Below are 121553 nucleotides of genomic sequence, written 5' to 3' on the forward strand. Positions count from 1 at the left end.
TGTGTTTTGGACCAAGAGCAAGCAGCCCCAAGATGGTTACCAGAACGCCTGGTTAAACAGGTTAATGACTTACCTCAACCCAGGGACGGAGGCCCTCCCCCTGAGGACAAATTTTCCTCTTTTGCAGATGCAGCCAACAATCTGTGTGAGGATCCTGCTTAAGGCACTTCTGCTGAACAGGTTTGTACATGGAGGCCTTGGCCCTCCACCTTCCAACATCAGGGAGTACCTTTTTGGCACCCCCTGCGAATGCAAGGGAGGATCTTGGACTCAGGCTCCCACTAGTTGGACCCAGACTGCTGACTGCATGACTAAGGTGGCTTACCTCCATGCCGAGGTTGACCATAAACTCGGAGGAGTTCATCAGTCTAAATGGGTATGTGTTAACAAGCCAAAGATTATTCCCCCCAGTACAAGTAAAGCTCTCCAAAATTGTTCTGCAACTTGCACGCATACCCAGGCGATGCAGGTCTCTTGTTATGCATCGGCCTCAATTTGTGTTAACAAGCAGGGAGAACAATTTTTTGAAGCCACCCTAACTAAAACTCATGCAGCAGGGGGGACCACTATTCATTATACCCCCGTTCTCTTTGACCTGGGAGGAGAAGGCATATACACCAAGTTACAGTCATCTGGATGCCAAGGCACTGTCGGTAAACCCTCCTGCTGGCCCATTAAGGCCCCTACAGGGGTCTCTGATGGTGGAGGACCCACTGATGCTGTCAAGCATCTTCAGATAATCAAACTTTTGAAACCCCAAATCCCTGAGCTCACATATTATCCCTTAATGCTGCCTAAATCCCAGCTCCCAGATTTAGATACCAATACATTAGATATTTTGGAAGCTACCTTCTCCTTGCTTAATAATTCCAACCCCACCCTTGCTGGTGATTGCTGGCTCTGCATGACAAGAGGGGCAATCATGCCTATGGCTGTTCCTATTAATTCTATCTTAGACAATGATAATACATGCCAACCCAGATTTCCTTTTAAAGTACAGCCTATAGGCACTTTTACATCATGTCTTTTAGGTGTGATGCAGAATAATACCTATGATATTGATGTTGGAGTTACTTCCTTTGGAAATTGCTCAACAGTACAAAATTATTCCTTACCCACCCCATCTCTTTGTTCCCCCAATGGCACAGTTTTTATATGTGGAGGAAACTCAGCCTTCCCCAGGCTTCCAGCAAATTGGACTGGTGGCTGTGTTCTTGCCTTATTACTCCCTGATATAACTATTGTCCCAGGAGATGAACCTCTACCCATTCCTAGCCTAGACACCTTAGTCAAAAGACACAGGCGGGCAATACAGGCCTTACCACTCCTTGCCAGCCTTTGAATAACAGCTGCTGTGGGCACAGGTACAGCTGGCTTAGGCATGGCTATACACTCTTACCATCGCCTATCTCAACAACTTATAGATGATGTACAAACTCTATCAGGAACCATTAAAGATTTACAGGACCAAATAGACTCCCTGGCAGAAGTGGTCCTTCAAAACAGACGAGGCTTAGATTTGCTGACAGCTAACCAGGGAGGTATTTGCTTGGCCCTAGGGGAATGATGCTGCCTTTATGCCAATAAATCAGGCATAGTACGCACTAAAATTAAGCAACTTCAAGACTATCTAGAAAAGAGACGAAGGGAACTATTTGAAAATCCCCTCTGGACAGGGCTTAATGGATTTCTACCCTACCTTCTTCCCTTATTAGGCCCTTTGTTGGGTTTACTTTTAATGGTGTCTATAGGACCCTGCATTATAAACAGGCTGGTACAATTTATTAAAGAACAGATTAATATTTTGGCCTCTAAGCCCATACAGGTCCACTATCATTGTCTGGAGATGGAAGACCGCGCTGCCAACATTTAAAAGGATGTTTCACCCTTCTCACAGGCTTATTTCTTAAGTTTACATCCCCACAGATCTCTCTTTCTTATATAAAAGTATAAGTAACAGCTCTGACCAACCATCTTCTGCCCTTGCCATAAGGGTTAAGTTATCCCTCCTCCCATGGGCCCCTCTGCTTGGGGGAGGACGCACCCATGGAGTGAGGACATTAGGCCATAATAACGGAGGGTGCAGGAAGGACTGCAGGAGGATGGATCCATGGATCCCAAAACCCAAGACCTCTGAGTGACACACTCTGGTGCATGGCTGTTGGCATGCTTCCCCCTCAAAGCTGTCTCCTCCAAAAACATGCCAAGGCCACCACGAAATCTCCTAGTGAAGATGCTCGCTTGGATCAGGAGATATTCTAAGGCCTCCTAGAGGAACAGAGCCTCTATCACCCCCTAAAAACATGGCCAATAAGGTATGGTCAAATATTTTATATAAGAAAGGGGTAAATGCCAGGGGCTAGAAGGAAATTCTCCTTCAAAGAATAGCCTGACACCTACAAGAAACAGCCCCCTGGGAGACATCCTGCCTGGGAGACACCCTGCAGCCATCTATCTCCCTGAGACATCCTGCGGCCACCTATCTTCCTGAAACATCCTGCGGTTATCTCACCTTGTGCAGATATCCAGCAACTGCTGATAAGAGAGCTTCCCCATCCCCAGCATATAAATACCCCTGTGTGAACAATAAAAGTTTGCAGCTTGATCAGAATTCCTGTCTTGCTGTCATCCTTCGTGTCTCTTGTCCCTTCATTCCTCCCCATCTAGGTTCGCTGCCCTCGTTGATGTGTCCTGCCGGCCAGGACAGGGGAGTCTGCAGGGAGGGAAGAAGAGGCCCCCATAGGTCAGGAGAGGGACAAGGGTGGTTGAGAGAGAGAGAGAGGAGGGAGGGGAGTGCCTCCTCTTCCACCCCTCAGTACCTCCCACTCATGAACCGGGTTCCAGAGAGTCCACTGTGACCATGAAGGTCGTGGTGGGGTGCGTTCTCTCCTCCAGATTGGGCTTCAGAGGTTTGCCGGACCATCACAGTCATATCCCCTGTGCAGCCCATCTGAAGTTGGATAACTGATAGGGGAACTCACCTACTGAAGATCTGGTGTTGTAAACAGCACTCGAAAGAGTGGACCAGGACGGCAAGCCTTGAGAGAGGGGGCCCTTGAGCAGCGAGGCATTCCCCCTCCCGGGTTTCGGCACCAATGAAAGAACGAACAAGGCTTGTCATTGGAGCAAATGCCCATTTATTGAGGAACAGCTCTGCATATTTATAGAGCCAGGGGTGGTTTGACAGTTGGCATGGGGTGCTTTTTGATTGGAGGGTAAGGATCAGGTGAGCCAGCAGGGCTAGTCTGATTGGTGGGTAGGATCAGGTGAGCCAGCAGGGTTCTGATTGGTGGGTAAGGATCATGTGATCCAGCAGGGCTCTGATTGGTGGGTAAGGATCATGTGAGCCAGCAGGGCTCACCATTGGACCGTTCTTCTTGGGGGATGGGGAAGTTAGTCTTTGGAGGGGGGGGGTACTCCCAACAGTAACAAATCTCATAAAGGCATCTGGCTTCCAGTTCTCTTCACAGGTTACTCAGCTCTCCTTTGCTGGGTCAGAACACACGAGAAATACAGATAACAGGAGATAAGATTTCCTTTGGCTCAGGATCACAGGTTCTGTCCACAATTGGGTGACCCCGCTGGTCTGTCTGAGATGACTTAAAACATGGAGGAAGAGCAGAGCTGCCCATGTCATGGCAGCCAGGAGGAGGATAAAGAGGGAGGGGATGGGTCAGCAACTAAGCTGTCTTCATGCCATCTGAGTACAGTGGTTAACAAGAAATTAGGTGGATATAAATGTGATTCATGCATATAAGTTATGTAGTTTGTAGTCCTGAAGTTGTTGCAATAAATAACAGAAACTCACAATACAATGCAGTTTTCCTGAGTTAAAATGCTGAGCTTTTAACTATCATGAAGTTGAAATTTATCCCCTCATCTTTCTAAATTTTGTAAAATCATACACACACACACACACACACACGGATTGTTACCTGTGTCCTCTTCCACACTAAATACTGTCATGAGGGGCTGGGTTTGTGGCTCAGTGGTAGAGCCCTTGCCTAGCGTGTGTGTGAGGCACTGTGTTCAATCCTCAGCACCACATATAAATAAAGGTATTGCATCCATCTACAATTAAAAGGAATATTTAAAAAATTGTTATGCGGGAGCATGTGGATCTAGAGTTTCTGCAATATGTATTTTTAAATTATTGTTAAAAGGTACACCCTTTAAATTTTGGTAACTTTATTTTCACTACAAATAGAGTCCTGAGCTTTCTAATTGTGTGTGTGTGTGTGTGTGTGTGTGTGTGTGTGTATAGTTTTCTGTACAAACTGTACCATAAAGACTTGTGTTTGGTGATGAAACTATTGTTAAAAGCATGAAAATATGAGTTGTTGAGGAAAACAGAATAACCAACCAGAATTATTCCTAGTGTGGATATAAAAATATAATCAAGCAGCAGGGAAGCAGTGAGCCAGGGAGACAGGTAAAGGGTCTGCAAGGGGAGGGTGTTTGTGGGTAATTTTTGATGATTCACAATGTTGTGAGACAGAACAAATCTGAAGTAGAATGATGAACCATCCTGGAGGGGCAGAAGGTACAGGGCAATGCTGCAGGCACAAGCAGAGGCCTGGGTGTAAACAGGTCACCAACTCAGAGGAGGTTGCAAAGCCTTTATGCAACGGGAACGGTGTAGGAGGGATCTTGTGAGGCTTCCAGTTGCCTCTAAGGTAAACGGAATCATTTCCAGAATTTTTTTTTTTCTAAAAATTGAGTATTGATCAGAACCGGATTCGTTATATTACCATGACCAAGTTTAAATCCTGGCCTCCTCTTAGGGCGAGGCACAGGTGCAGGGAACCGCTTGACTCCACCTCTAGCCCCTACTCGTCTGCACCCTCAACTTGCATTTTCTTATGGCCCCTGCACCCATGCGCGCCCTTATCAGGAATCAGAAGAGCCTAATGGCAAAGTTTCTTAGGTGCAGTAAATGCTGAAAAGTAGGTTGACTAGGAAAGTCCCGCAGCTTGTGTGTGGCGAACCCTAACTTTCGCCTGGGGCGTAAGGAAAGCCCACCTCTCTGCAGAGGAGGCTGAGGGTTGACGACGAAACCCAGGCTGAAGCAGGAGGCCTCCGGGCTGCGCATGCGGAGGTCCTGGAAGGCGGGGCGCAGCCGGGAGAGAGCAGGCGGCGCTCTGGGCTGCGGAGGCGAGCAAGCTGCGCAGGGGTTTCGGAGACGCGTCCATCACCGTGACGAGCTGGAACGTCAACCTTCGGCGAAAGGTGAAAGCCGAAAGCGCAGGCTTAAAAAAACAACAAACAAACAAACAACAACAACAAAAACAACTAATCGCACGGCCCTGCATTTTCCTCCCAGGGAATGAAGCCCACCTACTGGGGTATTTTCCTATCAGCCATACTTGGCTGTCACCACCAGAGGGCGGCGAAGCCCGCGCCATCGCGACCAGCGACCCCAGGGTGGCTACAAAGTGATCTCTCCTAGTCTTTCCTCTTCCTCCCGTTTCCACTTTCGGGGTGTATGTCCAGGAAGCCCAGACCCCCATCTACAGTTCACCCAGAACCCAGTCCATATTCTCCTAGTTCGAGATCTGCTCCGCCCGCACCTCGGCTGCCCGGCGCCCGCACCCCGCGGCTCCGGGTCTGCCTTGCGCAGCTCAGTGCGCGGGTGAGGGGCCAGGTCGCACCCTACCTAGGCAGCGGGCGTCGGTGACACCCCTGAACCGCCTAGGCGCACATCGGCAGACGTGCCCAAACCTGAAAACGTCCCCCGTTGAAGTGCTTCTGGTTCCAAGAATTTCGGAGGGTGGAAACTCACTGTGTCCTCGAGTTTGTTCCCAGGGAGTGTCCTGATCCCAGAGTGAGCAGAGGTGCTTGGCCCAAGGAGGAAGCAGGCACGGGGGGGGGGGGGGGGCAGCACGCGGCTTGTTGGGGGTGTCACTCACTAGCAGAGGTGTGGTCGTGGTCCTGGCGAGGTGGGTCACTGGTACTGGGTGGAGGAGCTTATGGGGAAGAAGGGCTTGTAAATGGCCAGGACAAAGGGACTGCATCCAAGCCAGGGGTCTGGTTCACCTCAGGCTGGACTCAAAGCATCTGGCGGGTCCTGCAGCCAGGTCCCTCACAGCGCCCCCACACCATGGTTCTGGTCTCATCTGTGTTTGGCTTGCTGGGAAGCCACGCAGGGAGAGCACCTCTGAGTCAAAGGGAAAACTCTGCCAATTAAGAGCCAAACCAGGGGAACCTTTCTCATTTTATTTTTTAAAATTTTAATTTAATTTAATTTTTTTGTGGCTCTGGAGAGGAACCCAGGAGCAGTCCTCCACTGAGCTGCATTCCCAGCCCTTTTTATTTTGTTTTGGGCAGGGTCTCATTAAGTGGCCTGGGCTGGCCTTGAAGTTTCATCCTCCTCCTCAGTCACAGGTGTTACTGCCCTCCCCCCACCCCAGGGAGCCTAGAGTCAGTCACCACATGACAGGGAAAAGCAGGTGGAGGGATTCCTTTCCTGAGTTTGTGGAGGACAGGGGCTCCTGGCTCTCTCAGGAAGTTGGTGGCAGATGTTTGCTAGCCTGTGGGTGGAGGGAGACTTCCTACCCTGCCACTTGCTAGTGCCACTTCCTGAGTCTTTTGCAATCTCTGCCCAAGCATGGGTCTCTGGGTGTGGAGGAAGGGTTCACATGTGTTTGGGCAGAAGAGGGTAGAACAGAGCACTGCCTGAGGGCCGGCACACTCTGGGGCTGGCAAAGCATGAAGGACCAGTGGTTAGCACAGACCTGTGTGATACCTATGCCCGGCAACAGTTCCTCCTTTTTTTTTTAAAATACAAAGTCATCTATGCTTGTTGGAGCAGAATTCAGTTGCAGAACTATGTACTGCAGAAGTGAAAAGCAACTGTATCCTCTCCCTTCTTGTGGGTAGCTTCAGGCCTAACTCCATTAGAATTCTCTGTGCATGTGCTCCTAACTGCTAGTGTGGGCTTTATTTTATTGAGAGACTTCCCCTTTTATTGTATGTGGTTTGGGTAAACAGCATGATGTTTCCATGTACACATATAAAATATGTATGTGAATATGTAACAAAATGATAACTGCATTGAAATGCATGCACATATCCACCAACCCACCGCTGCCTTTTCCTGTGTGCGCAGGCTTGGGAAGGCTGTGTGAATGATACCACAGCCAATTTGCTTTTAGTTTGTGTGTATTGCTTTTCTAGCTCTGGGGGTTGAAACTAGGGCCTCGCCCAGCTAGCAGAACCATGCCTCAGGGTCCCCCAGGCTACACACTCCTAATCACACTGCCACATCAAGGACAGCCTTTGTGCACCACAGAACTGTGACTGCCCTGTGGCCTTCGGCTCTGTGTTCCTCCCCCTCTAGCCTTGAATGCAGCACCCCACTTCGTTTCTCTGTGTCTCACTTTTTGTGGTACTAGGGATTGAGCCAGGCTTGCTGTGCTACTGAGCTACACTCACAGTTCCTTATATTTTTCATTTTGAGACAGGGCCTGGCTAAGTGCTCAGGCTGGCCTTGAACTTAGGATCCTCCTGCCTCAGTCTTAGTAGCTGGGATTGCTGACTTGGCCAGAGCACCTGGCTTCTGGTCCTTGGCTTTTAAGATTCAACCTGTGAATAAGAGCATGTGGAGTTGCTCTTTCTGTGTCTGGCGCACTTCATGTAGCATGGCGTCTTCACCTGTTGGTGCTGCTTTAATTAAACACCTCAGACTGGAGGCTGGGGCTGTGACTCGGGTACAGCAGGCACTAGGTCCTGGCTTCATTCCCAGCACCACAGAAAGCAAAGCAAACACAAGTCAATGAGAGAAACCTGTCTTGGTTGTTCATGAACATGTCCATGCATTTCTCTGGTTCTGGATCTGGAGGCCCACGTCGAGGCCCAGCAGGTGAGGGTATCTGTGAGGCTTCCTGCTCCTCCTGAGGTGTGGCTTGCTGCTGTGGCCTCAGAGAGCAGAGCTGGAAGGAGCTTCTCAAGTTCTTGTGTTAGGCATCAGTCTCCTCAGAACTCACTCCCCTCCCACGGGTTACATGCTTTCCTACTACTTCACTGGGGATTAGTTTTCAACATGAATTTGAGGGAACACCAACCTTGAAAATCGTCATAAATGGTAGATCTCCTTTTTTCAGGCTAATACTATTTCACAAGCAGGTATTTTAAAAATGAATAATAGTACATACACTTCCAACAACTTTCCTCTTTCCTATCACAACAATCTCAAGCCCTTCCTGGCAACGAGAGCTGTCAGAGCATGATGGACCAGCAGAGCTCTCTGCAAGGATGGATGGCCATTCTCTTTCCTATGCCCACTGGTCACTGCACCCACACGTGGCTGCTGAGCCCTTAAATGCTATGAAGACAGCTGGAGTTACTGATTTTAATTGGCTTGGATTTGATTCTTGTGGCCCCCTGTGGGGAGTGGCTATTGTACTGGAAGGTGCTGTGTTGGGCAAAAGGAAAATGGTTGCCCTCTCTGCAGCCTGGGAGAACCGATCCACCAGGCTGCCCTGTGCTCTCCCCACACATGGGAGGGAAGCTGCCTGCATCCCAGGCCTGGAACAGGGCCAGCATTGCCCTGCAGGACTGAACTGGGAGGTTGGTGCAGGGTTTGGGTGGTCACCTGGCCTGGATGGCAGTGGACAGCTGATCTCCATTGTGTGGGGCCTTTGTTCTCTCTGTGCCTTTTCTCCTGTGCTTGGACTGGGCAGCTCCTTGCCTGTTTGTGCCAAAGAGGGGGCTCTCCCCAGGCTCTGGGCAAGGCTGCTCTTCTGCCTCTTCATCCTAGGCTGACTGCTCTGTGCACCTTGCTGGGTTATTGGCTTCTCACCGTGGACCTACATTTTCTTGGGTCCTCTCCACTTTATCATTTTGAAAAGTTCCTTGTCAGTTAGGTTTCGAGCCCATGCCTGCGTCTAGCTCGCAGTGCTCTGCTGAAGGGAGCTTCGGGAGCTCCAGGGACGCAGTTGTGTTTCTTTCGGGTGCACCGTGACTGTTCTCATGGACAAGTCACAGAGAACCACTAAGTTCTGCTTTATGAGCTGACTTAATTTTGTTGGTTTTGATATTTCCACATTTGGACTGGTTTTTTTTTTTTTTTTGGAATGCATCATCACACACAAAACAATGGGGATGTGTTCTTGGTCACAGGATCTGCTCAGGATTCTGGAGCTACATCTGAACACACACCTTGTACCCTTGTTTCATTCCTGGGGCTCTTTCATGGGAAAGGCCGAGTAAGGGTAGTGGGGAGAGGACAGGCTTAGTGGGGAGTTCAGTGGCGAGAAATGCCAGTGCATCTGCTTTTTGGGAACTTCCTTTACTCTGAGTGACTAAGTCCTTTAAATAACTGCACCAATCTACCCATTGCATGTTTTTTTTTTTTTCAAAACATTTCTTATTAAATTCTGCAGTTTCATGGAACCCTATTAGAATGGCTTCAAATAATAAAACAGAAGTGATTCTAGCAAGTGCTGATGAGAAGTGGGGAGTGGAATACATGGAATGCTGTGGGTAGCAAAGGTGGTGACCCCTGCATCAGTGGCCACAGAAGCTGGACAGCACCATGTCCACTGAGGGCTGCTGACTCAAGCACCTGCGACCAGGCAATTTGCAGTCTCTTGGGTGTTTCCACTCCTGGGCTCCTGTGAGCAATGCCATGACCTCCAGGAAGTGAAATGTTGGTGAGGGGGTTCATCCCCTGAGTCCCCAGGACTCTGTGCCCTTGGTGCTTCTGCTCTTACCTGACTGGGAGCCTCCACGTTGGTTTCCATGTGGCCCTGCACATCCTCCCCAGCTGCGGGCCAGGGACCCTTTCCTCAATACTCAGCCTGACCCTTTCCTGTGTCTTCTTAGTGATTACTATTCCAGCCGGTTGGGCTGACAGCTCACTGAGGTTGATGTGCACCTCGAGCACTTTGCATGGCCTGCTGGCCATTTTTGCATCCTCTCTGGAGTGGTGTCTATCTGAATTCATCCCCCATTCCTTATCAGGATTGAACACTGAGCTACATCCCCCATGCTTTTTAAAATTTTGAGACAGGGTCTCACTAAGTCACCCAGGCTGGCTTCAAACTTGCCATCCTCCTGCCTTGGCCTTCCGAGTGGCTGCAACAACTTTTTATTGCATATGGAAATTATATTTAAAAATATTCTCTGGGCTGGGATTGTGGCTCAGCGGTAGAGCACTCGCCTAGCATGGGTGGGACCTGGGTTCGATTCTCAGCACCGCATAAAAATAAAGGCATTGTGTTATGTCCATCTACACCTAAAAAAAATAAATATTAAAAAAAAGAGTTTTAAAAAATAAATAAAATTATTCTCTGGTTTAGCTGAGCAGTGAGTGGAAAGTCAGGGAGTAGAATTTGTGTCTTAAAAAATAACATCAGATAGAACCTGCAGCGGCCTGCTGTCCTCCTCCACCTTCAGGGACAGAACACAGGCCTGGGGGCTAGAAGGCGGCCACCCTGGACTCCCTCTTCACCGGCTCTGGCTTCCTGGGGGTCGCTCCTCCCTGTGTGCAGGGTGCTGAGGGTGGGAGGAACTGCTACTGCAGCCCCCAGGACACACTGCTTCCCCAGGGGCCTGGGGACAGGGGTGCACCTTGCTGCTAGCCCAGGCTGGCCAAGAGCTGCAGATTCAGTGTGGAAAACTGAAGGAGCCCTCAGTCCCTGCCTCTGTCGTGATGCAAGCTCTTCACTCCATGCTGAGACCACATCCTTCCTGCCCTGCTGGGCCATGACCACTATAAATTCATCTCATTTCCTCCCCACTCGTTTCCAAGGCTGTGTCTGGGTGAGTCCATGGAGCAGGGTGCTTGGAAAGACGAGGGGAGGAAGGGTGGGCTGGGGGTAGGGACAGGGTTTTCCTGGGTTAGTGGATTAGGGATTTCTTCTTCTAGCGTCCAAGTCTGCCCTTCAGCAGTGTCTCTGGAATGTTCCTTCATGCTTTCACTTGTTGTGTGTGCAAATGCATGTGTGTACGTGTGTGGGGGAGGGCAGGGGAGCAGCTTCAGCTTACCCCCGTGACCCGGCAGATGTGGCCAGCATCCCCTCTGGGTAGTTGATGGGTGGGATGCCCATGAGGACATGAACCTGCAGGAAAGCAGGGGACAGTCAAAGTAAAGACTAGGTGGTGTGCTCGGGCTGGGGCTGAGGGGAACAGAGGATGGACACCTCCTGAGGAGGAGGATCATAAAGTTGGGAGCTGCTGGAGAACCCAGAAGACACAGAAGAATGGACTCTGGGTGGTCCAAAAGTGGAGAGCTGGGAGGCAAGAGGAGGGGGAACAGGGACCGAGGCTCCCCTGTGTGTCCAGCACCAGGCTGCTGTCCCTTTCCCAGCCCTGCCTGCCTGGGTCATTACACATGGTTTGGAAGCTGATGTCCTCTTGCCAATATAGCAAGACGGAGGACTCAAGAGAGAGTATTCCAAACAAAGACAGCCTGTCCGTCTGTCCACACACTGGGAGATGAGGTGCACTTACAGATGCAGCTGGTGATCTCGCCTGGGTGGAGCCTGAGATACAGTTAGGGAAACAGCTACCATTGTCAGGGAGGGGTGCTGCTCTCCCCTCCACCCAGGGAAGGGGCACTGCCCTCCTCTCCACCCAGGGAGGGGTGCTGCTCTCCCCTCCACCCAGGGAAGGGGCACTGCTCTCCCCTCCACCCTGAGTCTCTGAGTGCCTTGGCTTTCTGTCTCATACCTGCTGGGGGACATGATCCCACATGTGCCTCTGATTTAAACCTGGCTCTGTTCCTTCCGGCCTGTGAACTGCTGGGCAGGCACTGAGCCTAGGCCTCTGCAGCCATGTGCTGGCCATGGGAAAGTGCACATCTCATGGGCTCTGTGGAGATCAGAGAAGGAATAAACCCCAGGGCCACACAGCTGGCCAACGGGAGCCTGGCGACATGGGTGATAGCAATCATACTAGGAACTTGAAGGAGACGTGGAGGGGACACCTTTTCACTTTCCACACACACTCTGGTTCCCTGGAATTTCTGTTCCTGTCCGCCAGTGGGCTGAAGAGGACAGGTGGAGACCTGCCCTCCTGTGGAGCTGCCTGAGCTCCTCCTGTGTACCTTAGACTGCTGCTGGGCCCTGGCCTGCATCTTCCTCAGGTCAGGATAGGGGAGAAACCCAGCCTTCATCCTCAGTTCCTAAAGGCGGAATCTCAAGCCGAGAAGCAGAGGGCCATTCTGCCCAGGGCCACAGCCAGGGCAGGGCTCTCTCTGTTCTGTCTGGTGCTTCAGGCAGTATGAGTCTGCCAGGCACCGTGGTGTGCTCCTGCTTATGGGCATGCATGTTTCTACCCCACAGGAGGCTTCCCTCCCATGGCTCAGGCCAGCAGGAGAGCTTTCTGGTAAGCATGGGGCCCACTTTTCAAGATGGGAGGTGGTGCTTCACTGAGTCCAGTGATACTTTTATTCCCCTGAGTACTCTGAGTCCTGCATACCTATGGGTTCCCTGGACCTTAGCTACTTCATAGTGTTCCCTGAGCCTTTGGTGATAGTGTTCCTACACGGGCTTCTTACCCACTGCTGTTCTGCTCCTGCCACTCCAGGGAGGACCTGAGCCCCAGGACCCTGCTCCAGGCTGCTTCTCAAGATGGCAAGTGTGCGCTGCCGGCTGGCCCGCTACCTGGAGGACCTGGAGGACTCAGACCTGAAGAAGTTCAAGATGCACCTGGAGGATTACCCTCCGCAGAAGGGCTGCACCCCACTCCCGCGGGGCCACACAGAGAGGGCTGACCACATGGATCTGGCCACACTCATGATCGACTTCAATGGGGAGGAGAAGGCCTGGGCCATGGCCGTGTGGATTTTCTCTGCGATCAACAGGAGAGACCTTTATGAGAAAGCTAGGAGGGAGCAGCCAGAGGCGGGTGAGTGGGCAAGGCTCTTCTTCTTTCTTTATTAGTCCTAATCAGTTATACCTGAGGAACGCTCTTCTTCAGTACTGGTGGAGTGTGCCCGGCCCAGCTCTGCCTCTTTCTCTCTTGAAGTCCAGTGGTGAGGACACTTGTGCTGTTGAGCAATTCACCTTCAGAACTGCTCACTTGCACAACAGACCCTCCTCATGCCATCCCGCATCTGGAAGCGCCCTGCTTCTGTCTCCAGAGTTTTGCTGCCCGGGTTCCTCTACAGTGGGCTCAGGTGGCGGTGTCTTTTTTGTGACTGATTTATTTCACTTAGCCTGCCCTCCAGGCTCACCTATGCTGTAGGTTCCTCCTTTCCATTTATATATATATAACCAGGAATTGAATCCAGGGCATTTAACCACTGGGCTACATCCCCAGCCCTTTAAAAAATGTTTTATTTTGAGACAGGGTCTTGCTAAGTTGCTTAGGGCCTTGATAAATTGCTAAGCCTGCCTTTGAACTCGCGATCCTCCTGCCTCAGCTTCCACACCTCTGGGGTTACAGGTGTGCACCACTGCGCCTGGCACACCTTCCTCCTTAGAGACTGAAGGGCGTCCGAGTCTCCTGCACAGACCGCATCTCATCCACACACCCAGCTGTCCCTGGACACTCGTGCTGCTTCCTTCTTGTCATCAGTGGCATGAGCTTTGGTGCACAAAGCCCTCTTCCAGAGCCCCGTAGGAACTCTTTTGGGTGTATGCCTGGAGGTGGACTTAGGGACCCTGTGGTCACCCTGTGCTTGTTTTGGAGAGCCCCAGCACAGCTCTTTATACCAGATGCAATTTTATATTCCCACCAATGGGATATGAGAGTCCCGATTTCTCCATATCCATTATTTTCCATTTTCAAAGCAGTAATCAGCCAAAGAAGCATGAGCTGGCACCTCATTGCAGTTTTTCTGTTTTTGTTTTTCTGCCTGCTGGGATCAGACCCTGGGCATCTGCATGTGCTGGACATGGGCTGCCCGCTGAGCGGCGCCCGGCCCTGTCTGCAGTTGTCAGTACCTCCCTGGGGTGCGAGTGCCGAGCACCTTCCTAGGGGCTAGTTGGCCATGTGCATTGCTTCTTTGGAGAAAGTCCTACTCACGTCCTTTTCTGTTGCTGGGTTTCCCTGTTAACTCACTGGGGTGCTTTCCACATGCTGACTTTGCCCTGTTAGATGAATGACTTGCGGTGCCTCTCCCCACCCTTTGGGTTTTGCCTTTTCCTGTTGATGGCATCCTTCGATACACAGAAGGTAGTGTTCTAAAGGAATTTTTTTGGCTTTTCCCTCTTTCTTCCCTCCTGGAAGAGCTCTGAGAAGATCAGGAAGCAGTTTGCTTTTCCTGACTCTTTAAAGAGCCAATGCAGAGTTACCCAGCCCAGGAAGCTGCTCCCCTGGCCACCACCTGGCCTCTGCCTGCTGGACCCGGGGCCTGCACCCTGCTCCTCAAGTCCAGCAGGAGTGTGCTTGGTTCAATGTCACTCACAGGGTCCACAAGCCAAAGCCCACCCCGACAGCTCAGGGGGAACTCTGTCCTCACAGAATGATGTCATTTGTGGGGAAAGCCTTTCCTACGGCTGCTACCTGGGGAACGGAAGCAGTGGCAGAACTGTCCTCAACCCCTGTGTACACACTGGGGGAGGTTCTTCCTCCCAGCCTGGTGTGCGGCAGGAGGGCCAGTGACCTAGAAAGTCAGAGGATGACTTCAATCCGTGGCAGTGAAAGGAGGGAGGGGGGCACTCAGCAGATAAGGAGTTGCGCAGCCAGGTGGCCACCGCAGGGGCAGAGTGGGGAGAGAAGGGAGGTAGGGAGGAGGTGCACAGGGTGACCCTGCAGACAGATCCATGACCACACAGTTCTGACCTTAGAGTCACCCAGGGAGCTTTATAATGCTGACACACCCCTGGAGCCACACTGAAGGGTGATGCTGCTCTGGAGTTCCTAGGAGGCAGCTCTGTTGACTCTGTGGATGGTTTGAGAGCCCCATGGGGTGGTTTGTGGAGTTTCCATGCTTCCTAGTGAGAGAGCTGAACCCCGACCTTCTGCTTGCCCCAGGCTCCTCTGGCCAGAGCTGCAGCCAGGTAGAAAGGGAGGGGTGTTTGGCCAAAGTCTAGTTTTGTTTATTTATTTATTTTTGCAGGGGGTGGGTACCAGGGATTGAACCCAGAGGCACTTGACCACTGAGCCACATCCCCAGCCCTATTTTGTATTTTATTTAGAGACAGGGTCTCACTGAGCTGCTTAGTGCCTCACTGTTGCTAAGGCTGGCTTTGAACTTGTGATCCTCTTGCCTCAGCCTCCTGAGCTGCTGGGATTGCAGGTGTGCACCACTGCACCCGGCTCAAAGTCTAGTTCTTAGCTACCATGCCACGTTGGCTTCCACGTCAGGATTCTGAGTGGAAAAGTTAGAATCCTAGTTTGGAGTCTTTGGGCCAGGTCAAACTTGGGTAAGATTAGGGTGGGCCTGGGATGAGTTAAATGTGGGTTTGGTGACCTTGCCAATAGCGTTTGCTTTCTGAATGAGCACACAGGCTCTGAAGTCTTCCATTTTGCTCTCAGGTCCTGCCCACCTGTTGCTGTCCTAGGTAGTTCTCCTAGGCCAGCTTTTGTCTTACCAGGCCTCAATTTCTCCAGGAATAGCTACTTGGGGATGTCACCAGTGACTGTTCAGACCCCTGTGGGTACATATTGGAGCTTTGAATATAGGAGGGCAGCTGGGCCTCACCTCACACAGACAGCCATCGCTGTGGGATCTCTGGAGTCAGCGTTATAAGGCTCCCTGGGTGAATCTAAGGTCAGCCAGGCTCTAAATGACTACATTAGAACAGAACCCAATGGGTCCTTCTTGTCCTGGAAGACCCAGAAGTCTAGATGTGAGAGTACAGGGTGTGGGTGAGGTGGACACAGGCCATGGCAGGCAGGGAAGGCTAGCCCCTGCTGCAGACCTTGAGGCCCTGGGCTGGCCTCCCTGTTGGACAGGTGGAGACTGGCTTGGCTGGTGCCTTGGCTGGTGCATCCCTGGGCCTGGGAGGGTGCTCTGAGGAGGACACTCTGAGGGTGGAGGCAGTGTGGGGCCCCAGGCTGGCAGGTGGGTGCAGTCCCATTTCAAAGCCGGAGCGCAGGAGGCTCCCACCTCGACTTGTGGCTGAGCACCCAGAGCCTGCAACCCCGAGCCTGGCCTCAGTCTGGGGGACATCTGGGGCGACCCTGACCTTGGCCACTGTTGGGCTGCTCTCAGCTGCTTCCTGAAGCCTGGCTTTTGACACTTCATGATTTCTTCCTCTGGTGTTCAGATAACGCTCATGTTTCCGGTCCCACTGTGGTGTGCCAGGAAGACAGCATCGAAGAGGAGTGGAAGAGTTTGCTGACCTGTCTTTCCAGAATCTCAGCTTGTAAAAAGAAGCATGGTAAGCCAAGGTGGCCTTCCACTAGGTTTCTGACCTGGGTCAGGGGCTGCACAGCTGGCCAGTCACGGTCCTGTTTGCTCCTGCTCCTTGTTTTGTTCTGCTTTTTGGCTCTGGGGATTGAATCCAGAGGTGCTCTCCCTTGAGCCACATCCCCAGTCCTTTTCTTTCCAAGTTGCTGAAGCTGATCCTCCTGCCTCGGCCTCTGGAGTAGCTGAGATTACAGGTGTGGCCAGTGCACCCCTCCTCTACTCCGTGGGATGCAAGAGCTGTCTTAGGAAATCCACTATCAGTCAAGGAAGCAGATCCAGGCTTGCCTGGCTCCTCATGGTCCCAGAGCCCAGGGAGGTGCTGAGGGATTCAAGGTCTAGGATGTAGGGAGGGAGTAAGATTAGAAAAGGAAGTGCTTTCTGTCTGGTGGCTGCACACATAGTCTGGACCTCTGCTCAGTTGTGCTTGTGAGAGTGTAATGCTTTTGGGACCCTTCCCAGCAGGCCCCGGAGAAATGACATCTCCTCTGTCTCTGTCCCCATTGCCACTCCCTCTGGATCACAGGCCCATATTTTTCTTGTTGTTTTAAGGAATGCAGACGTGGATTTGCATCTAGACACATCTGAAATACAGTAGCTCGTGTGCTCATACCTGGGTTCCACACACACGTGGGAGGCACACTGCCTTCTGCTGGCAGCCGGTGCTCCCTGCCTTCCCGTCTTGCATCCGGGCAGCAGCCTCAGCGCCCCCTGCAAGGCGCGGCTCTGTTGGCGGCCTGACTTTCTGTCTCTCCAGGGCCTGATGACTTTCTGTCTCTGCCTAGATTACTGCAAGGAGTACCGGAGACACGTGAGGAGCAGGTTCCACTGCATTGAGGACAGGAACGCGCGCCTGGGCGAGAGCGTGGACCTCAACAGGCGCTACACGCGGCTGCGGCTGGTCAAGGAGTACCCGAGCCAGCAGGAGCGGGAGCAGGAGCTGCTGGCCATCGGCGGGACCAAGACGTGGGACAGGCCCATGAGCCCCATCAGGCTGGAGCAGCTGTTCGAGCCCAACGACCAGCATTCAGAGCCTGTGCACACGGTGGTATTCCAGGGAGCTGCTGGCATTGGGAAAACGATCCTGGCCAGAAAGATTATGTTGGACTGGGCATCCGGAAAGCTCTTCCAGGACAAGTTTGACTATCTGTTCTACATTCACTGTCGCGAGGTAAGCCTGGTGACCCCGAGGAGCCTGGGGGACCTGATCGTCAGCTGCTGCCCTGACCCAAATCCACCTGTGCACAAGATCATGCGCAAGCCATCCAGGGTCCTCTTCCTCATGGATGGCTTCGACGAGCTTCAGGGAGCCTTTGACGAGCACTTAGGCGTGGTCTGCACCGACTGGCAGAAGGCCGAACCGGGGGATGTCCTCCTGAGCAGCCTCATCAGGAAGAAGCTGCTGCCCGAGGCCTCTCTGCTGATCACAACAAGGCCCGTGGCCCTGGAGAAACTGCAGCACCTGCTGGACCACCCTCGGCATGTGGAGATCCTGGGTTTCTCCGAGGCCAGGAGGAAGGAGTATTTCTTCAAGTACTTCTCCACCAAGGCGCAAGCCAGTGAGGCCTTCAGGCTGATCCAGGAGAATGAGATCCTGTTCACCATGTGCTTCATTCCGCTGGTCTGCTGGATCGTGTGCACAGGGCTGAAGCAGCAGATGGAGAGTGGGAAGGGCCTGGCTCAGACGTCTAAGACCACGACGGCCGTGTATGTCTTCTTCCTCTCCAGCCTGCTGCACTCCCGCGGGGGCGGCCAGGAGCAGCACCTCTCCGCCCACCTCCGGAGCCTCTGCTCTCTGGCTGCGGACGGAATCTGGAACCAGAAGATCCTCTTTGAGGAGTGTGACCTGAGGGACCATGGCCTGCAGGAGGTGGACGTGTCGGCCTTCCTGAGGATGAATCTGTTCCAGAAGGAGGTGGACTGCGAGAAGCTCTACAGCTTCATCCATATGACCTTCCAGGAGTTCTTTGCGGCCATGTACTACCTGCTGGAGGAGGAGGAGGAGGAGGAGGCGGGCAGGGAGAGGGACGTGCCCACTCTGCGTCTGGAGCTTCCAGACCGAGACGTCAGGGTGCTGCTGGAGAACTACGGCAAATTCGAGAAGGGATACCTGATCTTCGTGGTGCGCTTCCTCTTCGGCCTTGTGAACCAGGAGAGGGCCTCGTACTTGGAGAAAAAACTGAGCTGCAAGATCTCTCAGCAAGTCAGGGTGGAGCTGCTGAAATGGATTGAAGCCAAAGCCAAGGCCAAGAAGCTGCAGGTGCAGCCCAGCCAGCTGGAGTTGTTCTACTGCCTCTACGAGATGCAGGAGGAGGGCTTCGTGCAGCGGGCCCTGGACCACTTCCCCAAAATGGAGATCAGCCTCTCCACCAGAATGGACCATGTGGTTTCTTCCTTCTGTATCAAGAACTGTCGTTGTGTGGAGAAACTCTCCCTGGGGTTTCTGCACAACTTGCCCAAGGAGGAGGAGGAAGAGGAGGAGGAGAGCAGACATCTCCCCACCAGCCAGCGAGCCCTCCTGGATCCTCATGCTGCCTATTCTCACAGGTAAGGAGACAGGTTCCAGCAGGAGGCAGAATGTGCCTCTGCTTTCTGGCTCCTTTTCATGGTATTTCTTCCTCTCCTCTCTTTTTAACTATCCTTCAAGTGCCATATAATGATGTCACCGGTGCTCATTTCTGTCAGACCCTTTCATTATCAGAGATTGACTTTTGGTTGGTGGATAAAACCAAAGACAAAGAAAACCCATAAAACAAGAAACAAGTGTTTGGAAACATGCCAGTTCAGCATGAAGTATTGGGTGGATACAGAATTGCATGGAAGTGTTTATAAACTTCAATTGCTGCTAATCTACTTGGTGCATTGTCTTTGTCTATTTTGTGCTGCTATATTAGAATGCCTGAGGCTGGGACATTTGCAAAGAACAAAGGTTTATTAATTACAGTTCTGGAGACTGGGAAGTCCTAGACCTATGGGCCTACCCCTGGAGAGGAACTTTGTGCTACATCATCCTTGGGGGAAGGTGGAAGAGCAAGAGAGGGTGTGTGCACATGAGGGTGCAAGAAGTGAGACCTCAGCCCCCTTCCTTCTGTAATGGTGGTAGTCTATGTGAGGATGGAGCCCCTGTGACCAGAGCATTCCTACCAGGCTCCTCTGTCCAGCACACGCTTTGGGGCACACATCTAAAGTACAGCATTCATGGCAGGTGGTCAGTGCCTGAGGGGCAGAACAACCCTGAGAGTTGGGGTCCAGGAACACAGAGGAGCAGGGCAAGGTGCTGCACACCTGTGGCCCCAGTGACCTGGGAGATTGAGGTCAGCCTCAGTGACTCAGTAAGACCCTGTCTCCAAATAAAAATGAAGGGCTGGGGACATAGCTCAGTTGGTAGAGCTCTTGCCTCACATGCACAAGGCCCTGGGTTCCATCCCAAGCACTAAAAAGAAAAGAAAAGAAAAGGGCTGGAATGTAGCTCAGTGGCAAAGTGACCCAAGTTCAATCTCCAAGACCAAGCCCCCTAAAACAAACTAGTAACGCAGAGGACAGGGGGACCTAGAGTGGTGGAGGGGAGGTCAGTGGAGGCAGGGAAGCCAGGCTGCCTTGGAGGCTTGGTCCTGTGTGTTGGGGGCGGGGGGCAGGGACTGGCAGGGACAGAGAGAGTACAGTCTCCATGTGCAGAAAGAGCACAAGCGATCGCCGGGTGGCATGGCTGCGTGGACAGCCCTAGGGTGAGTCGTGGGGGCAGGGCAGGGAGGGCGGAGCCTCCTTTGAGGCTCTGCCTTGGCTTTAGATTTATTTTAAACTGGAGAATAATGGAGAGAGATAGATGATAAATAGATAAGTGACTGATAGGGACAGACACACAGACAGGCGGATGGCTTATTTGGTGTGCTGGGGATCAAACCCAGGGCCTTGCTCATGCTAAGCATATGCTCGGACACTGAGCTGCCCCAGGCCCTGATGTTTTGACGGCGTTGATTGGCATACCCATAATTCACCAGTGCACACATATTTGGTGGTGAGAGTGCTAAAATCCATTTTATCGATTTTAACATGCACAAAAATTTGTTATCGACTGTGGTCCTCAGGCTGTGCCACAGGCAACCAAAGCTCATCCCTGCCCCACTTGCTGAAGCTTCGCCTCCTTTCATAGGCCAGCCCTTTCCCCTGTCCCCATCCCTGCTAGCAAACACTGCTGTCCCTTCCTGGGACTTTGACTCTTAGATTCTCCCATGTGCTTTGGCATTAGGATGTCACCCAAAGCAGCCCTTGGGGGCTGGCCAGGGAGCTGAAGCCAGTCGCCCTGTACTACCTGGAGGTCCTCGGGTCATTTCACTTCTGAAGTCCCTTCTGTGTGACTGAAGGCACCATCTATGGACCAAGAAATGGGCCCTCGTCGGCACCAAGCGTGCCGCCCTTGTTCTTGGACGTCCAGAACATCGGCAGCAAGCCCATTTCTGTTGTTGACAAGCCGTCCGGTGTCTCCTATTGGGTGCCGATGGGCAGATGCCTGAGAGAGGCTGTCCCTTGCCATGGAAGGCTTGCCCAGGGCAGTCAGGCAGTGGGCAGCTGGAGGGCGCCGGGGGTCCATTCTCTGTGGCAGAGGTCTTCCCAGTGCCCCGCCCTCTGCATTCCTCCTGAGCCATCTGGGCCTTCCCAGCCCTGGGACCTCCTATGAACCAGCCAGGCATCTCTGGTTCTGCTCCTGACTTTAGAAACCAGTCTTCCTTCTCTCCCTCTCCCTTCCGACTTCTAGGCTGGTGAGCTTCTCTCTCACGTCCAGCTTTTGCCGGGGCCTCTTCTCGGTGCTGAGCAGCAATCAGTGCCTGACTGAGCTGGACCTCAGCGACAACACCCTGGGGGACCCAGGCACGAGGGTGCTCTGCGAGGCTCTCCAACAGCCGGGCTGCAACATCCAGAGGCTGTGGTGAGTGCCCCTTGCTCCTCGCGGGAGGGGCAGGCCTGCAGGGACGCTGGGGCTGTCCTCAGCTGCCTGGCAAAGCCCACAGGCCTGACTTTATCTCCTGGCCAGGCCAAAGGTCAGCAGGCTGGCTTTTCCTGAGGCCTCTCGCCTGGGCACGGAAGTCGCTGTTTTGTCCCTGTCTTCACACTCTCCCTATTGGGTCTGTGGCCTCTCCCTAACAGGACACCAGTTAGAGGTCCACACCAATGACCTCCTTCCACTTACCACTGGTGGGAAGACCCTCCTTCCAAATGCACGTCTATTCTGTGGTCCTCCTGTCCATTGCAAGTGGCCAGGAGGACAGCCGGGGCAGTTTTGGATGGGGGAGGACTGGGGAGGAACTGAGAAGAAAGTGAGTTCTTGGTGGCAAACAAAAAGGCCATGTCTTTTACTCTCTCCTGTGTCCTCGTGGCCAGGCTCATCGAGGAGAGCCAGAGTTTCATTATGCATGGTCACAGTTAGCTGAGTTAGGCCACCAGGATGTTCTGCATAGACTGAAATGTCCTGGGGACTCTCCTGTGGCTTTGCTAGGAAGTTCCACTGTCCGCCAGAGCTGAGTCAGATTCACATGTCTGAGTGCAGCTGGGTTCCCTGCCCTCTGCAGCTCCAGGTCAGCACGTGCCCCTGCGCTACATGAAAAGCTGCATGTCCACAGTGAGGCCTGCTTCTTCTTCTTTTTGGAGGGTGGGGTGGGTAAAAAGTGTTTCCCAGGCTGGTCTTGAGCCCCTGGAGACCTTCCCACCTCAACCTCCCGTGTGGCTGGGACTGCAGGTCTGTGCCACTGTGCCCAGCTCCTGCGGCCACCTCTCATGCTCCTCACACCCACCCGACCCTGGCCTTATCCATTTCACCTACTGTACAGCCACTGTCCCCTTTCCTGGTTCTTACCAGCCCAACTCCAGCAACCCTGTACCCCTGCTGGTCATTGCAGTGGCCTCTTGGTCCTCTGGGTCAGTCTTGCTGCTCTCTTTGCAACACCTGGACACACATCTACAGAGAGCCTGTAGGCTGTTTGGTCTCTCCATCTGCTCATGCCCCCGCCCATCTGTCCTGCACGCAGGAGATGGGATTGTTCACAAGTCCTACCTTGGCTGTGTCTTCACATGCCTGAATCTCTTGCCACTCTTTTCATAAATTAGAAGCCTCCTCTTGCCCCAGGGTTCTGGTTGCTGACCTTGCACCCTTGGTTCTTGAGCTTCACCCCAAGGCCCTCTCCTTGCCTCTCCTCTGGGTTCCCCACGTGATTCTAGGGGGTGAGACACAGACAGGGATAAGGAGATGCTTGTGGATAAGGAGAGACCCAGCTGTCTATGTGCTTGCAGTTGGTATAAAGATGGGGACAGAAAGGAAGGTGCCCCAGATGTTCCTGCTCCCACAACAGGGACAAATTGTTGTTGTTGGGGGAGATGACAGTGGGGAAATGTGTATGTGTGTGTATAGTGGTAAAAGTTTTCTGTTGCTACAACAAAATACTTGAGGCTGGGTATTTTAGAAAGAAAAGCAGCTTATTTGGCTCACAGATTTGGAGACTAAAAGCCCAAACAGCCTGGTGCCAGTCTTGGGGAGGGTCTCTTGGTGGATGGCATCATGATGGGAGTGTGTGCCAGAGGGAGAGATCATGGTGAGTTTGGAAACTGGAGAGTGGGGAGGGGCTGGGCTCACTCATTTACGACACCCTCTTGTGAGGACTAACTGGGGTGCCAGGAAGATGATGCTAGTCTCTTTGGAGGCCAGCACCCTGGTGACCTCATCACCTGCACTCGGCCCAACCTCTTGAAGGTCCCACCACCTCCTGATATCACCACGCTGAGCCCAAGCCCCTGACATGTGAGCCGTGGGGGATGGGTCACATCCACACCCAGGGAGGCCATTGAGAACCAGGCCCTCTGCTTTAGTGTCTCTCCTCCGGGTAAATGGAGCACTGTGATTAAATCGTCACAAGAACAGGGAGAAAAGCTGGCAAAGACAGCGAGGCCACTGCTGGGGCGCCGCTGTGGGGACGTGGTGCCGAGCTGGACCCAGTGCTGCCTCTCCATGGCCGGCTGCCCGACACCCACCCTGTAGAGTTGGCCTCCTGGTGCCAGGGCTGGATTTAGGAGCTCTGGGTGGATGGCATTCCCACGAGGGCCTGGCACATTCCCCTCGCACTGGAGAACCCAGGGCCTCCTGGTTCACACAGCAAGTGCACACTGGGTGGACAGCCAGGAAGGGACAGTTAACCTGCCCTCTGACCACGTGACAGGAGCCCGAGGGAAGCAGAGGAGGAGGTTTGTTTTGGCTCTACTTCCAGAGGTCTCGGTCTGGCGCTGCTGCTCTGGGCCTGGGGTGGGACAGCCACTCAGGTGGGGCATGTGTGGAGTCCACTCACCACGGTGGCTGGGACCTGAGGAGATACAGGAGTAGGGCCAGGGTCCCCGTGTCCCTTTCCAGGGCCTGTCCCGTGACCTCTCTCCTTCCCCAGGCTCCACCCCAAAGGCCCCACCGCCTCTAGGGCACACTGGGGGCAGACGGCCATGCCTACTGCACACAGGCCTTGGGGAGAGCCCAGAGCCCACCGCGACCGGAGCCACATCATGACACCTCTTGCCTCCGTCTTGCTGCAGGCTGGGGCGCTGTGGCCTTTCCCATCTGTGCTGCTTCGACATCTCCTTGGTGCTGAGCAGCAACCAGAAGCTGGTGGAGCTGGACCTGAGTGACAACGCCCTGGGAGACTTTGGGGTCCGGCTTCTGTGTGTGGGCCTGAAGCACATACTCTGCTGTCTGCAGAAACTCTGGTGGGTCTGGGCGCGCCGGGCAGCTCTGCCCGTGGGGGTGCCTGGCAGCTCCTGAGCAGTGAGCCTCAGGAGCTGGTGCTTCACAGTGAGAGTGGCCGGGCTGCTCGGAGGACCCAGGTGTCTTCTGTGGGTGCTGTCAACCATCCAGTCGGGGCTTGGGAGAGCCGGTGGAAGCCCTGGTGGGGCATGAAGAAATGGTGGGGCCAGCCAAGGCCCGTAAGGCCACTGTGGGGTGTGCAGAAAGAGTGTGGGACTTCATGGGGAGCTCTCAGATAGATAGAAAACCCATGCCAAAGTGTGACGCTTCCTGACACTGGAGGGAGACTTGCATTCTGGAGAAGAGAGCACTCGGGAGGGTGGGGCCAGTTCACGATGGAGACGCGGGACAAAGGAAAGCAAGCCAGCACTCCAGTGTTGTGGAGGGGTGAAGTGAGCCTTGGGCACTGGTGGGGGCCAAGGCGGCACAGTCCCGTTGGGAAGCTGTGTGGCAGTTCCCCAAACAGAATGACCCCTTGAGCCAGCAGCTCTACTCAGAGGCTCAGGCACAGGCCCACAAAGAAACGCAGCAGGCAGCTGGGAGTGACCCACCACAGGTGTCCCCTGGTGGAAGGGGTCACCGGCCTTTGGGCCCACGTGCAGGCTGAGCTAAGCCAGGGGCAGGGCCGCACTGCACGACCCCACAGGAAGCCTGGGAGAGTTAACAAGGTGGGGAGGCCAGGGGAGGGATGTGAAGGTGCCCAGCTGCGGTTCAGTTTATGGAAAGAGCTCCAGGCATGGGTGGCCGTGGCTGCAGGAGACTGTGCACGGGTGTATGCCATTGAGTCGTGCAGCTAGAATGGCGAAGTGGTCAACTTTATCCTACTTTGCCACCTTGGCATCAGCCCAGGGGCCAGGGAGGTGTCACAGTGCTGGATGGGCTTGGAAGGGCTTGCTTGTTACCACAGCGGGAGGTCAGGCTCCCGCAGAGGGTGGGGCACGCGGGCGGTCAGGTGCTCCCCCTGGAGGGGCCAGCTGGAGAGCCACAGACTTTCTCCTCTCCTTGAAAGGTTGGTCAGTTGCTGCCTCACCTCAGCATGCTGCCAGGACCTCGCGGCCGCGCTGAGCGCCAGTCGCTCCTTGACTAGACTCTACATTGGAGAGAACGCCCTGGGCGACTCAGGAGTCGGGACTCTCTGCGAGGCCATTGGACATCCACAGTGCAGCCTGCAGAAGCTGGGGTAAGGCTGCCTCCAGCCCCAGGCAGAACGTGGTGGTGACCCCAGAGAGGGAGGCCGCTGGGCTTAGGGAAGAGAACCAAACAGCCGTGGCAGAGTGTCCGGCAGGGGTCGCCCTTCCTGTCCACTCCACAGTCCACCAATCATGGACTTAACCAGCTGCAGACCAAACCTATCTGAAAAAATAGGTCTGTACTGAACATAAACACAGGTTTCCCTTGTCATCGTTCCCTAAACAGTGCAGTGTCACAGCTGCATCGTGTGCATTCCATCAGGGATGGTAAGTAACACTGAGGGGAGTCCAAGAGGGTGTGCCGGCCATAAGCACATTCTGCACTACTCTGTGGGCACGTGAGCACCTGCTGACTCTGATGCCACGGGGCGAGGGGATGGGCGGAGCCACCCCCCCCCAGGATACCAGGGTCAGCTGGGTTGCTGCTAATGAGGCCAGTGTTTGCTAATTTGTGGTTATTGGCATTCCTAAAGTTAGAAGAGACTTTAGAGAAGGTGCAGCCCAATTCCCACTGAATGAGGAAGCTCTAGAGTTGGCCTGAGTTCACCTGTTCTAGGTGAGGACACCTGCAGGCATGCAAGTGACTGCAGCAGTGTGGCCTCAGCACAAAGCGTGTCTCCCCATGCAGCACCTCCTCTGGTTCCCTGTCCTGGTTCCTGTCCTCCTCCCCAGGGCTCTGAGAAGCAACTTAGTCCTGCCCCTGGGCTGCTCTCACCCTCGTCTTATTTTGCACCGACATTGCTAAATCCCCACCTGGGACACAGCTCAGCATCTTTACCCACCCAGTCACGCTCTCCCAGGGGGGCTGGCTTGCTGAGGGTCCTTAGAAAGGCGCCTCAGACAGGAAGTTGGGGGCCTCCTTCCTTCCATGAGCTCTGCTTTTGCTGGCCAACTCCCTGCTTGTCTTGGGTTTTTGGCAGCCATGTCAGGCTTTCGAGACTGGATTTCTGCAGTAAATAAGAATACAGAATACCGATTAATAATCCCATACTTTCCATATATCCCTGCATGGTTTTCTCAGTTGGGCTCATAAAAATGACACAAAGTAGTTATAGGAGTCGCCAACATTTTCTTTTCTTTGGAGCACTGGAGATTAACACCAGGGATGCTTTACCATGGAGCTACAATTAATTTTTAATTTATTTAAAAATTTTTAAAAATTAATTTTGATTAAATATTTTTAAAATTTCTTGAAACAGGGTCTCATTGAGTTGCTTGGGGCCTTTCTAAATTGCTGAGGCTGTCCTTGAACTCGCAATCCTCCTGCCTCAACCTCCTTGGTCTCTGGGGCTACAGGTGTGTGCACCACCAAGGCCAAGTAGAGGAGGCAGTGAGGCTCTGGGCACAGCCTGTGCCTGAGGATGCTGGGGAGAGGTGGTAAAGCTCCCCGCACACACACTGGCATCATTTCCTGTGCCCTTGCTGCCTGGTGGAGTGTTGCTGTGGGGCTCTACGGGGGCCTCTGCATCCAGCTCTCAACCTGCACTGGGCTCACGTGGACCTTTCTTTTGACCCATCATCTAGGCCTGTTTGAATCATTTTTTTTTGGGGGGGGAACTGGGGATTGACTCAGGGGCACTGGACCACTGAGCCACATCCCAGCCCTATTTTGTATTTTATTTAGAGACAGGGTCTCACTGAGCTGTTTAGTGCCTCACTGTTGCTGAGTCTGGCTTTGGACTTGCGATCCTCCTGCCTCAACCTCCTGAGCTTCTGGGATTACAGGCATGTGCCACTGCACTCAGCTGAACCTTGATTCTGTTGGTATGTTGTGTAAAGACAAGCAAACAGTAGGCATCTTTGTTCACATTACTGACATAAAGTTGGCCAGATCAGCATTCAGGGCAACATATAGTAAGAAGGGTTTTTGAGGAGCACTCCGTCAGTGCAGTCAACCACAGTCTGCATCAGGAGGCCTGGCCCTCCCTTGACCGCCCACCCCAGAGCTCTCCTTCCTGGAGGACAGCTGCACGCAGAGCTTCAGCACTGTGCTCTGCTGCTCTTGGTTGTTCAAGGTGTGATTTGGCCCCTTTATTTTACAAGTAAATAATGTCTGTCTTCGCAAACATCCTCAAAGGGAGAGGATGACAGACACAGATAAGAGGCAAACAAAAGTGGCCTCATGGGGTCGCACTGCTTCTCTGCCCACCTTCTGTGAAGAGTTCCTGCACAAGCCACATCAGAGCAGGTGCTGGATCAGGTGTGGCATGAGCTGTGAGAAGAACAGGGACCAGCACTCCGGGCAAAGCCTACAGAGGAGAGGCCCCCATGACCCTGACCTCTGTGCCCAGCTGACTAAGTTGCTCAGGGCCTTGCTAAGTTACTGAGGCTGGCCTCAAAGTTGCTGTCCTCCTGCCTCAGCCTCCCCTGTTGCTGGGATCACAGGTGTGTGCCTCCGCACCCGGGTCATACACATGTAAGTCTCTAGAGGTGGATTCCTTAGGTGGACTCAGGGAGTTGGGACTTCCAGACACCTGTGTTTTATTAGGTATAGCCAGATTTTCTCCTCTTGAACTTCAGGCCTTAATCTGTAGCTTACATGTTGTGTCCCCTGTCCCTCACCTCCCCAGTGTCACAAAAGCATAACACAGAGAGTATTTGCAAAACATGATTAATCGTCAGAATGGCCCTCCCCCTCTTTGAACTGATCCTGCTGGATTGGGATTCTGCTGGGACCTGCCAGCCAGTGAACACCGGGAAGCTCTAAGCTGCCTTTACTTTCAGTTCCATCCTTTTATTTCTTCTTCTTATTTTTGGTTTCCTTAACGTCACACCAAGGAAACTTGATAGCCTGCATAAATGACAGTATTGAGCCTTTCCTCAGAATCTTCAAAAAGGTTTTGCGAAAGTAGGATGAGGTTGCATGCTTGGTCACTAAATATGAGCCTCTGGACCAGCCCCGGCCCCATTTCTGCCCCCTCCCAGCGACACTGAGCTGGTGTTAGTGCTGGAGCTGGCCTGGGCTCACTCTCCTGCTCCTCTGGTCTCTTTTTAGGTGACGTGGTTGTCCCTTCTCCTCTTTATTCTCAGCTGTGAAGGCCCCACTTATACTTTATTTGATAAAAAATTTTAGTTGTAAATGGGCACAATACCTTTATTTTACTTATTTGTTTTTATGTGGTGCTGAGGATCCAACCCAGGGCCTCAGACATGCTAGGTAAGTGCTCTACCACTGGGCTACAACACAAGTCCCCCACTTATTCTTAAGCAATTACTCTGATCCTCATTTTTTTTTCCATGGTAAGTTTAGGGATAAGAGAAACACCATGTTGAGTTTTAATAATTCAATAGGATGATTCCATTCAGCGTCATCACCCCACAGTGAGGTACCTAACAAATACCCCACCAGTGTTAGCTCTTTAGTCTTCATTGTGAGATGCTCTTGTGAGTTGAGGCCCAACAGACTAACCCCCCGCAGTGCCTGGCAAGGATTCTGTGCTCAGTGGACACAGGGTGAGCTGGATGTGGGGAAACCGAGACGCCCAGTTGGTGCGCCCTCTAGTCAGGGGATTTGTTGTTTGACTGTGCAAACCTGTCGCGGTGCACACCCACCTGCCAGCTTCCAGCGTCCTTCCAGCTGCAGTACTGGGTCCCTGGCCATGCCCAGCCCTGAATGCCAGTGTCTTCACAGACTTCCTGCTGCTTGCTCACTGCTGCCCTTCCTGGGCAGGGCCCCTTCCCCTCCTTTGGCACTGCCCATCTCTGCTAGTGAGCCTCGTGTCCCTACTGTGTGCGGTCATCGAGGACCTGATGGTGGTCCTTCCTGGAGGAGGGAGTAGGCCACTCAGCGCCTGTCAGTCTGCTGGTCCGGGCATCACTTCCCCTCCATCCCACGTCCTTGTTTTTCTCACTCCAATTCTCCCTCGACTAGGGAAATAGAGATGAGCTGGTGACAGGACTTCTTGTCATCTTGGTCATATGTTCACGCACACTATTGGAACGACTCCTTCTGTTTCTGTTGTGCATGATTTTAGAGACCAAAGGGCTTAAAATGTGCCCTTGCCGAGAACTCTGGTCAGGGGCACTGTTACCGCATGAGACGTTCTTGTTCATGGCCATTCACTGCAGACTGAGTGGCCTTTGTGTGATGCCCATGTGCCTTCATGAACTCCCAAGCAGGAAGGACACAGCTGTCTGTCTCAGAGCCCTCACGGTCTTGTTGGGTGAGAGCTCAACTTGACCCAAAGGGAGAACATCAAACTCCTCACCCCTTGGTTCTAATGCAAACCAAGATTTACACTTTGAGAATCCCTTTCCTGGGAAGGAGGAAGAAGGAATGGACAGCAGGGGTGACAGATAGGGAGGTCCAAGAGGACTGGGAAGTCCTTAACCTGAGCTTGGCACCAAAGGCTGTCAGGGACCTCGCCCTGTCTCCTACCACCTTGCTATGTCGGCCATGTTGAATTACTAGGTGAGAGACCAGTGTCTACCCTTGGAGAAAGGCACACGATTCCCTGAGACTTGGATTTCTATCTGCAAAAGGTGTGGAACTGTTATGGCTGCACCAGAGTCACTCAGGCAGGCACCTGAGGTGTTGGGTCTGTCATCAGGAGCTGCTGGAGTGTTTTCCTGGTTGGAGTGCTGCTGGGTGCTTGAGGCAGGAGGAATCTGCAAGGAAGTGCAGTGTGGTGGGGTATGGGATCCTTCACTTTTCCTCTCCCTCCCTGCAGAACATCTGTGGAGAGCTGCCTGCCTGTGGGATGCCCCTTAGACTGCCCTCAAGGTGAAGGGCACAGCTGCTCAGATGGCTGCTGGGATGTCTGGGATGGGAGCCCACTGAGGGCTCACTCTGCTCTTTCTGCAGGTTGGTGAACTCTGGCCTCACATCCTCTTGCTGCTCAGCTCTGTCCTCCGTGCTCAGAACAAACCGGAGCCTCACACACCTGTACCTGCGTGGCAATGCTCTTGGGGACGCTGGCATCAAGCTCCTCTGTGAGGGGCTCCTGCTTCCCAGCTGCAGGCTGCAGTTGTTGGAGTGAGTCCTCTGCTCCCTCAGGTGGTGTGGGGGTGGTCCCTGGTGGGAAGGGCCTGAGGCGTTGAATCTGAGAGGCCAGGAGTCACAGATGTGGCTATGACAGAGTCTCTGGACAGCAGGTGTTTTCAAGATGGTGTAAAGCCAAGTCGAGCTCCTTGCACCATAGTCCTCTGGGCAGCTGGCAGGCAGGGACAGAGTGGTGCTTGCAGTTTATGGAAATCTGGGGCAGACACAGCCTCTGGGCATGACAGCTTAAGAAACTTCCCTTACTAATTGGTGGGCACAGTCCAGTAGCCTCGAGTGTCCTCCCCTTTAAAGAAGACAGGAAGATGACCTTTGGCACATATGGCTGCACCACACTAGTTAGCCCTGGGAGTTTTCTGGGTCTGAAATGGGGCAGGCTCCGACCCTGGGTCCCTGAAGGGATGACCTGGGCGTGTCCTTGAATCACTCCTTCTTGCAGACTGGACAACTGCAGCCTCACCTCACACTGCTGCTGGCATCTTTCCAGGATCCTGACCTCCAACCGGAGCCTGCAGAAGCTGAGCCTGGGTAACAATGACCTTGGCGACCTGGGGGTCATGATGCTCTGTGAGGTCCTGAAGCAGCAGGGCTGTTTCCTCCGGAGCCTACAGTGAGTGCTCTGCAGAGGAGCCACCCAAACCCCGCTCTCCAGAGGCACTGGCTCTCAGGGTTAGGTTGGGCCTGGCCCCATGCCTTTACTGGGGTACACAGGAAATGGGCTGCCCAGTCAATAGCATCCAGAGATTCAGAGCACCCAGGTACAGTCAGTGCGAGAAGGCTTTCCACCCAGCATCCTGGGGGAAGCCAGTCTATTGACAGTGGCCGACAGTGCTCTGCAGAACCAGGAGGATCTCTGACGGCAAGCGTCCTAGCATAGTGGACTGCTGTCCTGGCTCTGAGGATTTTTAAGTGAAAAAGGGGAGAAATTCCACGACACTCAGCAGGAGGGACCTCAACCCGCCGTCTTCTGCTGTGCCTCAGTGGTGGGCATCAGCTCTGTGGCCGGAGCTTGCAGAGCGTCTCCCAGCTTCTTAGAGCCACAGCCATTGGGGGTCCGCATTCTGTCCTTGGGCCTCTCTCTGCTCTCTTGGCTCCCCTCACCCTCCTGACCGGTAGGTGTTGGATAGTCAAGTCTCGATCCCGGGCCTAACTTTTGTTACTCACACTTTCTCCCTTATTTTAATGTCCAGTCTCTGGCTTCACCAAGGATGTGCTGTGTCCTTAGGTTACCTCTATGAATTCCATGTCTGGATGCTTCTCTGATCCCTCTGCTTGGCGGTTTAATGTGCTCCTCGACTCCCTCATCGAAATCCAAACTCCTGCTCCTCCTCTCTGTCTTCGACCAGCTCCGTCCCAGTTGCAGTCAAGACCAACTTACTCCTAACTGCTCAGTCCAGAGTAGTCTGGTGCTGACCTTCACAGCTCTTCTTTCTTAAACCTCCATCTAACCAATCAGCTTGTCCCGTGAGATCTGCTTCCATGGGATGTCCACTCCCTGGCCTCCTCTTGGTGGCTTTATGTCACTGTCTGGTCACTGTCACCTCTGGTCTGGGTTGTAGGATGCATTCTGAAATGCCATGTCTGCACTGCTCCTTGGGTAGCACACACAGTGAGCTGCTGGATGTGAGACAGTTCTTCTCACTCTTGCCAGGTGCTCTAGTGACTTCCTGTCACATTCACAGTGGGGGAGGGGACTGCAAACTCTTGGTGGCTCTGAGCCCCTTCTGCCAGCGGCAGCTGCTTCTGATGCTCATGCTGCTTCCATTGCGGTGGTCTCCTTTCGGGTTTGCCAGAGCACAGCCATCTCTGGACCTTTGCTGGTGCTGTCCCTGTGCCTGGAGTTCTGTCCCTTCCAGTTTCCACTTGCCTGCTCCCACACACCCCTACCTGATCTGCACGAGGCTTTGTACTGAAAGCAGCCAGCTGCCCTTGCCGCTTCTCATTCTCCTCCACAGTGGCGCACCCCTTCCATGCTGTGTCATTTTCTTGCTGGTTCATTCTCTATGTCTTTTCCCCACAACACATATTCCACGAGTCCAGGGACTCCTGTCCACAGCTTGTTCCCAGGCTGAGCCCGCCAGGATGCAGGTTGGAATCAACAATGGCTGGTCAGCGCTGCACCCTTGTGGGGATGCAGTGGGACACTTCTCCACGTTCCCAGGAAAGACAGGTGTAGGGACAGAGGGCGGGACTGCTCAGGATGAAGCTGGGGACATTGTTATTTGTGTGTCACTGACGCAGCCCTGAGGGACATTCATGACCTGGCCTGGGGACAGGCTCAGAACAGCCTGGGGAATTCACAGATGCGAGGAGCCTGTCTCCCTCAGCCCCAGCCTCATAACAAAACCAGGCGGGTGGCATAACAGCTGGAGCTTGTTTCTCACAGTCTGGAAGCTGGAAAGTCCCAGATCAAGGTCTGGCTAGTTCCGAAGCTGGTGGGGATTTTCCCTTGTTTGTAGATAGCTTCCTTTTTATGATGTGCTTACGGTGGTTGGCGGGTGGTGGGCGGGAGAGAGGAGTTGGGATAGATGCTCTGGAGTCTGTCCTGCACGGCCATCGACCATTGTGAGGGCCCCATTTGTGACTTCATTTGTCTCTAACCACCTCCAAAAAACCCCATCTCGCCTTGGGGGTCAGGGCTTCATGGGTTTGAAGGCAGATGCTTAGTGTGTGACACCACCAACCAGAGCCTGCTGGAATGAGGTGGGACAGATGGTTCCAAGAGAAGCTATGAAAGACTGGGAGGTGCTCACATCAGAGACCACCTCCGTGGTGTCCCCGCACTGCAAGGCAGATGTAGGGATCCCAATTAAGTGAGTGTCGCGGAAAACGCAAGACCACTGAGAAGATCTGAGCCCAGACAGGACGCTGGTGATGCAGAGGGACAGGTGTGAGCCCAATCTGGCCGTGAGGGTTTCCGTGTGGTTGTGTTTATTAAGGCCTTCCTCCTTCAGGCCACAGTGCAGTGCCTACAGACATATGAAACGCAGTGTCTAACACAACCTGTTGACATAGGAGTGGGCAGCCGAGAGGTGACCTGCTAGACCTGGCAGTGGACACGTGGTCATCATGCAGTCTTCTTCACCTTCACCTGTGTTTGAAGAGGCCAAACATGAAGGTTCAGAATAGAGCAGTCTGTACTGGTTACTCCAGCTACTCAGGAGGCTGAGGCCGCAGGATCCTCAAGTCCAGGAGTCTGAGGCCAGCCTGAGCAACATAGGGAGACACTTCTCAGAAACAAACACTTCAGAAGCCAGCTCTGCACTCAGAGCATAGAGGCATGTAGGGTTCAAGGTTTGAGGAGATGAGTTTTTCTCCAGCACTGGGGGTGGACCCCAAGGTGCTCTACCCCTAAGCTTCACCCCTAGTCCTTTTTATTTTTTTATTTTGAGACAGAGTCTTCCCAAGTGACCCAGTCTGTCCCAGAACTTGGTATCCTCCTGGCTCGGCCTCCTGAGTTGCTGGGATCACAGGTGTATGACTGGCTGGGAGATGAGAATCTTAAGGCTAAAAACTGAGTGTTCTGAGTACAACCTAATAGTTTCTGTTTGCCTTTACAGGTTGTGTGAGATGTATTTCAATTATGAGACAAAATGTGCATTAGAAATGCTCCAGGAAGAAAGGCCAGAGTTGACCATCATCTTTGAGCCTTCATGGTAGGGGTGGACACAGGCCCGCCAGACACTGGATTCTTTGGTTCCACCACCCAGCTGTGCACAGGTGAGGTGAGCCCTCCTGTGCCCAGAGTCACCTCCACATGATCAGTGTCACAGCCAGGGTGACCAAAAGCGCCCTCATGGAGGGAACCGAGGCCATTCATTCCCCTGGACAGTGCGGTTCTCAGCGCCACCACAGCTGCAGATGTTCCTGATGGACTCAACAGAGTCACCTCATTCAGTAAACACGTTCTCTTCCTTTTCCTCTTCCTGCCCCCAAGTGTCCCCTCCCCATCTTCCCTTCTCACTCTGTTTATTTTTGCCAAAGTCTCCATCCCCCTGTTTCTACTAAGTGTGTGTTACACAGAACTACCTATGTGCTATGTGGAATTTTGTGGCAGCTACTTATTTATTTTTAATTTTGTAACAGTTTTCTAAGAAAAGTAATTCATGTTTATTTTAGCTAGTTGAAAATTGAGAAATATTTAAAACCTTCTGGTTATTAAATTGATTGTTTAATTCCAAAAAGTACCCAGAAATCTTTTGAATTATTCATCTAAACTACTAAAGATTGATTGCTGTGTGCATTTAAATATCTCTTTGCAAAGTGACTCAACTGTGGTTGGTGGAAACCGAGTCGCCTTACTCTAGCTCTGCGGGTGGAATGTCAGCTCTGTGTGGCAGGGTGGAATGGCACAGGGCACAGAAGTGAACACAGGGCATGTCTCTCACCTGGGCTGTCTTGGATTTGTCCTGACAGAAGAGCAGTCCCTCTGGTGTGCTCACACAACATAGGGTGTAGGGTGGAGCAAGTGCTTCTGTGAGCCTGGGCGGTGTTGGAGCACACATATTGCTAGAAATGGAAATCCCGCTTCCTCATTCAATGAGCCACCCAGGCCTTGGCTACTCAAAGCGACGTGTTGACGAACATAGGTTGTGCAAGAATGTAAATCAATCTCATGATTGCACACACGCTTTTCAGATAAGCTGTTTTTTTTTTTAAAATAGCAAGACCCTCTAGAGGAAACTGTGTGCCAATGTGTTGTCAGCTTTTGATTGCTGTGACCGAAATACCCAACAAGAATAACCTAGAGGAGGAAAAGTTCATTTGGCTCATGGTTTCAGAAGTTCAGTCTATGGTCAGCTGACTCCATAGCTCTGGGCCCAGGGGAGGCAGAATGGCATGGTAGAGGGGCTGGGAAGGAGCCATGGGGACAAGACCTAATCCCTAAGTGCACGCTTCCAGTGAGCCTGCTCCTTCAGTCACACTCCACCTGCGTTCAGGGACCACCCCGTACAGTGGTCCTTTCATTATTAATCCAGAAAACAGATCAATGCACTGATTAGGTCACAGATCTCATAATCTAGTCAACCATCTCACCTCTGAACATTCCTGTGTTAAGGAGATTTTGGGGGGACATCTCATATCCAAACCAAATACCTAGCTATTTGGGAGACTGAGGCAGAGGATCATATGTTCAAGGCTGGCCTGGGCAACTGAGACTCTGTCTCAAAGTGAAAAATAAAAAGGGCTGGAGTGGCTCAGTGGTAGAACGCTTGCTTAGCACAGGAGGACTTTCAAGTAACTCTTATCTGCATATTTGCTTTCTGCATCTTGGTTAAATGCTGCAGATTGCCTCCTTGCCACAGACCCTTCGAAATGCTGAATAAAAAGTGTGACTCAAATACATGCATGGAGATGGAGAACACCGCAGAGCCGAAGAGGTGGTGCAGAGACGAGGGCTGCTGCTCTTTCACACGTGGACGCTGAGAGTTGATCACGTGCAAGTTGAGGGTTGAATCATGGACACTAGAGGTTGGAAAGGTCAGGAAGTCGGGCAATAGAGGCAGGTTGGAACGAGCTCTGAGGTCCCAGCCCAGGAGGGAGACTTGGTGCACAGCCATTTACACTGTTTATGACCAGCCAGAAGAGGAGAGGCTGCAGATTCCCAGCACAGAGAAGCAGTGAGCACTTGGGGAAAGGAAATGTGAGTGATCTGACGGGATCGTCACCATGGTACATCCCTCGGACATGCGTGAGTGTGCACACACAGTACCTGTCAGTGACAGAGCCTTGCTAGGAGCAGCCCCTCATACAAACTAAACGCACACAGCCCATGGGAACTTGGAGCACGAGAAACTAAGGCCTGCTTTATGAGTGTAAGAGTTTGTCCCTCAGTGGCTGAGAGGAATCCCTGGACACAGAGCCCATGGCGGGACACCAGAGGAGGGAGGGAGGGAGGGAGAAGGAATGGTGGTCACCAGAGCAGGAGGGAGGAGGAGAGATGGTGGTCATCCAGGAAGTGTTCTGCATTATTAGAACTGCACTGTCAGTGAAGTGGCTGGTCAGACACCAGTAGTACAAAGACTGTGGATACCAGAGGCATGGTGGCACCCCAGGAGGAAGGGTGGAGGAGGGATGGTGGACACCAGGAGGAAGGGAAGAGGAGGAGGGATGGGTGGTCACCAGAGGAGGGAGGGAGAAGGAGGAGGAATGGTGGTCACCAGAGCAGGAGGGAGGAGGAGAGATGATGGTCACCAGAGGAGGGAGGGAGAAGGACAAGGGATGGTGGTCACCAGAGGAGGGAGGGAGGGAGGAGGAGGAGGGATGGTGGCCATCAGAGGAGGGAGGGAGGGAGGGGGGATGGTGGTCACCAGAGGAGGGAGGGAGGAGGAGGGATGGTGGTCACCAGAGCAGGGAGAAGGAGGAGGAGGGATGGTGGTCACCAGAGGAGGGAGGGACGAGGAGGAGGGATGGGTCACCAGAGCAGGAGGGAGGAGGAGGAGGGATGGTGGACACTAGAGAAGGGAGGGATGTTAGACACCAGGCAGAGAGGGTAGAGCAGGGCGGGTGGATCCAGAGGAGGGAGGGAGCAGATGGGATGGGAGGTCCTCCAGGCCACTAAGTGACTCAGCATGGACTTCCCTCAGGAAAGTACAACTCATGATGTAGAACACACAAAAAAGAGAAGTCGCCATTGAACAGAATCACCACAATGCAGCTGTCCCCTTCTGGGGTGTATGCAGAGGTGCTGAACTCAGCATCCCACTGAGTAGGTCTCCGGCAGCCATACCTAGGCAGGGCCTCCTCAGGGGGCAGCAGGACCTCATGCTCCCCAGGATCGGCACTGCCCCTGGGAGCTCTTCCTGGAGGGCTGCCGCCTCTGAGTCCTGGCTTGCTCTGACCTGTGGCCTGTGGTTGTGGCTTCCTCTGTCTCTGGCTGCTGTGGACACAAGGCCTTTCTTTAGCTTTGGACCTTGTTCTTCACAATTGTCAAGTTCTCCTCCCTCTTCCTCACAAGCCTGGACCTTCCTCATCTTTTCAGTTCATGCCAATGTCCCCCATTCTGAGAAGCCGTCTTTGATTAACTTAACTGAAGTGGGCTAGCCCGAAGACTACCACATTTTAAAATTTCAAATTAAGCTAAAGTTGTCAAATAAAAATTGAACATATCTATGGCACACATGGTGAGATTTAAAATATGTATACGTGGTGTAATGGCTAAGTCAAGCTCACCTGACCTACTTAGTGTGGTTTGGCTTCAGAGCCCCTGGGTAACAACACAGTGTTATTACCTGGAGTCGCTACCTGTACCACAGGGCTCTTGAGAGCCTGTCCAAGATCGTGTAGCCTCTGACCAACATCTCTCCAGGCCCACAGTCTCTATTTTCTGCTTGTGTAAGTTTGATTTCCAGTTTTTCATTTATGTAGTAAAGATCAGAAGTTTATTTCCCATGGCTCTGGATTCCGGGAGGCACATGATACGGGGCCAGCAGGCTGCCCACCATCGGTGTGGGCCTGCTCCTTGCTGTTTCCTCCTGTGGTGGAAGGAGGAAGGGGTGAGCCAGGGCTATGCTGCTGTAGGTTCTGTGGGCAACATCACCTGTCTGTTCCACTCACTTCACCTGCTGGGGATTCATCCTTGACGATGGCAGCATGGACTCCCTTCCAGTCTGGATAGTATTCTCCTGGGTGCACACTTCTCAATCCATCAGGTGTCCGAGGACATTTATGGTGACCCCACAGGTTCATCCTGGGTGCCTCCCTGTCTGGCAGCCTTAGAACTACTGAGTTTCCTGATGACTCAGGCCCTAAAGACAGCGTAACTACCTGGAAACTACCAGCTTCCTACAACCTGGTCTGGAAGGTGGAGATCGTCTTCCACTGCATTCTGTCACGCATGTCATGAAGACCAGTGCTGGTTCATCGGGTGGAAAATTAGTCTCTACCTTCTAGAGTTTGAGACAAGTTTTTTTTTTTTAATTTTTTATTATTTTGTTACCAGGTATTCAACTCAGGGGTGCTTAAACATTGAGCCATATCCCCAAGCCCTTTTTCTTTCTTTCTTTTCTTTTTTTGCAGAGCATGTGTATTTTATTAGAGACAGGTTCTCACTGAGTTTCTGAGGGTCTTGCTAAGTTGATTGAATCCAGAGGTGCTTAACCACTGAGCAACACCCCCAGCAACCCTCTATGTTTTATCTTGAGACAGAGTTCACTAAGTTTCTCAGGACCTCACTAAGTAGCTGAGGGTGATTTTGAACTCACGATCTTCCTGCTTCAGCCTCTCCAGCTGCTGGTATTATAGGCATGAGCCACTGTGCCAGGCTTAGAGCAGTTTTTAAACTAGCACATTTGTTTTGAGAAGTGCAGTTCTTAGTACTCTCAGATGTTTCCCAGAACAAGGTCACCTCCTCAGAGTGCTGTGTCAGGGGCTGCCTCCTGTCGAATTGCGACTTGCACCCATGCATTTACTAAAATGCTCCTCTATGCCAGTCTGGATGCTCCAAAAGGTAGTTATAAGGGGCTCTGAGGTATTTATTATCCAGTGACTCTGTGGCAGTCCATTGGAAAAAATTCTTTGTGGTCCTGATACCTGCAATATCTTTTCCTCATATTTTAACATCAAATCCTACAGCCTTGTGGACTTATATTTTATTTTTGCCTTTACTGTCAGAAAGCTCATCATGATTTTTCCTTCTTTCTTAAGTTTTAGAGTTCATTGTTATTTTCTAGGTTTGGCTATATTGACGTTTGACAAATACAAGACAGGAGGAAAAAAAACCAAATTAAGTGTAAATGAATTATAACATGAAGAAAGAAACTGCCAACTTGCAATTCTGTCCTGGAGGCTCCCTTCTCCGCAGGAGGGATCAGGCAGACATCCCCTTTCTGCCTGCTCTTGTTAGCTGCTAGCACAGTGCAGCCCTCCTGCGGGGTTAGGAGGGCCCAGCCTGGTGGTGAGCTTAGTGCACTGGGCTGCTCGCCTGGACCCCAGGCCTTCTAGGAAAGCTAGCTATACTTCTACCTTGAACTTATTATTTTTTTTTTTTTAAGAATAGCTCTCCGTTTAGTAAAGATTTCGTTTTCATGGTTTCAAAAGCTTTCGGGATATACTTTTGCACACATTTTACCACATTTAAAACTTAAATTTTTGAGCCTGTGTAAATGGTGGTTTTTAACTTTAAAATTTCGGTTGCACATTGCTCACGTAGAGAAAGCGCTCTGGCCTCCATTCACTGACAGTGATGGGTGCTTGTTTCTCTGCCTACTATAGTCTACTAGGCACAGGCTGTCCCTTAGGTCAGGGTATTAAACACCCACACAGATTCCAGCACCCAGGCGAGCACCCAGCAGAGGGCTGCAGAAAAGGCAGCTCTGAGCATGCGCAGAGCGCACCGTGCTCCTGGGCGGGGAGTGGGCGCTGCCTTGGCTAGAGTCCGTTCCTGTGCAGGTGCGTGATCCTTCGCTTCCTCAGGTCACGTTTCAGGAAAATACTACATTTCGTTCAGGAGTTTTTCATCTGCTTTGATCAAGGTCATTAGTTTGTGGCCTTCTCACCTTGACATGTTCTCCCCAGGTTTTGGTTAGGCTGAGTCTGGGTGTGTCCCCCGGTACCAGTCAGCTCCTCCCTGTTGTGACCCAAACACTACGCAAGACCAGCCTGGAGGCGGAGGAGCTTGTGTGGGCTCAGGGTCTCAGAGGGCCAGTCAAGGTCCGCGGCTCCTTGCTCTGAGGGGAGGGAGCATCATTGGGGAAGAGTGTGGTGCAGGGAAGTTGGCCAGCCAGGGTGACCAGCAAGCAGAGAGAGGGAGGGCCAGGGAGACCCTCTGTCATGGCATGGCCACGCTCCAGCAGCGAACCAACCCACGGCCACGCCCACAGCAGCGCACCACCCCATGGCCACGCCCCAGCAGCACACCACCCCACAACTACTCCCCCAGGAGCTCACCACCCCACGGCCACGCCCCCAGCAGCACACCACCCACAGCCACGCCCCAGCAGCACACCACCCCACAACTACTCCCCCAGGAGCTCACCACCCCACGGCCACGCCCCGCAGCACACCACCCCACAGCTGCTCCCCCAGGAGCTCACCACCCCATGGCCACGCCCCGAGCAGCACACCATCCCAGGGACAAGCCCCCAGCAGTGAACCATCCAAGGCTACTCCCTAGCAGCGCTCCACGCCCCCATCCTTCCAAAGCATCAGCCCTTTCAATGGTGTTACCCACTGATTAGGTCAGGACCCTCATAATCTAATCATTGCACCTTGAAACCTTCTTGCCCTAAGGGAGGAGCTTTTGGGAGACACAATACATCCTAACCATAACACCCCCTCTTTATATCATAGATCTGGTAGAATTCAAGTGGGAATCCTGCACGTCTCTTTGTTGCAAGGCTTTTTATTTACTGACTGAATCTCATTGCTGTTGGTCTGTTTAGGTTTTCTATGTCCTCTTGGTTCAATTTGGGTAGTGTATCTTGAATTTTTTTTAAAGTTTTATTGTTCTAACCGTCATTGGTATGTATAGCTTGCATTCTCAACTAGAATAATCCTTTTGTAAGGTAAGAGATTATGGCATATTTTCTCTGTCCTTGGAACCTTACATATCCAGAGTGGGTTTGGTGTCACTAGTTTCCAGTTAATGGTGGGAAAACTTTGTAAAGAAGGAAATTTGAGCTATGGAAAAAAAATTATCTATGTTGACAGGAAGAAAGCACTCTTCTTCATTCTTGTAAGATTTTGAAAAATCTATGTGAAATTCATGTTCAAATCTATGAAGACCCTGCATTTATTATAAACAAATAAGATAGTTTCACACTGTATTATATATGCTTAGGAGTAATGGGAAAGGAAGGAAGCTTAAAAGGGGACAAACAGAAGAGAAATAGAAATGGAGAAAGAGGAAAAGGGGCAAGAATCGGGAAGTTCGAAATTAATTCACCCGACAAATATTTATTTCACACCACCTCACCGAAACCTTTCTCAAAAGCACCTGGTTTCTTGGAAGTACACACTTGTGAGTGACTTCATCAGTAGATGTGGGACCACAGGGAGGTGTGTTGTCTTGTGGTGGGGATGTTGAGGTGGTGGATCTCACAGTATCTACCCACTGTTCATTTTCAGTCCCTTGGGGGAAGGCACTCTGCACGTGACTCACTTGCCTGTTGCTGTCCAGGCGATGGAGATGGCCATGACGAGGATCTTCATCTTCTGCAGGGCCTCCAGGCCCTGGCCAGGAGTCTCCTGAGAGCTCCCTTCACGTCCTTATTCCTCAGGGTATAAATGAAGGGATTGAGGGTGGGTGTGATTATGGAGTAGAAGAGGGAGATGAACTTGCCCTGCTCTTGGGAGTAGCTGGAGGGGGGCTGCAGATACATGTAGATGGCAGGCAGGTAGAAGAGGGAGACCACCACCAGGTGGGAGGAACAGGTCCCAAAGGCCTTGTGCCGTCCCATGGAGGTCTGGATCCTGAGCACAGCCCGGGCAATGAAGCCATAGGAGAGGAGGATGAGAGCCAGGGGGACAAGCACAAAGAAGGCCACCAGAACGGCCAGCATGGTGTCATTCACAGCAGTGTCTGCACACGACAGCTTGATCATAGCTGGCACCTCGCAGAAGAAGTTGTTCAGCACCTTCCTCCCGCAGAAGGGCAGCTGGACTGTCAGGACCACTTGAACGAGGGAGTTGCCAAAGCCACTGAGCCAGGCCACAGCCACAAGCTGCTGGCAGAGAGGGCGGTGCATGATAATGGCATACCGCAGAGGCTCACAGATGGCCACGTAACGGTCCAGGGCCATGGCAGCCAGGACGATGCACTCGGTGCACCCCAGCCAATGGAAAATGGCATACTGCACGGTGCAGCCACCGTAGCTGATGGTCTTCCTGGAGCTGCCCATGTTGGCCAGCATCTGGGGGACCGTGGTGGTCGTGTAGCACAGGTCCAGGAAGGACAGGTGGCTGAGGAAGATGTACATGGGGCTGTGCAGCTGGGCATCCAGCCGCGACACCAGGATGATGGAAATGTTTCCCAGCATGGCCAGAATGTAGGACACCAGGAGGACCACGAAGAGAGGAAGTTCTAGCCATGGTCTGTCAGAGATGCCCAGAAGGATGAAGTCCTTCGGAGGATCCCACAGGAAGCTCTGGTTGTCACTTCTCATGGTGAGGCATCTTGTGGCACCTGTGATGAGTCAAGAGAGTGGGAATGAATGAGTCCTGTCAGAAGGCAATCATCTTTGTATACCTGTCTGACCTTTCTGACCTCTGCAGACACTGGGACTGGGGGAGTCAGACAACTGCACCTGTGTCTTCACTTCCCCTCCTTCTCTGTGACCTTACCCACGCCCCCTCGTGTTTCTGCATCTGCTAAGATGGGGAGTAGAGCCTCAGGTGGCCAAGGGACTGGGGTGAGTGGACGCACACATGACAGGTTTATTTGAGTTGGACTGCTTCAGTTCTTTGCAGACATACTCAGGGGAATTGTCCAATCTCAGGCTTTATCACTTTGTCTTTGGAGGTGGTGGTGGGAGAGAGGAGGAAGGTGATTAAGCAAGATGGGCTTCATAAACAGCTGGGGACTCTGGGGGCTCAACTCTGGCTGCAGGAGGTGCCCATGCCTCTCTGGGGCACAGCACTCTCCCCTCCCTATAGCTCACTCGCTTTGGCAGTGCCAGACTGCACGGGTACCTGGAGTGGAGCAGCTGAGACCTGTCACTTCAGCTCCAGGTTTGTCATGACCCCTGAGAGGCCCCCAAGCACAGAGTGTTGAGCACAGGAACCTGTGAAGACCAGCTTTGGAGGTGTTCAGTGGAAGATCAGCCTGCCTCCAAGCTCACACTCCACATGTGACTTCTTTGCCGGTCTACTGTCCTGTCTCAGGAAGGAAGCAGTGAGGCTTCTGGATGACCTTGCTGTTTGGGGGCACATGGGCTGCCATGTGCTATGCATGGGCTTTCCCACTCAGGGCCTTTGTCCCCAGCTCCTATCCTCTCCCAAGCACTGTGCCTTCAAGTTCATGATGGGCTTGCTATTGTTCCATGCTGAGAGTGGAAAGAAGTCAAACCCTCCACGAAGGTAATTTAGGGAGGATTAATTTTCAGTTATGGAAAAGAAAGCTAGCGTATGACATTTCCATGATGGGAGAGTGGCTTTTCTGAAGTCACCATGAACAGGGCAAAAACTTGGGGGAGTAAAGGGGTACAGCTCAGGGTTAGCACAAGAGCTTAGTCTGTGTGAGCCCCCCTGTTCTATCCCCAGCATGCTCACAGGAGACATCAAGACACAGGAAAAGAAAATGTCCTCTGTGTTGGGTTCAGTTCTTTATGTAAAGTCTCTTGTAAAAACGGTACAATAAAGAAAATCTGAGAAGGCTCGACTGGTGCATTTCTGCCTTTCCCCTGGTCTTCTGTCCACAGGTAGAGCTTCCCCTTCTCAGTGTTGCCCTCCTTGCCCAGTTCCTGCTTTGCCCTCCTGGGTCTGGCCTCCTGCTGTGGCTGCTGTGTTTGCTGCCTGCTGTGTCTGTGCACCAGTCCACTGCAGGGCCAGTGCCTGGCCAGTCCAGGGCAGGTGCTTCTCCAGGACTGATCTCCTTCCAAGAGGCCTTGTTCTCTGTTTCTCACTTGGAGCTCCAAGGTGCCTCTTTCCTTCCATCCTGGGAAGCTATGCTGGAGTGAATCAGAATGGCTTCCCCTGCACTCCACATTTCCTCCTCATCCTGCTCCAGTGCTGCAATTTCTGGCTCAGAGAGAGAAGCTGCGCCTCAAATGGGCCTCTATGTTCCTGGTGGGGCATGGGCCTGCTGGGTCCTCCATGGTTGGGCAGCTCTGGCCAGGGGCAGCCCCTTTCTCAGCATCTTTGGGGCCACCAAACCAGGAGGGGATTTTCATGTGTTTATTAGCACCAATGAGGGTACCATGCTTGCAGAAGCGGCAGGGGTGACATCCAGTGCCCTTTTCCCATACTCCCCACTTCCTTCCCCACCCCTAGTAATGGGTGTTCTGTTCAGGCCCACTCTTCAGCCTCAGGGAGAGGACATTGCCCATCTTCTGTGCCTGGCTGGTTTCACCTAACAGCACCCCCCAGTTCCACCCATTTTGCTATGAACAGGAATTTGATGTTTTTTCTTCTTTTTAAAACTTTAAAATTTGTTCTAATTACTTATACCTGACAGTAGCATGCATTTGACACATTGTACACAAATGGAGTACAACTTCTCAATGCTCTGGCTGTACATGGTTGAACAGGATTTCATTCTTTGTGGCTGAAGGATACCCTCTTGCGTTTCCTTCATTACTCGTCGATGGACATCCGGGCTCCTGGCTGTTGGGAGTCATGCACAGTGAACAGGACGGACATGGGGATACCTCCTGCATAAGATTCCTTGCCTTTGGGCACATGCCCAGGGCCATGCTGGACCAAGGTAGATCTCTTTCAGTTTTTTGAGTGACCTGGCTTTTCCCCACCATGGCCACATGAATTATGCCCCACCAGCAGGGTGGGAGGTGGTCCTTCTCCAATTCCTCCCCAACAAGAACTTCTTCCCTTTTTGATCATAGCCATTCTAAGTGGCTGAGATGATGTGCTTTGTAGTTTTGGTTGGTATGACTCTAACGAAGGAGGTTCAGTGTGCCCCCCACCCCTTCCTGGGGGGGCACACAAACACACACACACCCGACCTGGGGACGCGTGTGCACACACACACAGACACACCCCTACCTGGGCGCACACACATACATACACAACACCTTATTTGAGCTCACAGACACATGCATATCCTACCCGGGCATGTGTGCATACATACACATACACACTCACACCTCTCCTGGGTGTACACACAGAGACACACGCAGGATGGGAACATGCATACACACCACACATGGGTGCACAGACATAGCACCTGGGTGCCTGCACTCACGTGTTCCCTATTTGGGCACATGTGCACACCACCCCCACAGTTTCTTGATCTCACAGCTGGACACTGGTCAGTCTTGGCCCTTTGTGTCCTGCATGGGATGCCTGGATGTCCATCTCTTTTGACTTGGAGCTCTGCAGGAGGAGCCTCTGACCCCGTTGGCCTTCTCTGCCTTCTCTCTGACCAAACACAGATCTGCTGAGGCACAGCCTCTCTTGCTGGACGAACAGCCATCTCCCAGCCTGACTCAATCCTGCTCAGGCAAGTCCTCCCGGACCCGTGTCTCCAGCTCTCATTTCCATGTCCTCCACATGACTTCCTGACACCGTGGACTGGGTCATCCCACTTCCAACCTGGCTCCCAGCCCCAGCCAGTTCCCTGTTAGTTTGTGGCTCCTGTGGCCCTCCCCCAGAGATGTCGGGTGGCTTGCAGTGGTGTGCCAGTCCCCACCGCTGTTGTGCAGTGTTCTGTGCAGACCCGTCAGCACTGCTGTGGTGAGCCCTGGTCCTGCAGGATGCGACATCACAGGAGGTTCCTGCTGCCCTCCCTGAGTCAGGGACCAGCCCAGCTCCCTCACTGTGCCCCTGGGCTGCTTGGGTTTGCCGTGAGATCCAGCCTGCAGCTGCTTTTCTGGGGAAACCCTGGCTTCCTTGCTCTGTCCCCCTTCCTTGTGAGGGCACTGCTGGAGCAGGATGAAGCTGTGGGGAGGGCTCAGGTCCCTATGTGCTGCGGGTGGCCTCCCCCTATCCAGGTGGTGTCCACATAGTTGAATCAGCTGCCTGGTACATGACCATCCTTCACTGACTTCCTGCCCTCTGGCCTGGGCCCTGGTGGCATCCAGCAGAGACAGGATATGAGTGTCCATGCTGTCACCCTGCCAGCCTCTAGTGCATTGTGCAGGGCAGTGTGTCTGAGCTGAGGGCCAGCCATGCACCCCATGGTTCCCTGGCATCTGTAGAGGACGAGGTCAAAGATGCTGGCTCTGTTGCAGCCCAAGGGGTCTCAGTGTGGGGGCGTGCAAGGCGACTGTCACTGGAAATGCCCTGCACATTCAGGACAATCCAGCCCATGCCCTGAGGAGGCCCTGGACTTTGCTCTCACTGACCTGGCCCTCGGTCCAAGTGGAGAGGGGATTCAGCCTCAGCAACACCTGCTCCCTGTCAGCAGGCTTTCTGGAGGTGCGGGGCCTCCTGCAATCTCTTAGGCAGCAGGTTGGAGTGGGCTCAAGGTGGCCCAGCCTTACTCCCAGGTTACTCCCGAGGATGTGGCATCCAGGGGCAAAGTACCGGTCCCTGTTGCGTGAGTGTGCCTCAGTCAGGTTTGCCATCTCCACTCCTGAGGGAGGCTGGGCTCCTTGTCCCCAGACAGCCAGTGGTGCCTCTTCTCCCCAGGCAGGAGGCTGTCCCTGAGGTCTGTTGATTGGTGTCAAGGGCTGGCTGCCAGTCGAGGCTCTGTGTTGGCTTGGGGCCTTGGAAGAGCAGCCGGTGGTGAGCAGTGGGTTTTGACTCTTCAGGGTTGGGAGGGAGACTGCAAAATCAGAGTGCAGCCAGCAGCGTTGGCCTTTGGAGCCTGAGACCCCAGTGCCCAAAGCAGAGTTAACCACTCTTTATCTGTGTGTCTTTGGGCAGATTACCTCCCTTCTCTGTGTCTCACTGTGTCATCTGCAGATATGAGAAGTACTAGGACCGCCCTCCAGAATCTGTTACAAGGGTGAGACGCAAGGGTGGCCAAGCTCTTAGAACAGTGACTGCCACAGGTACATGTGGAGATTTCTCTTCTGATCACTGTACGCAGTCCCAGCTACCTGTTTCATTGGTTACAAGGGGAGAAAAGGTTCAAGTTCAATAGGGAATGAAATTAAAACATTTTAGCTCAACACAGTGAAGGGAAGGGCTTTAGGAAGGCTTATTCCATTTTAGGATAAACTTTATTATGTGTATTTGAGTCACAATGTGATGCTGTATTTTGTGTATGTGGTATGTATGGTTTCCACTGCAGAACAAGCTGCATGTCTATTGTCTCAGCCACCTGCTGTCCTGTGGTGAGAGTGCTGCAGTCACTGCTGCCTGCCCTGCGCATAGCCCCGTGGAGAGCCCTGGCCCTGGTGTGGCTCCTCCTGGGCACCTGTACCCGTGCCCTTTCCCCTGTCCCTCCTCACTTCCTCAGAGCCTTTTCTTTTCTTCAGGTCCCATGAGTGAGATCACTCAGTGCTTTTCTTCCTGTCTGGCTGATTGCTCAGCACAGGCCCCACAAGCCACCCAGGCTGTGTGAACAGCAGAATGGCGTCCCTCTTGAGGGCCGAGGGTCCCCTGTGTGTCCTCGTTTTGGCCTTACTGCCAGGTCCACATCTGCTCACCTGTGGAGGATGCCTGGGCTCTTCCCTGGCTGGCTGTGTGGAGGGTCTGCAGGGAGCGAGGCAGAGGGTATCCTTGGGGGTTTCTGTGAGTGTGCACTGTAGGGACGACTGCTCACCTCTTCAGCCTCCTGCTCTTTCCGTCTGTCTTTGGGGGACATTCCAGACACTTGGGGCACAATGGCCAGGAGTTGTGCCCATGTCCCTCCTTCTTCCAGATGACATTTTCCCAGCATTCAGGGACAAGGCCGGACAGCTTCAGTTCTGTCCTACTCATTCTGAGATGCCCGAAGGCTGCGAGAGGAGTGTCTGCGGAGGCTGCAGGGACTCACTCACTTGCTGTGGAAGGCGGGTCTCAGTCTCCACCTGCTGCTGTGCTGAGATGTGCCTCCCTGGGAGCCCAGGGACCTGCATGGGGACAGCAGCAGAGCAGTCACCACTAGGGGTGAATTGCATGGAGTCTGGCCTAAACATGGGGAAGAGAGAGCTTGTAAAGCATCTTTGGGAAGCCCTGGGAAGTAAGCATCAGGACAGGGCTGCTGCGAGATGTCCCCCAGGAACCATCTGATGCCAAGGTGGCCTGCAGTGACCCTCAGTTTGACATGTGTATGTGCCATGTGTCTATCAGAGATCAGTTCACCTACACAGTCTACACAGATACCTGCCCGTCACATGGGAAAGTGAAGCCTTGCAGTCCACACCCTTGGTCCCGAGTACCCCATCACTGCACACAATCCCCCAGGTCAGTGCTGAGCTGCTGCACATCTGTATCTCCCACCTGACCCTTCAGCCCCAAACCCACCCCCAAAAGCCAGCATTTCACAGAGGACTGTTGGAAGCCTTGCTCTAGATTTTCTGTTCCTAGAACTAAACCAACTATACACAAAGACACCATCCTGCTCAGGCCTGTGGCAAGAGGCGGGTGCTGCCAGAAGCAGAGGCTGTGTCCAGTGGGGGACAAGATTTACTCTCAAAGGACATTATGGGTGGAGACTAAAGAGGCAGAAGGAAACTCCTTGCTTCAAGGTTGTTGGGAAGGATCAAAGAGTGGGCATCTACCACAATAGGGGTCCCCATCGCCCCCCTGCACAGGCCGTGTGTGCAGCACACCTGCAGGGCACCATGAGCAGCAGCCTTTCAGTCAGATCTGTGCCCCACCAGGGCTCTGTGCCACAGGGGTTGTGGGCATGCAGGATTCATATTAATCCACATGCAAGGGGCCGGCTGGCTCTGATCTTTAAAATTGCCAGTAAAACAGAAAGTAGGCAGAGGCAGGTGATGATCCTACGCAGTCAAGAATTATAAAGAGGTGCTGGATATTCCTCACACATTCATTGAGGAACACAAAGTGACTTTTGTCATGGTGAGGTTGAAAGGATCATGTCCCCTAAGTGACCAAAGATGGATGGTGAGGGCATTAATGAAGCAAAGGTTTGATAAAGTGTGGGATGAAGAAGTCTGTTAGGAAAGGAAGCTCATGAGATGCTGAGAGACAGGAGAGGTTACCTGCCTACAGTTACCACCAGTTAATCCATTAAGTAGATCAACCTACTAGTGATGTTACACCTCCCATAAGATAATCATTTCACCTCTGAATATTCTTGCATTTTTTCACATTTGAGCTTTTGGAGGCATACCTCACATCAAAACTACAGGAGTGAATAATGTCTACTGCTCATTTTAAAAAAAATGTGTCATGAATACTGAATAATATGTGGACTTTTGAAAGCCATGCATCTTTAATATGTTAAGTAAAATAAGCCAGGAACAGAAAGACAAGTATCACAGATCTCACTTGTGTGGAATCTGAACAGGTTAATCTTACAGTAGATGTGAGTGGAATGTGGTTTGTGATCAGAGGATGAGCAGAGTGGGAGGGAGGGAGGGACGAATGGGGAAAGGCAGATCATCACAGGTAGGCGAGAGTGGGCAGCTCTGCAGTGCTGTGATACAGTTGGTGGCTGTGGAGGCTAGCATCGTGTGTTATGATGATGTGGGATTATATTTCAAAGAAAGGACTTTGAAAGTTTTCACCATAAATGGTTGATATTTGAGGTGTCAGCAAACTTTGTTGGAAGGCACCTGGGCAAGGGGAGTGGTTGTGGGAAAGGGTTCCAAGGTGGCACTTTCCACTCCATGGGGGTGGGGACAATGCTGGTACTTCTGGCTCTGGACAGCCATGCTGGCGAAACGCCAAGGTGGGCACAATGGTGATTAGAGATTTTTGAGTCTAAAGAGTCCTCCCGTCACTGGGTGGTTGACGTGGGGGAAGGGAGCCCTTCCTCTGTGTTCTCAGAGACTCACTTGGGTAGTGCCGTGGTGTGTGCGAGCCGTTGTTCCAGGAGATAGGCGGAGACCACCGCTCCTTAGGACTTGAGCCAGCCCTGGGATGCAGCCCCCTCCAGGCTGCCCTCACATCCTTGTTCTCAGGGTGTAGAGCAGGGGGTTGGGCAGTGGGGGACCACACAGTAGAAAAGGAACATAAACTTGGCCTGGGTGCTGTTGGCGGGGGGCTGGAGGTATATGACGATGCCTGGCCCAAATTACATGAGGACGACCAGCAGGTGGGCGCTGTAGGTGCCCAGTGCCTTGTGCTGCCCTGGGCCCTAGCAATGCAGATGCAGAAGATGAGCACAAGCAGTGGAGCCACTATGCCAAAAGGGACGGTTCCCAAGGTCAGGACCAGGTCGTTTGCTCTGGTATCACACACGCCAGCTTGATCAGGGCCGGCAACTCGCAGAAGAAGTGATCCAGGGTGTGGTGCCCACAGAAGGGAAGCTGGAGGCTGAGTGTGGCTTGGAGCACAGAGTTGGCCAGGCTGTTGGACCAGGCTGCGGCGGCCAGCTGCCCACACACCCACGGACGCAAGATGAGTGGGTACCGGAGGGGCTGGCAGATTGCCATGTAGAGGTCAGAGGCCATCTTCATCAGCAGGGCACATTCTTGCAGCTTGTCCAATGGAAGAGGTGGACTGCGTGATGCAGCCCCCAGAGGTAATCGTCTTCTTGTCCCCCAGAGGTTGGCCAGCATCTGTGGCACGATGGTGCAGGTGACACAGAGGTCCAGCACAGAGAGCTTGTCCAGGAGGAGGTACGTGGGCGTCTGGAGTCTGGTCTCCAGCAGGGAGAGAGAGATGGTGGGGCCGTTGCCTGTGAGCTTGAGGATGCGGGAGACCAGCATCTCTGTGCAGAGGGGGCGCTCCAGCTTGGTACCTGAGAAGCCCAGCAGGATGATGCTGCCGGGGAGCTCACGCTTTCTCCTCCCATGGCTCTGGCTCTCCCCTGGATGCAGACAGAGAGAGGTGAGATGAGCAGGGCATTTTCATTTCAGTGTCTCCATGGCAACACTCTGAGGCCTTCACCATGGTGGTGGGTGGTCCCGTTAGTTTTAGGAGAAGCCCTCCCTGTGTGAGTCTGCTCTGTCAATCTCTGCCTTTGCTGGTGACACTGCAGGAGGGAGACCTGCTGCATCGCAGGTAGACTTCATGTGGAGGTCCATGCTGAGCCCCGTGGCCTCACCTGTGCACTTGTTCTTGTTATTCCTACTCTTTTTTCTGTTACTAAGTTTCTTTCTCAATCCGTTCCAAAGCCTTGCTGCTGTCCAGAGGGGAAGGGTCTTCAGCACTTGGTATGCACATCTCTTCCAGGAAAGGCTCTCGTGGGACAGTGCCTGCTGTGTCCTTCTCTAGCAGTCAGGGAGGGCCCTTGTTCAGGAGGAGGGCTGGTGACCAACTGCCCGGCAGCTGCCTGGTGCTGTGTCCTTTGCCTGGAGGAGACGGCTGCAGCTCATTCACAGCAAGCCTCTCTCCCTTTCCTTTTTGCCCGACTGTTTCATTAGGATAAATACAGATAACGTTTGCTGCCTTAACTGTTCCTAGTGTGTGCCCTGTGGTTTCAGGCACAGACATCAACCTTCCCGCCTCCCACGGCAGCCCCCAGCTTCATTGCCTGCATGTGATTCTGACCGCTCTGACTGCGTCAGCTAACGTGATCATGCCATATTTTTATTTTCACGATTAGCTCATTTTCCTTACAGAATGCCCTGAAGTGCACACTGCAGTGCAGGTTGCGAGGTCCTACGTCTTAAGGCCACGTAGTACACGTACACACTTGCTGGTGTATTACCTGCTGCTGACCCAGAGGTCGCCGGCAGGTTTTGCTGCTCTGAACAGAGCTGCTCAGTGTGTGGTGTGGGGGTGCTCTCTGACCTGCTTCAGCCTTTGGGGTGCAGTCAACAAGGACAATGTTGAACTGGGAGTCAGGGGACCTGAGGAATCTGGGGAAGAGGCTGTCTGGCAAGCGCCCATGTTGCTGCATTTCCACTGCAGTGGAAGCGGGTACTGGGTCTGCACATCCTCCACAAGCTGGACCCAGGATGGATTGGCTGCCTGACAGGTGTGGAGCTGAACTTCACCTGGGTCCCCTGTCCTTTCCTGGTGGTGACGTGTGCGTCTGCTCCCTCACAGTTTGGCCATTGCACCTCTTTGCCCTTCTGTCCTGCTCTCAGGAGTCTAGGCTACTGCCTTTTCCTCTGTCAGAAGCTTCCATAGATGCATGCCTCCTTTCAGTCCTGATTTTTTTCTTGGGTCTGCAAGCTGCTGTGCTGAGAGGGAAGATAGGGCCTGGGAAGGTTTTCTGTCCCCTTGCCCACCTCGGCCACCCGTCCTGGGTGAGAGTCCTGCAGTGTTGTGGAGCCACCAGAAGAAAGGAGGGGGCCTGCTCTCATGCCCAGCCCGGCCCTGACTCCCCTACCTGGAGGGGGAGAAGCAGGAGTTGAGCAGAGTGACAGCCCGCCCTAACACAGAGCCCTTGCTCAGGAGATGGGTGACTCTTCAGAGGGTCTGGGATCCTGTGATGGTGACTCTAGAATTTAACCAAGAGAGAGCATTTGTTGTTCCACTGAGCCTCCTGAGGGTTAGTGTCTGGCTCCTCTGGGGTCTGAGCCACATGTAAGCAGGTGATTAGTTCAAGGGCCAAGTTTGCAGGAAGGTGCATCCAGTGGGAGTCATGTCTCACTCATTATCTTGAGAACAGTCTTCCCCCGGGGTGCATGGCTGAAAGTGAAGGAAGTCTCTTCACCCAGTCTGTACACCTGCTGGGGATTCATCCTTGAAGATGGCAGCATGGATTCCCTTCCAAAGTCTGGATAGTATTCTCCTGGGTGCACACTTCTCAATCCATCAGGTGTCCGAGGACATTTATGGTGACCCCACAGGTTCACCCTGGGCGCCTCCCTGTCTGGCATCCTTAGAACTACTGAGTTTCCTGATGTCTCAGGCCCTAAAGACAGCATAACTACCTGGAAACTACCAGCTTCCTACAACCTGGTCTGGAAGGTGGAGATCGTCTTCCATTGCATTCTGTCAGTCAAGCATGTCATGAAGACCAGTGCTGGTTCATCGGGTGGAAAATTAGTCTCTACCTTCTAGAGTTTGAGACAAGTCCTTCCTTCCTCCCTTCCTTCCTTCCTCCCTCCCTCCCTCCCTCCCTTCCTTCCTTCCTTCCTTCCTCCCTCCCTCCCTCCCTCCCTCCCTTGCTCCCTTCCCAGATATTGAACCCAGAGGTGCTTAACCATGGAGCTACTCCCCCAACAACCCTCTATGTTTTATCTTGAGACAGACTTCACTAAGTTTCTCAGGACCTCACTAAGTAGCTGAGGGTGATTTTGAACTCAAAATCTTCCTGCTTCAGCCTCTCCAGCTGCTGGTATTATAGGCATGAGCCACTGTGCTAGGCTTAGAGCACTTTTTAAACTAGCACATCTGTTTTGAGAAGTGCAGTTCTTAGTACTCTCAGATGTTTCCCAGAACAAGGTCACCTCCTCAGAGTGCTGTGTCAGGGGCTGCCTCCTGCCGAATTGTGACTTGCACCCATGCATTTACTAAAGTGCTCCTCTATGCCAGTCTGGATGCTCCAAAAGTAGTTTTTTTTTTAATTATCTGTTTGTTATCCAGTGACTCTGTGGCAGTCCATTGGAAAAAATTCTTTGTGGTCCTGATACCTGCAATAGTTATCATCTTTTCCTCATATTTTAACATCAAATCCTACAGCCTTGTGGACTTATATTTTATTTTTGCCTTTACTGTCAGAAAGCTCATCATGATTTTTCCTTCTTTCTTAAGTTTTAGACGTTCATTGTTATTTTCTAGGTTTGGCTATGTTAACGTTTGACAAATATAAGATAGGAGGAAAAAAAAACAAATTAAGTGTAAATAAATCTATAACATGAAGAAAGAAACTGCCAACTTGCAATTCTGTCCTGGAGGCTCCCTTCTCCACAGCAAGGATCAGGCAGACATCCCGTTTCTGCCTGCTCTTGCTAGCTGCTGGCACATCTTGACAGTGCAGCCCTCCTGCGGGGTTAGGAGGGCCCAGCCAGGTGGTGAGCATAGGTGCACTGGGCTACTCGCCTGGACCCCAGGCCTTCTACGAAAGCTAGCTATACTTCTACCTTGAACTTATTTTTTTAAAAAAGAATAGCTCTCTGTTAAGATTCCTTTTTTATTTCCACATGGTTTCACAAGCTTTCGGAATATACTTTTGCACACATTTTACCACATTTAAAACTTAAGCCTGTGTAAATGGTGGTTTTTAACTTTAAATTTCGGTTGCACATTGCTCACGTAGAGAAAGCGCTCTGGCCTCCATTCACTGACAGTGGTAGCTGCTTGCTTCTCTGCCTACTGTCGTCTACTAGGCACAGGCTGTTCCTTAGGTCAGGGTATTAAACACCCCATATAGACTCCAGGGCCCTGCAGAAGGCTGCAGGAACCAGGCTCTGAGTTCTGAGTATGCGCAGAACGGTCTGAAGGAGCCACACTGGAGGGCTGTGGGTGCGCATGCGTGCTCGTGAGCGGGCAGTGGGCGCTGCCTTGGCTAGAGTCCCTTCCTGTGCAGGTGCGTGATCCTTCGCTTCCTCAGGTCACGTTTCAGGAAAATACTACATTTCGTTCAGGAGTTTTTCATCTGCATTGATCAAGGTCATTAGTTTGTGGACTTCTCTTCTTGACATGTTCTCCTCAGGTTTTGGTTAGGCTGAGTGTGTCGTCGTTCCCCGCTCCCCCCAGCAGGACCAGCCTGGAGGCAGAGGAGCTTGTGTGGGCTCAGGGTCTCAGAGGGCCAGTCAAGGTCGGAGGCTCATTGCTCTGAGGTGAGGGAGCATCATGGGGGAAGAGTGTGGTGCAGGGAAGCTGCCCAGCCAGGGCGACCAGGAAGCAGAGAGAGGGAGAGCCAGGGAGAGCCAGGGAGACCCAGCAACGCACCACCCATGGCCACGACCACCACCCCAGCGGCACATCACCCCATGGCCACACCCCCAGCAAACACCCCCTCCCAATCCTTCCAAAGGGTCAGCCCTTTCAATGGTTTTACCCACTGATTAGGTTGCGACTTTCATAATCTAGTCATTTCCCCTGGAAACATTCTTGCCCTAAGGGAGGAGGTTTTGGGGGGCACAATACATCCTAACCATAACACCCCCTCTTTATATGGTAGAATAATTTGAAGAGCATTGGCATGAGTTCTTTTTTAAGGATCTGGTAGAATTCAACTGGCAATCCTGGGCTTCTCTTTGTTGCAAGGCTTTTTATTACTGATTGAATCGCATTGCTGTTGGTTGGTTTAGGTTTTCTATGTCCTCTTGGTTCAATTTGGGTAGCTTACTTTGAAATTTTGTTTAAAGTTTTATTGTTCTAACCATCATTGGTATGTAGAACTTGCATTCTCAGCTGGAATACATCCTTTTGTAAGGTATGGCGTATTTTCTCTGTCCATGGAACATGATGTGGAGTCTTACATGTCCCTGGTGGATTTGGTGTCACTAGTTTCCAGTCAATGGTGGGAAAACTTTGTAAAGAAGGAAATTTGAGCTATGGAAAAAAAATTATCTAGGTTCACAGGAAGAAAGCACTCCTCTTCATCCTTATAATATTTTGAAAAATCTATGTGAAATTCATGTTCAAATCTATGAAGACCCTGCATTCATTATAAGCAAATAAGATAGTTTCACACTGTATTATATATGCTTAGGAGTAATGGGAAAGGAAGGAAGCTTAAAAGGGGACCAACAGAAGAGAAATAGAAATGGAGAAAGAAGAAAAGGGGCAAGAATCAGGAAGTTTGAAATTAATTCATCCGACAAATATTTATTTCACACCAGCTCACTGAAACCTTTCTCAAAAGCACCTGGTTTCTTGGAATTACCCACTTGTGAGTGACTTCATCACAGGGAGGTGTGTCATCTTGTGGTGGGGATGTTGAGGCAGTGGATCTCACAGTACCTACCCACTGTGCATTTTCAGTCCCTTGCGGGAAGGCACTCTGCACGAGACTACTGCCTGCTGCTATCCAGGCGATGGAGAGGGCCATGTCTTGGATCTTTATCTTCTGCAGGGCCTCCAGGCCCTGGCCAGGAGTCTCCTGAGAGCTCCCTTCACGTCCTTATTCCTCAGGGTATAAATGAAGGGATTGAGGGTGGGTGTGATTATGGAGTAGAAGAGGGAGATGAACTTGCCCTGCTCTTGGGAGTAGCTGGAGGGGGGCTGCAGATATATGTAGATGGCAGGCAGGTAGAAGAGGGAGACCACCACCAGGTGGGAGGAACAGGTCCCAAAGGCCTTGTGCCGTCCCATAGAGGTCTGGATTCTGAGCACAGCCCGGGCAATGAAGCCATAGGAGAGGAGGATGAGAGCCAGGGGGACAAGCACAAAGAAGGCCACCAGCACGGCCAGTGTGGTGTCATTTACAGTGCTGTCTGCACATGACAGCTTGATCATAGCTGGCACCTCGCAGAAGAAGTTGTTCAGCACCTGCCGCCCGCAGAAAGGCAGCTGAACTGTCAGGACCACTTGAACGAGGGAGTTGCCAAAGCCACTGAGCCAGGCCACAGCCACAAGCTGCTGGCAGAGAGGGCGGTGCATGATAATGGCATACCGCAGAGGCTCACAGATGGCCACGTAACGGTCCAGGGCCATGGCAGCCAGGACGATGCACTCGGTGCACCCCAGCCAATGGAAAATGGCATACTGCACGGTGCATCCACCATAGCTGATGGTCTTCCTGGAGCTGCCCATGTTGGCCAGTATCTGGGGGACCGTGGTGGTCGTGTAGCACAGGTCCAGGAAGGACAGGTGGCTGAGGAAGATGTACATGGGGCTGTGCAGCTGGGCATCCAGCCACGACACCAGGATGATGGAAATGTTTCCCAGCATGGCCAGAATGTAGGACACCAGGAGGACCACGAAGAGAGGAAGTTCTAGCCATGGTCTGTCAGAGATGCCCAGAAGGATGAAGTCCTTCGGAGGATCCCACAGGAAGCTCTGGTTGTCACTTCTCATGGTGAGGCATCTTCCGGCACTGTGATGATACAAGAGAGTTGCTGAGAGCCACGTCCGAGTCTGTATGGCCCCTGGCATTTTGCCAACAGTATTGATTGTCAGGCGAGGCATTACTATCCGCCTCTGCCGCAACTTTTGAGTTCTCGCACTATTTTGGAGTTCTCGTGGGGATTTCCGGGGATTCCCCGAGAGTTCCCATTGGTTGGGGAAGTGCAGGAGGAGGGATTTCCGGGAGAGATATTTCCAGCTGGGGGTTCCTGGACAAGCCTCCTGGCGCGTTAGGGAGGATTCCCCGGGAGCTGTGTGAAGTGTTTTCCTGCAGTTTAAAAATAAAGTTTGTTCCTGCTTCAGTGGCTCGTGATTTGTGCCCAGCCAGACTGCGGCATTTGGCGGCCCGTTCGGGGAACGTCTGAAGCTTCGGGGTAAGTGAAATTGCTTGCCCCTAAGGGAAGGCGAGAGAATGGGTGACCATTTTAAAAAACAATGTGTTCTTGTTTTGATTTGTTTTGTGTTTGTTTCAAGCTGCCTATCCCTAGAATTTTCTCAGGAAGATTGGGAAAAATGGTTGGCTCAGGTTTGAAGTTGTTCGCCCCTTAGGAAGAGATAGAAATAGACCACAAATGCACATGTCAAGAAAATAGGAAAATTGATACAACGATTTTTTGTTCCGTTTTTGTTTCATTCTGTTTCGGTTTTGTTTTGTGTTATCTTACTGGGTTGTGTTATCTTTATAACAGATTAGAAATTAGTAAAAAACAAACTGAAAGAGTGTTAAGTAAATTGTTAGAGGTTCAGACCATGGAGAAAGACATTTTAGATCAAGCAAAAGAGAAGGTCTCTCAAGCTAGTCAGACAGAGGAAGAAAATTTAAAGGAAGAAAGCTTAGAGGAGAAACAGCTATTAGGGAAAAAGCTACAACAGGAGGCTGCTACTAACACCGTTCTATCACCAGAGGGCGTAATTCAACCAACAGCTCCCCCTATGGAGATAGCTGAGTGGCCCTCAAACCCCGTAGTTGATAAATGGGATCCTGAGACAGGACCTCAAAGATTAGCGTGCCCTGTACTTGAGCAGGCAGGAGGGCAGCGAATTCACCGTGCTTTAGATTTCAAAACAGTGAAGCAGTTAAAGGAGGCTGTAACAACCTATGGTCCTCAAGCACCGTTCACTGTAAGCATGGTCGAATCCATTACCAACTTGGACATGACGCCAGCAGATTGGGCTAGTATGTGTAAATCTGTGCTAAATGGAGAACAATATTTGTTATGGAAGGTTGCCAATGAGGAATTTTGCAGGGAGACAGCTAGACAAAATGCAGCAGCCGGTTACCCTCAAAGAAATCTAGATATGTTGTTAGGAAAAGGACCTTATGAGGGTCAACGGCAACAAATTGAATATGATCCTGGCGTATACGCACAAATTGCTGTAGATGCGGTTAGGGCATGGAAAACTTTACAGGGGCATGGAGGTTTACAAGGTCAATTATCTAAGGTAATACAAGGAGCTAATGAACCTTATGCTGAATTTGTAGATAGGCTTATTCAAGCAGCTTCCAGAATTTTTGGGGATACAGAACAGGCAATGCCATTTATAAAACAACTGGCTTATGACCAAGCAAATCGTTGTTGCAGAGAGGTCATTAGACCATGGAGACATGAAGATTTAAACACATATATTAAATTATGTAGAGACATTAATGAACAAGGGCAAGTCTTAGCAGCAGTACAACAGGCTTTAGATGCTAGGCCAAAAACATGCTATAATTGTGATCAAACAGGACATTTTAAAAGGAGTTGCCCCATAGGAGGAGGGTTTAACAAAGCTAGATATCAAACGAATAGAATACTGGGTATTTGCCCACGATGCCGTAGAGGGAAACATTGGGCTAATGAATGCCGTTCTCAAACCACCATAGAGGGTATTCCGTTATCAAAAAACAGACAAGGACCAAGTGTTTACCCACGATATCGTGGAGAAAGGCATCGAGCTCCATTGCCAAAAAACGGACAGGGGGGCCCAATGCTCCGGGGCCCACGACCACAAATGTACGGGGCACTGGAGGAACCCAGAAACACCATGGAGGAACCCAGCAACACCATCAGGACACATTATCCATCAGATCTCTCATCAGACGAACCAGAGGAAGCGCAGGGTTGGACATCTGCGCCTCCGCCAGAGCAGTACTAACTCCAGAGATGGGAGTTCAAATCATTCCCACAGGAGTAAAAGGACCTCTTCCCCAAGGAACAGTAGGCTTATTGTTAGGACGCAGTTCTTCTACGCTAAAAGGACTTATGATAAGTCCCGGGGTAATTGATCCCGATTATGAAGGTGAAATAAAAATTATAGCTAGTTCTCCAAAGGGTATATCAGTAATTTCACCAGGAGATAGAATAGCACAGTTATTAATAATACCCAGCCTACATGATAAATTTTCCAGTAGTACTATAGAAAGAGGTTCCAGGGGATTAGGCTCCACAGGTGTAGATTGGGCTATGCTGTCTTTAAATTTAGATTCTCATCCCATGCTAAAACTAAATATTCAAGGACATGAATTTAATGGACTACTGGATACAGGTGCAGACCTTAGCATCATATCTCGTCAAGAATGGCCAAAACATTGGCCGTTACAACAAGCCACTCAAACGCTTCGAGGCCTAGGAGTGGCGACTAATCCCCATAGAAGTGCAATGGTTTTAGATTGGAAGGATCCTGAAGGATGTGAAGGAACTATACAGCCATATGTATTGGATCATCTTCCTATAAATTTATGGGGACGAGATGTCCTAGATCAATTAGGTTTGACATTAACAAATAACATCAATCCAAATGCGCCCACTATTAGGGCTAGACAAGGTTTCAGGAAAGAAAAAAGATTAGGAGAACAAGGCATAGCAGCACCAATTCAAATAGATCAGGGAATAAATAGACATAGACTGGGTTTTCAGAAGGGGTCACTGAGGCAATAAAAATTACTTGGAAATCAGATAGACCAGTATGGGTTCCTCAGTGGCCCCTGACTAAAGAAAAGATGCAAGCAGCCCATGACCTGGTCAAACAACAATTAGCGGAGGGACATATACAACCTTCCGTATCTCCTTACAATACTCCCATTTTTGTCATTAAAAAGAAATCTGGTAAATGGAGATTATTGCAAGATTTAAGAGCCATTAATAATGAGATGGTTATTATGGGACCTGCTCAATCGGGGATTCCTCAATTGTATGCTTTGCCAAAAACCTGGTACGTTTTAGCTATAGATATTAAAGATTGTTTTTTTTCAATTCCAATTCATCCTGAGGATAGTCCACATTTTGCATTTACTATCCCTGCACTGAATCATGAAGGTCCTGATCAGAGATATGAATGGAAAGTACTCCCTCAAGGGATGGCTAACAGCCCAACTATGTGTCAAATTTATGTTAACAAAGCAATCCAGCCACTTAGAAATCAAAATCCTAAACTACAAATATTTCACTATATGGATGATGTATTATTAGCACACAAAGATAAAAACACATTGCTAGAATGTTATGCCACACTTACAAATTTATTAAAAAATTATAATCTAGAGATAGCAATAGATAAAGTACAATTAAATTTTCCAATTAATTATTTAGGAGTTCTATTATCCTCAACCATGGTCCGTCCACCAAAAATTCAAATACGAGTAGATCAACTCAAATCACTTAACGACTTTCAAAAGTTATTAGGAGACATAAATTGGATAAGGCCTTATCTAGGCATACCAACAGGAGAGTTGGGACCTTTATTTGATATCCTAAAAGGTCCATCAGATCCAAATTCACCCCGCATGTTAACGCCTGAAGCAAGAAAGGCATTAAAAATTATTGAAACATATATGGAAAATATGCATTTGGATAGAATTGATATAACTTTGCCTTTATTATTTATTGTAATACCAACAAAAAATATTCCTACAGGAGTATTTTGGCAAGAAGGTCCATTATTGTGGATACATTTATCTTATTCTCCTAACACTATTCTTACTAGGTATCCTGAGGCTGTAGGACAATTAATACTCAAAGGAATAAAAGCAGCAAAGGGAGTGTTTGGAATTTCTCCCAATAAAATTATTACTCCATATACTATGGATCAAATTGATGAGTTAGCTAATGAGTTAAATACTTGGGCAATAATCATGTGTAAATCTAATGTTTCATTTGATAATCACTTACCATCTAATCCTTTGTTGTCTTTTTGGTCTTCGCATCCTGTAGTTTTTCCAAAAATGACAAGAAAAACCCCTATCATGAATGCTCCAAATGTATTCACTGATGGGTCAAATAATGGTACAGCAGCAGTAGTTACCCCTGATCAAACTTTTACATTTTTAGTACCCAAACAATCAGCTCAAAAGGTAGAGCTTAATGCAGTTTTACAAGCTTTTGTGATGTTTCAAGATTCTGTATTTAATTTATTCTCTGATAGTCAGTATGTAGTTAATGCTATAGTATCCCTTGAAGATGCTGGCAGGATTTCCCCTTCCTCTACTGTTTTCTCTTTGTTTTCTGCTATACAAAGTCTAATCTGGGACAGAAAAGATCCATTCTTTATAGGACATATCAGAGCACATACAGGATTGCCTGGAGCCCTTAGTTCGGGCAACGATTTAGCAGATAAAACTACACATGACATACATATTTTCTCTACACTAGAAGAAGCTACACATTTTCATAAAAGGTTCCATGTCAATGCTAATACTTTACAAAAGCGTTTTAAAATAACTAAGGAACAAGCTAGACAAATAATAAAACAATGTCAAAATTGTGTGACCTTTTTACCACAAGTTAATCTTGGAGTCAATCCTAGAGGACTGATACCTAACCATATTTGGCAGATGGACGTCACACACTTGCCACAATTTGGAAAATTAAAATATTTGCATGTTACAGTTGATACTTCTTCCGGATTTTTGATGGGCTCCCTTCATTCCGGAGAAAAAACTAAAGATGTTATAGCTCATTGCTTACAAAATTTTGCCACTGTGGGCGTTCCAAAACAGTTAAAAACAGATAATGGTCCTGGTTATATTTCTACCTCTTTTAAACAATTTTGCTCATCATTTGGCATTACTCATATAACAGGAATTCCATACAATCCACAGGGACAAGGCATAGTTGAAAGAGCTCATCAAACTATTAAAATGTACTTACTAAAGCAAAAAGAGGGAATTGGAAAGGGGTATATGTCACCCAAAGATAAACTTAAAATAACCCTTTTTACTCTAAACTTTTTAAATTTGGATTCCTCAGGGCTTAGTGCTGCGGAAAGGCATATGTGTCCAAAAAATGTACATAAGCCTAAGGTACTTTGGAAGGATATTCTAACAGGACAATGGAAAGGTCCTGACCCAGTGATTGTCTGGAGTCGGGGTTCTGTTTGTGTTTTTCCACAGGGAGAACAGCAGCCGATTTGGATTCCAGAGAGATTAACTAAAACAATTTCTACAGGCCAAAAGGAAGATGATTTGACTCAAATCCATAACAGCTGATATCCAGAACTCCAGTTTGGCTATTCTTACATCTGCGACAGTGATTAACCAGGATGCTTTTTTCAATATTTATTTTATTATTTGCCTTTTCCCACATCATAAAGTTCTATTTTATTTTTGAGCTCATACAGACCTAGGTTAATGTTTTTCTGATCAGTTTTATTTTTTGACTGTGGAGTTTTTAAGCATTGCAATGGAGATTTCACCTAGGTAAAGCTACAAGGCCTTTACTATTGTCTTATGTGTTGTATGTTATGTGTGCACACTTCTGTTTTGTGTTGTATGTCTGTATGTGCGTATGTCCATATATCATATATGAGGAGCGCTCATGAATAAATGGATCCGAATTTTTTTATTCACGTGATTTTAATGGTTTAATTTAGATTGGGTAAACAGCTGTTGAAAATTGTTTTAATATGTGAACAAATAAGGAGGTTAACAGATCTGTTTGTTTACTTTCACCTTTCCTTCTCATTATATTTAATAATTCTGTTCAGGATAATGTAAATTGTTCAAAAAATTGTTTTCTTAGTGCCTGTTGGAATGTTACATATTTTTTTTCTTAGCATCATTGCCAGAATTCCTATCTTCATCCCAGTGCCGGTGAAGACAAAGATAAAACCAAACTACAGCTTCTTCGATAGTTATCACAACAAACTGTAAAAACTGATGCATCAATGAATAATAACTCAACAAGTAATGCTCAATTAAGGAGTTGATTTACTTTGGGAGGAAATGGACATATTGACAGATTCCTCTGCTTTGAATTGCTTGCAGACCTTGCCTGGACTATGTATCACTTGTATGCATTGTGAACTATCTGTTGGTACAGCGAATTGTGGTAGTGCTGGGGTATTTTTGCTGATGGTGTCACCGGTGGTACAGTTTTTCAAAGGAGCCCTCAATTGGCTTAGTGTCATGGCATTTTGCATCCTCCTCCCTTCTACTAGTGATGGTCTAAAATTTGGGGGCCAACAGAGGTGAGGCAAAGAACCTCACCCCCCCACTGGTGCAAAGGCCTATCCACAAGTATGGCTGTATGCTGGACCGGTAGTCAGTGACGGGTATGATCCAATTGCAGTGGTACCAACCTAAGACAGGAGGCTGACGCCTAGAGGTCAGTTCATCCGATGACAGGTAAGGACCATATGTTGAATTGGACTGCCTAACAGGCACGGTCCCTAAGCCACATTGCTTGTTGTTTAATTAAACAAAAAGGGGGAGATGCTGAGAGCCACGGCCGAGTCTGTATGGCCCCTGGCATTTTGCCAACAGTATTGATTGACAGGCGAGGCATTACTATCCGCCTCTGCCGCAACTTTTGAGTTCTCGCACTATTTTGGAGTTCTCGTGGGGATTTCCGGGGATTCCCCGAGAGTTCCCATTGGTTGGGGAAGTGCAGGAGGAGGGATTTCCGGGAGAGATATTTCCGGCTGGGGGTTCCTGGACAAGCCTCCTGGCGCGTTAGGGAGGATTCCCCGGGAGCTGTGTGAAGTGTTTTCCTGCAGTTTAAAAATAAAGTTTGTTCCTGCTTCAGTGGCTCGTGATTTGTGCCCAGCCAGACTGCGGCAGAGAGTGGGAATGAATGAGTCCTGTCAGAAGGCAATCATCTTTGTACACCTGTCTGACCTTTCTGACCTCTGCAGACACTGGGACTGGGGGAGTCAGACCACTGCACCTGTGTCTTCACTTCCCCTCCTTCTCTGTGACCTTACCCACGCCCCCTCGTGTTTCCAATGTCAGTGTCTGCATCTGCTAAGATGGGGAGTAGAGCCTCAGGTGGCTAAGGGACTGGGGTGAGTGGACACACACATGACAGGTTTATTTGAGTTGGACTGCTTCAGTTCTTTGCAGACACACTCAGGGGAATTGTCCACTCTCAGGCTTTATCACTTTGTCTTTGGAGGTGGTGGTGGGAGAGAGGAGGAAGGAGATTAAGCAAGATGGGCTTCATAAACAGCTGGGGACTCTGGGGGCTCAACTCTGGCTGCAGGAGGTGCCCATGCCTCTCTGGGGCACAGCACTCTCCCCTCCCTATAGCTCACTCGCTTTGGCAGTGCCAGACTGCACGGGTACCTGGAGTGGAGCAGCTGAGACCTGTCACTTCAGCTCCAGGTTTGTCATGACCCCTGAGAGGCCCCCAAGCACAGAGTGTTGAGCACAGGAACCTGTGAAGACCAGCTCTGGAGGTGTTCAGTGGAAGATCAGCCTGCCTCCAAGCTCACACTCCACATGTGACTTCTTTGCCAGTCTACTGTCCTCTCTCAGGAAGGAAGCAGTGAGGCTTCTGGATGACCTTGCTGTTTGGGGGCACATGGGCTGCCATGTGCTATGCATGGGCTTTCCCACTCAGGGCCTTTGTCCCCAGCTCCTATCCTCTCCCAAGCACTGTGCCTTCAAGTTCATGATGGGCTTGCTATTGCTCCATACTGAGAGTGGAAAGAAGTCAAACCCTCTATGTAGGTATTTTAGGGAGGATTAATTTTCAGTTATGGAAAAGAAAGCTAGCGTATGACATTTCCATGATGGGAGAGTGGCTTTTCTGAAGTCACCATGAACAGGGTAAAAACTTGGGGGAGTAAAGGGGTACAGATCAGGGTTAGCACAAGGGCTTAGTCTATGTGAGTCCCCGGTTCCATCTCCGGCATGCTCACAGGAGAAATCAAGACACTGGGAAAGAAAATGTCCTCTGTGTTGGGTTCAGTTCTCTATGTAAAGTCTCTTGTACAAATGGTACAATAAAGAAAATCTGAGAAGGCTTGACTGGCTGCATTTCTGCCTTTCCCCTGGTCTTCTGTCCACAGGTAGAGCTTCCCCTTCTCAGTGTTGCCCTCCTTGCCCAGTCCCTGCTTTGCCCTCCTGGGTCTGGCCTCCTGCTGTGGCTGCTGTGTTTGCTGCCTGCTGTGCCTGTGCACCAGGCCACTGCAGGGCCAAGTGCCTGGCCAGTCTAGAGGAGGTGCTTCCCCAGGACTGATCTCCTTCCAAGAGGCCTTGTTCTCTGTTTCTCACTTGGAGCTCCAAGGTGCATCTTTCCTTCAATCCTTGGAAGCTGTGCTGGAGCGAATCAGAATAGCTTCCCCTGCACTCCACATTTCCTCCTCAGCCTGCTCCAGTGCTGCAATTTCTGGCTCAGAGAGAAAAGCTGTGCCTCAAATGGGCCTCTGTGTTCCCGGTGGGCTGTAGGCCTACTGGGTCTTCCCTGGTTGGGCAGCTCTGGCCAGGGGCAGCCCCTCTCTCAGCATCTGGCCTGGCCTGTTGGGGCCCACCAAACCAGGAAGGGATTTTTCATGTGTTTATTAGCACCGATGAGTGGTACATGATGAGGGTACCACTCTCCCATCATGGAACTGTCATATGCTAGCTTTCTTTTCCATAACTGAAAATTAATCCTCCCTAATTACCTATATAGAGGGTTTCACTTCTTTCCATTCTCAGCATGGAGCAATAGGAAGCCTATCATGAACTTGAAGGCACAGTGCTTGGGAGAGGATAGGAGTTGGGGACCAAAGGCCCTGAGTGGGAAAGCCCATGCATAGTTGCAGGAGTGACATCCAGCACCCTTTTCCCACACTCTCCACTTCCTTCCCACCCTTAGTAATGGGTCTTCTGTTCAGGCCCACTCTTCAGCCTCAGGGATAGGACATTGCTGGTCTTCTGTGCCTGACTGGTTTCACCTAACAGCACCCTCTAGTTCCACCCATTTTGCTATGAACAGGAATTTGATGTTTTTTTCTTCTTTTTATATCTTTAAAATTTGTTCTAATTAGTTATTCCTGACAGTACCATGCAATTGACACATTGTACACAAACGGAGCACAACTTCTCACTGCTCTGGCTGTACATGGTTGAACAGGATTTCATTCTTTGTGGCTGAAGGACACCCTCTTGCATTTCCTTCATTCTTCTCCATGGGCACCTGGGCTTCTGGTTGTTGGGAGTTGTGCACAGTGAATAGGACGGATGTGGGGATACCTCCCTGCATAAGAGCCTTTGCCTTTGGGCACACACCCAGCGCTGTGCTGGACCAAGGTAGATCTCTTTCAGTTCTTTGAGGGACCTGGCTGTTCCCCACCGTGGCCACACAAATTTATGCCCCACCAACAGGGTGGGAGGTGGTTCTTCTCTAATTCCTCCCCAGCAGGAACTTCTTCCCTTTTGATTGTAGCCATTCTAAGTGGCTGAGATGATGTACCTTGTGCTTTTGGTTGGCATTACTTTAACAAAGGAGGTTCAGTGTGGCCCCCACCCCTTCCTGGGGGGGTCACACACACACACCACACACACCCTACCTGGGCACACGTGTGCACACACACAGAGACACCACTACCTGGACGCGCGCACACACACACACACACACCCTACCTGGGCACACGTGTGCACACACACAAAGGCACCCCTTCCTGGGCACACAAACACACTATACCTGGGCAGGTGTGTGCACACACACACACTCCTACCTGGGCACGTACGCGTGCACACACACACACATACACCCTACCTGGGCATACATGTGCACACACACAGAGACACCCCTACCTGGGTGCACACACACATACACACATACATACACAAACACACCCTATCTGGGCACGTGTGTGTACACACACAGACACTCCTACCTGGGCACACACACACACACACACCTTATCTGAGCTCAGAGACACATGCATATCCTATCTGGGCATGTGCGCGTGCGCACACACACACACACACACACACACTCACATCTCTCCTGGGTGCACACATAGAGACACAAGCTGGATGCGCACATGCATCCATACCACACCTGGGTGCACAGACACAGCGCCTGGGTGCCTGCACTCACGTGTTCCCTATTTGGGCACATGTGCATACCACCCCCACAGTTTCTCAACCTCACAGCTAGACACTGTCCAGCCATGGCCCTTTGTGTCCTGCATGGAATGCCTGGCTATCTGTCTTTTTTGACTTGGAGCTCTGCAGGAGGAGCCTCTGACCCTGTTGGCCTTCTCTGTCTTCTCTCTGAACTAACACAGATCCCGCCGAGGTACATCCTCTCTTGCTGGACGAACAGCCGTCTCCCAGCCCGACTCAGTGCTACTCGGGTGATTCCTCCCGGATCCGTGTCTCCAGCTCTCATTTCCATGTCCTCCACATGCCTTCCTGACACCGTGGACTGGGTCATCCCACTTCCAACCTGGCTCCCAGCCCCAGCCAGTTCCCTGTTAGTTTGTGGCTCCTGTGGCCCTCCCCCAGAGATGTCGGGTGGCTTGCAGTGGTGTGCCAGTCCCCACCGCTGTTGTGCAGTGGTCTGTGCAGACCCGTCAGCACTGCTGTGGTGAGCCCTGGTCCTGTGGGACGGGGACATCAGAGGAAGCTCCTGCTGCCCTCCCTGAGTCAGGGACCAGCCCAGCTCCCTCACTGTGCCCCTGGGCCGCTTGGGTTTGCCGTGAGATCCAACCTATAGCTGGTTCTCTGGGGATGTCCTGGCTTCCTTGCTCTGTCCCCCTTCCTTGTGAGGGCACTGCTGGAGCAGGATGAAGCTGTGGGGAGGGTTCAGGTCCCCATGTGCTTTGGTGGCCTCCTCCGGTCCAAGTGGTGTCCACAGAGCTGAATCAGCTGCCTGGTACATGACCATCCTTCACTGACTTGCTGCCCTCTGGCCCGGGCCCTAGTGGCATCCAGCAGAGACCAGTGTCCATGCTGTCACCCTGCCAGCCTCTAGTGCATTGTGCAGGGCAGTGTGTCTGAGCTGAGGGCCAGCCATGCACCCCATGGTTCCCTGGCATCTGTAGAGGACGAGGTCGAGGATGCAGGCTCTATTGCAGCCCAAGAGGTCTCAGTGTGGGCGGGGGGGCGCAAGGCGACTGTCGCTGGAAATGCCCTGCACATTCAGGACAATCCAGCCCATGCCCTGAGGAGGTCCTGGACCTTGCTCTCACCTGACCTGGCCCTCGGTCCAAGTGGAGAGGGGATTCAGCCTCAGCAGCACCTGCTCCCCCTCAGCAGGCTTGCTGGAAGGTGTGGGGCCTTCTGCAATCTCCTAGGCAGCAGGCAGGTGTGGGCTCAAGGTGGCCCAGCCTTTCTCCCAGGTTACTCCCGAGGATGTGGCATCCAGGGGCAAAGTGCCGGTCCCTGCTGCATGAGCGTGCCTCAGTCAGGTTTACCTTGCCATCTCCACCCCTGAGGGAGGCTGGGCTCCTTGTCCCCAGACAGCCAGTGGTGCCGCTTCTCCTCTGGCAGGAGGCTGTCCCTGAGGTCTGTTGATTGGTGTCAAGGGTTGGCTGCCAGTCGAGGCTCTGTGTTGGCCTGGGGCCTTGGAAGAGCAGCCGGTGGTGAGCAGTGGGTTTTGACTCTTCAGGGTTGGGAGGGAGACTGCAAAGTCAGAGTGCAGCCTGCAGTGGTGGCCCTGTGGAGCCTGAGACCCCAGTGGCCAAAGCAGAGTTAACCACTCTCTTTGTGTCTTTGGGCAGGTTACCTCCCTTTTCTATGTCTCACTGTGTCATCTGCAGATATGAGAAGTACTAGGACCGCCCTCCAGAATCTGTTACAAGGATGAGACGCAAGGGTGTTGGCCAAGCTCTTCGAACAGTGACTGCCACAGGTACATGTGTAGATTTCTCTTCTGATCACTGTACGCAGTCCCAGCTACCTGTTTTATTGGTTACAAGGAGAGAACAAGGTTCAAGTTCAATAGGGCATGAAATTAAAACATTCTAGCTCAACACAGTGAAGGGAAGGGCTTTAGGAAGACTTATTCCATTTTAGGATAAATTTTATTATGTGTATTTGAGTCACAACGCGATGCCGTATTTTGTGTATGTGTACAATGGTTTCCACTGCAGAACAAGCTGCATGTCTATTGTCTCAGCCACCCGCTGTCCTGTGGTAAGAGCGCTGCAGTCACGCCGCTCGTACTGCGCATAGCCCTGTAGAGAGCCCTGGCCCTGGTGTGGCTCTTCCTGGGCACCTGCACCCGTGCCCTTTCCCCGTCCCTCCTCACTTCCTCAGGGCCTGGCCTGGTGGCTGCTGCCTGGCTCTCCTTTTCTTCAGGTCCCATGAGTGAGATCTCTCAGTGCTTTTCTTCCTGTCTGGCTGATCGCTCAGCACAGGGCCTACAAGCCACCTAGGCTGTTCGAACAGCAGAATGGCGTCCCTCTTGAGGGCCAAGGGTTCCCTGTGTGTCGTCATTTTGGCCTTACTGCCAAGTGCACATCTGCTCACCCATGGAGGACACCTGGGCTCTTCCCTGGCTGGCTGTGTGGAGGGTCTGCGGGGAGCGAGGCGGAGGGTATCCTTGGGGGTTACTGTCAGTGTGCACTGTAGGGACGACTGCTCACCGCACTCGGAGTGCTGTTCTTTTTGGGAGCACTGATGGCCCTGCCCTGGGGGAGCACAGCTCTCCTCCACCCATCCCGTGTGCTTCGACTCTTCTCATGTGGATGGCAGGTCCTGCTGGGTGTGAGCAGGTGTGTCATCAGGTGTTTCAACAGACTGATAAAATCATGTGCATTTATGTGTACAGCTCATGTTTTGAAGTACATGTACCTTGTGGGGTGACCAAATCCAGCTCATTGACAAGTGTGTCCTCACATGCTCATCATTGTGGGTGAGGACTCTTGGCCTGCATGCTTTTTGCCATTTCAGTGACACCAGACACCCCGTAGTCTTCTGGCCCTGAGCTGCACCCCGGGCCCCTGGAGTCCCATCTCTGGTGATGGCCTTGGTGTGGCCCTGTTGGGGTGCAGTGTTCTGGATCTGTCTGGAGAGGATCCCTGCCTGCTGCTGCCTCTTTAGCCTCTTGCTCTTACCGTCTGGCTGTGGGGGACATTCCAGACACTCGGGGCACAATGGCCAGGAGATGTGCCCATGTCCCTCCTTCTTCCAGATGACATTTTCCCAGCATTCAGGGTCAAGGCCGGACAGCTTCATTCCTGTCCTACTCATTCTGAGTGCTGCGTGAGGAGTGTCTGTGGAGGCTACAGGGCCTCACTCACTTGCTGTGGAAAGCGGGTCTCAGTCTCCAACTGCTGCTGTGCTGAGACGTGCCTCCCTGGGAGCCCAGGGACCTGCACGGGGACAGCAACAGAGCTGTCCCCACTAGGGGTGAAGATGCATGAGGTCTGGCCTCAATATGGTGAAGGTAGAGCTCGTTGAGCATCTGGGGAAGCCCTGGGAAGTAAGCTTCAGGACAGGGCTGCTGCGAGATGTCCCCCAGGAACCATCTGATGCCAAGGTGGCCTGCAGTGACCCTCAGTTTGACATGTATTTTGCATGTGTCTATCAGAGATCAGGTCATCTACACAGTCTACACAGATACCTGCCCGTGACATGGGAAAGCACAGCCTTGCAGTCCACACCCTTGGTCCCTAGTGTCCCATCGCTGCATACAATCTCCCGGGTTAGCGCTGAGATGCTGCACATCTGTATCTCCCAATTCACCCTGCAGCCCCAAACCCACCCCCAAAAGCCAGCATATCACAGAGGACTTGTGTGGAATCTGTTCCTAATACTAAACGAACTGTGCACAAAGACACCATCCTGCTCAGGCCTGTGGCAAGAGGAGGGTGCTGCCAGAAGCAGAGGCTGCGTCTAGTGGGGGACAAGATTTACTCTCAAAGGACATTATGGTGGACACTAAAGAGGCAGAAGGAAACTCCTTGCTTCAAGGTTGTTAGGAGGGATCAAAGAGTGGGCGTCTACCAAAATAGGGGTCCCTATCGCCCCCCTGCACAGGCCGTGTGTGCAGCACACCTGCAGGGCACCATGAGCAGCAGCCTTTCAGTCAGATCTTTGCCCCATCAGGGCTCTGTGCCACAGGGGTTGTGGGCATGCAGGATTCATATTAATCCACGTGCAAGGGGCCGGCTGGCTCTGATCTTTAAAATTGCCAGTAAAACAGAAAGTAGGCAGAGGCAGGTGATGATCCTACGCAGTCAAGAATTATAAAGAGGTGCTGGATATTCCTCACACATTCATTGAGGAATACAAAGTGACTTTTGTCATGGTGAGGTTGAAAGGATCATGTCCCCTAAGTGACCAAAGATGGATGGTGAGGGCATTAATGAAGCAAAGGTTTGATAAAGTGTGGGATGAAGAAGTCTGTTAGGAAAGGAAGCTCATGAGATGCTGAGAGACAGGAAAGGTAACCCGCTTACAGTTACCACCAGTTAATCCATTAAGTAGATCAACCTACTAGTGATGTTACACCTCCCATAAGATAATCATTTCACCTCTGAATATTCTTGCATTTTTTCACATTTGAGCTTTTGGAGGCATACCTCACATCAAAACTACAGGAGTGAATAATGTCTACTGCTCATTTTAAAAAAAATGTGTCATGAATACTGAATAATATGTGGACTTTTGAAAGCCATGCATCTTTAATATGTTAAGTAAAATAAGCCAGGAACAGAAAGACAAGTATCACAGATCTCACTTGTGTGGAATCTGAACAGGTTAATCTTACAGTAGATGTGAGTGGAATGTGGTTTGTGATCAGAGGATGAGCAGAGTGGGAGGGAGGGAGGGACGAATGGGGAAAGGCAGATCATCACAGGTAGGCGAGAGTGGGCAGCTCTGCAGTGCTGTGATACAGTTGGTGGCTGTGGAGGCTAGCATTGTGTGTTATGATGATGTGGGATTATATTTCAAAGAAAGGACTTTGAAAGTTTTCACCATAAATGGTTGATATTTGAGGTGTCAGCAAACTTTGTTGGAAGGCACCTGGGCAAGGGGAGTGGTTGTGGGAAAGGGTTCCAAGGTGGCACTTTCCACTCCATGGGGGTGGGGACAATGCTGGTACTTCTGGCTCTGGACAGCCATGCTGGCGAAACGCCAAGGTGGGCACAATGGTGATTAGAGATTTTTGAGTCTAAAGAGTCCTCCCGTCACTGGGTGGTTGACGTGGGGGAAGGGAGCCCTTCCTCTGTGTTCTCAGAGACTCACTTGGGTAGTGCCGTGGTGTGTGCGAGCCGTTGTTCCGGGAGATAGGCGGAGACCACCGCTCCTTAGGACTTGAGCCAGCCCTGGGATGCAGCCCCCTCCGGGCTGCCCTCACATCCTTGTTCTCAGGGTGTAGAGCAGGGGGTTGGGCAGTGGGGGACCACACAGTAGAAAAGGAACATAAACTTGGCCTGGGTGCTGTTGGCGGGGGGCTGGAGGTATATGACGATGCCTGGCCCAAATTACATGAGGACGACCAGCAGGTGGGCGCTGTAGTTGCCCAGTGCCTTGTGCTGCCCTGGGCCCTAGCAATGCAGATGCAGAAGATGAGCACAAGCAGTGGAGCCACTATGCCAAAAGGGACGGTTCCCAAGGTCAGGACCAGGTCGTTTGCTCTGGTATCACACACGCCAGCTTGATCAGGGCCGGCAACTTGCAGAAGAAGTGATCCAGGGTGTGGTGCCCACAGAAGGGAAGCTGGAGGCTGAGTGTGGCTTGGAGCACAGAGTTGGCCAGGCTGTTGGACCAGGCTGCGGCGGCCAGCTGCCCACACACCCACGGACGCAAGATGAGTGGGTACCGGAGGGGCTGGCAGATTGCCATGTAGAGGTCAAAGCCCATCATCGTCAGCAGGGCACATTCTTGCAGCTTGTCCAGTGGAAGAGGTGGACTGCGTGATGCAGCCCCCAGAGGTAATAGTCTTCTTGTCCCCCAGAGGTTGGCCAGCATCTGTGGCACGATGGTGCAGGTGACACAGAGGTCCAGCACAGAGAGCTTGTCCAGGAGGAGGTATGTGGGCGTCTGGAGTCTGGTCTCCAGCAGGGAGAGAGCAATGGTGGGGCCGTTGCCTGTGAGCTTGAGGATGCGGGAGACCAGCATCTCTGTGCAGAGGGGGCGCTCCAGCTTGGTACCTGAGAAGCCCAGCAGGATGATGCTGCCGGGGAGCTCACGCTTTCTCCTCCCATGGCTCTGGCTCTCCCCTGGATGCAGACAGAGAGAGGTGAGATGAGCAGGGCGTTTTCATTTCAGTGTCTCCATGGCAACACTCTGAGGCCTTCACCATGGTGGTGGGTGGTCCCGTTAGTTTTTGGAGAAGCCCTCCCTGTGTGAGTCTGCTCTGTCAATCTCTGCCTTTGCTGGTGACACTTCAGGAGGGCGACCTGTCGCATCGCAGGCAGACTTCATGTGGCAGTCCATGCGGAGCCCCGTGGCCTCACCTGTGCACTTATTCTTGTTATTTCTACTCTTTTTTCTATTACTAAGTTTCTCTCTCAATCCATTCCAAAGCCTTGCTGCTGTCCAGAGGGGAAGGGGCTTCAGGACTTGGCATGCACATCTCTTCCAGGAAAAGCTCTCGGGGGACAGTGCCTGCTGTGTCATTCCCTAGAGTCCGGGAGGGCCCTGGCTCAGGAGGAGGGCTGGTGACCAACTGCCCTGCAGCTGCCTGGTGCTGTGTTTTTCGCTGGGAGTAGATGGCTGCAGCTCATTCATAGCAAGCCTCTCTCCTTTTTTTTTTTTTTGCCCCACTGTTTCATTATGGTAAATACAGATAAAGTTTTCCACCTTACCTGTTCCTAGTGTGTGCCCTGTGGTTTCAGGCACACCATCGTGTGGTGCAACCCTCCCGCCTCCCACAACAGGATCCTCCAACTCACAAACTCCACCTTCACCTGCCTGATGTCTCTTCCTTGCTTCCTCCAAACCTGGCAGCCCCCAGCTTCATTGCCTGCATGTGATTCTGACCACTCTGACTGCCTCAACTAACATGATCATTCCACATTTTTAGTTTCACGATTAGCTCATTTCCTTTACAGAACGCCCAGAAGTGCACACTGCAGTGCTGGTTGCGATTTCCTACCTTTTAAGGCCACATAGTACATGTACACACCTGCTGGTGTGTCACCTGCTGCTGACCCAGAAGTCGCTGGCATGTTTTGTTGCTGTGAACAGAGCTGCCCAGTGTATGGTGTGGGGTGCTCTCTGACCTGCTTCAGCCTTTGGTGTGCAGTCAGCAAGGACAATGTGGACCTGGGAGTCAGGGGACCTGAGGAATCCGGGGAAGAGGCTGTCTGGCTAGCGCCCATGTCACTGTATTTCCACCGTAGTGGACGCGACCACTGGGTCTGCATATCCTCCATGAGCTGGACCCAGGCTGGATTGACTGCCCGATGGGTGTGGAGTTGAACCTCACCTGGGTCCCCTGTCCTTTCCTGGTGGTGATGTCTGCATATGCTCCCTCACACGTTGGCCATTGCACGTCTTCTTTGGAGAATGTGTATTTGAAGCCTTTGCTGAGTTTTGAGATAAGTTTTTTACCATCTGGCTGGTAATTAAGTTTCAGGGCACTGTTTATTCTATCATTTCAGATTTACCATGGGTTTTATGTGTGTTTGTTATTAAGTTGACATAGTTTCTATTCCTACATTTGTGATTTTTTTCATTAAAAGAAAGTTGAATTTTGTCAAATGTTTTACCTGCATCAAATTAGAAAACCTCATATTATTTATTCTGCTTCCTCTTCTCTTCATGCACCAACTTGGCTGGCCTTTGTGCACTGCAGCACGCTGTGTCCTGGTGGCCAGCCTGCCTGACCTCCATGTCCAGGCCCTGTCAGTGTCTGAGTTGCTGCGTCAGTGGTGCCGCAGGGCCTGGTTTGCTGTCTGTGCTGCTCTTCACCTGGTATTCATGTCTAGGTGCAGCTGGTCTTTTGGGAGGAGAAGAATGTTTCCTCTCTGGAGCCTCTGAGAAGACTGTGTCCTTTCCTCACTGGCCGCTGGGCAGTGGTCAGCAGTGAGCCTCCACGTCCAGGTGTTACTGTGCCTGGAGGTGTGGCTGGTGGTGTGTTGGGTCTCCTTAGTTATGGCCTGCTCATTTTCCACTTCGCTGTCCTCTGGTCCTGTGGGGCTTGTGACCTGTGGGCCTCTGCAGGACCAGTGTCCTTGACATCCCTTCCTTCTCTCTGCACTCTGAGCCTCCTGCCCCTGCAGGACCAATGTCCTTGACGTCCCCTCCTTCTCTCTGCACTCTGAGTCTCCTGCCCCTGCAGGACCTGTGTCCTTGACATCCGTTCCTTCACTCTGCACTCTGAGCCTCCTGCCCCTGTAGGACCTGTGTCCTTGATGTCCCTTCCTTCTGTCTGTACTCTGAGCCTCCTGCCCCTCCAACTGCTCTGCTGCACTTATGAGGAGAGGTTTCCATGTGCTGTCCTGAGGGTCCCCTGCATGGACCAGTCACTTCCCTCTGTCTGCTCTCGTTTCCTGCCTGGGCTTGGTTCTCTGTGTATGACCTGTGTGCCTCTGGGGACATCCTGTGTCGTCCTCTGTGGGCTGTCATCTCCTGGGGCTGCTTGGTGTTGCCCTATGTGCAGTGCCTGGGGCCCTCTGCTCCTCAGCTGTTCTCCATGCCCTCCTCCTGCCTGGCTTGGGGACTCTCTTGGGGGGGCCGAGACCTGGCACTCCTGTCTTCTCTCCAGACTCTCCTCTGCCTTTTCACCCATATGGGACACTGCCCTGCACATGCTCAGAGCTGCCCCCTGTCCCTCTGTTGAGCTCTTCCACTGGGTACTGTCCTTTCCCTCTCAGGACTGGCTGTGGATCTGTGCCGTTTTGCACATGTACCCTATTCCCAGCCCTCTGCCCTCTGTTCAGAAGTGCAGGTTCTAGATCAGCATGTCCTCACTAAGGTGCAGCCGCTAGGAGTGGGCACCGTGCATCAAGAAAGTCAGAAAGCGCACCACCAGCTGGAGGAGCCAAGGTCATACGTGGCGTTAGAAGAAGAGGAAACAGAATCTTGGGGCTGTGTGCTCATTCCCCAGTGACGCAGGCTGGAGATGCAGTGGATAGCAGTCCATCAGCCATGTGCAGGCATCCAGAGAGTGCTGGTCGCAGCAGGTGGGTGTGAGTTCTAATCTGCCCACAACAGGGGCAGTAGGTTTTGGGTTGGCTGGGGTGGTGCTGTGCACGGTGGGATGTCTGCATGGCTGAGGAGCACAGTGCTGATGCGCAGAGTCCACATCTGGGTGCAGTGGGGCCAGCCTGACACAGGGACCCTAGGGTGTGGGACAGGGAGCTCCAGCCTGGGGCTCTGCCTTCCTGCCCTGGAAAGCAGATGGCATGCCTCCCTCAGGGCATGGAGACTCAGTGTGCTGCCGGTGGCCTGGCAGGAGGAAGCATGTTGAAGTGACTTCTTTACTCTCCACATGACTTTCCTTTAATATGTAATGACCGCACAGCAAGCCAGGGAAACCACAGCAGCTCAGAGCACACAGTGTGGGTAGGGCAAGGTCAGTGCCTGGTCCTGGCTCTCGTGCTCCCCTGCCGCATGGAAGCCCTGGCCGTTCAGCTGGGCAGCTTCACTTCCGCTCCTGAAAGGAATTCTCCCTTACAGTATCCAAACCAAGCTAAACTAAACTTCAGCATGGTCAATTTTGGATAAATAAGTATACTATATTTTTGAATTTCTGTTAATTTCTGGTTGACGGACACATTCATAAGTACTGCTCAGGTGCCGTGTGGGGCTCTGAGGAGCTGGGAGCGGGTGGAGTGGGGAAGTCTGACTGATGGAGATGCGGGTTCCACCTGCTGACCTCCTCCTGGTGCGGAGGGTGCTTAGTGTCCACTCCCCTGTCATGACTAAACAGCCCAGTGCAGATCTCTCAGCCTTCCCTCTGCCATGGCTGTCATCCACAACTCCTGTCCAATGTCTTCCAGTGTCCCCCCACGGCTGGCAGCACTGCGGCCACCATCCTGCCCTCTTCTCCAAGGTCAGCTCTTTTACGTACTGTATGTGAGGATCAGCACATTTCTCTCCCCTCTCTGTCCGAGTGTCTACTAAAAAAGCAACCCTTAAATGTGGCCAGGGTGTGGAGGACAGGTGCCCTCTGCTCAGTGGTGGGTAGGGAAGTTAGCACAGGCGTTATGGAGAGTGGCGTGGAATTTCCTCATAAAGTTAAGTGGCCAGTGACCAGCAGCCACTTAAGGGCCATAGGCCGGGAGGACATCACGCAGGGGAGCTTCTGAAGCTGCACCCAAGTTTGACGGCGACCATGTCCATCAGCAGGAGGGTGGGAGGCTGAGGGCTGTACAGAGCGGCAAGCTCCTTGCCCAGCAAGAGGCCGATCCTTTCTCCTGGGGCAATGGACAAGCCCAGGACCACCATTTTAAGTGGTATAAGCCAGGCAGAGAAAGACAAATGTGATTTTATAAGGAATTTTCATTGTGCCTTGACACTGTGGGCAACCACTGGGTCAAGTTGGGCCACCAGCTTTGGGGACCAGCAGAAGGAAGGTTCTTGAAAAACAGGAAGCGCCAACCCTCTCTGGACCCCTGCTGCCTCGGTGTTGGCCTGTCATCCCTCCCAGGAGACCCTGCTGTGGAGCAGCGTGGGTCCCTTCCTCACGCCAGGCTGTGCTCAGTCGGCCTTGCATCTCTTTAGAGGGCACCGGGAACCTGCGGGCACCCACTCATGGCACCCAGCCCACCTCTGATGTGGCCTCTCTCTGTTTCCTGTCCCACCAACCTCCTCTTGCTGTTGGCTGTGAGCACACTCAGGGGGTATAGTTCCAGCTGGCTCCTCTTTCCCCCTCTGTGCACCAGGGGAGGCTGCTCCCGTCATGCCCAACACAGCCCCTCTCCTGGTCAGACTGCCCAGTCCTACCCTTTGTGGCACTCATGCTCTGTTTGCTTGTCCTTCCATCACTAGCCGTCCTGCCTCCCAACACTGCTGGAGTGGATCCTGGGCAAGCTCCCCGGAAGCTGTCCTAACGTTCATCATCACTATAAAATGTCGCATGTTGTTGTGCTGCTCTGTGATGACTGACACACCTAGGCCACGTGTAGGCAGCAGGCCAGGCGGGTAGCATGTCCATCCCCTGTCTGGAAGTTTCTCCTTCCTTCCTGCAAGTTGGAGCCCTTCTCACTAGAGCACCTCCTCTCCTCCACAGTGGCAGCAGGAGTCCCTCAGCTCTTGCCCAGTTTGCCTCCTGTAGGGGGTTGCCGGCTCCTTCACAGCTCACTTGCAAGTTTCATGCGGCTTCTTTGCCACCCGACGTTCCACACTTGGTTGGAATCAGATTGAGCATCCTGCCTGCCTCCTGCTGTGTGACACTGGTCCAGTGCTCTGGGCTTGCAGAGGGGTCCATGTGGGCTCTTTGCCCTTCTGTCCTGCTCTCAGGAGTCTAGGCTACTGCCTTTTCCTCTGTCAGTAGCTTCCATAGATGCACGCCTCTTTCAGTCCTGATTTTTTCTTGGGTTGCAAGCTGCTGTGCTGAGAGGGAAGATAGGGCCTTCCTAGGAAGGCTTTTCTGTCCCCTTGCCTGCCTCGGCCACCCGTCCTGGGTGAGAGTCCTGCAGTGTTGTGGAGCCACCAGAAGAAAGGAGGGGGCCTGCTCTCATGCCCAGCCCGGCCCTGACTCCCCTACCTGGAGGGGGAGAAGCAGGAGTTGAGCAGAGTGACAGCCCGCCCTAACACAGAGCCCTTGCTCAGGAGATGGGTGACTCTTCAGAGGGTCTGGGATCCTGTGATGGTGACTCTAGAATTTAACCAAGAGAGAGCATTTGTTGTTCCACTGAGCCTCCTGAGGGTTAGTGTCTGGCTCCTCTGGGGTCTGAGCCACGTGCAAGCAGGTGATTAGTTCAAGGGCCAAGTTTGCAGGAAGGTGCATCCAGTGGGAGTCATGTCTCTCTCATTATCTTGAGAACAGTCTTCCCCTGGGGTGCATGGCTGAAAGTGAAGGAAGTCTCTTCACATAGCAAAGCTCTCACCCCAGGGGCTGAGCAGTCTGTGGCCACCTCCTGTTTCTGTGTGGCTCCCTACCACAGCAGGCAGAGGGAGCTGTGTCCAGCACAGGGAGCCACTCCAAGTCCCCAGAGGCTCCCACCCAAGTACTTCCTGGGCCCGGCATGGCTTCTGGATGAGATGAGCTGAGCACGTCCAGGGTAAGGTAACTGAGGACAGGTGTCATTGTTCATGACAGGCGAAGCAGCTCCTGGCTCCAGTGAGAACCCAGCATCTCTGTCCCGCACCATGGGCATTCTAGCCCGTGGGCAGCCATGAGCTCTGGGGAAGCCACGACCTCCATGGCAGCTGTGTCCTCTGGTGAAGCCACGGCCTCTGGAGCAGTCATGGACTCTGGTGAAGCCACAGCCTCTGGTGAAGCCACCGCCTCTGGGGCAGCCACGGCCTCTGGAGCAGACTCAGCCTCTGGAGCAGCCTCAGCCTCTGGGGAAGCCACAGCATCCGGGGTATCTCTGGACTCTGGTGAAGCCACGGCCTCTGTTAAAGCCACAGATTCCAGGGCAGCCATGGACTCTGGAGCAGCCTCAGCCTCTGGGGCAGCCATGGACTCTGGAGAAGCCACGGCCTCTGGTGAAGCCACAGCCTCCAGGGCAGCCATGACCTCTGGGGCAGCCCTGGCCTGTAGGCCAGACAGAGTCTCTGGGGCAGCTGGGCCTCTGGTGAAGCAGGCTGCGCCGGGCCTTAGCTGGAGCTGTGCTTCCCTCACCCTGGCCATCACACTCACTCCTGGGCTCCCAGTGTGGCTGTCACCCATCAGAGTCCCTGGGAGAGCAGACACCACCTGGCTTGGTCTGTGAATGCCTTGTTGACTATGAGGGCTGTTCTCGCCATGGGGGCTCCTGGTGAACCAGTGCAAGCCCAGCACGGAGAGCACTGTCACAATGTCACCACTGGGCCTCAGTGCACATGGAGGCACATCCCTGGATCTCCCGGCTTGCCCCATTTCCTGAAAGGTGACATGGGTTTGACTCATGAGAGGCCTTTCTGCCCCACCACTCAGCATGGGCCTGGGTCAGGTTCAGCTATGTAGAGATGGCAGAGATCCCTGCAGGTGTCACCACACAGGCATCAGTGAGCCCCTCCCGGTGTCCCCACACATAGACCAGCCAAACTTACGGGTGTCCCCACACAGGGTCTGGCCAACCCCTCCAGATCCCCACATGGAAATTTACGCTACATACAATCCACATAAGTGTGAGTGAGGAGCAGCCGGTCAATGTGCTTTACAGAATTCCACCCAAGCCTCTGTCCCTATGAGGAGTGCTAGTCATTCTTCCACTCAGCCAGCTGTCTCTCTATCTCTGTCCATCTTGTGTCATCTGTCACCTATCTGATATGTATGTCATCTGTCATCTCTCTATCCAGCTCCGTCATCTATCATGTGTCCCCCTCCTCTGTCAATCATGTGTTGTCTGCCTATCTATCCCTCCATCCATCCTGTAGCTACCCTCCAGCTCCTGTGTCTACATCATCTGTCATCCATCTATCAGGATCCATCATCTTGTATGGGTCATCCGTGATCTGTCTATCATCTGTCATCTGTGATCCATCCATCCACCCATCCATGCGCTCTGTGTCTATCCTCCAGCTCTGATCTCTGTATCATCTGCCATTGTCCATCATCCCTGTCTCTCCTCTGTCTTCCTTCCATCTCTGGTCTGTCTCCCACCCTGTGGGAGGTTGCAAGCTGGCGAGAGTGCTGTGAGTTGGGGGCTGCATATGGGGTCTTCGCTCCACTGAGCTTGCTTTCTGGTTGAAGGGACTCGTAGCTGGTGAGGGAAACCAGGAGGTGTAGAAGGCAGTTTCCCATTCTGGTGGGAGCCCTAAACCCATGATGACAGCACAGAGGGGCACTGGGGACCACAGTGAGTGTGCACAGGGCAAGACTCATGGAGCAGGTGACATCTGGGCTGAAGCCAAGACTCGAAGAATAGCCAGAGGGAAAGGCAGGGCCCAGACATGGAGGCAGCACCAGCTTGCTGTAGGCTTTCCATTTAACATCGTTTTGGAATCTCTTGGACATTTCAGTCATGTTTTAAAAGCAATAATTCAAGTCCAGTATAGCTTCTGCCCCATTCACATTCTTTTCTCTTTCTATTTTTTTGTGCTGGGAATGGAACCCAGAGCCTCACATATTCTGGGAAAGTACTCCACTATGGAGCTACACTCCAGCCCTTTTTACTTTTTATTTTGAGACAGGGTCTGCCTAGTTCCTGAGGCGGGACTAATACTTGCAATCCTCCTGCTTTAGCCTCCCAAGTAGCAGGGATTGCAGGCCTGTGCCATGGTGCCTAGCAAGAGCCAAATCCATGTATCAGTTTAAGGGCGTCATTCTCTCCCTTTCTTAAAACTATCCATCATCCAGTTTGTTTACCTCTTTGTCAGCCTTTGTTATTTTCTGTATTTTTCGTTCGAGCTTTTTGATAGGTTTGTGCCGATGTTTCATTTGCATCTGAATTTGCATTTGCCTAATGACCAGTGTCCCCAACACATGACATATCTTCTGTGGTGAGACACCTCCTCCTGACTTTTGATCATTTTCTAATTGGATTAAACTGTGAATATTTTTGAGAGAGCTTCATATATTCTAGACACCCAACCTCTGTTACAGTTTGAAAATATTTTTCCATTCTATAGCTTGCCTTTTAAGTCTCTTAGTGGTATCTTTTCCTAGGTGAGTTTTGACTTGGGTTAAGCCCAATTAATAACCTTTCCTTTTGTGGGTTGCTGAGAGTCAAGTCTAAGAATTTTTTGCCTCTTCCTGGGTCCTGAAGGTTTCCTCACCTCCTTCTTTTAAAATTACATAGCTTTACAGTTTGCATTGAAGCCCACAACACATTCAATTCCTTGAGCTGTGTGGTCCATTTGCACCCAAGTTCATGGTCCAGAATGTTTGGTCACACAGGAGACCTATGTTGAGGCCCTAGGTGTCCTCAGCGCCAGCGTTTGTCCTCAGGCTGTGTCTTCTCCCCAGAATTGCTCCTAATCTCTTGGGAGCTCCAGCCCACGTGGGAAGCTTGCTCCAGGCCCTAGCAGTCTTTGCCTGTGGGCTGCTGCCCTCCCTGCTCCAGTCCTGTGACTCTGTACACACTCGTAGAGTCAGGTAGGCTGCTTCTCTCCTCTGTGTTCCTTATCTTTTCAGAGTTACTCACTATTTGCCTTTCTAGTTTATTTTCCTTTCCTTAAAAAACATAGAATAATCTTGACTATAGCTACAAATTGGAAGGGGTGTGGTTTGGGGTAAGAATGGTGTTGAGCCTGTGTGGGGGACAGCTGGCACTTGGGTCGTCTTGAATCTACCAAGGCTGGAGGCCTCTGCGGATTGAAATCTTGGGGGGTTCTTTCCATCTGGGTCTTGGTTTTCAGCCTGTGGGTTCTATGCATGCTTCCTTTTACATTTGTGAGGCTTATGCTAATTTTTTTATATTTGGGAGCTCAGTGCTTCCTCCCTGGGGGTCCTTGAGAGCACTGTAGTCCCTGGGGTCCCCCGGGCTTGGCTCTGTAAACACGCTGACACCAGCCTCCTCAGGTCCCCAGGCGCCTCATTTCCCACAGCTACAGGAGATGAAAGCCACCTTTCCTGCCCCTAGGTGAGCCAGTGCCATGGTGTCCCTGGCTGTGCCTGGGACTCAGCCTGCTTCCCCACCCCAGGCTACTTCCTCATGGAGGCCCCTTTTCCCCCATGCAGGGACCTGCCACTGTGAGACAAAGGCATTTTGATCTGAAATGTGGGTTCAGGCCACACCACCCACTGAGCTAAGGTGAGACTCCTACCTCAGGAAGTGATTTCTCCTCCTCCTTCTGCTGCTGAGAGCTCGACCAACTCTTCTTCAGGTCAGATGTCATTTTTCTGTTTGATTTTCTATCAGAGTTGTCACTGAAGTTGCCTTTGGAAGACCCAGAAACTAAAGGGGCCAGAATTGGCTGCTCATTCCTGGAGAAGTCTTCCCCTGATCTCTGGAATTGAGAGAAGAAGGGCTTCAGAACCTCAGGTCCTCAACCTTCCCGGAATAAGAAGGGTGAGGACTTTGAATTTTGTGTGTGTGTGTGTGTGGAAATGAGGCTCAGGTCTGATCCTCTACTGAATTCATCTTTGTGGTGGCTTCTATTAGGGCTTATATTGGTTAGTGTGCATCAGAGTAAGGAGCTTCCCAATACCAACTTCTAATTTGGAACTCCATTTTTGGGAAAGATACTGCATATGATTCAAAAAAGATAGAACACACTGATTTCTACAATGAATCGTAGGCATATAAAGATGATTCTGTTCTACTTGTTTGCCTAGTCCCTGCTGGGCCAACCCAGGGTGCCCCTGGAGACTAGAGGCACACATAAAACCACACTCTTGTGTAGGTGAGGAGCCAGGTTGAACAGAAAGCTCTGTTCTTCTGTATCAGCATAGAGAGAGCTTCTCTGCGATTGTGAAAAGAATCACAGGCTTTCCTCTAGAGACTGCTGAGACTAAGGGAGCTCTCTGTAGGCATGTAAGTGCAAGTTGGTGAGGGAAAGGTGACAAATGACAGCAGCCACAGCCCTACAGCACGAAAAGGATGGGAAAGGAGGAAGTGCAGAGCAGGAGACCTGAGCCCTGGGCTTGGCTGCCATAGGACCTGAGAGAGTGCAGAGAGGGGACCTGGGCCCTGGGCTTGGATGGTACAGGACAGGAGGGAGTTCAGATCAGGGGACTTGGGCCCTGAGCTTGGCTGGCACAGGACAGGAGGGAGTGCAGAGTAGGGGACCTGAGCCCTAGGTTTGGCTGCTATAGGAAGGAGGGAGTGCAGAGCAGGGGACCTGAGCCCTGGGCTTGGCTATCATAGGACAGGAGGGAGTGCACAGCAGGGGACTTGAGACCTGAGCTTGGCTACTATAGGACAGGAGGGAGTACAGAGAGGGGACCTGAGCCCTGGGCTTGGCTGGCACAGGACAGGTTAGAGTGCAGAGCAGGGGACCTGAGCCCTGGGCTTGGCTGTCACAGGACAGGAGGGAGTGCAGAGAGGGGACCTGAGCCCTGGGTTTGGCTGCTATAGGAAGGAGAGGAGTGCAGAGAAACGGACCTGAGCCCTGAGCTTGGCTGGCACAGGACAGGAGGGAGTGCAGAGCGGGGACCTGGGCCCTGAGCTTGGCTGGCACAGGATAAGAGGGAGTGCAGAGCAGGGGACCTGAGCCCTGGGCTTGGCTGCTATTGGAAGGAGGGAGTGAGAGCAGGGGACCTGAGACCTGGGCTTGGCTGGCACAGGACAAGAGGGAGTGCACAGAAGGGGACCTGAGCCCTGGGCTTGGCTGCTATTGGAAGGAGGGAGTGCATAGAGACAGGAGTGGCCAGAGAGAGTCTCACCTTAGCTCAGTGGGTGGTGTGGCCTGGACCCACATTTCAGATCAATGCCTTTGTCTCACAGTGGCAGGTCCCTGCATGGGGAAAAAGGGGTCTAAAATTCCTAAATAAGAATGTGCAGTATATCTGAAATATAAATAGTTCCCCTACTCTTTGTTGTTAATTTCTATCCATTAAAGCCTAGAAAGCCCTGGTCTGTCTTCCATGAGTTGGTGTGGTTGGAGCATAACCTTAGGTCAGAGAATCGAGTCCCATTCACCAACCCAATTTCAGAACATTAGGCTGAAGTTTCCATAATGAGTTCACATTTATTATTTCATGCCAATGAAACTACTAAAGGAATTTGACATTTTCATAGCTCCTTTGCAATTTCATGACTGTCAACTAAACACCTGGGCAGGATGCGAGTCAGAGGACTATGCGTGGTGGCCACCTCACACTGATATAATAAAGCATGGAGAAAAAATGTTTTTAAAAGACCTGAGGTAACCTTGCAATTTTGGCTCAGGAGTGGCAGTCTAAGTGACAGCCATTGCTAAACAATTTGTGTAGTTTGTCATCGCCAGTCCTTGGGTCTCTCCATGGGGTGAAATTTAGCAATGGGTCTGTGGATACCGAAGCTCAGCTGCTCTTCACATTCGACACTTGCAAAGTATGCCTGTGAAAGTCTCCCGGTTCTTTAGCACTTGTCTGGCCACTTCTGAGGGTTCCCTGCCCCTTTCCTACCCCTTTGTGTGGCTTGGCTGGGGATCTGGTGTCTGAACTGTTGGATTCAAACTTAGGGATCCCCACCACAGCTTCAGCCAGGCAGAGTTTGCAGACTCCACCATGAGGGCCGACAGGTGGGGCAGCAGGCACAGGCACACAGGGGTCCTTCAAAATGCTTCTGTACTCCCATGTCCACTGTCCTGTGTTGCCTGGTGTCACTTGCTACTACTGTCTCAGGGGAGGCCTTCCTCAGTAGCTATTGGCACTATCAGGCAGGGTCCCCTTCACAGCCCTTGTCTTAGACAACTGTAGCCCTGGAGGCTGTAGGTGGCCAAGGTATAAGCCCACTGTCACCAGGCATGTAGACATGGGAGGTATGGATAGGGACCTAAAAGCCCTGTCCTCTTTCCATCTTGCATGAGGAAAGCCAACACACAGGATACCAAGCTGGGTTGTAGGTCATGTATTGCAGAGGCAGAATCACACCTGTCACCTCAAGAATTATTGGGTCCTGTTTTGATACAATGGCCTGCCATTCAAGGTGGCCTCGTGTGTGCATTCGCGAAGTCCCTGAGTATCGCCCCTGAGTTTGGCCTCTGTACCTGGGCACATCCTGCTGGCTCTTGTGGGAGCATCCTCCTCAGTGGGCCACAGGTCACATTCCTTCTGTGAACACAGCCAGAGCCTGGCTCTCAGGTCATGGCCTCCGTTAACACAGGCGCTGCTGCAGGGCTCTCCCCACCCGTTGGGAGCCACTGGCCAACACCCAGCCCTCGACAACTCTTCTGGCTGAGCTTCTGACCCGCCTTGGTCATCACATGCCTGTATCGTTCCCCAAGGCGGCAGGCTCCGGGACAGATCCATGCCCCGCCTGGGAGTCGGGCACACTGCCCTGCACATAATGGGCATCCGTAGGTGTACACTCAGAGTTGAACTCTCTTGAGTGCACAGCCGTGTGCAGCGGGCAGGGGGCCATGCTGCGTTCTCTTACCAGTGCCCTTGCTGTTTCTGCACACAGTGGGGTGGCCATGGGGAGCGGCAACGACAGCTCCCTCCAGGCGTTCATCCTGGTGGGCTTCTCTGACCGGCCTCGACTGGAGAGGGTCCTGTTTGCCTCTGTCTTGGTCTTCTATGTCCTGGCACTGGTGGGCAACACTGCTATTGTCCTCTTGTCCCTCGCGGATGCCAGGCTCCACACGCCCATGTACTTCCTCCTTGGGAACCTGTCCTTCCTGGACCTCTGCTTCACCACCAGCATTGTGCCCCAGCTGCTGTGGAACCTCTGGGGCCCAGACAAGACCATCAGCTACCACGGCTGCGTGGCCCAGCTCTACATCTACATGGTGCTGGGCTCCACCGAGTGCGTCCTCCTGGCCGTCATGTCCTACGACCGCCACGTGGCCGTCTGCCGGCCCCTGCACTACATGGTGCTCATGCACCCCCACCTCTGCCTGCAGCTGGTCGCTGTGGCCTGGGGCTGCGGCTTTCTGAATGCCTTCGTCATGTGTCCTCAGACCATGCGGCTCTCACGCTGTGGGCGCCGCAGGGTGGACCACTTTCTCTGTGAGATGCCGGCTCTCATCGCCATGTCCTGTGAGGACACCATGCTGGTGGAAGCCTGTGCCTTTGCCCTGGGGGTGGCGCTTCTGCTGGTGCCCCTGTCCCTGATCCTTGTCTCGTACGGCACGATCACAGCTGCAGTGCTGAGGATCAGGTCGACCGCGGGGCGCAGGAAGGCCTTCAGCACTTGCTCCTCCCACCTGCTGGTGGTCTCTCTATTCTATGGGACCATCATCTACATGTACCTGCAGCCGGCCAACAGCTACTCACAGGACCAGGGCAAGTTCCTCACACTCTTCTACACGGTGGTCACACCCAGCGCCAACCCCCTCATCTATACCCTGAGGAACAAGGATGTGAAGGGGGCAGTGGCCAGGCTCCTGGGCTGGGAGAAGGGGTCTGGGGAAGCTTAAGTGAGCAGCATTTGCATCTGGCTGCTGAGTGCAGTGCCCCCGTCCACATCCTCAGGCCAGTGGTGTTCTGTGGAGGCGGGCTGGGGCGGATCTGGGAATCTTCACATATACATCATGAGATATCTCAAATTCACACTTGAGTCTCAAGTACAAACGTGACATCCATCTGTGTTTCCTGTGTGCACATACACATAGCCTCAAAGTCTCTGTGTAGGCATTCAGATCACCTGTGTCGCCACAGGCTTGCAGGTCCCGGGTGGGGTTTCCATGGTGGGGTGCTGATGGTGCTGAGGAGGTTTTGGGTTTTGGAGCATTGGGACACGGGGAGCTCAGATTGGGGTGCCTGATCCATGCGGAGGACTTGCTGGAGCTGTTCCTAGTCACCTGAGCCACCAAGTGAGGCCGACAACACAGCGGCTCAGGGTTCCAGTGTGGCTCACCCTGCCGGGTCTGGGTAGGACCAGCTGTCAGCTCTAGGAGCTCTGCTCCACAATGGCAGGGGACTTGTCATCTACCCTGTCCCACAAGCACCAGGCAGTTTGCAACTACATCCTAGGTGTCAAAGAGACAGTGAGCAGCCTTTCTCAGCACCCCTGTGCCCACGACTGTGGTGGCATTTCCAATGGGCATCTGGGCATGCTGGGAGGACAGCCTCTGCCCAGGCTGTCCTCATGAGCCGGGAGTGGCCTTTTAGGTGCATCTTCTGGAAGGGAGGACTGGGGGTCGTGGCCCCTCTCCTTGGCTGTTCTCACAGCAGAGTGCTCCCAGGAGGGCTGAGCAGGAGCCGGGCAGATGGTCTTCATTCGAGGGGACCGATGATCCTGGTCTCCTGGGGAGGTTCCTGGCCAACCTCACCAGACATGGTGCTGTTGGCGATCTTACAAGGTCAGTGCAGCCGGACGTCACTAAGAGCAGTGCCGCAGCAGCAGGTGCCTCAGAGCCCGAGGATGTGACTTCCCGGCTCCACAGCCCCAGAGTGCAAGACCACGGCTGGGCAGGCATCTGTAAAGGCTCCCCTCAGTCTCTGGTGACAGACAGACCTGGGAGTTGTCGTGTTGGGGATAGTCAAAGTCGGCTCCTCTCTTTCCCCAAGCCTTCTTCCCATGTCCTGAACCATGAGCACCCTCGGGGGGTGGGAGTGACCAGAGAGCCTCAGCCCACCCTGTTCCTCGCTCAGCAGCGTCCCTCCGGTGACTGTTCCAGGTGAACGGATGGTCCCTTTCATAGACTAGCCTTATTCTAAGTCCTGGCTTTAGTTTAACCCTGGAGGGGTATAAAACCCAGGAGCAGAGAGCGTGTCAGAAGATGGGTTCACACTGAGAGCCACCTGACCCCCAGCCAGGTTCAGTGGCTTTAACCTATAATGACTCCGCTGGGCTCCCTGGCTGGAAACCACTGATCCCACCCTTCCGAAGAATGATCCGTGGATGAATCGCTTGGAGAAGGGGCCTGGAGAGCGTCTGTGGGGACACTTACTCTGGGAAGATGCTGTGCCAGTGCCCAGGGGCAACTCCGTGCCTCTGGGTGAGATGGAGCTGAGGGGCTGGGAATCTCAGCGGCATGGCTGCCAGTCAGTGAACAGCAGCACTTGGGACCCCTCCTCTTAAGTCAGTGGAGCTGAGAGCGTGGCCGCAGGTGTGCCCTTCCAGATGGCCTGGTGTGGGATTCCATTTGTCCTTGGCTTAGAGTAGATACCAGCAAGGGAAGGAAACCCTTATCTCAGGCTCAGGGCAGATTCTGCTGCAGAGCTTACTGAGACCCTCTCTGAAGCTGTGGGTGACGGAATTGTCTAGACTGTCTCCTGGCCGCACAGGGAGGAGGCTCCGTGCTTGCTGGCATTCCTTGTCATGCAGGGACAAATGCAGCTGGTGTCACAGAGTGGCGTTGTGAAGGACCAACAGCCACACTGCTGTGCTCAGTGGGTGGACTCCTCATCTGGCTCCTTCTTGGATCTGTTTGATTTTGGTTGGTTTGGCTTAAGGGACCCTGCCTAAGGAGCATCTCAGAAGCACCACCGTGAGTGTATTCTTTGTGGAAGTTTGTGTGGGAGGGAGTTGTCACTTACACGCTACTCTCTGTTCCTTTGGATACACGCCCAGGAGCGGAACTGCTGGATCACAGGAGCTGCCGTTCTCTGCTGTGTCTGTGCTCACAGCGCCCAAGGGTTCCCTTTTCTTTGTACCCTGCTGACATTTATTACTTTTTGGTCATTGTTATAATGACCATTCTAACAAGCATGAGGTGACATCTCACATGGTCTTAACTTGCGTTGCCCTGATTGTCAGTGGTTCTGAAGGTTTTGTATACATGTTGGGCATTTGAATGCTCCTTGTTAGAAATATCTATTTTGAGAAATACCTATTTAGAGCCTCCTCTCATTTTGAATCAAATTACTTGTTTTCTTCCTGTTGAGCTTTTTGGGTTCCGTGTGTGTCTGGGATTCTGATCCCTGTCAGGTGTGGCTTGCAGGTGCGCTCTCTCATTCTGTCCTCCTCTGCTGTTGATTGGGTCCTTTGCTGTGCAGAAGCTCATCAGTCTGATGGAATTCTGTTCATTTCCACATTTGTTGCCTGTGATTTTGGGGTTCTATCCAAAAAGTTATTGTCATGGAGCTTTTAATCTATGTTTTCTGCCAGCTATTCTCCACTTTCGGGTCTCACATTTAAGATCTCTAATCTGTTTCCTAAATTATGAAATTAAGAAAACATCTGACACACCTCTGCAGCTGGGCGTGAGAAACCAAGGTACGGATGATGTAGGAGGCCACGGTCCATTTGTATTGGTGGGGGCATTGTGTCCAGATTTGGCCAGGCAGAGTGGGCTAGGCTTCCCTGAGCTCAGGGCCAGGTGTAGAGTGGGCTAAGGTTCCCTGGGCTCAAGGCCAGGTGCACAGTGGGCTAGAGTTCTCTGAGGCTCAGAGCCAGGTGTAGAGTGGGCTAGGGTTCCCTGAGCTCAGGGCCAGGTACAGAATGGGCTAGGCTTCCCTGGGCTCAGGGCCAGGTGTAGAGTGGGCTAGGGCTCCCTGGGGCTCGGGGCCAGGAGCAGAGTGGGCTAGGGTTCCCCAGGACTCAGGGTCAGGTGCAGAGTGGGCTAGGGTTCCCTGGGCTCAGGACCAGGTGCAGAGTGGGCTAGGGTTCCCTGGGCTCAGGGCCAGGTGTAGAGTGGGCTAGGGTTCCCAGGGCTCAGGGCCAGGTGTAGAGTGGGCTAGGGTTCCCTGTGGCTTAGGGCCAGGTACAGAGTGGGCTAGGGTTCCCTAAATTCAGTGCCAGGTGCACTGTGGGCTAGGGTTCCCTGGGGCTCAGGGCCAGGTGCACAATGGGGTAAGGTTCCCTAGGTTCTGGGCAAAGTGCAGAATGGGCAAGGGTTGCTTGGGTTCAGGGCCAGGTGTAGAGTGGGCTATGGTTCCCTGGGGCTCAGGGCCAGGTACAGAGTGGGCTAGGGTTCCCGTGGCTCAGGGCCAGGTGCAGAGTGGGCTAGGGTTCCCTGCAGCTCAGAGGCAGGTGTAGAGTGGGCTAGGGCTCCCTGGGGCTCAGGACCAGGTGTAGAGTGGGCTAGGGTTCCCTGGGGCTCAGGTCCAGGTGCAGAGAGGGCTAAGGTTCCCTGGGCTCAGGGCCAGGTGTAGAGTGGGCTAGGGTTCCCTGGGGCTCAGGGCCAGGTGCAGAGTGGGCTAGGCTTCCCTGGGGCTCAGAGGCAGGTGTAGAGTGGCTAGGGTTCCCTGGGATCAGGGCCAGGTATAGAGTGGGCTAGGGTTCCCTGGGCTCAGGGCCAGGTGTAGAGTGGGCTAGGGTTCCCTGGGGTTCAGGGCCAGGTACAGAGTAGGCTAGGGTTCCCTGGGTTCTGGGCTAGGTGCAGAGTTGGCTAGGGTTCCTGGGGCTCATGGTCAGGTGCAAAGTGGTGTAGATTTCCCTGGGCTCAGGGCCAGGTGCAAATTGGGCTGGGACTCCCTGGGTTTAGGGCCAGGTACAGAGTGGGCTAGGGTTCCCTAAATTCAGTGCCAGGTGCAGTGTGGGCTAGGGTTCCCTGGGGCTCAGGGCCAGGTACAGAGTAGGATAAGGTTCCCTGGGTTCTAGGCCAGGTACAGAGGGTTGTAGGGTTCCCTGGGGCTCAGGGCCAGGTGCAGAGTGGGCTAGGGTTCCCTGTGACTCAGGGCCATGTGTAGAGTGAGTGAGGGTTCCCTGGAGCTCAGTGCCAGGTGTAGAGTGGGCTAGGGTTCCTTGGGTTCAAGTACAGATGTAGAGTGGGGTAGGGTTCCCTGTGGCTCAGGGCCAGGTGCAGAGTGGGCTAGGGTTCCCTGGGGTTCAAGTCCAGGTGCAGAGTGGGCTAGGGTTCCCTGGGGCTCAGGGCCAGGTTCAGAGTGGGCTAGGCTTCCCTGGGGCTCAGGGCAAGGGGCAGAATGGGCTAGGGTGCCCTGGGGCTCGAGTCCCAGTGCAGAGTGGGGTAGGGTATCCTGCATTCCAGGACCCAGGTGCAGAGTAGGGTATGGTTCCCTAGGTTCAGGTCCAGGTGCAGAGTGGGCTAGTGTTCCCTGGGTTCAGGTCCAGGTACAGAGTGGGCTAGGGTTCATTGGGGCTCAGGGTCAGGTGCAAATTAGGTTAGGGCTCCCTGGGTTCAGGGCCAAGTGTAGAGTGGGCTAGGGTTCCCTAGGTTCAGGTCCAGGGCAGAGTGGGCTAGGGTTTCCTGGGGCTCAAGGCCAGGTGTAGAGTGGACTAGGGTTCCCTAGGCTCAGGGCCAGGTGTAGAGTGGGCTAGGCTTCCCTGGGACTCAGGACCAGGTGTAGAGTGAGCTAGGGTTCCCTGGGCTCAGGGCCAGGTACAGAGTGGGCTAGGGTTTCCTGTGGCTCAGGTCAAGGTGCAGAGTGGGCTAGAATTCCCTGGGGCTCAGGTCCAGGTGTAGATTGGGCTAGGGTTCCCTGGGCTCAAGGCCAGGTGCAGAGTAGGGTAAGGTTTCCTGGGGCTCAGGGCCAGGTGCAGAGTGGGCTAGGGTTCCTTGGGGCTCAGGGCCAGGTGTAGAGTAAGCTAGGGTGTCCTGGACTCAGGGCCAGGTGCAGTGTGGGCTAGGGTTCCCTGTGCTCAGGGCCAGGTATAGAGTGGGCTAGGGTTCTCTGGATCTCATAGCTAAGTACAGAGTAGGATAAGATTTCCTGGGGCTCAGGGGGCAGATGCACAGTGTGCTAGGGTTCCCTGGATTCAAGGTCCAGGTACATAGTGGGGGCTAGGATTCCCTTGGATAAGACCAGGTTCCACCATGCGACCAGCGCACTGGTTTCATTAAAGAGGTTCTTGGCATAAAAGTTAGCTAGCGAGATCAAAATAAATACACAGACTCAATTACCTTTTTCTATGACCAGGTCCTAGACGGCTCTCACCTCTCTGGCTCACACCTCGAACCACCCTGTAGGGCAGCAAGGATTACTCAGGGCTAGCAGGAGAGAGAGAGAGAGAGAGAGAGAGAGAGAGAGAGAGAGAGAGAGAGAGCGCGCACGCCAGGGAGTAGCCTTTTATTGGGGAACAAGAAATTCAGGGGAGAATTCCATCCAATGAAGGTTGAGGGGGCAGTACTCCAAGGTCAGGGTCAGTGATTGGCCTCTGGGTCAGTGGTCAGTCACACCCCCACACGGACAGGCTCTCGCACCAGGAGAGGGTCGGGAAAGCTCCGACACAGTTTAGCCAGAGTGCCTCACACCCAATCCGGGAGTTGCCCAAACAAGTGTGAGAATGGCTCCCCACAGCCAGGTGCACAGTTTAGGGTTCCTGGGTTCAGGTTTAGGTGCATGGTTGGCAAGAGTGTCCTGGGCTAAGGCCAGGTTCAGAATGGCTAGGGTTCCCTCAGCTCAGGGCCAGATACAGAGTGGGGTAGGGTTTACTGGGTTCAGAGTTGGGTAGGGTCCAAGGGCCTTGTACAGAGTGGGCTAGGGTGTTCTGAGCTAAGGCCAGGTTCAGAGTGTGCTAAGTTTCCCTGGGTTTTGGGCCAGGTACAGAGTGGGGTAGAGTTCCCCCGGGGCTCAGGGCCACGTACAGAGTAGGCTAAGCCAGGTACAGAGTGGGCTAGGGTTTCCTGACCTAAGGCCAGATGTACAGTGGGGTAGGATCCCCGGGGCTCAGGGCCACGTACAGAGTAGGCTAAGCCAGGTACAGAGTGGGCTAGGGTTTCCTGACCTAAGGCCAGATGTACAGTGGGGTAAGATCCCCTGGGCTCAGGGCCAGATGAAGAGTAGGCTAGGGTTCCCTGTTTTCCAGGGCCAAGTGCAGAGTGGGGTAGGGCTCCCTGGTTTACAGGGCCAGGTACAACGTGGCTAGGGTTCCCTGGGCTCAAGGCCAGGTGCAGAGTGGCTAGGGTTCCCTGGGCTCAGGGCCAGGTACCCCCTTGGGTAAGATTCCCTTAGGCTCAGGGCCCTGGGTTGGTGTGTCTGTGCCTGTCAGTGTGTTTTACCTGTTTCCTGGAGCTCTTTTGCTTCCATAGGTCAGTCCCTGAAGATTAAAACTCATGCAAACTTTCCCTCCCGCCTGTGGATACAAATCTGTGGAAACTGGTCTCTGTGATTTGATTTTTAATAATAAAAGTTAGAGATGTTACTATGGAGACAAGGTCTCCACCGGGGCCTGCAAGTCCGGCTTCTACCTCTGCTGCATTAGCTTGCAGCTCATGCATACTCTGACAGATCTGGAGTTTCCTTCAGGTTGTGATGAGCTGTCACTCTGGTGCCTGTCTCTGTCTCTTCACATCAGACACATGCAATCGACCCAGGCTGCTCAGCCATGTTCTCACCAAGAGCTTGTGCTCTGAACTTTTGGGGCCTTTCACAGGGAAGTGAGTCTTTCTCGCCTCTGAGCAGGGCCTTCCACATTCCTGTCATGAATTTGCTTTGGGGAAAGGGGAAAAAATGGAATTTCAAGTGTATGCTGTAGTGCAGGGCTGAGGGCTCTGGCCTCGTGCTGTTGCCAAGGAGGAAGGCTAGGATTCCAGGTCACAGGTAGACCTGCAGTGCTGGGAGCCATTAGCCAAGTAGGTATGACAATTTCCTTGCCAGCGTACCCCATGTTGCAGTGACATTGAATGTACGTGACCTTGCTCAAGGACCAAGGCAGATTAGGGTGTTCCCGGTTTTAAGATAATCGTGTTTAGGGCGTTCCCAGTTTAGGTTCCAGGTTTAAGGTTTAAGATTATTCCTGCTGGGAATAGGGCGTATCCTGCTGCCTGAGTTCCCCTTGAGTTCTCACGGGATTCAGACAATATATTTTGGAGATAGAAGCCCAGTGGAGGTGATTTTGGGCAGAGAACGTGGATTTCCCCAGAACGTGATTGTAGACGGCTGGTGTGAGTTCGGGAATAAAGAGTTGCTGTTTGAATCTACAAGCTGTGTGGTGGCTCGTGATTGTGTGACCAGCCAGACTGCGGCATTTGTGCCCAGCCAGACTGCGGCACTGCAGAGATGAACTCATGCTCCATCCCAAATAGCCAGGAACTTTAGTGACCAGCCCCTTGTAGGTGCAGCCAGTGCAGGATCTCTCCTCTTTTGAGCTAGAGCTTGGTATGAGGGCGCGTACTTAACAGAGCTTTGCAAAAATACATTGATTTTACCTCAGAAGAAGAACATAGAAGTCAAACTCAGGTATTGTGAGAGCTCAGTTTTATACTGCTGTACTGATTTATCACAAATACTTACCAGTGACACTACATCCCCTGTCCCTGCAGGGTATAGAAGAATTAATGATTAATGACCAACATTCACACATTTGTCATTTGCACTTAATTGATTTTCCTTCACTCAGCAAGTGTGAGGACTGTGGAGATGGATGAGAAGATGGTGGGGAAATCCAGTGGTGCCCATGCTGACACCTGCCATGGAGGGGCAGCTGGGCCCCTCTCTTGGTTCTGAGGTCTGGTGTCCTGTTGGAGACACGTCTGTTGGATCTTGAGGACTGAGAGTGTTAGAAAGCAGGAGGGCAGAGGGAGACAGCAGTGGGTGCATTCGCCCAGGGTTCAGCTTGGAGGCATGCCCCCACCAGTGTTAAGCTGACTAGATTTGGTTTGGCCCCTCACAGAGAGAAAATGAGTGGGCCTAGGACAAGCCTGGCATCAATAGGATACATTTAAGTCAGGGCACTTGCTGCAGCTTACAGTGTGCCCTGGAGGAGAAGGGGAGGAAAAGCCTTTTAAAACGTTTCTCCTAGTGCCCCATGGTCACACGATAGTGGGGTACATTGACATAATCGTGGCTGCGTGCAATGTCACCTGCTCCATTTCAGTCTTCTGTGCTTCCTCTTTCCTCCATCTCCTCACTTCCCTTCCCCTAAGCTCTTCCTTCCATTTATTGTCTACCTTAGTGCTTTACAGCTGGAGACAGGCACAATGCACTGTGGAGTGTACATGGTGTGCAGAACATGGGCTGGTCATCTCCTGCCTTGGTTCCTCCCTCCTGGCCCCCTTCCTCTGCTCCACTGACCTCCCCTCTACTTCCAGGGGATCTGCCCCCCCTTTTCTTCCATTATTCTGCTCTAGCTTCCACATATGAGAGAAAATAAGAAAAAAAGCATTTTAATAACTCAGGAAGAACTTATGCAAGTTTAATTAGTGAAACAGGAGAGTAATGGAGACTTGGAATTGGGTTTGGGAGACAGATGTTAAAGCAGTGGAAAGGTGAGGCTTGGGGACGTGGTTGGGCATGGAAAGCGAAGTTCCAGAGTTCCGGTCCTGGTTGCTTCTCTGGGCCTGCAGGGAACACATTGTGGGATGGGGGAGTGTCTCACGGTTAGGGTTTAATCATGTTAGTTGGCAATTAGCAGTTTTCTCTCAAATAAGTGGGAAGAATCACAAGAATCATTATGTTAGAACTAAGGGGACAAATGCTGTGAAAATAATGACCTCAGATCCAACCTGTTGAGACAAAGCCCCTGGCACAGGGGGCTCATTACCCTCTTGGCACAGAAGCCCGCAGGGGAATGGAGCCATTAAGAAGTCCGCTGTGTGTCTGGGTGGGGCCTCTGAGGAGTGTCTCCTGTGCCCCGCTGGACTGCGGGAGGCCTCCAGGACCCTAGGGATCCCCAGGCGTCTGCGTCTGCACAGGAAGGCAGCCTGCAGGAAGTCCCAGAGCCCTGTCTTCCCTCACTTGGCCTTGGAACGCAGTTACACCAATGGCAGAGAGTGCTTCCTGGCCCTGGGGAGCAAGGCCATCCCGGGCCCTTCAGGTTAAGGAGCGCCTGGTGGAGACGCCCAGGCTCAGAGGCCTCAGACACGCGTCTTCCTCATCCCAGAGGGAGAAATGAATTTCAAATTTAAATTTTTCTGCTACAGAATCTTCCAAATAAGTGCAGAGTCCATGTGTATGTACAGACCTAAGACAAAAATACAGGTGAAAGCAACACTTTCTTTGAGTTGATTTACATTTTAAGATTTGTCCTCAAGTAAAATTGTAAAAATGTTGGTGTGCAGTTCTATTAATTTTGTAGACACATAGACTTATATAATGACCATCAAGATCAGGGTGTCCATCCTGAGCGCTCCCTGGTACCCTTTCTGTCTACACTCTGCCCCAGTCCTAAACTCTGAATCCTGAATCGGTGTTCATCACTATCATTTTTTCTTGGGGACAGCGCGGCATACGTGTCATCTTGAAGGACCCTTATGAAGGCCACAGCTGACTTTAAAGTTGCCCCTTCAAAATCAGCAGGCTGCACGGGCCGCCCATTCTGATGGCTGTGCGGGCCGCTCAGGTTTAGTTTGTGCTGAGCAGAATTCCTTTGCATGGGTGGCCTCTGTGTGCCTGTTTCGCTGGTTGAAGGGCATTTGGGCTGTGCACGGTCTTGGGTAATGATAAGTAGAGCTGCTATAAACTCTTAAATATAAGTTTCCTTGGGAACGTATAGGGGCCCTCAGAAGCTGCCAAGTCCTTTCACATGGCGGAGGGTGCATCCCACCAGTGGTTCGTGGCAGCCCTGCCGCCAGCTGGCCTTAGCTGTGCAGGAGGTGTGCAGGCCCAGTGCAGGCCCCCTGCAGACCGCGCCATGCCAACGTCCTCGTGGTGATGACTCAGGGCCCCTTTCCATGTGGATTTGTCACCATCACGTCCTTTTCTGTAAGGTGGCCGTTTCCAGTGTTTACTCATTTTTAACGATTTGCTTCTGTTTTCCCTGTAGAGTCGGCGCAATCTTCAGCAAATCAGGACAGAGTCGATGGGTGGACAGTGGCCTGCGGACGTCTCGCCCCAGCTTTTCACAGGGCCTCTCGTGCTCTCCACGGTAACTTTCAGCAGCACTTGCAATCTGAATGACGTCCCCTGGCCAGCCTCTCCGTCGCCCGTTGGCTTATGGTGTGCTAAGAAATCTGCGCCTACCCAGCCTCTAAGTGTTTTTCTTCTGTTTTCTATTAAACTCCTATGATTTTACATTTCATATCAATCGTCGGTGACCCGGTTTGGGTTGATCTTGTAGAAGGTATGAGGTTCAAGTGAGGGTTTTTGATAGCATATGGAGGTCCACTCTTTCCAGCAATTTGTCTTTCTTACTGCTAATGCTTAATTCTTGTGAGTTTTTTTTCTTTTTAGAAATCATGTTACAGATGCTCTGATACAAATTTTTCTTTTGAATTTTTTCAACATAGTTCTTAATGACTTAAAAAACTTTATTCATTCACATCAAACATGAACTAAATTCATAAGAATTTTGTCTCAAATAATGGGTTTTTCATTCCTCAAGAGAATTCATGAATGAAAAGGAGCTTACAGCAGGGCCTGGGGTTTGGTGTGATTTTTATTTACAAAAGTAGGCGAGACAGAAGCTTACTTTGTCCACAGTGAAAACTCCTGAGTGCTGTGATCAGAAGCCAGTCGACACCCACAGAGATCATCCCTGTGCTTCTCTGTTCTGCGGTGGGAAGGGGGAATACTGGGTTAATTTGATTGCAATGCTCTATAAACAGGGGCCTTTATTCAGGAAATGCTTCTTGAATCTTAAATATACAAGAACACTAAAACAATGGGATAACTGAGTGTGGTGGCAAAGGGACTCAGAGGAGACTCAAAGGGACTCCAGGAGGAGGATGGGTGTGCCCTGGTTGACCGTAGAGGACATGCTGTGGAGCAGAGACCACGACTGCATGGAGGAGCAGGTGGTGACCGCCTTGTCACCTGGCGAAGGCTGACCCCAGCCCCTTAGCAGGGACACAGTTGTAGGAGACCAGGATCAGGACAGACCCAGGACAGTGTGTCCAGGCAGGATGGGCTGATGGCAGCCGGCATCTCACATACAACGTGTGATGTGTCAGTGACAGCAATGACCGTGTAGTCCCAGGGACCTGGTCGGTGGGGACAACATCAGGTGGAGCTGGCGGTTCCACTGAGCCAGGCTTAGGATGCCATCTGCAAGCACAGCTATGGACGCATCATGACCCATGATGGAGCAGCTTGCAGCTGGCTGTAAAGAGCCATGCTCCACGACCAGAGGGGCATGCATCCATGGCCTCGTGGTCATGAAGGAGACGGGCTGCTCACTCCAGTTGTGATGGTCTTTCCTGGGCCCAGAGGCTGACCAGCAGCCAGGGAAAGATGCTGGGTATAGCAGAAGCTGAGGATGGACAGGGTGCTGAGGAGGAAGTATGTGGGCGTGTGGAGTTGAGAGGTCACCAGGAACAGGAAGATGACTCATTAATCCACCTCTTCTGCCCAGTGCCTCGAATCTGTAGGAAGGTGTCGAGTTGGGACTTTGTCTGCAATGGGGTGTGGCTATAGCTTTCCGTCTGCAGCACTGGGGTCCATATAACTCTAGGGACCTCTGCAAAATAGAGCTTTTAAAAGATCTGTATTGGTATTTCCAGAACTAAAGTGTCATAAAAAACCCAGCTTCTTTTCAGACTCTGCCAGCGCTGAGCCCCTTTCTGCTTCCTGATGAAATCTAGAATGTGGGGCACAGCAGCTTTGGTTAGCAGGACCAGCACTCTCACCTCCACCTCACACTCTGTGCCTCAGTGCTGTCCTTGCTCCGAGCTGCAGAGCTGGACAGGGACCAGGCACAGTGCGTTGCCAGCTACTCACTAAGAGTGTGACCAGGAGAATGACAGCTGGGGCTTGACCATGCATCCCTGGTCCTGACCCAGTCATCTTGACCACACTGCATCCCGTGTCAACAGAGGGCAGCTTGAGGGAGAAGCTAGGATCATTGTGTGGGTGTCATTTTGCAATAAGTTTGCTTCTGATCTGCCTCAACTCCATAAGAGTGAGCTAGGTATTCTCATTATCAAATAGACATGAACCAAATATTTGGGCAGTGAGCATGGACCTCCCCTAGGATTAACAAAAAGGTATGTTTTCCATGTCAACAATTAAAAGCTGGGTCTGAGGACTCAGTTTCTTACCATACACTCATTTTGGTGTGACAGGTACCTGGATGCCAGAGGGGCTAGGATACCAGGACAGAGGTCTGCATGTGTGTCCCTGTGGCTTCCCACAGCTCTGCTGTCCATGGGCAAGATGGGCCCACGTGTGGTCTAATGAAAAAGGGTTGTGGATCCTAAACTCAGAAAAGGAGCCATATGTGATGAATAATGAGACCTAGAGTTTAACAAATAAACACAACTTGGAAGCAACAGATCAATTCCAGGGCTGAAGTAGCAGGGTCTGTCCTGAATGCGCTGTCTGCAGGTCTCATCGTGAGAACAGGTACCTACATGACGTTGAAGGCAGCTGCACAGGGACTGGGACATGGCAGCAGGATGCCAGAGGCCACGCCCTCCAGGCACACAGGATGCATCACCTGAGTTCACTGATGCTCAGTCCAGGGCTGGGGCCTGGCGTTTAGACAGAAGAGGTCATACCCATGCCAGGGTCACGTCAATGGTCTGTGTGGAACCAGGGAGAGCGAGTAGGAGAGGAGGAACTCTGACATGCACTTACAGAAATGTGCAGGGAGACCCGGAGCCCTCAGGGTGTGAGGGTTCCTCTTGCAGGTGGCCAACAGCTGTTCTTGGAGGCAGTGGCCTTCAGTACACCTGGAGTCACCTGATACTCGCCACCCAGCCCACCCTCCTCTGCCATTCTCGCCGTGGGCCTCGTGTCGCTGATCAACACCAGCCACTCATTTTATTTACCCGCAACCGCCAGGCCTTGCTGAGGGTGTGCCCCAGCCTGACCCTGCCCAGTCAGCTGAGAAGATCACGTCCACTGACAGTGGTGGATCCTGCGGACCTTGTGATGCCAGAGTCCTTTACAGTTTCCACTCCCTTTTGTGACCGATGGACACTTCAGCACTCGTGTCTAGCCTTACTGTGGTGCCAGGGCCTTGTGGCCCCGCCCGCATGCGGCAGTGCCTACTAAAGGCTCAGCGGTCCTCATCTCCCACGCCCTCACCATCTCCCTGGCCCTCCGCTGCCTGGTCTGGTGACCTGACCTCCATCTGGCTCAGAGTCCGATACACTGGCTCTGTGGGCTTGGCGGTGGTACGTTTCACACGTGCCAATGGGGCAGAAAATGGGGAGGAGGGCTACCTGGGGTCAGAGACTCTTGTGAACTCAGGGGCAGGACAGTGACGGCAAGGAAGGGGACCTAGAGCTTTCCAGAGGGGCCCTGGTTTCCCAAGGCACCCATTACAGCAGCCCGAGGGGCCCAAGCAAGGTGACCTGTGTGTGAGGAACAGAGCGTGGGCAGTGGAGCTGGTGGGGCTACGGGTATATGGCTCAGCTGTAAGAGAAAGGAAGCTGACATACGGCCCGACATGGGAAAGCCTCGGAATGTGCAAAAATGAGAGGATCCAGACAGGAAACCCAAGATTTTATGGTTCCCTTAACATGGAACTTCAAACCGAGGCAAATCCAAACACAACAAAGCAGGTTCCTGGTTGCGAGGGGCTGGGGGCTTGGCAGAGGCAGGGGAGGCACCAACAGGTAGAGGTTTGCTGCTTGCAGTAATAAAAGGGTCTGGAACGACATAGCACTGAGGGTTGTACACTATTTTGAACTGACCTACTGCTACACTTTAAAATGTCTGCATCTGTGGTGTATATTATCACAATACAAATAAACTCACACTAGCAAGAAATATGCTGCCTCATCAGCAGGGGTAGACAAATAATAAAATGACTAATAAAGTAAAAAAGTCTACTACAGCCTCTGCCAAAATCAGTGTAAGAGACAACTATGTCAGACTCCCCCCAACACCCCTCACGTCCCCGCGTGCAGACTCATTCCTGGCTCTGCAAGCAATGCTCCAGTGCGGGCAGACAAAAACAAACCCCAGTGTTCACAAAAGAAGCACACCTGTGCCCTCACTGCAGAGAGTGTAACTGTCCACAGGGAACAGTCCCCGAGTGTCTCTCCTGCCCTCCACTCCCTGGTGCACCCCTGCACCCTCCTCTCCTCTTGAAAGCTCCAGGGATGAGCAGGGGGCTCAGGACGTGCAGGGCTGTGCATCAGTTTGTCCCTGGGGTCCCCTGTGTTTCCCCTCTGGAGCATGGCGGGCCGTCCTCCCTCCATGGGCTATTCTCTTCTCAGCAAAGCTGGGGTGTGTTTTCAGTTCCAAGGCATCTGATCTAAGACTTAAGAAGGTGTCCTTGGACGTGCGCTGGGCAGAGCCGGGCACGCTGCCCCACTGAGCTGGCTTCCCAGAGCTGGGATGGTGAGGTGCCAGGGCTGATCTGCCCCCTCCGGATCCCACATGCTCTGAATGCATGGGCATTACCAGTTCCCAAGGTTGTCCCCCTTCCTCCATGTCCCCTGCTAGAAGCAGAAGGTGGCTGCTGGCTCACCCTCTTGAGTGACCTTGGGTTTGCTCCTCTCTTGTGGGGGACAAGGGGACTGGGTCCCAGGCTTCCAGGTAAGTCCAGTGCAGGCTGAGGGGCACGGATCACTGAAATGCTCTGCCCTCCTCCTCCATGGCCAGGGTGTTTAGCTGTCGTCCACACGCTGGGGGCACATGGGGCTGCATGGTGAGCTCAGGTCAATGTGGACTCGTGGCTCTTCTCAGGGTCACTGGGCCACCACTCTCTGATGACATGGCATGGAGGAGGGAAGCTGGTGAGGTGCAGAGTGAGGGTGCTGACTGTGTCACTGGGGACTGGAGCCGAACGTGGCAGCAGGGTTCACTGTGACAGGATCGTACCCGTGTGGGACAGAACTGGCTGCCTTCAGTGCCAGTGCCCCTGGCTCCCTCACCTTCCCCCTGCCCTGCTGGTCTTCCTCCACTGACTCAGGGTTTCTGACTGGGCTGTGTGTGCCTCAGCTGGGTCCCTGGCTGTGCTCAGGGCCCACAGAGCATCCCTGGGCCAACTCCAGGCTGCAGCTGCTCCCCTCCCCCCAGCCCCTTCCTTGCTCCTCCAGCTCCCTGTTTCCATGGGTGGCCCCTCCCCTTCTGTCTCCCTTCTTCCACACAGGAGAGAACATGGGGATATCCACTCTGTGCCTGGTTTATTTCTGCAGGAGGACATCTCCAGTGCTGAGGTGAGAGTGTGGGTGTCACCTTGGGAGGGGCCACCTCTTCCTCTGCTGGGGCTGTGGCCTTTGGGCTAGCTCCAGAGTCACCAGGAGCTCAGGCTGTGGATGCCTCTGGACGTTGCTGGAACCAGCCCAGAGCATCAGGAGGGTTGCTGGGCCTCCAAGAGTCTGCCAGACTGTCCCATCACAGGCACCCATTGGTGTCCATCTCTTGGTGACATTTCTGCGTTTGCCAGGGTGTCAGCTATGAGTCAGCATCTTTTCTCTCTGTCCACAGGGGGGACACTTCCTCCCACAAGTGACAGGGCAGGTGTCAAACCAGCCTTCTGCTTTTCAGGTCAGCTGTGGGGCCTCTTGCAAGGACCCATCACTGGGACTCCTGCATGACGCAGTGGCAGAAAACTAGCCAGGCTCCCCCATCCCCACGTCCCAGGTATGAAGCCAGCCATGTTCTGAGGGCCTCAGCTGCCTGTGACATGCAGGAGGTGGGGATGCATTCCTCAAGACGCCCTCTCCAGGGTTTGTTGTAGGGACAAACGAGGTAAGGCACTGAAGACAGCAGGAAACAGTTTTATTTGGCTGCAGCCAGGTACAGCCTTTGCTGTAATCAATCAATTCCCTGAACCCTGAGTTCAGGAAGTTTCAGAGTTTTATACCCAGCATGTAAGGGGAGGGGCTCAGAAGTTCATAGTCTGCAGAAGTTCACATAAAAGCAGTGCTAAGAGCCATAGCTGAGTAGGAATGAAGCATGGCATTTTTGGTTGAAAGGTGATGGCCAGCAAGCCATTGAGATGATAATGATTATGTTAAGATGTGCATTCAATTGGATATTAGACCCCTGCTGTCCGCCTAGGCCTGCTACTTTGGAGCTCTCCTGGGACTCCCGGAGAATTCCCATTGGTTGGGGAAGTACGGTAGGAGGGATTTCCGGAGTTGGGATTTCCTGTTGGTGTGGTGTGTCCCAGGACAATGCCGCATGCGTGGTTCGTGGGAGTTTTGGAAATAAAGTTTGTTCCTGCTTGAGTGGCTCGTGATTTTATGCCCAGCCAGACTGCGACAAAGCAGCTTTTTCTTTCACTGTTCTGGGTAAGTGAACTCTTTCAAGGACAGCACCTGAGAAGGGGAGAGCTGCTTTTCCCCTTTCTTTCTTCCCCCTGCCAGCTGTTACCATGGGCCCATTTGAAACTTATCTTAAAAATGTAGACATCTCTGTGAAGTCCCAGCTCAAGGCCAGAGGCCTTGTTTGCACATTTCTTCAAAGTACTATACTGATTGCGTTTGTGATAAGTAGTAAGGGGGTGTCCAGCACCTGGAGTGCTGCTATCTTCTCGGCCAGTGGCCAAGTAAACAGGGTGACATGAAAATAGGAAGTTTATCTACATTGGACTCTTTTGCAGAGACTCTTTTGCTGACAGTCCTAAAATCAGCCATGGTGAAGAGGGCTTTTCTGTGGAGAAAGGGGTGCCACTTCCGGTCCAGCACACCGCTGGCCGGCTGTCTGCAGAGCAGACCCTGTCTCGGCACGACTCCTCTCTGACAGTCTCCCAGGGGAAATGCCTGGTGCTCTCTGAATCCCATTTCTACCTGTGCCAAGGAGTCCCTGTGTGTACTCTAACTGACTGATTGGTGCACACTCTCTGTGCGTGTTTAGGAGGCTCCTGGGAGCTGGGATTCGGGTGCTCTCTGGGTGGACATGGCCTCAGGGTCATTAGCACAGCATCACTGTGGCCTCTGCTGCTTCCTCAGGGAGTCCCTTCACACTGCTCTCTTCTGGGAGGGACATGAGGTACTGTGGTCAACGGCACTCACATGCTGGGACAGAACCCAACCCTCCTGCTAAACTCCAGTGGTGCCGTGGATGGCCCTCTACCCCTCCTCCTGGCAGGCTGCTCACCAGCCCTGGTGACCAGCCCCTGCTCTCCCTTCCCAGGTCCACCTTCAGGTATTGCATAGCCCTGAGTTCCCAGGTAAAGCACTCAGTGAACATGCTGTTCCTTCCCCCATGACTATGCCCAGGCACAGGGCTGGTGAGTGCCACTCTGCATCCTGGAACTGTAGGTGGTGACCTTCAGAGCCAGCTGTTAACAAGGTGAACAGGTGAACCCTAATCACAGCGGTAACCACTCTTCAGTTTTAGGCTGGGAGAAATGAGAGTCTTGAAGATAAGGACCCCAGAGAATGGGGTTGTAAATGCCATTCTGTTTTTGTGTTGCTCTCAACTTCCAGTTGAAGAGACCTAAATCTGAAATTGTTTGAAGTTAGTCTCAGCTTCCCTTCTGACCAGTAAGAGGTTGGCTGGATCAGGAAGTACTGCTTTTTGGAGTTTTGTCCACATGGACCAGATCGGTACACTATCAGGCTGGGGCTGCTGCAGAGTTCCATGAGTGGGGTTCCAGAGGCTGGGCCTGAAGGCTAATCAGGTCTCAGGGGAGCTTAGATCAACACACCCCTAAGGCCTGGCAGTTGCTGATCTCTGTCAGGAGCTGGATCTCATGAACCTCTCAAGAATGCTACTCCAGGCACCAGGGAGCTAGTCCTGCACACTTTCTGCTGCCTCCAATACCATCTTCCCAGGCTTCATCCCTGGGTGTATTCGTACCTTTCAGATTCCCAGGCCACTTCAGCTGGTTCCATGAGCCACCAGACTCAGAGAGGAAGCCAGTTGCACTCCCCTCCATTTCTCTGACTTGAATCCCCTGGGCACAATCTTCTCTGTGTTCTGCTAGGTGCACCCTAGGCCACATGGTAGGTGCTTGCTAGGGTGGTGTGGCTGTGTTTGCTCTATATCTGGCTCCATGGCAGCAGCTGCAGCAATTGCTTCAAGGTGGCCCCTGCTTCTGTTCTCTGTGGCCAGTTGAGAAACAGAGAGTGCTTTTCAAGCACCAGTGCACAGAGGAGCCTCTGGGTCAGTAAGTGTAGGCAGCTCTTGGTCTCCTGTTTATCCCCAAATCTGGGTTTCTCTATGTTGTCCCTCCTTCTGTGTTGAATCAGTGCCATCATCACTGCCACTGATATCCTTGATGCTGCAGCAGCTGGGCTCCAAGGTACTTTTTCTTCTTCATTTACTGTCCCAAATTTCTAAGTCCCTCAGCCACTGAATGTTCAATATTGAACTTTAGTGAAACCCCTCTTTCACTCACCTTGCTGAGAAGCAGTCCTCCTGTGCTGGAATCCTAAGCCTCAGAGAGACAAGGAATACAGCTTTCTTCTACTCTGCTATCTTCTGACTCCCCTAAATTGTGTTAAAGGTTTAAGTCACATGAGCCCAAAAGCATTTGGATCCTTTTCTTTTGTTTTCCTAAGAGCACTTATTTATCCATTAGCCAATTTTGGTACCTGTATCAGGTAACATACAGGTAAAAGCACATGTAATCCAGCTTGCACACACATACGTAGAAACAGACAGGAAACCAGGGTTGTATAACTTACCTAGATTTAACATTGGCCAGGATTTTTTTCCCACACATATTTACTGGTGAGTTATAGTTGTACATAACGGTGGGGTTTGTTGTTATGTATTCATAAGTACACACAATAACTGGCTGATATCATTCCTTAATATTTCCTCCCCGCCTTCCCTCCTCCCTTACCCTGGATCCCTTTCCTCTACTCTACTGATCTCCCTTCAATTTCCATCAGATGTCCCCATCTTTTCCTTTTTCCCTCTCTAGCTTCCACAGATGAGATAAAATATGTGACCCGTGACTTGCTGAGTTTGGCTTATTTAGCTTAATATACTGGTCTCAAGTTCCATCCATTTTCCATCCATTTTGAAAATGACATAATTTCATTTTTCTTTATGACTAAATAAAACTCCATTGTCTGTGTATGCCACATTTTCTTTAAACATTCATCCATTGATGGACATGGAGGCTGGATCCAGAGTTTGGCTACTATGAATTGTGCTGTGTTAAACATGGGTATGCACAGATTGCTACATACAGAATGCTGACTTTAATTCTTTAGGATAGATACTGAGCTGTGGCATGGCTGGGTTACATTGTGGCTCTGCTGCTATTCTTTGGAGAAGGCTCCATACTGATTTCAATAGTGGTTGTCCTAATTTACAATCCCCAACAGTGTAGAAGTGTTCTTTTTCCCCCACATCCTCTCCAGCATTATTATTTATTATCATTTGTCTTCTTGATCCCTGCCATTCTGACTGGTGTGAGAGCAAATCTCAGTGTAGTTTTGATTTGCATTTCCCTAATTGCTAATGATGTTGAATATTTTTCATATATCTGTTGGCCATTGGTTCTTCTTCTTTTAAGAAATGTCTGCTTAGTTCATTTGCCCATTTATTAATTGGGTTATTTGGTCTTTTTTTGTTTGTTTTGGGTGCTGTTTTGAGTTCTTTACATATTTTAGATACTAATCCTCTATTTGAAGAGTAGCTAGCAAAGGTTTGTTCCCATTCTGTGTGTTCTCTTTTTACATTTCTAATTGCTTTTTTTTTTTAAGCTGTGCAGAGCCCTTTGATTTGATGACATACCACTAATTAACTGTTGGAATTATTTCTTGAGATTTAGAGGTCCTATTGAGAAATTAATTGCCTGTGCCTCTATGTTGGAGCATTGACCGTTCATTTTATTTTAGCAGTTTCATAGCTTCTGAATGATTCCTAGGTCTTTGATCCATTTTGAGTTGATTTTTTGCAGAGGGAGAGATTAGGGTCTAGTCTCATCCTAAATATGGATAAGCAGTTTTTCCAGCACCGTTTGTTAAAGAGGCTGTCTCTTCTCCAGTGTATAGTCTGAGCACCTTTTCAGGGATCAGATGACGTTATCTGTGCAGGTTTGTCTCCTTGTCTTCTGTTCTGTTCCACTGGTCTGTGTGTTGTTTTCAGGCCAGTGCCCTGCATTTTTTGCTGTTTTGCTCTGCAATATAATTTGAAGTTAGGCATTGTGATCCTTAGGCATTGCTTTCTTTCTTTCTTTCTTCTTCTTTTTTCCCTTAGAATTTCTTTGGCTTTTCTGGGTCTTTTAATTCTCAAAATGAATTTGAGAACTGTTTTTTTCCTCTAGTTCTGTGAAGAATGTCATTGGTATTTTTGAATCTGTATATTGCTTTTTATTAGTTTACTATTAAATATTACATTATTCATATTGCCTGTCCATGAAATGGGTGGTCTTTCCATTTTCTTATGTCTTTGTCAATATCTTTCTTTAGTGTAATAGTTTTTATAGTAGAGGGCTATCACCTCTTTGGTTATATTTGGTCTTAGATATTTATTTTTTAAAGGCTATTGTGAATGGAATTGTTTCCCTGATATCTTTCTTAGCAGATTCACAGTGGTATATGGGAAAGCTATTGATTTTTGCATGTTGATTTTGGAACCTGCTACTTTGGTGAGTCTATTAGTTCTAGCAGATTTCCTAAGTACAGGATCATTTCACCTGCAAACAGTGATAATTTGACTTCTTGCTTTCTTGTTTTTATTCCTCTCATTTCCTCCTCTTGCATAATTGCTGTGGCTAGAATTTTTACTGCTATATTAAATAGGAGTGGTGAAAGTGGACATTCTTGTTCCTGATTTTAGAGGAAGTGGCTTCAGTTTTTCTCCATTCACGTGATTTTATCTTGGGTTTTTCATATAAAGCCTTCATGATATTGAGGTAGGGTCTTTCTATCCCCAATTCTTTAGTGTTTTTATCATGATTGGGTGCTGAATTTTGTCAAAGACTTCCTCTGTATCTGTTGAGATGACTAAGTAATTTTTGTCAGTATTTGTCTTTATGTGATAAATTTATCAATTTGCATGTGTAAAGCAGTCCTTGCAACCCTGAGCTAAAACCAATTTGATCATGATGTACAGTCTTCTTAATACGTTGAATATAATTTGTTACTACTTTTAAAGGATTTGCATCTAAGTTTGTCAGGGATATTGGTCTGTAGTTTTCTTTCCTTGATATGTCCTTATCTGATTTCGGTATGTGTATGATTATGACTTCATAGGGTGAATTTGGAAATATTCCATCCCTTTCTGTTTCATGGAATAATTTGGGGGAGCATTTGCATTAGTTCTTTTGTAAAGGTTTAGTAGAATTCAGCTGAGCATCCATTTGGTCCTGGGCTTTTCTTTATTGGAAGGACTTTTGTTACAGCTTCTTTCTCATTGCTAGGTTTTCTATGTCTTTATGATTCAATTTTGGGAGGTCACATGTGTCTAGGAATGTACCCATTTCTTCTAGATTTTGTTACTAAAATACATGTTTTCAAAATGATCCTCAGGATTTCTATGATGTTTGTAGTGATTTCTCCTTTCTCATCTCTAATGTCGTTCATTTGAGGTTATCTCTCTTTTTATTTGGTTAGTTTGGCTAAGGGCTTATCAATCTTGTTTATCTTTTCAAAGACCAACTGTTTTTGATCCTTTGTATTTTCTTTTTAAATTCTCAGTTTCATTGATTTTGGTTCTGATCTTAATTATTTCTTTCCTTCTACTGGTTTTGGAATTTGTTTGTTCTTGTTTTTCAAGGACCTGGAGATGCATCATTGTGTTATTTATTTGGGATCTTTCTGATTTTCTTATGTAGGCACTCATAGCCATAAGCTTTCCTAATAGAATCATCTTGTTATTATTTCAGAGGTTTGAGCCAAACAATTTTGAAATTTCTCCCCTTATTTCTTCTATCACCCAATCATTATTCAAAACTGTATTGTTCAATTTCCATGTGTTTATGTAGTTTCTGTGGGTTTTTTTCCTGATTTATAATGTGATTCCTTTATGAACCAATAAGATGCAAGGAATATCAATCTTTTGTATTTGCTAAGAGTTGCTTTGTGGCCTAAAATATGGTCTATTGTGGAGAAGGATCCATAAGCCACTGAGAAGAAAGTGTATTTGGCTCTTGTTGGATTAAATAGTCTATAAATGTCTGTTAAGCCTATTTAATTTATAAAATTTTTCAGGTCCAAACAGTCTTCACTGAGTTTATGCTGAGATGAGCCACCTATTTGTGATTACTCAGTATTACTGTTCCTGGGGTCTATCCGAAGCGTAAGTGGAGCAGTGTCTGTTCACGTATTAGGTATGCCAACATTTGGCTGGAACACTTACTATGAACATGTCTTCCTGTTGCATTGTTTCCCCTACCAGTGTGCAAGGCCTTCTTTGTCTCTTTGGTTACCTTTGGCTTGGTATCTGCTTTTTCCAGATAAGAAAGCGGCTTACTCCTGTCTCCAGGCTCCACTCCCCTGGTACAGCAATTTCCATCCTTGCACTTTCAACTTGTGTCTGTCTTTGCCTGTGAGGTGAGACTCTTACAAACAAAATATTGTGTTTTCTTTAACCATTCTGCCAGCCTCTGTCTTTTAATTAGAGAGTTGAAAGCATTTATATTGAATGTATTATAGAGGGATCTTTATTAATTCTTGCATTTAAATTTATTTCTCATGTTTAACTTAGCCCTGATTCCCATCTGCTTAGCTTCTCTTCAAGTAAGCTTTGTTCATTTGTGAGTTGTGACATTTGTTTTTTATGTATTGTGCGTGGAATATTTAAATATTTTCTGCAATGCTGGCTTAGTAGTCATGAATTGTTTTAGTTTCTGCTTAACTTGGAAGGTTTTTAATCTCTTCCTTAAAAGAAGAGATAGAAATCTTGGTTGGCAGTCATTTTCTTTCAGGATTTGGAACACATCATTCCAAGCCCAACTTGCTTTTAGAATTTGTACTGAGAAATCAAAATTCTGCTTGGCTTGCCTCTAAATGTGACTTGATATTATTCTCTTGAGACTTTTAAAATCCTATCCTTTTTTTCCTATATGTTGGGCATTTTAATTATAAGGTGTTGTGGACATATTTCTCTTTGGTCCTGACTATTTGGGGTTATAAATGTCTCCTGCATCTGGATGACCATCTCATCCTCAAGGTTTGGAAAATTTTCTATCATTCTTTTCCTAAAGAGTTTATGCATTTTAGTGGCCTGCATATCACAACCTTCTTCAATTCCCATGATTCTTAAATATGGTATCTTACTGTTGTCCCTTCAGTGTTTTTCTGATTTTCTTGGAATCTATTGATCATCTTATAATAATTCTTTTTAATTATTTCTATGATATTCATCCACTTCAATATCTTTGGAGCAGCGACTGGTGAATTGTGACCTTAGGAGGTGTTGTGTTATTTGTTTCTCCTATTTCTTGTATTCCTGTGCTGTGTTCATGCATCTGTTGGGTGGTTCCTCTTCCACTCCTCTGTGTGGGTCTACAGAGCACAGTCTTCACTTGCCAATGTCCTAGAATGATCTAGTCGGAGACCCCCATAGGTGTGGCAACCACAGTTTTGACAATTCCCTTCACGGGCCATCGCAGTGGATGTCTATAAGTGGAACCCAAGGGCCCACCCCCAGTTATTCCTACTTCAGACCTGGTTGTTAGTTTGGGTTTTTGTCTCTTTTTTTCTTTTTACCAAGTAGAGCTGAAGTTTAAAGATCATTACTTTGTGTGTGGAGGAAGGTGCACTCTCTCTCATCTGGGTTTAGTTCAGCAGCAGTCTCTCCTCCTTGTGAACTTGTGGTGTCCCTGCAGATTCCCAGCATCTCACAGAATAGGGAGGAAACAAATAATAGCCACAAACAATGGAAGAAGTATACAGCATTAAAATAAATGCACAGTCCTTACTATGATACCCACACACTAATTAACAAGAGACAGGAAAGGTGGGGTCAACAATTGCCAATAGCAAGAAGTCAATAACCATGATCTAGATGAGCACTACACAGCAGTTGCCAGCTATGTGGTTCATGCTGGGAGAGCTGCAGCAGCATGAATGGGGCAGGTGTTATGCAGACCAAATGTTCAAAAAGGTGCTGAAACTACAGCTCATTGTAAAAGAATAGGATAGAAAGGTAGGAGAAAGTTTAGAATGCTCAAACTGAACAGAAAGAATGCACAAGAGAAGTATCCAGCAATGGTTATAAGAAGGAGGAGAAAAAACAGAGAACAAAAAGTCAATGGAAAGAGAGAGCAAGAGAAATTGGCTGTTAGTGGGAAAAGAAAGCAGGGGAAGAGAAACAAACAAAACAAAACAAAGGAAAACCAAAATAAACAAGCAAAACTTTTAACCCTGAAGAGACAACATGGGGAAAAAGGACTGTCATAAAAATTCTAAAAATGAGAAAAGGGAAACAAATATGTAGGTGTATAGACCCAGGAACCAATCAGCACAGCAAGAATAATAACAAAAAAGGGAAGAAAGAAAGAAAAAGAAAAAAAGGAAGAAGGAAAAAGAAAAAAGGAAGAAGGAAAAAGATTCTTCATGAAAGTGAAAAACATTGGCTCCACTTGGCTGCACTGAGGTGGTCCAAACCGTCGTCATCCCAGTGGCTCAGGAGGCTGAGGCAGGAGGATGCAAGTTCAAGGCCAGCCTCAGCAACTAAGTGGGACCTTGTCTCAAAATAAAAAGGGCTGGGCATGTGGCTCAGTGGTTAGGTGCCTCTGGGTTCAATCCCCAGTACTGGGGAAAAAAAATGTGGAAATATGCTGCATATGCCTGAGTGTCTTCTCCAGTTTTCTTGAGCTATGTACTGGGTCTGGGGTGGGGGTGGGGGCTTGGACTGGTGACCTCTTCCTCTTTCTGTCACTTACTGAGCTGCAGCTAGAGGGGCCTGAAAGTGAGGCTGATTAGAACAGCTCTGAGCCTCCCTTCTCACCACGATAAGGTGGGATGGGGTGGGAAGGGTTGTCAGCTGGAGTCTTTTGCACAGACCAGATCCATGTACTGCAGGGTGGGCTGCGGCAGAGTCCCAGGAGGGGGTTCCAGCAGCTGGGGCTTGGGGACACTCAGGCCCTGAGGGCTGTGCTGGGTGGAGGCTGCTCTGGAGAGATGAGATCAATGCACCCTGGCTCCGGGCAGAGGCTGATCTCTGCTGGGGGTCTGCACCTCAGGAGCCTCCCAGGAGGAGGACTCCTCTCCACACATCTGGAGTGCACAGCAGGGCACGTCCCTCTACGCCACCACAAGGGGGTGCTGAGGCTCCACTGCGGAGGTAGGACCACATCCTCAGCCCATGGCTACAGGACTCACCCCAAGGGCCTCTCTCCTCCCCGAAGCAGGGGTTGGGATGGCACATCCCCACCCTCTGCTCCATAGTGGTTTACCTGGGACCCGCCTCTCTGAACCATCTAGGGCTCACCAGGATTGTCCTTGTCAGCAGAAACTCAGATTAGTTGGAGGGGGCTTCGTGTGAATAACAAAGAAACCCCTGAGACCCTCCCCACAAGAAAGTTAGTAGGTGTTAAGGAGATCACGCTGGGATGAGGGACAAGAAAAATATGTGGTTCTTATAAAACCCCAAAGCATTGGAGGTAAAAATGTAAGCACACCTGTGGACTGACAAAGCCAGACTTCAAACTCAGGTCACGCCCCAGAGCTCGGCAACCACCTAGCCTTTATTAGGTTATCAATGTCCACTCACTGAATCACTGAAAGCACCCTCAAAGGCAGACATAATTACAAACAATGAACAGTGCAGCAGTAACGACACAGACGTGAAACACTGGTGCATATCAATGTCCACAGGACAGGATGCCAGTCATCACACACATACACAGAGCATATGTAACTCTTCAGGGTCACGATCAGCACACTCCCGGCAGGGCTCCAGCGCAGAATCTGAGAGCATTCTTTACGTCCCTGTTCCTCAGAGTGTAGATGAGGGGGTTCAGCATGGGGGTGGCCACGGTGTAGAAGAGAGCTATGAACTTGCCCTGCTCGTGGGAGCTGCTCTTGGCTGGCTGCAGGTACATAAAGAGGATGCTCCCATAGAACAAGGACACAACAGCCAGGTGGGAGGAGCAGGTGCTGAATGCTCTTCTCCGCCCTTCTGCTGACCGGATCTTCAACACAGCCTGGGCAATGTGTCCGTAGGACACCAGGATAAGGCCCAGAGGTAAGACCACAAAGATGAAGCTAGCAACGTACATCTCAACTTCGTTGAGCCTGGTGTCCACACAGGCCAGTTGCATAATGAGAGGCATCTCACAAAAGAAGTGGTCGATGCGATTGTGCCCACAAAGAGGCAGGAGCATGGTGAGCGTGGAGCCGACCATGCTGGTGGTCAGGCCCCCAAACCAGGAGGCAAAGGCCAGGCCAAGGCAAAGCTGTGGGTGCATGATGACAGTGTAGTGGAGGGGCTTACAGATGGCAGCATAGCGGTCATAGGACATGACGGCCAGGAGGACACACTCGGTGGCCCCCAGCCAGTGGGACACATAGAACTGCACCACGCACCCGCCATAGCTTATGGTTTTCTGTGGTCCCCAGAGGTTGACCAACAGTTGTGGGACAATGCTTGTGGTGAAGCTGATGTCCAGGAAGGACAGGTTGGCAAGAAAGAAGTACATGGGCGTGTGGAGGTGCACGTCCACATGGGTGACCAGGATGATGGTGGCATTGCCCAGGATAGACACGACATAGCACACCAAGACCACCATGAAGAGGATGGGCTCCAGTGAGGGGCGAGCAGAGAAGCCCAGGAGCACAAACATGGCAGGAGAACTTCCATTGGTCATTTCCAGCCTCTGATGCCCAGAGGGTGGGGCCAAAAGGCCACCCATGCTGGGGGCACAGGACATGATGCAGGAAGCCATCTCACCACTTAGGAGCCATGGACCATGAGCTTGCTCCCCGAGCTCTCAGAATGCTCCTGGATGGCTTTGCGTGGTCTTCCTGAGGCAGAGTGTCCGAGTGAGAGGCCTGGACAGGCACGGCCCAGGGAGATGTGGAGGTTCATGTATGACATTAGCACCTGGTCCAGTGGAAAGTCACTTGTGCCAGCAGCGTCTGGCCTGTACCTGAGTGTGCAGTGACATGGGGATGCAGCACTGGGCAGAGGGTGGTGTTCCATGTGACGAACCGCAGGGCAGGAGTCAAATCAGAGTCCTGCCAATCACACAACCAGCTTTGTCCATGACATCTCCAGACTCACCCCTCCTTGCCACCTAGGGTCCCGCCACCCGGCCATCCTGCGGCCATTTTCCACCTGAGGTTTGATTTGATACCCTAACTTGTCTCCGTGCTTCCTTTCCAAGTTTTCCCTCAAAACCAAGCAGGACACTAAGATGTGCTAGGACCACAGGACCTGTGCCCACCCCAGGGCCTTGGTGCAGAGATGGCCCCTGCTCCATGCTCTGTAGCAGCCAGCCTCCCAGACTTTCACCCAGTCCATCATGGCATTTTCAATGGTGGCCTGTAATGCGGGCCCTCCTCAGTGCCCTCTCCACCTCTCCTCGCCTACCCTCAGCCTTGGTGGCTACCACCCTCGGCCAGCTGCTCTGCCAGTACACTGGACCCTGTCTCACTCATAGACTACCAATTCCCTGTGGGCTCAGTCCTTTGGTCTGTTTGCTTCTGGGTCCCCAGAGTCTGCCAGGGTCTGATGCAGAGTCACTTCATGTGTCTTTGTGGATGTGCCCTAATGGGGGGTCAGATGGCCTGTGGTCAGGGCAGTGCAGACCTGGAGTTGAGGGGCTGCTAGCACAACCTCACTGGGGTTGGCAGGAAAGGTGTCTTGGGACTGCCAGTGGCTTGCGGAGAGGCCCAGAACATGCTCAGCCACGTCTGAGCACCTGTTCACCTTGGTAACAGCTGGCTCTGAAGGTCACCACCTGCAGTTCCAGGATGCAGAGTGGCACTCACCAGCCCTGTGCCTGGGCATGGTCAGGGGGGCAGGAACAGCATGTTCACTGAGTGCTTTACCTGGGAACTCAGGGCTATGCAATACCTGCAGGTAGACCTGGGAGGGGAGAGCAGGGACATGTCACCAGGGCTGGAGAGCAGCCGGCCGGGAGGACGGGGTAGAGGGCCATCCACGGCACCACTGGTGTTTGGCAGGAGGGTCAGGTTCTGTCCCAGCATGTGAGTTCAGTTGACCACAGCGCCCTGTGTCCCTCCCAGAAGACAGCAGTGTGAAGGGACTCCCTGAGGAAGCAGCAGAGGCCACAGTGATGCTGCACTAGTGACCCTGAGGCCATGTCCACCCAGTGAGCACCCGAATCCCAGCTCCCAGGAGCCTCCTAAACACGCACAGAGAGTGTGCACCAATCAGTTAAAGTACACACAGGGACTCCTTGGCACAGGTAGAAATGGGACTCAGAGAGCGCCAGGCATTTCCCCTGGGAGACTGTCAGAGAGGAGTCTTGCCGAGACAGGGTCTGCTCTGCAGACAGCCGGCCAGCAGTGTGCTGGACCCTGGAGAGGGCGTCTTGAGGAATGCATCCCCACCTCCTCCATGTCACAGGCAGCTGAGGCCCTCACAGCATGGCTGGCTTCATACCTGGGACGTGGGGATGGGGGAGCCTGGCTAGTTTTCTGCCACTGCGTCATGCAGGAGTCCCAGTGATGGGTCCTTGCAAGAGGCCCCACAGCTGACCTGAAAAGCAGAAGGCTGGTTTGACACCTGCCCTGTCACTTGTGGGAGGAAGTGTCCCCCCTGTGGACAGAGAGAAACGATGCTGACTCATAGCTGACACCCTGGCAAATGCAGAAATGTCACCAAGAGATGGACGCCAATGGGTGCCTGTGATGGGACAGTCTGGCAGACTCTTGGAGGCCCAGCAACCCTCCTGATGCTCTGGGCTGTTTCCAGCAACGTCCAGAGGCATCCACAGCCTGAGCTCCTGGTGACTCTGGAGCTAGCCCAAAGGCCACAGCCCCAGCAGAGGAAGAGGTGGCCCCTCCCAAGGTGACACCCACACTCTCACCTCAGCACTGGAGATGTCCTCCTGCAGAAATAAGCCAGGCGCAGAGTGGAGGTCCCCGTGTTCTCTCCTGTGTGGAAGAAGGAAGAAAGAAGGGGAGGGGCCACCCATGGAAACAGGGAGCTGGAGGAGCAAGGAAGGGGCTGGGGGGAGGGGAGCAGCTGCAGCCTGGAGTTGGCCCAGGGATGCTCTGTGGGCCCTGAGCACAGCCAGGGACCCAGCTGAGGCACACACAGCCCAGTCAGAAACCCTGAGTCAGTGGAGGAAGACCAGCAGGGCAGGGGGAAGGTGAGGGAGCGAGGGGCACTGGCACTGAAGGCAGCCAGTTCTGTCCCACACGGGTACGATCCTGTCACAGTGAACCCTGCTGCCACGTTCGGCTCCAGTCCCCAGTGACACAGTCAGCACCCTCACTCTGCACCTCACCAGCTTCCCTCCTCCATGCCATGTCATCAGAGAGTGGTGGCCCAGTGACCCTGAGAAGAGCCACGAGTCCACATTGACCTGAGCTCACCATGCAGCCCCATGTGCCCCCAGCGTGTGGACGACAGCTAAACACCCCGGCCATGGAGGAGGAGGGCAGAGCATTTCAGTGATCCGTGCCCCTCAGCCTGCACTGGACTTACCTGGAAGCCTGGGACCCAGTCCCCTTGTCCCCCACAAGAGAGGAGCAAACCCAAGGTCACTCAAGAGGGTGAGCCAGCAGCCACCTTCTGCTTCTAACAGGGGACATGGAGGAAGGGGGACAACCTTGGGAACTGGTAATGCCCATGCATTCAGAGCATGTGGGATCCGGAGGGGGCAGATCAGCCCTGGCACCTCACCATCCCAGCTCTGGGAAGCCAGCTCAGTGGGGCAGCGTGCCCGGCTCTGCCCAGCGCACGTCCAAGGACACCTTCTTAAGTCTTAGATCAGATGCCTTGGAACTGAAAACACACCCCAGCTTTGCTGAGAAGAGAATAGCCCATGGAGGGAGGACGGCCCGCCATGCTCCAGAGGGGAAACACAGGGGACCCCAGGGACAAACTGATGCACAGCCCTGCACGTCCTGAGCCCCCTGCTCATCCCTGGAGCTTTCAAGAGGAGAGGAGGGTGCAGGGGTGCACCAGGGAGTGGAGGGCAGGAGAGACACTCGGGGACTGTTCCCTGTGGACAGTTACACTCTCTGCAGTGAGGGCACAGGTGTGCTTCTTTTGTGAACACTGGGGTTTGTTTTTGTCTGGAGCATTGCTTGCAGAGCCAGGAATGAGTCTGCACGCGGGGACGTGAGGGGTGTTGGGGGGAGTCTGACATAGTTGTCTCTTACACTGATTTTGGCAGAGGCTGTAGTAGACTTTTTTTCTTTATTAGTCATTTTATTATTTGTCTACCCCTGCTTATGAGATAGAATTTTCCATGCTAGTTATTTGTATTGTAATAATATACACCTGAGATGAAGACATTTTAAAGTGTAGCAGTAGGTCAGTTCAAAATAGTGTACAACCCTCAGTGCTATGTCGTTCCAGACCCTTTTATTACTGCAAACAGAAAAGCTCTACCTGTTGGTGCCTCCCCTGCCTCTGCGAAGCCCCCAGCCCCTCGCAACTAGGGATCTTCTTTCTGTTTGTATGGATTTGCCTCATGTGGATCCCATGTTAACAGAATCATGAAATACGCGGCCCTACTGTGCTACTTCTTCTACTTGGAGGAAGTGTTCAGGGTGGCGTTTGCTGCGTGTGCCAGTAACCCGTTCTCCTTGCAGGGGATTCCTGTCATCTGCCCTGCCTCCTTGGCTTGTTCATCTGAGGATGGTGTTTGTGTCCACCGCGTGGTGACTGTGAGGGTGTCCTCCCTTTGTGGCTACAGAGAATAAACACACTGTGCACATTCACCTGCACGTGTTGTTTGCCTTTCTTCTCAGGCATCTGGGAGTGGAACTGCAGGTCTCATGCATTCTTTGATGACCTTACGTGCCCCTCCTGGCTTTCCACAGCGTGGGATTGTACCCTGCTGTAAGGAGGTCTGTCCCCTGTGTTCCACACCATGACCAGCACTGACTGTTTCCTTCCCTCCTTCCTTTCTTCCTGCCTGTTGAAAAGTCTCTACCACTCAGCCACATCCCGAGACCTCTTCATTTGAGACAGCATCTCAATAAGAAGCCCAGCTGGCCTTGACTTTGTGATAATTCTGCTGAGCCCCCTGTAGCTGTGATTACAGGAATGAGCCGTCTGTCTACCTGCCTCTGTCCCTCTCTCTTTTCTTAAATAACCATTGTAATGGGAACAATATCTCTTTTAGTTTTTTTAAAATTTTTTATTTGTTTTAATTAGTTATTCATGACAGTAGAATGCATTTATGTTCTTTGATATATCACATGCAGATGGCAGGTACCTTCTTATTTTTCTGAGTGTACGTGTTCATTTTCCTAATGACTAATCATATTGTATATTTGGAAATGTGTTTGTTGGTTTCTTGCTTATTTTCTTTGGGGAAATGTCTATTTAAGTCTTTTTGCCCATTTTTTTCCTTGGTGTGTTTTTCTGTTGTTGAGACATAAGAGTTCTCATGTATGGTGGCTGCCAGACCCTTAGGAGGTGTCTGATTTGACAGTACCATCTCTCCCTCGCTTAGCCTTTTCCTTTTTGGACACCAGTCCCAAATTTTGCACTTCACCTGTTTCTTGTGTTGCTTGTGGCTTTGGTGTCATGTTTAAGACACTGTTGCACAACCAGGGTCCTGTTGCCTTGCTGCTATTTTCTTCTGAGGGTCTTCCACTTTAGGCTCTCACCTAGGCCTCGGGTGTCTTGGATGTCATACATGATGTGAGGCAGGGATCTGATCTTCAGCAGGTGCACATCCAGTTGTCCTCTTGCCACTTTTTGAGAGAGGACACTTTCTCCACTGAGGCCATGTCAGAGGTCAGTTGACACGGTTGTGTGGTCATCTCCACATCCACGCCCACACTGATGGCTGGCCTGTCCTTGTGATGGCATCACACTTTTGATGACTGCAGCTTTGTAGTAAGTTTTGCAATCAGGAAGTGTGAATCCTCCAACTTTTTTTTTTAAAGATTGTTTTTGCTCTTTAGGGTCAAATGAATTTAAGAATTGGTTTCATACAAATTGAATACTGGATTTTTCATTTTCAAAATAGCTTTTGGCAAATGCCATCATTTCATTCTTCTTTAAGGATAAGTGATATTTCATTGTGTGTGTGTGTGTGTGTGTGTACACACACAGCAAATTTTCTTTATCCATTCATCTGCTGAAATGATGGCATTTACCGGTAAATGGAGCTGGAGAATATCATGCTAAATGAAATAAGCTCATCCCCCCAAAACCAAAGGTTGAATATTTTCTCTGATATGTGGATGCTAATTCCCACTCAGGTGGGGAGGCCAGGAAGAATAGACTTTAGGTAGAGGGAGTGAAGGGAGGGGAGAAGGAAAGCGGGTAGGAAGGATAGTAGAATCAAGCAGGTATTATTACCCGATGTACATATTTGACTTCACCACTGGTGTGATTCGACATCAGGTACAACCAGAAGAAAAGAAGTTGTACTCCATTTATGCATGATGGCTCAAAGTGCATCCTACTGTCCTTTATAACTAATTAGAACACAAAAAAATAGCCTTTGGGATTTTGTTAAATTCGCTTATCTATCATAACTTGTTCTCTATGTCCTTTTTGTAACTTCGCTTTATTTTTACCTATGAGGCCGTGTTACCTGTGGATGTGGGTGGTCTTCCTTTTCCCTCTCCACGGTGGACGCTTCTGTTTTCTTGGGTGCTCCTAGCATGACCAGGACTTCCCAAGCAGTGTCAGGTGGAAGGGGCGGATGCTGGCCTGCGTGCCTCGTTCCTGACCTTGCGGGGAGCTGGGTCTGTCAGACCAGTGTGACCTCAGCTGTGGTTTTCATGCGTGGTCTTCACACACTGAGGAAGTTCTCTTTTTCAATTATGCCACTTGCTTTATCCATTGACCTTTCACATGTCGCCCACTGCTGCATTTGGGAGATAACCCCCTCTTCTCATAGTATAGAATCCTTTTTTGGTTCTTACTGCATTTGTCTTGCTCTAGATTTGGCTTGTTAGCATTTTGCTGGGTTTTTTTGTGTCTCTATTTGTAAGTCACATTGGTCTGTGATTTCATTTGATATCTCCATCTGACTGTTGTGATCTTTTGTGTAGTGTATAAGGCTATCGCCTTGAGTGACATTTTAGATTCTTCCAGAAGTGGACCCACGTTTCATGATGGTCGGTCTGCTCTTGGCTTTGTGTAGTGGAACCCTCCGTGGCTGGTCCAACTGCTAAGGGTTCAGCCTAAGAATCAGTCAGGTTTGCACACTGCCCTGTTCCGAGGCTGTTCTGGCAGCTGGCCAGGCCACTTGAACCTACTCGTCATCAATTTTCATATATGTTCATGAAAGAATTTGCAATGTGTGATTGTGACTCCTCAGTTCTATGAGGATAGTATCTGTGACTGTCCTAGAAGATTGTCCGTTTCTCACTAACCTAACATAGGACTTGATGCCTGGTTTGCTGATGACATCCAACCAATATTATTCTAATCATTGATTAAAAATTTAATCAAATTTTAATCATTTACATTATGACGATGAATGAATGATTCTAGAGCTAGTCCGTTACTTAGAGCACATAGTCACTGTGCGGACTGTGTGGTTGACGCGGCCTACTACTGGCAAACCCCCATGAGTCGTTGCATAGTGATGATCATAGTTTGGGTGCTCCTTCAGTATTCCTGGAGTTATCCAAGCTAATCCGACTCAGTCCCCCACATTGCAGATGAGGTCACTGAAGCTGTGGGTGGGCAAGTGACCTCAGGTCTCATGGCCACCAAGGGGTAGAACCAGGCCCACACACAGCTGTGCATTCCTTTTTCCTGCCTCACCTCCCCACTGATGTTATCTAGCTAATGGGCTCAAATACCAATGGCCTCATATACCACTGCACTTCAGACTCACTCGCCTGGCTGCCATCTGCATCTGACAATGTTGTGGGCTGGGTGGTCTCTCCCAGTGTGACTCTTTTTAGAGATAGGGCCTTTGAGAGACTGTTATTAAATGACACCATGAGGGTGATGCCCTAACCCAGAGGTCTGACATCTTATAAGAAGAGGGACCACCTTCATACTCCATGTGCACAGAGGGAAGGCCCGTGAGGACACCACAGGCAGGCAGCTGGCCATAAGTCATGAAGGGGCCTCACCCAGGACCACAGCTGCACTGGGGACCACAGCTGCACTGGGACCCTGGACCTCCAGCCTGGAGCCCCTGAGAAGGTCAATTTCTGCTCTGTGGGCGTGCTGTGATGGCACCAGGGGGCTAATCCTGGGCCTGCTCTAGCTGCAGCCCCACCTCCACCCCTGTTGATGGAGACCCTGTCTT

At 51.5% G+C, this 121553-nt stretch overlaps 5 protein-coding genes and 2 pseudogenes across 6 annotated transcripts; 2 read left to right on the forward strand and 5 right to left on the reverse strand.

Annotated features, from left to right (window-relative positions):
• Nucleotides 1–12221: 12221 nt before the first annotated feature.
• Nlrp3 (NLR family pyrin domain containing 3) lies at nt 12222–34447 on the forward strand. 2 transcript variants are annotated; one of them, XM_046448437.2, is made up of 10 exons: nt 12222–12330; nt 12532–12852; nt 16164–16277; nt 17089–18850; nt 21057–21227; nt 23867–24037; nt 25084–25254; nt 30069–30239; nt 30703–30873; nt 33824–34447. In XM_046448437.2, exons 2-10 carry the CDS (start codon nt 12576–12578, stop codon nt 33921–33923), a joined length of 3108 nt encoding a protein of 1035 aa, XP_046304393.1. In that variant the 5' UTR covers nt 12222–12330; nt 12532–12575; the 3' UTR covers nt 33924–34447. The 2 variants fall into 2 exon arrangements, with proteins under 2 accessions (XP_046304393.1, XP_046304394.1); XM_046448438.2 differs by having other exon boundaries at nt 30703–30791.
• Nucleotides 34448–41410: 6963 nt separating this feature from the next.
• On the reverse strand, nt 41411–42367 carry LOC124095271 (olfactory receptor 2B11). The gene has a single exon (XM_046448443.1). The coding sequence runs from the start codon at nt 42365–42367 to the stop codon at nt 41411–41413; it is 957 nt and encodes a 318-aa protein (XP_046304399.1).
• Nucleotides 42368–42917: 550 nt separating this feature from the next.
• Nucleotides 42918–51786, reverse strand: LOC124095273 (olfactory receptor 2C1-like; annotated as a pseudogene).
• Nucleotides 51787–55847: 4061 nt separating this feature from the next.
• LOC124095274 (olfactory receptor 2B11-like) lies at nt 55848–56804 on the reverse strand. The gene has a single exon (XM_046448444.1). It carries the CDS (start codon nt 56802–56804, stop codon nt 55848–55850), a length of 957 nt encoding a protein of 318 aa, XP_046304400.1.
• A 15550-nt stretch (nt 56805–72354) lies between these two features.
• LOC124095275 (olfactory receptor 2C1-like) lies at nt 72355–79636 on the reverse strand (annotated as a pseudogene).
• A 6470-nt stretch (nt 79637–86106) lies between these two features.
• On the forward strand, nt 86107–87051 carry LOC124095257 (putative olfactory receptor 2W6). The gene has a single exon (XM_046448433.1). It carries the CDS (start codon nt 86107–86109, stop codon nt 87049–87051), a length of 945 nt encoding a protein of 314 aa, XP_046304389.1.
• A 25997-nt stretch (nt 87052–113048) lies between these two features.
• Nucleotides 113049–113981, reverse strand: LOC124095276 (olfactory receptor 2C3-like). The gene has a single exon (XM_046448445.1). The coding sequence runs from the start codon at nt 113979–113981 to the stop codon at nt 113049–113051; it is 933 nt and encodes a 310-aa protein (XP_046304401.1).
• Between the last annotated feature and the right edge of the window lie 7572 nt (nt 113982–121553).

The sequence above is a fragment of the Marmota monax genome, unplaced genomic scaffold (genome assembly GCF_021218885.2).
Source record: "Marmota monax isolate L192 unplaced genomic scaffold, Marmota_monax_Labrador192_F-V1.1 WCK01_AAM20220418_F8-fsc00327, whole genome shotgun sequence".
Taxonomy (NCBI): domain Eukaryota; kingdom Metazoa; phylum Chordata; class Mammalia; order Rodentia; family Sciuridae; genus Marmota; species Marmota monax.

What these genes read in the sequence shown, in the direction of transcription:
- LOC124095276 (XM_046448445.1), bottom strand. Translation starts at nt 113,981, where the DNA reads ATGACCAATGGAAGTTCTCCTGCCATGTTTGTGCTCCTGGGCTTCTCT.
- LOC124095257 (XM_046448433.1), top strand. Translation starts at nt 86,107, where the DNA reads ATGGGGAGCGGCAACGACAGCTCCCTCCAGGCGTTCATCCTGGTGGGC.
- LOC124095274 (XM_046448444.1), bottom strand. Translation starts at nt 56,804, where the DNA reads ATGAGAAGTGACAACCAGAGCTTCCTGTGGGATCCTCCGAAGGACTTC.
- Nlrp3 (XM_046448437.2), top strand. Translation starts at nt 12,576, where the DNA reads ATGGCAAGTGTGCGCTGCCGGCTGGCCCGCTACCTGGAGGACCTGGAG. An exon ending in AGCTTGTAAAAAGAAGCATG is followed by an intron (nt 16,278 to 17,088) that starts GTAAGCCAAGGT and finishes GTCTCTGCCTAG; the next exon opens with ATTACTGCAAGGAGTACCGG. An exon ending in CATGCTGCCTATTCTCACAG is followed by an intron (nt 18,851 to 21,056) that starts GTAAGGAGACAG and finishes TCCGACTTCTAG; the next exon opens with GCTGGTGAGCTTCTCTCTCA.
- LOC124095271 (XM_046448443.1), bottom strand. Translation starts at nt 42,367, where the DNA reads ATGAGAAGTGACAACCAGAGCTTCCTGTGGGATCCTCCGAAGGACTTC.